The sequence below is a fragment of the Martes martes genome, assembly GCF_963455335.1.
Source record: "Martes martes genome assembly, chromosome: 13".
Classification (NCBI taxonomy): Eukaryota; Metazoa; Chordata; class Mammalia; order Carnivora; family Mustelidae; genus Martes; species Martes martes.
Window position 1 is genome coordinate 444,904 of NC_137901.1, and position 139,899 is coordinate 584,802.

Consider the following 139,899-nt stretch of genomic DNA (forward strand, 5'->3'; position numbering starts at 1 on the left):
CAGGCTCGCTAGGTTCTTAGCAAGGTGTTCCCTGTGAACCACTGGAGGCCTCATCTAGCCATCCAGCCATGCTCCCTCCCTCCCTCCTTTCCTTCCTCCATCAACCATCCATCCATCCATCCATCCTCCCATCCATCCATCCTCCCATCCATCCTTCCATCCATCCATCCACCATCCTCCCATCCATCCATCCATCCTCCCATCCATCCATCCTCCCATCCATCCATCCATCCACCCATCCATCCTCCCATCCATCCATCCATCCATCCTTCCATCCATCCATCCTCCCATCCATCATCCGTCCATCCTCCCATCCATCCATCCATCCTCCCATCCATCCATCCTCCCATCCATCCATCCATCCTCCCATCCATCCTCCCATCCGTCCGTCTGTCCTTCCTTCCTTCCACCTCCCCGCATCCATCCACCCACACACGCACCCTCCACTCCTCTCTCCCTCCATCACTTCAGCAACGACAGCAGAGGGAGTTCCGGAGCCTGTAAGAGGCGTAGAATCCCGGTGAGCATCTCCCCTCGTTGTGTCAGGACTCCAGGCGCGCAGAACCAGGTGAAGCTCGGAGGCTGGCTTCTGGTTCGCAGACGCATTCTCGTTGTCGTTCCCTGTGCGGCCTTATATCATGACCTTACTGAACCCCTAACCCAACATCTCTAGCACTGCTACTTTGTCCACTACCCGGACACGCACATTCAGGCACGAACGGTGCAAGCAATATTCTCCATGTCACGCAGCCACAGCGGGCAAGCTGGGAGCTGACCCTCTTCTCAGCCAGGCGGCTCTGACCGCTCACGCAGGCCATGTACTCTGGCCCCCAGATAGGTGACCAGAAGTAGGTCGCTCAGCCCAGGATGTGGGGTCTTGTCCCCCTCCCCCACCCCAAGGAAAGGTCTTCATGGGCATCAGGGGCAGACTAGCGGGATGGGGAGGAGACGTCCGGTCCGTTCCTGCTCCCTCTGGCGCAGAGATCTGAGGGAGGACAGTGACAAGGCCCCCCAGGCAGCCACGTGCTCAGGACAGAGCTCTGCCTCACCTCCAGGGAGACCTTGGGGCTTAACTTCCCAAAGATGAGCTGAAGACGAAACCGACTTCATCAGCGGGCTGGGCGCCCTAGAAATGGCTCTGGACAGCATCAAATTTCCGCTCCTGATTGTGGTTCTACAGGGAGGTGGTTTAATTAAACGACATCTCTTAAAAGCATCTGAAGGCAGCAGCAGTGTTGACTCAGACTGTCCGGGCCCCTGTGAGGAAGGGCAGCTCCTCCTGAGACCCAGGAAGGAGCCCGGAAAAGGCTGCCTCGAAACCTCCCTCCACAGGACCTCAGTGCTGGGGGGGAGAGTCCCCCGTGCTGGCGGGTGCTGACCTCGGGACGCCCGTGGGGCCTGCGTGGGAGTCCCCGGTGCTGGGGGTGCAGCTCCAGGCCACCCACAGGCACGGCACCTTGGCCAGAGAGGGGCTCTGCGGTGGGAGGTGCGCGGAGGAAACGAAGTCCGAGTTTTCCAGGCGGTAGAGCAGGAAAGAGACGGGGCGGGGGGGGGGCAGTGAGTCTGCCCTGTCTCAGGGACAGCAGCGACCGGAGGGGCCGGGTGATGGTCACGCTGGCGTCCCCCGGCTGACACGGACCGGGGGTCATCAGGCCGCGCGTGTGGAGTCCAGCCCCAGAGAGTGAGCCCTGTGGTTTGTGACCCCCTGTGGCCCCAGGAGGGCACCCAGGAGTCCAGACTCCAACGCGCGGAAACCCCACCAGGCAAGGACCGTGGCTCACGTCCTTCACTGATATCTTCAACCTCTGTTGAGCCCCTGCTGTATGCACCAACTGTTCTAGGTCCAGCAAATGCAGGATGCACCGGCCGGGCACTTCAGCCTAACCCGGCACACGCCCAAGGAGTGACAGGGAGTGGCCGTGTCGGGCGCGGGGCCCACGGGGGCTGGGAGCTCCTGCGCGATCAGAACGCGACTTCCCAGGGAGTACCTGGGGGGCGGGGAGGTTCCGAACGGCTTCTTCCTGTCTCTGGACTCCAGGACTTAACTTTTGTTCCCTTCTTCCCTCTTTCAAAGGTTCTGATTTTCCAGAGAATCAAGCTTTTTAAAGAAAGTGCCTGCTAATGCCTTTGCCGGACCCGTGCTCCGGGTGCCAGAACTTGACGCCCGCGTCCCCCGACTGGCCGGCAGCGCCCAGCCTTCCATCCTCCAGCGTTTCATGCAGAACTTTCGGGCAAGGTTCGTCCTCATGCCACCGATGTCACCAGGCGGCTTTTCACGGAGTGTGGATGTCCTGGCTTGCTTTCTTCACTGTCAAAAAATCCATTTCTAGAAACCAGTTACAACAGCAGTAACAGAACCACCACTGGGGCTCCTCTTGGCCAAGGCCCTCGGAAGCCGGGTGGGGGATGGCCGCCTGCATTCCGGATGCTGTGGGTGAAGACGGACCTGTCCACGGCTCCCTCGACGGCCTCGTTGCCCTTGTTGGCTTCCGCCCCAAGAGCCATCTGCACCCCTCCCGTGGGTACTTGGTGACGGGCATCTGGGGCCCAGGACCAGCACCACACCCTCGTCTAAGGTGGACATCAGGGACTGAATCGCCAGTGTGTCCCTCTGGGGATTGGTGGCACCTCCATGTGCTGGCACCCTGGTGACGTGATGACCATCCACATGGCCAGCAAGGGCTTGTCTTTGCAAACGGGCAGACGTATCCCCAGGCAAAGGAGCTTCTGAGGGAGCCTTTGGGGTCTGTTTTCTAAACCCCAGTGTTTCTGGTAGCCACACGCTCTCCAGTGCTGGTGACCCTGCCTGGGTTGTGTCCCCGGGGAGGCGGGCACAGCTGGCTCATGCAGAGTGGCCTGTGCCAGCCCAGCTCTCTGGTGACCAGGACGTGCCACCCACATGCACGGGAACAGTCCCATCCACAGAAAGGCGGGATGTGAAAGTCCATCCGGTGTGGGAACCGGTCCCCAGAGACCGTCAGAGAAGGCTGGTGGCCGAGCAGGGCTCGTGGGAGGTCCCGTCCCCGGACATGGCCCTGCCAACCTGGGAGGGCCTTGGGCCTCTGCCCCTGCGGGCGTGGACGTCGGGCAGGGCTGGGTGGAGTGAGCCGCCGTAACCAGGATGGTGACAGCTTTGTCTAGGAAACCTGGGAAAACACAGAATGTTCCCAGCGGCCCACTTGTTCGTGGAGAGCTAGAGGCGGCCACCAGCACAAGAACACAAGACACAATCTGGAACGTTCCTCTAGTGGGTGCCGGACAACAGAGGACAGTAACGAACTAGAGCTACACGTCCTGACATGGACAGATTCCCAAAACAACGCCAAGTGACGGAAAGGGGATTCCCCCTTAAAATCCCAAACCAGGCAAAATGAACCATGTTGCGGGGAAGACACACTTTGCTCAGAGGGCTGAGGGGAGGACGTCGGAGCCCCGGGCTCGCAGGTCAGGGACGGTTCCTGCTGCAAACACGGGGCGGTCACACCAACCCGAACCCTGTGCTGAGTCCAAACAGGCCGCTCTTCCTCTGAGAATGAAAGCACTTCCAGAAATCTGACTGCGGGGGAGGGCTTGGAACAACACGGAGTAGGAGAAACCCTCTTTTACAAAGTTATAAAACGCCAGAACCTGAAGGCAACTTCAGAAGGGCTGGTTTTATTTACTAGGACGCAACCGAACACGACACGGAGGTAGAAGGTTCTGGGGCCCGGGTGCAGGCACCAGGTGGACGCCGACAAGGAGACAGGTGCACTGAGGAGAGGCTGCTGGGCGGCCCCTGTGCGCCCTGACGGCCGCGGCAGGAGGGGTAAGAGGACCTGCCCCTCTCGAGAACCGGACTGGAGACCGCCGGACACGACACCAGACGCTCCCCCAGAATTCGGGACGGAGGACAAAGGGACAAGGGGTGAGAAGCGACAGGAAGAGAGAACAGGGAAACCCAGGACGACGAGGAAGAGCACAACAAAGCCACTTTAGACGAACGGACACTCTGGCGGGAGGACGGTTCCTCACCCAGAATCCCCAGGAGACAGGCCATCCGAAGGAACCCTGAGATAAAACAACACGATAAAGAAAAAAATCCTGAAAGCATCTGGGGGGAAAGGGCGGGACAGTGGGCGGGGCTCGGCGTGCCTCGGGGGACGGTGTCAGTGCCCCCCACCCGGTTGCGACGGGGCCAGCGGGCCAGCGGCGACTAAAGCCAGGAGGACCCGGTGTCGCGTGGCGAAGCCGGCTTTCTGGTCCGCGAGGGCTCCGACAGCCCAACTTACCTTCTCAGGCCGCGCAACACACCAGAACTCAAATCACAAGAATCATGAAACTGTGGTTAAAAAAGACAAGAGGGTCTCCGTTTGGAGCCATATAGGGGCAAATTTGGGGGCGCGGGGCAGCAGCTCTGCCCACGGAGAAGGGGTCCTCGCACAAGTTCGTGTGGAGACTTTTCTCTGCAAACGACCACCGAGAACGCGCCGTCATCTGCTCTTCGCTGCAAACGCTCCCAAACCTACTTGGGAAGACGGCGGGGCCGTGGCTGTGTGCCTGCCGCCTCGGGGGGGTGGGGGTGCGGGTGTCTCTCTGTGCGCGTCTGACGTCCCCACAGCTCGCCCTTCGTCAGGGGACACTGCGGACGCGTGCGGAAGGCTCAGCGTCAGCTCGGATGCACGGGGACAGCGCCGCATCCGGACCCCCGTCTCTCCCCACTGTGTGGGTCCGTCTGGTGCAAGTCCCGGGCGTCTCCTGCAGGACGTTCCTGACAACTACGGACTCTCAAGAAAGCGCGTCCTCTCATACAAGCGACGGTCGTATCGCCAACCCACGCCCGCCGTCAGGCCGCGCGCCTGCCCCTTGCGGTTGGCTCGAACCGCGACCCAAACAAGCCCCGTGCGGGAGCGGCCGGCGCGCTCCTCGGCTCGTTAACCATTAGGTTCTCTCCATTTCTTCCTTTTTCCCCCTTAGAAATTATGTTTTGAAGAAACCAGCTTGTCTGTCTCAAGAAATTTCCGAGTCTGGATTTGGGCGCTGGGTTTGGTGGAAACACGGAGGCACCGAGTGCGTGTCTCCCGGCAGGGGAGGCCGGTCTGCGGAGCTGCACACTCGCCGTCCTGGAAAAGGCACCGCCACGGGCACAGAGGGGCCTCGGAGGTCGCCGGGGGACGGCACAGGAGGGAGAGAGGGAGCGCGCAGAGCACCTGCAGGGCAGCAAAACCGCCGTTCGGTGCCACGATGGTGGGTTCACGACGTCATCCATTTGTCTGGACTCACAGAACGCCCACGTTACCCTAACGCAAACCACGACTTTGGTTGACAAGGCCGCGTCCGTGTGGGCTCATCGACCCGGACGCACGACCCTGCCGGGGGATACGGATAATGGGGAGGCCGTGCATGTTTCGGGGGGCCAGAAGACTATGGGAAATCTCCATACCTTCCCCTCAATTCTGCTCTAAAAAAGTAGTCTATTAAAATAATATGCATGAATGGACTGAAACAGTACATTGAAATGTTAACGCGGTTAAATTGGGCGCCAGGATTCTAGCAACTTTTCTTCCTCTTTGATGTGCATATGTTAAAAGGTCGCAATGAGATTAATTTTAAAAAGCAAGAGAAACGATTTCAGCCAAGTACAGAAAAGGCTGTTGTGTGACCGTGAGACCCGGGGGTGCGTCTTGTTTCCTCTTCTGTACTGGAGAGGGTTTCCACCTGCGAGGCACTTTCAAAACACAAAGCTTTGCTTAAAAACCAGGCCGCAGCCTTGCGCGGAAGCACACCCGTATGCAAACACAGGCCCCACGCAGCAGGCAGGCGCCGGGCTTCACGGACACGTCGCCACGCCGTGAAGCTTCCCGTGTACAGCGAGTCCCGGTGCGTCCGGAGTGGCGAACCCTCCAGGCCAGAGCCCCGGCGGGTGCCGAGCGGGGAGCAGGGAGCAGGGGCCCCTGCCGGACGTGGCCTGCAGACCGGGTAAGGGCAGGGTTGTTTGGAAACATGAAAAACTCAGGACAGGAGATCCACTCATAGTCACACAAAATTCCAACATTCTATTTCCCACGGAAGAAAAATTTCATTGAATTTCCAGGTTGATTTTTCAATGTTTGTAAATAAACGGCCTAAAACTTGTTACCTACTTGGAAAGGCGTCTTGCGGACCGAGAGAGCTCTCTTCAAATTCCCCATCCCACATCTCCTTACGGCCCTTTTCCGGACACGGAGCTTCTCAGCAGGGAAGTGGCTGGGTCTCCTGTTAGGGCTGTGGAAGGCGACGCACAGACGACTCTGTGTCCCCTGGGCAGACGGCAGTCGGCGGTCCCACCCACAGCCCCATCCCCCTCCCCCACCCACTGCCCCTCTGCTGGGGGGGGGGCCCTGAGCCCCACAGCTCCCCCACCCAGGCTCCCGGGGGCAAGAGGGCTGGAGTCTGTTTAAAAGGCAGTTTCGTTCATTCAGGGCACAGACACGTCATGAAACCGAAGGCTAGATGGTCGGGGCAGGCCATCGAGGGCACCCCGAGCCGCGTTCCTGCCCAGCTGTCCCACAGGGCACGTCCCCACATGGACGCTTGCTCCCGGCCAAGTCAATTCCCGGCGTCCAGAGGAAACCACCACCTGGCAGACAGTCGAGCACCTCGAAGCTGCAGCAGCCCCAGGGGCATCTCGGCCCCGGCACGCTGGGCCTGGCAGCTGAACTCATGACACGGGCGTCCTTTGTGGCGACGACGGGACGACCCGGGTGTTCTCCTGCTCGGTTGCGCTCACGGCTGGGCCTCGCCTTCCCTCCCCGACCAGCTTCTCGTGGTCCCAAGGCCATTGGTCTTTCCTTCCCGGTAACACCAGGTCCGGGTCTTTCCCTCAAATTTGGCCATGGTCATCTTCCCGTTGCTTACTGGGGTGCTTGGGATACCGGGGTATCTCAGCACCGAGGAGTGGTCTTGTCTCCCTCCAGGGTCTGCAGGAAGGGGCCCAACCAGCTGAGACGGACACCACTTCTGTCTCCACCCTCCTGGGTGTGCAGGGCCCCCACCTGCCACACGGGGGCCCACAAGGTTGCCCACCTGTGCCTGCCGGCAGCGGCCCAGACCCAGGCCCAGGGCCTCCGCGCACGCCCTTTTTACCCACAGCGACCGATCAGCACCCGAGGCCTTTCAGAAACCGTGGCCTGAGGCTGTCTGGCGTTGAGGGCGGAAATCTCGTTTCTTCCGCTTCACCACCGCTGCCCTGCCTCCGTGTCTGCGCTCACAGTGCGTGTTACAGAGGCTCCTCCCCTCCCAAGCCAGCCCCTGCACACTTCCCTTATTGCCGTTGTGGAGACAGGAAAGCAATAGCTACGCTCGCCTCCTGGGGAAGAACAAGGCCATGGCGGTGCCTTGATTGCTGGACGTGTGCGGCCTGCCCACCCGTCCTGTGCGCAGGGCAACACCCCCACGCTCCCCCTGCCTGTCTCCAGACATACAGACGGGATCTGAGCATCACGCCCCACTGTGCGAAGACCTACTGAGTGCAAGAGGCAGAGGAATAGCCCAAACTCCTGGAGGGGGATTCAGGTTAATGACGCCTGAGTGGCCAGCGAACGCCTAGAACCAGCTGTCCCTGAAGCTCCATCCATTGCTTCTCCGACAAGTGAGTATCATAGCAAGGTTACCCCAGCAGAGCGGTGATTCTGTTACCTGCACTCAAAGGCAGTGTGCACAGCACACAGCCTTAACCCAGCCTGTTACCTCGGACTCTGCAAGCGGTCCAGAAAATGGGGAGGAGAGGCTCGCGCAGCTGATCTACGCCGGAGAAGGTGCGCCCCACCAGCAGCGTCTTTGAGCAACACCTCAAACTGTTCTCGAGGTTCATGAACACATGCTGGGTCACCTGCAGCCCGGAGTCCGCTGCCACCGATAGGAGGTGCTGTAAGGGCCATCTCAGAGGAGGCGGTGAGACCACCCCCACGGGCAGCGTGACCACGGCTCACACCCAGAGATCTCTGGGCGCTGTACCAGCTCCTCCTGGAGCTGCATGAACGCAAGGGCCCGTGGGTCAGACCCGGACCCAGCGCCAGGGACCAGGGACCATCAGGCTGTCTGTGATGAACCGTTCTCCAGCTTCTCGGACAGGCTCGGAGCTGCCTGGTGTCCTGGGGTCTCTCTCATCCAGTGCTTGTCACCTGAGAGCAACCAACGACGGAGACCCTCCGCGTTCTCAACGCTTCGCTACAGGTACCGCGAAGTCGGTCCCACGGGACGGCCTGCAGGCGTGAGGCAGGTCTGTTCTCCCAGTGACGGCCCGCAGCGGCCGGACGCACAGTGCTCTCGGCCCCACAGGCCGCGGGGAAGGCGGGGCGCCAGCCGCTCCCGCCGCAGCGCACCAGAACGAGCTTACAAAAAGGAGGTTTATTCAATGAAAGAGAAATCTGCTTGGTGGGTCAACGCGAGATCGATATACAAAACTTTACATCTGAGTCCCGGGGGAGGACCCCGCGCCCCCCTGCGCCCGCCCGCTGCCCGGCCCCCACTGGGTGCTCTGGCTGCCGCCCGTGTCCCGCCTGCCCGATCCGCACCAGGCTGCGCAGGGGGCGGCGACATCTTTGGCACACCGCCTCCCAGGACACCGTCCCTTAGAAAAGTAGACTTTCCATAGTAAAACCTCTAAAAACACCTATTTCTGCAAAATTATGTGTTTCTGTATGTGGAGCTCTGCAAATATACACGTCTTTCTGGAGAAAAGAGAACATCCAAGGGCCCGCGCTGCCTGGAGCCCTCCGGGGACGGAGTGCCCGCCCTGCGCCCCACAGGTCACATGAGGTCGTTGAGCTCTGCCTCAAGCGCCGCAGCCATCTCGTCCGCCTCCGAGCTGCTGCCCTCCTCGTCCTCCCCACTGGACTCCCCGCTGGATGCGCTGCCGGCGTCCTCCTCGGGCAGCTTACGCTTGTGGCCCCTGCAAGACAGATGCAGACCATGAAAGGCTCGCAGCAGGGGTAGGCATGCATGGGCACCGCAGTGCGCACGCCCCCGGCACCAGTGTCCACGCCCCAGCACGCACACACGCATCCACCCTGCAGGAACGCCCTGGCACACACACCCCCAGCACCAACGTCCGCGCCCGGCACACAAACACGCGCGTGCACCCCTCAGGAACGCCCCGGCACGAACCCCCGGCACCACTGTCCATGCCCCGGCACACACAGATGCATGTACCCCACAAGAACACCCCGGCACGCACACCCCCACATGCTTGCACACACGCCGCACGGCGCCGTCCTCCGGGGAAGGTCACTGCAAAGTGCTGTCCTAGTTTCACGGCGAGAGCTGGCTGGAGCTGACGGCCAAAGCCAGCTGACCCCGGAGCGAGGCACTCGCTCTGCTCCCCGTGCCGCCGGGCCCCGCAGAGGCGGCCCCACAGCGAGAGTCCGGCGCACACGAGGGAGTCCCAAGCAGGTGACAGGACAAGGCCGGGACACCGTGAGTGCGGCAGGCGTGGCTGAGGCCCGATGCCCAGCCCTCCGCCTGTGGAGCCGTGACCTGTCTTCTCGGCAGCTCCAAGGACCACCAGACGTGAACCAGATCGCAAAGCACCAGTAGAGAGGCCTCCGGTCTGTCCGAGGAACCGGCCCGCCGCCCGCACACCTGGAAGCCCAGGCGCGCCCCACGTGACCACACAGGCCAGCGCACGCTCTACTGCCCCCAGACTCCCCGCCCCCGAGTCCGCATCCACACAAGCTACCCTGATCACAAACTGAAGGGCACGCACGGAAGGTCTGTTTGGCAAAGTCACAAACACGAGGTCAGGGAGACTCTCTACAGCACTAGGACACATGTGACCTGAGACCGAGAACACAGAAGAAACTTTTCCAAACCACCCGTGAGAAACACTCCCAAATCTGAAAACAGCAACTGTCAGAGCTCAAAAAGGACAGAAACCCTGAGAAGGACTCGGGAAGCAGAACTACAGCGTCCGTGCGAGGGCGCAGGCTGGCGACGGGGAGCGCGGGGGCTTAGCATCTGGGGCCGAGGCATGCGGTGGGAGCCCGGCGGCCGTCCGTAGGACTTGAAGCCCCCGTCGGGCCCAGACCAGGCCCAGGCGCAGCCTGACGGACACGCGGTCAGGTAACTCAGCAACGGCTTACTTCTGGGTTTGCAAGATATCCCGAGACAAGGTCTGTTACAAGGATTTTACTTTGGAGAGCGCACGTGCGTGTGCCAGCCAGGGGGAGGGAGAGGCACAGGCGACTCCTCGTGCGGCCTGAATCGGGGCTCGACCCCACGGCCTTAAGATCACAACCTGAGCTGGAATCAGGAGTCAGTCGCCCAAGCGCCCAAACAAGCTGTTTCTGTGCCCACCTGGAGGACTGTCCGCCTGCTGAGCGGAGGAGAGGCCGCATCCACACCACCAGCTGACCCGCTTCACGTGCCAGTGGCAAGGGGCCGTCGAGTTACTACAAGGGAGCGTTTTTATTGTTCACACGACTGACGACCCCAATGAAACCAGTGTCCCACGGGGCACTGCCCAGGAAAGCGTGCGTGGGCCCCAGGTGCCCAGACCTGTAGTGCAGGAACACGTCCTGGCTGCTGGCGTGCGGTGGAGGTTTACCAAAAATGCCAGTGATTTTGAGAAAACCTGGGAAAACACTGGCCGGACCCCATCCTCCGGACACCCCGTCCTCCCGGCCCCCAGCCCGGCCTCAGCCCGCAGCCGGAGAGCACGCTGGGGGAACGTGGAGGCTCGTTTCGCGTCGCCCCACGACCCACCGTCAGGTTGTGCTCCCGGTCCCGGGCTCCCACCCGCCCCCGGGAGTCGTGGCTGGACTGGGAGCACACCTCACGCCGCGTGGACACACACCGTCACACCGTCCGGGCGGTCCTCTGGTTTGCGCAGAGCCGGCCTCAGGAAGTGACAAACGTGACCCGCTTCCCTCGCTGCCTCCTACAGACGTCGTTCCTCGCGGAGGGCCCGTCCCCACCCATTACCTTTCATCCCTGTGAGAGCTTGAGGCAAAAAAGCAAAGACAGAGAGTTCCCGCTGCTGGGGACAAAGGCCCTGAGTCCGGAAAAAAGCTGGACCCGCTGCTGGGAGGAGGTGGAACCCACGGAAATAGCTCAGACGACCCCCCCAGGCAGAGGCGTGCCGGCGGGAGCGGGATAGCAGAGGTAGAGCTCGGGGAGGAGCAGGGACCCCTCCGGGCAGGACCAGGGCAGGGGAGAAGCTGCAGGCGCTTGGAAAGCTCTTTCAAAACAGCCGCCTTACAAGGACGGTAACTTAGAAAAAAATCTTTTGTGAAAACCTTTCTTTTTTTAAAGAAAGATTTTATTCATTTATTTGAGAGCAAGAGTACACAAGTAGGGGAAAGGGGAAAGGAAGAGGGGGATGCAGACTCTCCGCAGTGCAGGGAGCCCGAGGCAGGGCTGGAACCCAGGACCCTGGGACTGTGACCTGAGCCAAAAGCAGCCGCCTCACCGGCTGAGCCCCAGGCGCCCAAGTGAACCTTCCGCCAGCTCTAGAACGTCTGGGGCAGCGGCACCCGGTCGTGCTTGGCTAAGTAACATAGAGCAGGACTGAATTTTACTAATTAAGAACGATCTTGGGACACCTGAGTGGCTCCGTTGCGCATCTGACTCCTGATTTTGGTGCAGGTCGTGATCTCAGGGTCATGGAATCGAGCCCCAAGTGGGGCTCCGTGCTCAGCAGGGGGTCTGCTAGAGGCTCTCCCTCCCCCCAAAAACTCATCTCAAGAATTGGAAACATGCCTGCAGGTGACAGTCAATAAGGCCCCTCACAACGCACGGCGCTCATGACACGCTCACAGACTGACCCTGCAGAAAACGGAGAGCCTGGAAAACCCTGACTGTGTGGAATCCAGCGGGAGCACAACGGCAGCATCGGCACACGCACGTTTCCTCCTCAACGTTCCCGCCTCCGAACGCACTGCTGGTGGCCGCCCTCTGGGGCCTCGAGCTCGCTGTCCCTGGCGCATACAACGGGTCCCGGGACTGCGACACCCACGCACACGTGGGTGACGACCAGGACTCAGTGTCCACAAAGCATGTGTTTTCAACTTGCCGGTTCAAGAAGCTTGGTTTTTTAGCAGAAAGAAAGGAGCCACCATGCCGCCCTCAGCGAGGCCACTGCCCGGGCGAACACACCTGTTCCGTGTATGCGTGTGCGCGTGCGTGCAAGGGAGGACCAGGTTGGCCTCCCGCAGGAGCAGCACGTACGAAGCCGACCGGGACCGCTCCCTTTTCAGACGCGTGCGCGGCACAGAGCAAGCGTGGGTACGCTGGGCGTCTCCTCATCCGTGAGCGCGGGCTGCAGGGAGTGAGCGGGAACCCGGGCCATCTGGTCGCCTGACATGTGGGGTTAGAGGCACTCAGCCTACAGGACGGCCGTCAACCCCCCGCTGTGTGGTCGGCCCGTGTGGGGTGTCACGGCGGCTGTGGAGGGCAGCTGGGCCCAGAGCGTGCAGACAGCCAGGGCTCCAGGCTGGAGGCCGGGTCCCCCGTCCCTGTCCGCAGGACCCCTCAGCCGTGCGCGGAAGCTGGGCCACACTCATGCTCGAGCTGAAGAGCACACTCTGCTGCGAGGCCAAGCTTGTCCCGCACATGGTACAGGGGTCTCCGGGGAAGGGGACCCGTGGAGGAGTGGAGGGCATGTCCCCAGCCATGTCCATGGAGAACCCGTCACGGGGCCTGCATGTCCCCAGCCATGTCCATGGAGAACCTGTCACGGGGTACTCCAGTGCGAAGCTCAGTGCCAAGGTGACGCTGACCAAGGTGACAACCACCAGCCCGTGCGACCAGTTTACGAAAGGTCCGAGACGACACCCACAGCTCTCACGGAGCTGTGTCTCTCGGAGACACAGGCAGGCGCCAGAGCAGCACATGTGGGACCCGACCTGGCAGTTTCCTACACTCCTGCGCTGAGCGCACCAGCTGCCCCGACGTGAGCTCAGGGACGTGGCAGCCTGTGTGGCCGGGTGTGCCGGGCGCCTCCTTGGGTCACGATGTGGAGAGCGAGGACGCTCACGGCCCGACGGCCCGGCCCGATGGTCTCCGAGAGGCTCTGCCGCTTTCTCAAGACAGACGCCAGTTTGCGTCCCAGGAAGCCCGGAGGGGAGTTTTCACCAGTAGGAACCAGGGAACCGCCGCATCCCCAAGACGGCCTGTGGGAAAGTCCCAGCGGGCTGCAGGGTCGGCAGGGGCAGCGAGCGGCCCGGTCTGCGGTCGGCGTGCAGGCGTGCGGCGAGCGTGTTTGCAGAAGGAAAGTTCTCCGGACCACGTCTGTGGCGACTGTTTTTGGAAAGCCTGCCGACCGCCAAGACGCCACCTGAGCGCCCTCGCAGAAGGACCAGGAAGGACACCAGCGCCGCTCCCTCGTTCCACAGCCTGGTCTCCTGAGCATCCGGCCCGGCACGAGTGTGCGCTCACAGACGCTCACCCCCGGCCCGCGACCACTGCCCTCGTGCCGCAGCCTCACCATCTGGGACCGAGAGGGCGGGGTCCTCTCACGTGGCTCCTTCTCCCGACGGCGTGGGCTGCCGTGAGGGCGCTGGCGTGCCCCGCTGGTGTGTGCGCGCGCGCGGGGGTGACGGAGCGGCCGCCGGTCTGCCTCCCACCTCTCGGCCTTTGCCAGGATGGATGGCGGCGGCCAGCCTCTGAGCGCTGCCCGCTGCTCACCCCGAAGCAGCACACACGCGGGCCCGACAGTCGGTCTGCTCTCGGACCACCCGACCTGCTCACGCTGCAGGCTCGAGGGTGGTGCGGCTCTGACCCCGCTCGTCTCCCCTGCCCGCCGGGACGCCATGGGATGGGCACGGGCTCCTGGCCTTCCCTCCCAACAGGGGCTGCGGGCGCCTCGCACGGACGCCACTGCACATGGTCAGGATGGATGGTGGCCAGCCCGAGTCTCCCCCGGTCAGACACGGGGATGGACTCTTCCCTCTGCTCGGGGCCCGTCACTCGCGCGGTACCTACGTGTGCCACGCGTCCTCACAAGCCACACACCGCACGTGATTTCACATCTTACGTGTGAGCCGGCGGAAGGAAAGACACAGCGCGACACGTGGACCTTCTCGTTCACCATTTCTTCCGAGATACGTCGTTCCTCCTGCCTCCGCCAGCCCACGGCCGGCTCCCCGCACTGCTCGCCCTGCAGACAGCGCCGCACACATCGTCTGACACGCCTGCTTCTGCTGCCGGTTCAACGAAGAGAGAAGAGGCGCGAGAGCTCCCGGTGCCGACGACTCCACGGCGCCCTGTGGTTGCGCGTTCCCCGTCTCCGCGTGGCTCCCCGGCTCGCGGCCAAGCGCGTCCTTCAGGATGTCCTGTGAGGCAAGCTGGCTCCCGGCGAATGCTCTCTGCCGCGGGCCGGGGACGTCCTCCTCCCGCCTTCGTTTCTGATGGGGTCTGCCCGCTGCCGGTCTTCTCTCCCACACCCGTGAGGGCCCGGTCTCTGCAGCAGCTGCCACGCGTGCCCGGTCCCTGGCCGTCAGCCCGGCTACCACGGCGCGTGCAGGCGGGGGTGTCTGCGCCAACTCCCCCCCCCCCCCCCGGAGCTGGAGGAGCTTTCGGGGTGTGTGTGAGAACGCCATCCCTCCGCCCTGGGAGCTCTTCTGCCCCTGCCCCGCTGCGGCCCCCTGGCAACCGCAGCCCCATGCGTCTAAGCGCACAGGCCAGGCCGCTGCGCTCTTCTGAGAACGCTCCCTTCCCTGCTGCGCCACTGGCTCCGACTTGCTTTCACTCCACGCGGCTCCCGGGGCCGCACTCCGGGCAGCTTCTCTGGGAGTGGAAGCCGGCGGTGCGGTTCCCACGCTGTGGAGGCCGGGTCTGGCCTCTCGCTGGCCGTGGTGGCCGCTGCGCGCCAAGGGAGCGGCTGGGCTGTTTGGGCGTGAAGACCCTGTCGAGCAGCTCGGCCACGCGACTTGGCGAGAGGGGCTGCCAACCAGACACCCCAATGTCCCTCACTTCCGCATCCAGTCCCCGTGAGCGAGAATAAAATACAACCGGACACGCACATCGGCCAACTTCTCGTTACAGGAAGAAATGAGGTCCGCAAACCCAAGTCCCCCGCGATGGCGGACGGGGAGCTGCCGCCGTCTGACTCTGCTGCGGTCGGGGGCCGGAGCCGTGGGGCACCCCCAGAAACTCCGAGCTCCCACCACGGCCACACGCACAAAACTCAGGAGAAGCAGAGGGAGGCAGGCGGGAAGGAGCACCGTGAGCGTCTCCAGGCTTGGGGACGACGGACGCCGGCTCGGACGTCCCACCCAGCAAGCAGAGCCTGAGCACAGTCCGGGGGTGCCCTGCTCTCCTGGCCTCGGGACAGGTGTGGACGCCAGGCGCCTGCTGGGGGCTCAGCCCCATATCCGGTCCTACTTACGTCGGGCTGCCCCCCACCCCGTCACGTTGGAGGATGTCAAGCTTCTTATCGCCTTCCTGGCACCTTGGGTTTCGATGTTCTCCACAGCACAGAAGAAACTGCCTCTCCCTGAGCAGGCGGACTCTGGAGACGCAGGAGACGCAGCCCCGGGCCCGCATCCACACTGCTCCACCCGCCCGCAGGGCAGGAGGCCAGCCCCCGATCCACGTCAAAGCAAAGCTCTTTCTGACCAGCCTGGAGCCTGTCGTCAGTGGGCACGGCCCCACGAGAACACAGAAACGAAGAGCACGTGTGCTCTGGGGCTTGGTGGTGCACCCGGAGGCCCAAGAGAAGAGGACACCCCTGGCGGGTTCCACACAAGCCTTTCTGAATCTCAGTGAAAAATACCTCGATTTCTCCTCCACTCGACAGGGAAAGGCGGCGGCGGCGTCCTGTGTCAGGGGCACCAGCCAGCACCCGCACCCCTGGCTCCGCAGACCCCCGGGGGTGCCCCTGCACGTGGACGCACACACAGCCAGCACGACGACCGGGCAAGGCTCATCAGCACCTTACGTGGCATTTTAAACAACTAGTTCCTAAAACAACCCGACAGGGCTTCACGCCTGCTCCAGGAAGCTCCGCTGCGTGACGGGCAGGACAGCAAGTGTGCCGTGAGAGGCGGCTGACGTCCTCCTGCTCCGCAACCCGGCTCCACGTCCACGGCCCTTCTCGGAGGGACATTCCCAGACACGGGGCCATAAATCTCTGCGCCTTCTCCCCGTCTGCTGTTGGGACGTCTGGCCCAGTCCTGCTTTGGAACTGGACTGCTCATGTAAACAACTCTTTTGGGCTGTTTATTTACCCACAGAATGTCTTGGGGTCAGACCCGATGGGTGTGTGCGGACTCAGCGGGGAAAGAGAAGAGCCCCCCGCACAGAGGGAGATCCCAGTCATGGGGCGAGCACACACGTCTGTGTTCTGTGTCGGCCCCATGCACTGGCTGACGGACGGCGACCCGAGACGGCACCACCGACGCCCCCATTTCAGAAGAGGAAACTGAGGCACGGAAGCTCTGAAGGCAGGCCCGCCGTCGTGTGGCTGGGAGGAGGCTCTCGGGACGCACGTCTGCCGACTTCCCATCGTGGGGGTCGACCGCGGCTGGGACGGTCCCGCTGAACCCCCGCGGGGCACGAGCAGCCAGGGCTCTGACGGGGGGTGTGCAAACCACCCAGCGCATGGGGCAGGGGGCGCAGTCCTCCCCACGGCAGACGGCGGGTGCCACCGCCGACACTGTGCCGGACAGAGCTGGAGCAACGCCGCCTGCAGCCGAGGGACACGGTGTCCCCGCTCCACTGTCAAGCTGGCGGGGGCAAAGCCAAGAAGGCCTGTCCGGCTGTGCAGTGTGTCTGCCTCCACACGTACCGGCCCAGGAAGCTTCCGGAAGACGCAATGACTCCACCAACGCAAGAGAGCAAAGCACCAAAGTGTTGGTGCCGGGAAGTGGTGACTGTAGTCTGGAGGCGGCGAGGCCAGTCCCAGCATGCAGCGGGGCCCAGAGGCAGCTCGGGCACGCGGGGACAGCGGCTCTGGCTTTGGTGGGATTGAGCGGAGCCATGAGGGTGGGAAGACTTAGAAAGAGGCAAAAAGGAAGGAAACTGAGCAAAGAGCAAATGAGGTGATCAGATCCAAGTCAGACAAAAAGAGGCTTCGGAGAAGGAGAACCACCAGGCTGCCCTCGGTCCAGGAGAGGACGGGGTCAGTGTCAGTGCTGGCGGGGAGGTGGCTGTGGCCCGAGCACGCCGCCCACGGACGGGGCGCCAACGCACGCCAACAACAGGGCAGGGCACCCCAGAACGTGGGCGCTGTGCCCCAACGTGCCAGCCACGGCGCCACCTTGCCCTCTGCACCAGGCTGGCGACCGCTGGCCCTGCGGGGTGTCACCACTAATAGCACCCAGGATGTGCTCTCCCAAGGGGAAGAAACTGGGGTCCACGAGGAATAAACTAAAGTCACAAGACGTGGAGAGAAATTCCTGTCACCGAAAACGGCACCTTCTGGAAACGCCCAGGTCTGAGGACTCTGTTCTGACTCCGCTGCACCCGCAGACGTCTCCAGGCCGGGCCCCTCCCCCCGGCCCCTCACCTGGGCCCCCGGCTGCCTGCGGTGGTCCTCTCCCCGCACGGCGTGGCCTCCAGCGTGGCCTGGGGCTCCCGGGGTGGGGGCCGCTCCTGCCGCTCCTCCTCCGGCCTCCTCTTCTCACTGTCGCTGTCATCACTGCCCTCTCCTAGGATGTCATCCACCTGGCGGAGGGGGACAGTCAGTGCCGGAACACAGCCACCACCCATCCCGTGGCCCACGGCCCCCACCCTGTCCCAACCACACGCACACACTCCTGGTACGTGGGTGGCACGTCTGGTCCCCGGGTCTGCAGCCGCTGGGCCCTCAGCCGTGGGGCAATGGGGGGCGCACAGCAGGTTCAGGAGGCCGAGGGAGAGCCGCCGAGGCCAGGCTGCCCGTCCTGGGCTCCCGGCACCCCACATGTGACCCTGGTGCAGGTCATGCGGGCCCCAGGCGGTCACTTCTTGGCGGCATGATTCTGACAGGGGTTTTCTAGCTGGTGCGTGAATGAGCTTCACGGTGAAAGAGGAGGGTTCCGTTAAAATGCTTGTGACCGATGAGCCGCACAGAACGACTGCTTTCCAGGAGGTGCTCTGGAGTATGGGGGGGCTGCTGCCGGCGGGGTCCCAGCTGTGTCTGGGGGGCTCGCTCTCTCCCGTAAGCCGCAAAACTGAACCATTCGTGGACATGCCAAGCAAGGGTGATGGGGACTAGTAGTCATGGGCCCTGATACCGGCCCTCACTGCTCCGCTACAGCCGGGGGCGGGTCTGTTTCCAGAGGCCGAGCGCCAGGCCCCCAGCGACGCCGGGTCCCCAGGGAGAGCCACCAAGGGGGGGTTCCCCTGGCTCTCCCACCAGCACAGCTCGGCTGGGCTGCCTCCTAACGCCCATTCAGTCAGAAGGAGCTGTTACATCAGATTTGGGGTGAGCCTGTAGACAGAAGGTGGGGTGAGGGTTGGCCTTCCGCCCTGGTCTGACCTTGGTCTCTCGGCCTTTCTCTCAAATTCACTCTGGCCTTCTATTTTTTTTTTTTAAAGATTTTATTTATTTATTGGACAGAGATCACAAGTAGGCAGAGAGGCAGGCAGAGAGAGAGCGGGAAGCAGGCTCCCTGCTAAGCAGAGCGCCCGAGGCGGGGCTTGATCCCAAGACCCTGGGATCACGACCTGAGCCGAAGGCGCAGCTCACCCTGGTCTTCTAACAAAGACACCAGATAACGACAGAGATCAGGTGGAAATGAGAAAATAAGGAACGGGAGGTTACCCACGGCAACGGGACGGAAACGTCCTGCTAACTGCACTGCATTTCGGAGCACCTCTAAGGGCATTTCTGGGACACTGCTGCTTTCTCAAGGAGTGACGCTCTGCTGGCACAACAGAAACCGCGATCCTTCTTTGTTCTAACCTAGTGTGTGACGGAGAAGCCGTCCGACCCCACCGGGTGGGCTGGGGGCCCCACAGTCCCCGGCAGCAGGCCTGCCTTCCGCAGGGGCGTGTGTGCTCGGGACAGCCAAGGCCAAGGCGGATGCTCGCAGAGCGAAGCCCCAGGCTAGAAGCTCTTCTTCAACGGCTCTGGAACGCCCCCAACCGTACGCACGCCTGAGAAGTGCCGCAGCGTTTCAGGATGTTAACAGCAAACGTGTTACTACATCACTACAAACACCAACTTACTACAAAAGGCGCCAAGTGGAGCACAGAGATGACTGCACTAACCCGTGCGCCGTGAGTCCTGGGTACCACGCTTCAGGACGGAAGGCCTCTCTTTCTCCCCAGAAATACACACACAGAAAAAGCAAGCAAGAATGTCAAACACCCTGTAAGCCAACAGGATTACGTCTTTAAGACTGCAAAGCGGATCGTTACGTAACAAGGTCATCTGATGTATAAAACAGTGAGAGAGAGATTTGCTGGCCTCTGTCCCTCTGTCCTGACACAGCTCCTGGTGACACGGCAGACAGACTCTTGGTGGGCTCTGGACGGGGCAGGGAGCAGAAGGCTGGAGCCCTCCGCCCCAGTCCCTCCTCCAGGGAGGGGAGGGGCCCGGAGATGGAGACGGAGGCCGGGCCTGGGGCGCTTCGGCCCACCCCAACTCCACGGGGCAGCAGCTCCCCTGAGCGGGACCCCAGGTGGCTCTCCGTCTGGCCGTTCATCTGTCTGTCACGCTCTTTATCATGTAATAAGCCAGTAAAGGTAAGTATGTGTGGGGCAGCCGTAGTCAAGGGTGGGACCCCAGGAGCGGGTGGTGGGAACCCCGATTCACAGCTGGTCGGTCACCCGTAGGGAAGACAAGCCAGGACGCCCGTCCCGTGACTGGCATCAGACAAGGGGGAGTGTGTGGGGGCAGGTGGCGTCAGAGCCGCTTGCTGTGACCCCCGCACATGTGGGTGAGCACAGACCAGTCTGAACGGCCTCCTGTCAATCCACGTCTCAAGACGAGAGCCATGGGTGTGCGGGCCCCGGTTCCCCAGGCCACAGGCCGCGGGGAAGCCGGGCGGGCCGCAGCGGAGGCCAGAGCTGTCTGTGGGAGGCCTGAGCGAGCACGCACAGCGGCCTCCAGGCATTGTCAAGGGAAGAAAGGCCGTCAGATGTATTTAACTCACAAAAACCCACTGGGCGGTGCCCCCAAGGAGGCTCCCGGCAAGGCTGGCCAGCAGCAGCCCCTCCCTACAAAGGCCAAGGGCGTGCCCCTCACCCCCCTGCACATTCAGGGACCGGGCTGCCCGCTCACCTCCCCAGCCTCGGGCACCCCCAAAGCACCCCTGGGCTTCTCTGCATGGACTGCGAGGGCTCTGATGGGAAAGGTGAGGTGCCAGCGCAGAGCGGCTTCAACCCAAGACCAGTTCCGTCACCGCCATGCTGACCTCAGTGAGGGCGTGGAAACGGCACAGCGGCCGCTACGTCAACACAGCAACCACGGTCACGTCACCGCGCAGTCTTCAAACGACACGTGGGCTTTGCTCCTAAGCGAAGTGCGTTAAGTGCGTTAAGCACGGGGTTAATTCTAAGAGCTAGCGCACTCACACTCTGCCACTGTACCTACTCTAGGTTGACGAGCAAACCTCCGGTTAGGATATTCTATTAAATTTCCTCTGAAGATCCTGCAGGCCTTTAACTCTGCATCATACCTTTTCAAGAAGAAAAAAAGGGATCTAAAAAACCAGGTCTTCGAAAGACAATCACAGCCTCCCGGAGACCGCGAGGTGCCCTGAGAGCGTCAGCACCGTCCCCGAGCAGGAGCCCTTCGCTCCTCATGTCTGCGACGGCAAACCCGTGTGCGCGTCCGTCCTGCCGACTGTTTGCAAGATTCAGAAAAACGTTCTGCGCAAATGAGAATTGTGGGTACAGATGAGCTGCACCTAAATTATGGTTCAATCTGCTCGGACTCCTGCTTGACGCGGTAAAAGGGTCCGTTTCAGAGCAAAGACATCGTTCCAGGCCTCTCCTTTACACAAGGGTAACTGGGCTCTTTGACACACAGTGATGTGTAATGAACTATCCTATAAACACTACTTAAAAGATGCTAGCGTAAAAATTTTAGAATCTTTTTCTTTTTAAGATTTTATTTATTTGACAGAGATCACAAGTAGGCAGAGAGGCAGGCAGAGAGAAAGGGGGAAGCAGGCTCCCCAGTGAGCAGAGAGCCTGACGTGGGGCTCGATCCCAGGACCCTGAGATCATGACCTGAGCCGAAGGCAGAGGCCTCAACCCACTGAGCCACCCAGGCACCCCAAAATTTTAGAATCTTAAGGAAAAACCTAAAAGCCAAGCATGTGAAGAGAAAAAATTCGCTTTCTACTGAGTTAACGATGGAAGTCTGTCAGAGGGCCCACACGGATCACATTGAAGCCCTGGAAAGCGCTCCCATTGCCTCGTTTGGAAGACGCAGGACCGCGGGGATTCCAGACTCCTCACGGCCTCTGCCTGCGCAGACATAAGGCCGGCAAGCGGGGCGTGGGGGAAGAGAGGAACAGAAACGCGCCCCAGGCTGGAAATGCAAACTTCCCGGTCATTCCCTGTGCCAGGCGACCTTCTCTCTTGATAGAACTGAAATGTGCTCAGACATGTTAATGATTCCCTTCTCCAAGGAGGACACAGAAAAGGGGACAGAGGCGGTGCCGCCCCAGTCCACCTCGGCCCGCACACTCGAGGCAGACAAGGCCTAGGTGACGCCTGGCGTTCCCTCCAGCTTCAGGCCAGCAACGCTCGTCACAGCTCCTTTGGCCACGGCCTCCTGGACGGACTGGCCCGGGAGAGCCTGCAGGACAGGCCCTCCAGATCACGAGAAATAAATCAGGACCTGTGTCCCCGTTTCACTTTCCGACTATAAAAACGCTGTTTTCACGTATTACCTTCAATCTCTAGCATTTTCTCTAAAAGCTAGTGTCTGTTAACTATCTCAAGCTGTCCACAACGTTCATGATGCGGCTCGCAGAGCTTCCCAACGTGCGGCCCAGCACCGAGCTGAGACACAAGAGCCCTCACGGCAGCTGTCTGGTGAACTAACTTGGGGGAGCTTGCTGACCCACATAAACCCCTGAACGGCACAAGTGAATCTGCTGGTCCACGAGCTCCTGCTCCAAACAGAGGCGTGTGAACAGAAGGGTCACTTGGCAAAGTCACGGTGGTGTCCCTGCCCGACGTCCGTGCCGGACTCCAGTCTGAGGAAGAGAGCCCAGTGGGTGTGACCGCGGGGCCTCACACACGTCAATGAGACGGACGGGAAGTCCGACTGCCGCGAGGGCTGAGAACACAAAGGAGACGTTCCAGCTGTCAGACAAGCAAGCAATTAAACCTCTGCGGGCACGTGCTGGTCCTCAAGTGTGCCCACGACACCGAGAATGAGAGACTTGCATGACCTAGCCTCCAGTAACTCTCCGCACGGTCTCCAGCCGTCTCTTCTGTGCACGTGTCTGCCCGTGAACACCGAGTCCTGCCATGCGCCCGGTCCCTGCGCCCCTGCCCCGGAGACACACTCCCTGATCTTGCACGAAGACTCCCGGCGCTCCGCAGGGCCCTCGTCGAACGCAAGCCTTCTGCGCGCGGCCTGCTATGGTCCTGGGGAGAAGGGAGCCACGCGGAGACACAGAGCGTGGACGACACTCTGCTTTATGAAGTTCTACGACTGGCCAGACTGGTCTGTAGCATCAGACCAGTAAATTTATGGCTTTGAACAAGTTCCTAGGATCTTCAGCCATCACTCCTCCAAGTAGCTGCCTCATGCCCCCGTCCTCCCCGGCTGTGGAGTTCCAGCGGCGCACACAGAAGGCTCTGCTGCTGACCGGACGTACCTGTGGCTCTGACCACGGACCCCCATCTGTCTTCCGGCTCGTCTCCAGGGGGTCCCCGCGGCCCTGTTCGTGGGCTCTCCCTTCTTCGCTCCACTGGGTCGGGCGACCGTCAGGGACCCTGCGGAGCACGTGTCTTTCTCGGTTCTGAAATCCCCGCTGCTCGCTCGCCATCGCGTGTGCATTCCCCGGAGGCTCTGCGCCTCTGCCCGGGGAGCCCAGCCAGCGGGCGGCTCTGAACATGCTGGTCTCCTAACCAGATGTCTGGGCTGGCTGGGGGTGGGCGTCTGCTGCCACTTAGGCTGTGCCCAGACGGCTCCGACAGGACAGCTTCTCCGAGCCTCTGGGGAACACGGGTCTGTGTTTGCAGGTGACCAGCCTGGCGAGGGCCTTGCTTTCCGCGGACTGCGATGTGAATTTCATGCCTCCGTAACGCTGTCTGTGCCACGTCTGCTCTCGGAGGTAAGCCTGGGGTCCGCTCCTCCCCAGAACTGGGGAGCTCCTCTTCCGCTCCGTGGTGTGGCTGGGGCCCCCCGTGGGGCACAGAGGCAGAGGAAGGAGCCTCCATACTCTCTGGGCCACAGACTCCTGTCCCCAGACCCTCTGTGTTTTGGGTGCCTGTCCCAGAGCAGAGCTGGGGGAGGGGCCCCGCCTGCAAGTAAGGGCAAGAGCCGGGGAAGCAGGAAGAACACCCTGCTCGTCCCGCCGCACCCGCGCTTTCAGGAACCGCGCGCTCTTTCTTCTGAAGTTGCAACTTTTTTCTTCTTTAAAGAAAGCTCTTGGTCCAACACGGGGCTCAGACTCCTGACCCTGATCGAGAACTGCACGCCCGACGAACTGAGTGGGGCGCTCCCTTCTCTGTTCCGTGGACTTCAGCTGCAGGGACTGGGAGGCTTGGAGGCCGTGCTGGGGGGCTACCACCGCGGGGGTCAGTGACGGGCCGGTCTTCCTCCAACCGTGACCTTCCCTGTGCTTCGCATGTGGGCGGCATCGTGTGCCGGCCCTTCTGGTCTCTCGTGGCTAGCGCTTCCCCACCGATCTGACTCAAAGCAAATCTGTCCTAATAGGATTGCAAACTTTCCACTGTCAGGACAGACGGCTGTGTGTTTTAACTTGAAGGATGGACCTTTCTTTTATTTTGGAGACACGACCCACACATCCCAGCACAAAACCTGCTCATCAGCCTCTGGCCACACAGTGAGAGCTCCACGCGTCTCTTGTGTGTTTGCCTCAAGTGGGAACACACGTGCGCAAACCTGATCCATGAGAGCACCGCACTACAGCGGGACACGCAGCCTCCGGGAGGTGACACCTTGTGAAAGCTCACACACAGTTAGTGGGGTCCGATACCCCACTAACCCCAAGAATCATCACTTGGGCAAAACGTTACGAACATGTAACGAGCAGAACAATCCCGACCCCGGAACACTAAGACAATACCGCGGCCACACCTGCAGGCACCCCCCACCCGCCCAAAGCTGGGGTCTGTGGTAGCTTCTGGAATAAACGTGCTTCATCTCAACATTTTGAAGCCAACAGAGAATGAGCCTGTTTTATTCTGAATATAATTGCAAAACAGCATTTGCTCCAGGTGGGGCACACCTGCTGCACGGATGGGAAAGTGACTCTGAAGGTTTCCCCCACGCACGCGTCCCACACTGAGTGCGGCTTCAAAGCAAAAGGGAGAAGGCGGTGTGTGCAGCATGAGGCCGAAACCACTGGCGGGCAGCTCCCCAGCATTGTGCGAACCCTCCGAGAGCCAGCCCAGTGAGCAAAACCGTGTGCGGGGACAGACACCAGTGCACGTGCATTTTGTGGACACTCAGGTCAGCTCTCAGGGGACCACCTTTCAGTCCCCAGACGAGGCACACCCATGGTGGCGGCCCCACATCCTCTCAGGAACGCATCCCTGCGCACAAGCAGCAAATGAGGCGTGAGCTCACGCCGCTCACCGCCGCCGCTCACTCATCAGCAGCAAACCTACAAGCTCGATAAAACCAGAGCTCCCAGGCCACACAGGAAGGCTCACCGTCTCACGCATGATAGAACCCGCCGCCATGCTGGAAGGAAGCCACTGCCCACGGTGGGAACACTGGCGTCTGGGCCCCAGCACGTGGTGATCGCGGCCCCAGGGTCGTGGCAGAAGGCTCTTCTTTGTGTGAACCCCGACACACAAAAAGTGCAACCATCCGGCAACAGCTCAGCTATAAACAGAAATCCTCACACCAGACACACGCAGACCGCAGCCGGTCCCTCGCCCACGGGGCGGGCTGCAGAAGCCCAGCGGGTGCCTGAAGCCTGTATGAACACAGCGACGACGGAGCCGGACTGACACGGAGACCTCCCAGTACCTTGCGGTAAAACAGATCGTCACAGCGACACACTGCTGGGAAGACGTGTTTAAGTGTGGGCTCTCCGGGAGCATCGCGCCATCTCTCACTGCGCCCGCCCTTCCTCCTCCGATGGGACATGAGGGGGCGAAGGCCATGGGCACGTGATGTGCTGTCAGGGCACTACTGGCTGTCTGACCACATGTCCAGAGGATGGCCCCCAGCCTCCTGAGCGCAGCTGGCCACAGTACCTGGGACACGCCTCAAGTCCCTTCCAGGGACTTGAGCTGAGCTGCGTTTACAGCGAGCTCTGGCAGCAGGACAAAGGAAGGACAGAATCGAAGGGGACTGTGGCTGCTGGGGGCTGGGAGAGGTGTCCGGTCCCAGACACAGGGCCACTGACAGACACGCTGTGGAGCGCCCATCAGTGTGAGCCCATCCGAACAGCCCTTCCAAGGGGTTCGACAAGCACGGCAGGCACGGGTCACTGCACAGGTGAGCATGGGAGCATCAGGACAGGGCACAGGTGAGCAAAGGTGAGCACGGGGGCATCAGGATAGGGCACAAGTGAGCAAAGGGGGTATGAGGACAGCGCACAGGTGAGTAAAGGTGAGCACGGGGGCATCTGGACAGGGCACAGGTGGGTGTGGGGCGCTCCCAACGGGAGACAGGTGAGTAAGCTCACAGTTCTCAATCCTATTTCCGAGGGCCCTCCACTGACCGGGCAGAGTAAGACAACTACCTGGCATGTGTGAATTATGCCAGGGTCCTGCGGTAGATCTCACAGTTCCCAGAACCCAAGTGTACTGAAAACAGATGTTTTTGGCAAACAGACCACCGAAGGAACTCATACAAAGACAATTTGTTATTCAATCCAATGTTCTTGATAAATCCAAGAACTGCATGAAAACCAAACCACCTACATAAGCTCGCCAACGTGTACGAACTTATACACACACAGGGACAACTCTAAAAAAGCAACCCACCCTGAATTATCTCAAAAGAACAAGGGCCACTAGAAAACAAAACCAGTCCAGCACGTTGCTGGCAGAAACGACCCTTTTCTCTTCCAACCTACTCGTTTTCAGGAAGCTCCCTGGGATTCTCTCCAGAAGTTTCAGAGTTTCCTACACGCCTCACCCTCCCTTCCGTCCTTCCTTCTACTCTAATGGAAGACCTCGGGGTCACTGCCTTGCAGACTGGGGTGCACTCTGAAACCCACCCGGGAAGCAGGACTGGCAGACGTTTCCTCATCTTACCATGTCTGTTCTCTCCTCCCAACCCGGACTGCGAGTGGGACACCTCACGGGACTCGGCCACGCGGACGTAGGACTGTGAGCCCCACGTCTTCAAGCTCACAGAGCAGGGACCTGAGACAGCGTCCGCTGAGACAGTGCACCTGCTTTCCAGCAGCACTCCGCAAGGCCCACGGGCGTCTCCTGCTACCTGAATGCCACTTTAAGACCCTCTCTGGGCGTGTAGGCATTTCAGAAGGGACACAGGTGGTGATGGCACCTTCTGACACCTGGGTGTCCCTCCCATCAGCGGCACACTCTGTCCAGGATGTCCCCATGTGACCTAGCACAAAGCTGCTCGGAGGCCACCCGTGGCCACTGCGCCACCAGCTGACCGCATCCAGCAGCCAGAGGTACAGGGACTGCCTCTCCAGTCTCAGCTGCTTGCTGTGTCTCCCAGGGACCTTTTCTGCTCTGGACAGAACCGCAGACAAGAGGGACCCTGTTGGACCTGGGTCCGGCCGTGCACATTTGCTTCCCCGCTTCTCCACTACCAGATTCCCAACCCTGCAGCCTGTGGCCCGCCGTGCTTCCCAAGAACCGGGGTCCAGGCAGGGAACAGGAGTGGAGGGTCGGCTCTGGCCACCACCAGCCCAGGCACCCAGCGTCCGTGCCCAAACACAGCTGCGGTCTCCCCGGCAGGGCACACGGGACCTGGATCTCTGGTCTCATCAGGTTTACAGCGCAGCCTGGCGCCCGCCAGGTCCAAAGCCCGAGACGGCTTGCGCCTCCCACACGCCCAGTGGCTAAGGGGCCAGACTGGTCTTTTTCAGAATGACAGGTTGCCCTGAACACTTATTCCATGGCGAGATTCCAAACCTCCCCGATACGAAACCAGCGCCACCACTGCTGACCCCATTCAATGCCGGTGTGCGTCTGTGCGGTGGCTGGGGGGCCGGGGAGGCGGAGGCCAGCGGGCCCCCCAGCTCCCTGTGGGGTCAGCAACTCCCTTAGAGATACAGGAGCACGGAGGAAATTTGTTTGGAGAAAACATTTTTATGAAACAAAGAACAGCACGTCCACCAGCCAACGTTCCAAAAACAGGCGTGTGGAACTTAGCACGCCTGCACGTACGGTCCGGCCGTCGCCAGGTAAGCCACCCTCTGCACACGATGACCTGAGCTCCTGGGGAGACTCTGCGCTGACAGGAACCACGGACATTTTCCTGCTGCTGCTGAAAATAAACTAAAATATGTCCTGCTATGTTCGGGTCTTCCCGGAATGTGGCGTGGTGCTGGGGCAGAAAGGCCACCGAGGGCCAGCAGGCACACGGCTTCCGTCCCCAGCAGAGCCCAGCAGGGGTGCCAAAAAGAGGCCACGTTCCCTCGGATGCACGCTATGGTTTTCTGCACAGAGGCTGCACGACCACCTACAAACGGAGACCCCCACGGGCAGGTGGGACCCTCCTCTCGAGGGTGCTGGCCCAGGGCAGGGCGTGAGGGCCACAGGGCCTGGGGGCCGCTGGGACTCAGGGCCGGCTGACGTGTGAGTTTCGGGCCTCTCTGAAGATCACCCAGGAGACAGGCAGCAGACTGGCCTACAGAATTACCTGCGGCTTAGTGCTCTTTGGCTCTAAAAGAAAACCCCACGGTATTTAGTCTCCAACTCAGAACGTCGTCAAGGCCCCGTCATCCGTACTCCCACAATTAACCCTGTGACAAAACAGAAACCCCACCGCATGGCCTATCTTCAGGGTGTAAGGCTGAGATCCTACAAGGGACCGCTGGCTGCGCCCCGGGCAGGAGGTCATCGAGGGTGTCTCGCAGGGCGGTGCAGGCCGCCAGTGGTCCCGGCCCCACCAGCCCGAGGCCGGGCCCTCGCCGGCGTTGCCGACGCCCTGACGCGTCACTCAAGGCCGCTGCGTGTGTCTCGGTGAAAGCGTCCCTGGGAAACCGAGGGCGGTGGTGAGCACGGTGCGCCCTGCCCCCGGCGCGCTGGCGCCCGCGGGCCTCACCTCTTTGTCCATACTCTCTAAGTCCTCCTTACACAGCGTGTACAGCGGCATTGTCTCTGACATGCTGGGCTGTCGCCTCCGTCCACTGGGGCCGGGCTGCTCTCCGGGTCGGCTGTCCGGCAGCTCTTGAGCAAGCGTCTGCCGCGGCGGCTGAACCACTCTGAAATGAATGTCACAGGGCCCACGTGAGGAAGGTCACTCGGAAGGATTCCTGACTCCCGGAGCAGGTACACACACACGCGCACACACACACACGCAGCATTCTGGCTACGACAAACCACCGTGTCTCTCCACGGCACCTGCTCGGGCTTTCTCTGAGCGCCGCCTCCTGCTGGAAGTGAACACCCGCCTCCTTCCGCCAACATGACCCCGCTCGACCGGCCTCCCTCGTCTTAGCACAGAGGGCGGAACGGAAAAGCCGACGAACCACGGCCTGGAAAGCAGCAGGAAGCGCTCCTCAAGGACCGTCAAGCCAGCCGCAGGGCTTCTAGAATGACGACACACCGTCTCCCCGTGGTCTCCGGAACAGAAGGACGTGTGGCGCGCAGACGCAGGCGACGGGCTGAGGTCAGCCATCTGCCGGAGGGCCCGGGAGGCCACCCGGAGCCACGCGGGCACGGCGCTGAATGGTCAGATATGAACACGAAACCCAGCAGTGTTTGGGTGATGCTCTTCCCGGGGGCCCGTCCCAGGCTGGGCACGGGGCGCTTCCCCCGGCGCCTCCCGCAGGCGCGCACACCTCCATGTCAGACCCGAAGCACACGCTCCCGCGCGTCACTGCCTCGATGGGGAGTGGCTCGTGCGCGCCTGGCGGGTCCGGCACGAGTGGCTGTTTCGAGTGGCTGCTCGCGGGGCTCGGAGCCTGCACGAGGGTGCCTGGGGCCCCACGGCCACCGCCAGCCACACGCTCCCTCCCTGAGATCCTGATGAGGTGAAACCTCACGACTGCGAGCTCCGTCCACACCCGCAAGCGAAGAGAAGCAGCCGGGGAGGCAGCTGGCGCCCTCTAGAGGACGCGGGACTCCTCCCCGCGAACACGGAGCACCACCCTCCGTGCCCCCAGGCATGGGGACATGCGCCGCCTGGCCAGAGCTGCCCACGCAGCAGCGTCTACACAGCTCTCCACCTGCGCAGCTGGACACCGCCACGTGCACCGGCCGGGGGCCCCAACATGGGAAAACAGCAGACTGTCCAAAAAACAAGTATGTTGACGTCTCCCCTTCAGAACAACGTTTTCAGCTGAACCAAAACCTGAGGCGTGCCGACAGGTCAGGGCCCGTGGGCCGGCCAGGCTGCTCCTGCAGGCTCCGGCACTCCCGGGTGGGCCCACCTCCCGGGCGCTGGCCCCGAGTCTCCCTTTACCAACGACAGGCCACACCAGGGGCGGGGTCTCCACCGAAGGGCAGCTCCCAGCCGGTGGGCACACGCAGCCAGGAAGCGCTGTCCTCGGCCAGAAAGCCCCAACCACACAAACAAGCCACTCTTCTAACGCTTCTCGTCCGCTGGGGATAGCTGTTTCACTCCTAACGCGGTCCTGTGTTCACACGTGATGACTCACGGCTACTCTGAAACGTGCGAGTTGTCTCCCAGGCGGCTCAGTTCTTGTGTCTGACAAGGTCAGCTCTGGGGGACGGAAGCCCAGGACAAAGAGCTCCGTGTTCCCGACACAAGGCTGCTCGCACGGCTCCCCCCAGACGGCACCACAGATACAAGAGAAAATGAAACACAAAGGGATTCTGCGTCTATTCCAAATCGCAAGCTGACCTCCAGGCCAAGGCAGGCAGGTGGGCCTCTGTCACCCTCCTGGGAGCTCAACCTGAGACCCGAGCCTCCAGGGGACACAGAGGACAGACAGTGGAGGAGGGCTAGGAGCCGGCAACGTGAAATACCAACGGGCAGACACGAAGCCCCAAGAGCAGGCTGCTCCCCGCAGAAGCAGCTCAGAGAGAGGCCACCGCACAGGACAGGAATGCCTGGGACAGCCCTGCTCCACCGCGGGCCACCACTGGCAGTTGCGGCCCCTGCCAGGAGTCTCCGGGAATGCAGAGTGGGGAGCCAGGACCTTTCCTCCTGTCCAGCCTAGGATGAGCACCCCACAACCATGCAGCATCCGTGGAGACCATGGCAGGTGGGGCCTGGACAAGCACCCCTCCCTGCAGCTGACAAGGCCCCCAGTCCGGGCTGGGAGGTGTTGGACTCAGACGTTCAGCTCCACCCAGTGGTAACCGCGGGGACCGCGGGGGGGCAGCTGGAGGCCCCACGGCCTGGCGGCAGCAATCACCCCCATGCGGGTGCCAACGGCAGCCAGCGCAGACCGGGACTTCTCCCCGCTGGGCACAGGGGAGGCGGCCCGTCCACCTGTGCTGCGGGCGCAGTGCCAGGCAGAGGCAGCCAAGCTCTAGGTCTGAAAAAGGTCCCGACACTCATGACGTGACGTGAAGCCGTCCCGGCTGCCATTGAAAATCACTCACCCTACCAAGCACCAGGAAGGTCTCCAGCAGAACGAACGTCCACTCAGAGACAGCAGAGACACTAGAACTACCCGAAGCAGACGTCAGGGCATCGCGGTAAAAATGCTTCCACGAGAACGACGGGCACACGCAAGGAACATGAGAAAAAGCGGCAGAAGCTTGGGAGTGCAAGACACAGCAGCAGCTGCCATTTTTTAAAAATGCAGGGGACAGGATCAACTTTGTAAGGAAGGAGACAGAAACCACAAAATCAGGAAACCTGAGGAGTCATAGAACAGGACAAAGAGACCGATCAGAACAGGTGAGAAGACGACGAGACCAGAACTCGCATCCCTGAGGCTGGGAGGAGGAGAAACACGGCAGAGGTGGGAACGGCCTCAGAGAACAAGGGCCGGAAATGTCCTAAATTTGGCGAAAGACATTAAACTTTCCGATTCAAAAAGCTGAGCGAATCCAAAAGGATAAAGCCCCAAATCCACATTAGGACGAATCCTCATCAAACTTATTACTCAAAACAAAGAAAAAAATCTTGAAAACAGCAAGAGAAACAGAATTCAAATGACAGACCAAAGGAAAAGACCACGTGATCCTATCACTACAGATAAAGCACCTGAAAAACTGCACACCCGTTCAGAATAAAAACTCACGGAAATTTGGGAAGAGCGGCGGACTCCCCTACTTGGCAAACAGCAGCTGCAGAAAACCGAGAGCCAGAAATGGAACATTTTCACCTTAACGTTAAGAAAAGATAAGAATGTCTGCAGATTAAGGGAACAGGTGGGAATGCAGAAGTGACCCGCACAGATGCACCCCAACACCTGACACCAGCACCAAAGCCCAGGACAGAGGACACGCAAGAGCAAAACCGACCCGCCACCGAAAATCTCATTCCCCATGCAAAAACCCAGAATGGGTCACGGTCTTAAATAGAAAACGTGAGAGCTATGAAACTTCTAGAACAAGATGTAGGAGGAAACCTTTAGGATCTGGGACCCCAGAGAGAGTTCACAGACTTGAGAGCAAATGTGTCCTTCATGGAAAGAAAACTAATCCACGGAACCTGATTCACCAAAATGAAACACTTCTGCTTCGCCCAGCTCGGTGAAGGTGATGAAAAGCTGCAGAGAAGAAACCACCTTCCAGCCACACCGTCCACGGAGGAGTAGTACCTGGAGCACAGAAGCAGTCCTCACGCTCTGCCCCTCGAGCACAGAAGCAGTCCTCACGCTCTGCAGTCCCTTGACCACCCCGTGGGCAAACGGGCGAAGACACACAGACGCCTCATGGAGCAGGACGTGGGGGCCCGCGTGCCCGTCAGTGGGACCGACAAGAACACAGTCAACCCCAAACACGGGTGGGGTGTGGAGAGGGGACCGCGCTGCTTCTGGAGGGAGTGAGAGAAGGTGCTGTCCCTCGGGAGGGAAACCATGCACCCACTCGGCACGCGCTCACCGCACGCTTGGCACACAGTGCAGCAGGCACGGCCCCGGGCTTCGGTCCCGCAGAGACGGACGCAGACACAAAGGCTAGGAGCAGCCCTCCATGGGGGGCCCACCTCCTGGGGGGACCCCCTGGCTGTGGGAGGAGAGAATGTGTGAGCACACACGAGTAGTGCGGCAATGGTGGCTGGCCCGGGACCGAGGGGGGGCCACAGATGTGCGAGAGCCTGTGCGTGTGGCACTGCTAGACCGACCGAAGGACTGTGGGGAGGGTTAGCAGTCTTGGGGTTATGGAGGCGGCGGGAGGGGGGCAGGCATCAGGGGCCCTGGGCGTGGCGGTGGCGAGACTGGGCTGCAGGTGTGCGTGGGGTGAACCAGGGGAAGGGCCCCCGGGCTTGCTCTCTTCGTGCCCTGCCCGTGGGTCCACAGTGACCTCAAAACTAAACTTCTTTTTCTTTTAAAAGATTTTACTTACTTACTTGACAGATCACAAGTAGGCAGAGAGGCAGGCAGAGAGAAGGGAGGAAGCAGGCTCCCTGCTGAGCAGAGAGCCCGATGTGGGGCTCGATCCCAGGACCCTGGGATCATGACCTGAGCCGAAGGCAGAGGCTTTAACCCACTGAGCCACCCAGGCGCCCCTCAAAACAAAACTTTTAACAAAAGCAACAACAAAAAAACCCACAAACGTTCACAACTAAGAGCACATCATCATGATGGGTTAATGAAAAAGAGAAATTCAGAATTCTGGACACCGTCCTTGCAGGGGAGTAAGTCCAGACGGACCGCGTGGTGAGCCCCCGGCTGCTCTAACCCCGCCCCACCCCTGGACCAGGGTGCTCACCTTCCCCTGCAGGCACATCCTTGGGTCCCTGCCAGTGGAGGCCCCTCGACCCAGCCTCGGGAGGGGAGAACAGAACGTGGCATCATGCTAGCAACAGCAGGGGAGCCCCAAGGAGCTCTGACCTCGAGTCCCCAGGTGAGCCAGCAGCCTAGAGCCCAAACCATCAAGGCAAGGCGGACACTCACAGTTCCCCAGGCCTCGGTCAGACAAGCGCACAGAGCAGCATCTCTGCCCACGGTCCCAAGCGCCATGTCACAATGGGGTCTGCATGGGGTTCTAGGTTCAGAATGGGGCTGAGCTACCCCTCCTGGGGCTCTCCTTCCCACAGCCCTCGACACACAGGGACAGGGCAGCCTCGGGCAGAAAGGGGACCAGAGCCTCGATGGGGGGCTGGTGCAGGCTCGCATTCCAGGGATGTGGCTGTGTAAACTGGCACCTGTGAGGGCAGACAGAGCAAACAGAGGTGCCCTGGGTCACTGTGCATGGACAGGGAGACTAAGGACACAGGCGTGTGCGGGCACAGTGTGAAATCAAATAAACAGGGAGCTCTAGCTCCATGCGGAAGGGACGCCCTTTCTCTCTGCCGCAGCCATGAGCCGTGTGGGGACGCTCCCTGTACAGAGCGCCTGTGAGAGTGTGACCCGGGCCCTGCCTGGCCCTCCAGCCTCCGGGCCTGGACGGCTGCCGCCCCTCCCGCGACAGTGGGGCACTGCGTTCGCTAGTTCTACAACGCAGAGTGCTCTATATGCTAGGAAGGAGAGAGACGCAGGCCGCGCCCAGCACGCGCACCTGACTCATGTGCCCTCCCTGACGGGGCGGACGCGGGGCGGCGGTAACCCGGGACTCGTGTGGTGCAAAGCACCCTCCCGGGCTCCAGAGGGAGGAGAACCGCGTCAGAGCGGCCTGCAGCCAACTAACACACAGTGTGCGCTTTCCTCCGCGAAGACGAGGCCGCGGGTTTGTCTTCCTGCGCCGTCCCACTCGCGGGCCGCGGCTCCCACTCCCGCACAGTCCACACAGGGCGCTGGCGGCTGTGGGACCACTGCCGCCCTGCGGAAGGAGGCGGGAGCCGAGCTCAGCCTGCCATCCGCAAGTGTTTCCAGCCAACGCTTAGTTACTTCTCTTCCCACACCGGACGTCCTGGCCGACCGCCGCTTACTCTGAGCCAGCGTGGAACCCCAGCCGGCTCTGAACTCCAGCTCTAACCACTCCAGACGTAGTTCTTTATGCTGAAGGATTAGCTCAAAAGGTTCAGGATCTAATTCCCAGTAGCACAAAAAGCAGATTCTAAAAACCAGAAATCGCTCACGTAAACATCGGTACAGCCCTGACTTCGTGACGGCTCCGGGTGACACCAGGGGACTGAGGGCTCCTAGCTGCGTGTCTGGCGCCGGGCGTGTGGTCCGCGCTGCTGGCGCACACCCTGTCCTGTCCTGCACACCTTCCCGGATGCAGACCAGAATCCCCGCACGAGACCCGCAGACAAAATCCGAACATGGTGTCCCAATGGCAGCGCAGTGCCTCCTCGAGGAGGGTTCTGGATCCTTGTGACAGAAGCCCCCCCCCCCCCCCCCGACTGTTGTAAACTGCGATACGGCTTCGCTCTCAGCGCTGTCGTCTGGGTCAGTCTGGGCGAGGAGCATGGCAGGGTGTCAACTCCAGTCGAGGAGAGACACGAAGGGAAGGCTGTCGCGGCGGGAGACACTCTCACCTCTGCTGCTGGGCCATGGGTCCTGGTGCCAGCGGAGTCCCCTGCAGCCCCCTCCCCTGCCCCACAGCCTGGGCTCCTCCTCAGTCTGACCTGGGACCACCATCCATTTGCCCAGGGTACCCTCGCTCCTCTTCACAGCGCCGCTGCCCGCCTGAGCCCAGCGCTCGGAAGAGCCACACACAGGCCATAGCACTGCCCACGCGGAAGGGCAAGAAATGAGAGGACCCCCAGGGACGCTCCCCTCACCCCGACTGTATAACACCTGTGACATGAGGGCCGTGCAGTGAGGGAGAAAGGCACTGCAGCCTCCCACGTCCCCAGAGACTGCAGCACAGTGTCCAGATGGCCACCTGCCTGCCCACCACTGACCCTCTTCCCGGCACCCCCCAGTGTCCCGCACAAGCGAACCCGCGGCGTCAGCACCTGCTTCCTGCAAGCGTCCCGGCAGCGTGCCCGCACGCACGCGGGCTCTGCGAGCGGGCCCCTAGCATCAGGGTCGCAGAGCCTACGCCCAGGACACCACTAAGGGAGCCAAACGTGCCTGTGCTCACGAGACAACCAGCTCCACAAACCAGCTCCTTCAGAGGGAGACGCGCGAGCACCAGCTTCTGCCCGGCTCAGCACCAGGCCTCCGTCCCCCCGCCCTGTGCCGTCTGCAGCCGCGAGGGCTTTCTCAGGCTCTGGCGGCCGTGGCCAGGGCCACAGGGGAGCAGCTGTCCTCGCACACCTGCCAGCACCCGGCCCTCTGGGACCGTCTTCCCTCGTGTCTCCCTGCCCTTCCCTTCTCCCCCCAGCTCACACCGGGCCAGGAGAGCCGGACCCTGCCCACGCCCCCAGAGTGCGCACGCTATCCACCCAGCACACGCTGCTGCCTCACGGTGGCAACCGCCGTCCACGGCCCACGTGGCATCGGACGCCTAGACTATCTTACTCACACGATCCTGTCACCCTTGAAGCTCACTGACCCCGCTGTACTTGCGACAATTAACACAAGCTGCTCTCCTCCTCCTGCCGTGTGAGAACACTCGCATTTAAGGTGCACAACTGACCTGTTATGTAAACACGTGTGGCAGCTCATGCTACTTGACGTTTAGGAGGATTTTAACCGTATACCCTTAACATCGGTATCGGTACCAGTGGTTAACGGCACAGGATACGTATACTCACACTGCATGTACAAAAGCTGCACTTTCACAACCCTGCGAGCGAGAGCCCTGACCACAACAGGCCGATTTTGTTTCCTGTTATCCAGCTCGTGTCGCAAATTACGGGATCTGAGGATTTGTTTCTCCCTGGTCCGGGGCCATCTGCAGACGTTAAGTCCCTATGCTGACCCGCCCCAGCCCCTTCCCGTTCTCCTCTGCTGCATCCAGTGTGCACGGGTTCTGAGGACCGTCTCCGGTTAACTGTAGGCTGCGACTCCCCGGTTCTGGAACGGGCTTGTGTTTTCTGCATCAGCTACAAGCCTCTGCTGACCTCCTCCGCCTTCCGCCTGTTTTGCCTGTCCCACTTCCTCGAGCACAATACTCTGTCCCCTTCTCTGGGACTCTACCCCACGTCCCAGCGTGCCGACCGCTTCAACCCCGAGCTTGGTCCCAGAGCCCAGGTACCTGGCTTCGCTCCACACAAACTGAGCCGTGTGCCTCCCAACCACGGCTTTTCTGATGATTCTTATTTGGTAGGGCAATCACTCCGATAAAAGGCACGCCACGCGCCATAGCCACGTTCCAGCAGCATGTTCCCCAGAGGAGGGCTGGTCGAGGGGGCACGGAACCATCCACATCCTCAGGCCCCGGTGGTCGGCACCGAGCCCAGCACCCGACAGCGGCTCACCAGCCTACTGCGCGAAGTCGCACTGTCCCACCCAGCTCTCCCCTGCTGGGAGCATCTGTTCACACCTGCCTCCACCTGGACCACGTCTCGGGTTCTGCCTCGGCCACAGAAAGCCCCGAGAAGCCAGCTGTCTGCCCCAACAGCTCCGGAGCCACGTGGTCCTCCCGCTGCCAGGCTGGCCTCCCACTGGGGCCAGAGTCCCTCTGACGGCCTCCGACAGGCACTGCGTCAGCGGCGCCTCTTGAATCTGCATTAACCGTGGCCTTGCCTCCACCCCAGACCTGTGCCCACCCAGCCTGGTCCAACACCTCGCTCCTCAGAGCAGGGAGATCGGCGTGTCCCTCCGGGCCCCCGGGGCAGCGCCGTGCCACCCTGCACACCTGCACGTTCCCTTCAAATGCAGGAAGCTCAAAACCGGGGCGAGCTCACCATCTCAGAAAACGTCTCAGCAATAAAAATGACCATTCACAGCATATGGCACAAGGCAGCGCACGGAGCGTGTCCGGAGCATCTACACGTCGTCAGAGCTCGGAAGGGAGAAGACAGAACTAGCCAAGCGAGGGCTCTCTCCCTCTCGTCTCTGCTCACAAGCAGCTGCCACAACCGCCCCCTCAGTCTCATCTGGGCAAGAAAGTGCGACGGGACGCCAGGGGACCCCAGAGCTGGCTCCCCCTCCCGCCCTGCCCGCCACCTTCCACCTCCAGAAGGGACGGACCAGGGGGCACTGGCACGGAGGATCTCCTGCGGGGGGATGGGGGCCGACAACAGGGTGCAGGTCAGGTCTGCAGTTGGAAGAGCCGGTCAGACAAACCACTGAGCAAACGCGGGAGTGTGTCTGGCATGTGCGGGACACCTCATGGACTAGACCCCGGCTCGATCTGTTCCAGGGTCGGGGACCAGGACAGAACAGAACCTGCACAAGGCCCAGTGCCTCCGCAGGGAAGCCCGCCCAGCTCAGGGTACGGCAGAGCCCCAAGTCCACATCCCGCCAGCACTGGCGGGTCAGCGCTCAGTGAGTGTGGCAGGCCCAGGCACCCGGGCACCCTGGTGCGGTGCGGCCGCCGCAGGCTCCTGTACCTGAAGGAGGAGTGCTCCGCGCGCACCGCCAGGGAGCCAGGGGGCCCGGGGCCCGCAGCGCCTTTCCGGATGAGCTTGCCCGTGTTGGCATCGTAGATGCGAACTTCTGGCCCAGCCTGGGCCCGGGGATGGACAGGCGTCGGGTGGAACAAGGGAGCCGGCAGCGCGCCCTGCCTGTCGGGGAAGGCTGCCGGGCCATCCTCCCTGCGGGGACAGAACGAGGGCTGTGAACAAGCGCCGGCACGGACACCAGCCTGGCTGTAGCTGCAGCCCTGTCCGGACGAGGACGAGCGGAGCGTGCGCCCTGTGCCCTGCCCGGAGCCTCGCACGAACTCTGCAATCACCGCCCCTCTGATGCCTGGTTCAGGACTTCACCCCTGAACACAAAAGCCGAAGTCTGACAGAGAACAGGACGCGTGCTCTCAAGCTGTCTTCGATAAAACAGACCGTCACCCCACAAGCCCACAGAACCACTAGACCCATCAGGCTCCCACCCACCCCTCGCTCTGGTCACTGCCGCCCTGGCCACCGGCCCTCCACGAGGCCTCCGTCATTCACGACGCTGCCCCCGGGCCAGGAAGGAAGCACGGGCCGGCCGGTCCTCCCTGCCAGCTTCACCGCAGCAGGCGGGGGCAACGCCTTTGTGAGAGTCTGAGCTCTGCAGGGCCGGGAGGGCCGGGCCCTGGTGGTCCCGGAGACGAAGCACACGTCCTCTGGCAGCACGCTGCGCTCGGGGGAGAGTGGGCAGCAGGTGCGGGCTGGCGCTCACCTCTGCACTCGGCCGTAGTCATCCCTGAGCGGGAAGAGCTGCTCCTCCACCCTGTCCCAGCGCTCCAAGCAGCTCCACAGCCAGTCGGGGTTGACCACGTGCAGCTGCCCGCACTCCTGGGCCTGGCGCACCTTCTCTGTGCCTGCGGGGAAACCAGCTCGGTCAGTCCAGCCCGGGCTGCGGGTGCCGGGCGGCCTCCAATCACTCGGGCTCTGAACCCTGCCCGGCACCATCTCTGTGTCCAAAACCTAGGACTTCACTTCAACCGCCACTGCCCGCCCCTGCCCGCCCCCCAACCAGGGACCCACTGTGGGGTCTCACAGGACCCACAGGCAGGGGAGGGATCTGACGGACGGATGGGCCCCAGCAGAGCAGCCAGCAAGCACCTGTCCATTTCGGTGGGGAGTGTCCCACTGCTTCCGAGACCTGCAGCCAACTGTCGGAGATCTCTTCCCCAAGACCACAGGGTGGGCCTCCACAAAGGCTGCGCGCCCCTGCTGTGGGCTCGAAGCCCCACCCAGCCCCTCCGCCAAGGTCACCTTGTTACTGTGCCCAGTGCCGCCTCCTGAAGGACAGCGGCCGGTGGCTAGGGAGGACAGCGGTGCGGTGCGGGTACGTCCCTGCCACACACGCGTCTGTGTCCTTGGAAAGGCTCTTCAACAGCGGGCGCGGACAGCTGTCCCGCCCGCCGCAGGCGTGGACCCACTGGGCTGTGACCAGGGAGCAGAGGCCAAGCCGGCTACCAGCACTGTCAGCCATCAAGCGTCCCCGAGCGAATAAGCCGTGACATTGAGATCGGGGAGAGGGGAGGACGAGGGGGCTGAGCACCCAGGCAAGGGTGAGCCACAGGCAGAGAATGAGCTCGGCGCCTCCTTCCCCGTGCCCCTGGGCTCACTGCACGTGTGCGATGCCTGAGAGAGGCGACAAGCCCACCCCCACCTCCTGGTTAAGACCTTCCCACATCTCACACCAGGACGTGCCACCCAAGGGCCTGCGGCTCAGTCCTGGCGGGTGAGCGGGCTCCACGAGGAGGCTGTGACCTGGGAGGCCCGGCTGAGCAGATGCAGGCGTGGGAGGAGCAGTGCCAGAGCGGCCGGGGATGCTCTTGGTTCGGAAAACACTACACCATCACTGCTGAGGATCGGTTAAAAAAATTATTTTTTTTTTAAATTTTAGCAGCCCCGTGTGTTTCTTCTTGATTTGCCCATTGCCGAAGGGCTGTTTTCTGGACTGAAACCCCGGGAGTGTGAGAGGGATGTTCCTACAGCGACTTTCCCAACCTCATCCCTTAGGATGAAGGTGGTTCCAGCCGGAACCTCCGTGCTGGCTCTTCTCAGGGCTCCGTTGCCCACTCCCCACCGAACCGTGAATGCTGACGCCGACGTACTTGGGCTCCACCATGAACTCCCCATCCCCCCCTCCTCTGCCCGACCCACGTGCGCCCCCCACTGCAGGCGGAGGAGCCCGACGTGCGGCACGCAGTGGCAGGGGGCCGGGAAACACGAGGTGCCACACCCGCGCTACTGCACACGGACTGCACACACCCGCCCCCACACAGGCAGACACACAAACAGCCCACGACACCAACACACGGCCAGCAGCGGACACGTAAAAGGCAATGACTCAGGACCAGGCTTCTGACAGCTCTGCACAGACACAGAGCCGTGCCCTTCTGGAGCGGCCAGTGCGGACAGACCCCCGCCCCCCGCCGGAGCACCATGCGGGTCTTCCGTGCCCGCCCCGCCCCCCGCAGGATGGCGGGGGGGGGGGGCGGGCGGGCTGGTGCACCCACCTGCTCTCGCCGCAATCAAGTGGGTGGCCCTGTCTGGGCTGCCGGGGTCCAGCGCCAGCTGCGTGAGGACCTTGGCTCCGAGGGCTGTGGCGTGGTAGTGCTCCCGCGTCCTCTCGATCGGGAAGTTCGTCGGGTGCAACCCACTGAATATTATGGCGACGTCCGCCAGCACCCTGCTCTTGAGCTCCGGGACAATCTTCCGTATGTCGGGGGCCTCCGGGCTGTCCCCGAGGAGATGCCGGTCGTACCTGGCGTAGTAGTCGGAGTGCACTCGGGCGAGGATGTCCTCCAGGTGGACCAGGTGGTCGTCCCCGTCCCCGTCATCCTCGTCCTCGTCGTCCTCCTCCACGCTCTGGTCCAGGGACTCGCCTGCCGTGACACCTGATTGCTCGCTGTTCTGTGACTCGGTCTCAGCCTCCTTCCTGTCGGCAGAGCCGCCGCCCAGCCCACAGAGGCCGTCCCGCTCACCCTCCTCCTGCATGTCAGGGTGCAGGCCCGGGGCTGGCTCTCCGCATGGCCTCTCCCCTCCTGGGCCAGGGGGGCCGCCCCGCTGGACCACTTTCCCTGCACCTTGCGCTCCCTGAGGCCTTTCCAGGCTCCTCTTCTCCCCACTTTCACCGTCAGATGATGACTGGGCATCTGACTCGCTGTCGCTGGAAAGGTCAAAGTCCAGGTCACCGCCTGCTGTGCCCTGAGCGTCCCGCTTTTCAGGCAATGTCCGATCAGGCTGCTGAGCACACACCGCGGGCCCCTTGCCATCAGCCAAGGGGCCACGGGCGGTGGGTCGGCCGCCTCTCTCCTCCTCCTGCCCAGGCAGGGGCCAGTCCCCCCGAGCAGAAGCACTCCCGTTGAGTTCCCTTGTGGGCTTCCCAAGACCATTACTCTGCTCGACCCCAGAGCCCTGCCGGCCTTCCTCGGTCTCCCTGACAGACAGAGCTTGTTCTGGAACATCGGCCCCTCTTGGAGATGGATTTACTACAGGTGTGCACAAAAGAAAAGGAGACTGTTAGTTAGCATCCAACGTGAAAGCCCTCGTTAAAGTAACGGCACCCCCAGCCTGTCCCCATGTCGGCTCTGACCGTGCTCTAGACCTGGGCTCAGCAAACTCCGGCTGTGAGGTTTCTGGCCACAGAGGGTCACCGTGCCTTGGTTTTACAATGGTCAGAAATGGAGAGGACACACTAGGCTTCCGCGCTGTGGATGGACGGCCTGCGGGCGGCCTCCCAGCCCTGCTGTGGCTGCGCGCCGCAGCGCATCTCCTTCAGTCCCTACAGCACCTGGCCTGGGCCTCCAGCTCTTAAGTGACAGCAGCGGTCCCCGCAGGCCTCGAACAGCCTGAAGATCGTCAGACACACTTCCCACCACCACTTCCAGTTCCCTCAGACAGACTCTGGCTTCACGCTTGCCAGACAGGTTGAGCCAGGGGGCTCCCTGCGGGCTCCGGGCCCGGGCCCAGCGCCCACCACCAGCGAGCTGGAGCTGCTTCGCCCCACGGCTCGCTCTTTCCAAGGATCGCAATGGCCCAACTCCCGCTGTCCTGCTTGCCTTTTAAGAGAAACTGGGATGACAGGCAGGATTCAGACACAATGAATTACACAAACTCTTTAGTCTTCGTCCAACTGGGAAAACGTTTAGGTTAATACTATTCAAAACGAAACAAAACCAAAGTGGAAGCCAGACATTCTGGTTTTCATTCTTACAACTAAACGCCAGCCCTGTAAGGACAAATACAAAGAACCAGAACCAGAACCAGCGCAGCCACGACAGAGGCGGGAGCACGTGCCAACCGCTCCTCTGCTGCCCGGAAGGTCCTCACGCACCTTTCCTTCTCGCCTGGGACTCCCGAGACCCAGAGGGGGCGTTGATGTCCCCTGTGCCCTGGAAGTAGACGTATTTCTTCACGGTGATCAGATTGGGGGCAAACTTCCAGACATCTTCTCGGTCATCGATAATGCAGACCATGGAGTCTCCACAGGGAAAGAGGTTTCTAGAAGGAAAAACCAGAGCTAGCACACTTGACGACGATGACAACGAATCAATCCAAACTCGCGATGATCTTGGATAGGTCGCCAGCAGATCGCAGGTTCATCAGAAACAGACAGAAACTACGCTGAAGGCCTTTTGCTCAGCTCGTGTTTAAACTCTCCAAGTTTCCAGACAAAGAAACATTAACACAGTCATGCTTTCTCCACTGTGCTGCTCGACGGGGCTGCTGCCAGAGCCTAGTGTCTGGGGACCGTGTCCCCGTCCTGGGAAGCTGACACAAAGACAGCCGCAGCCAGCACGCTTACAGACACAGGAGACAAGCCCGCGGGCCGGCCCGCAGGCACCCGCTGTACAGCAAAGGGCTTTCCTGGTGAAGGCAGGAGGACAGGCCCACACCGCGCAGCCCTCTGTAAGAAACAGCAGGTTCCTGGAGCACAGTACCTGCGTGGTCTCTGCTCAAGTCCAGAAAAGCTACTAGAATGTACGGGGTCGGCAGGCATGCTAGCAAGGGTTAGCCGTCGGACAGATGTAGGCACACACTGCTACCCTCACGTGGTCTCATGAAATTCTCTCTGTGATTCCGGGATCCAGACAGGCTCGTAGCACTCAGAATTCAAAGCGGACTTCATCTCGGATCTGGGAGTAAACTCAAAGGCCCGCCTGCCACTGCTCCGTCCTGCAGTCGCCCATGGCGACAACTACCCAAAAAAACACGTTCATGTGTCCAGGAGTAACAGTATCTCCCGAGCCTGCTTCCCTCAAGTAAAACAGAATACAGCTAAAATAACTGACAGAGTCCACACTTTCTGGCACATTTAACTCCAGATGAAGGAGATAAAAACTGGGAAAAGAGCATTGCCTGTCCTACACGAGCCACAGGTCGGTCACCCACGCCCGCTGGGGAGCACGCCGCTCCCCTCTGGCGCTGTCCCTGTGGGGAGCTTCCCCTGACTCCGTGACCGACAACACCCCTCACATTCCTTTGTCTTCGTCAACGTGCTCTGATACTAACTAGCAAACGCCAGGTCGGTTTCTGAAGCAGAGACTTTCAGATTCTCCTCCTGGTTCCTGTGGCTTTGAACAGGTCCCTGCATGTGTGGACACCCTAAACCTGAAACACGCAACGTGCAGGAGGACGGACCACACCAGCGGAAGGCCAGAGGCCACAGTGTCAGTGCCCAAACGTCCCCGGGACCGATACGCACGAGAACCCGTTACAGCGGATCCCGTGCTGTATGGGAGGGGGAGAGAGAGAGTGTGTGGGTATTCGGGGTGGGGGGGGGGGTTACTACCTTTCTGGGTAGAAATGGGGAAATTCCTCGGACGGAGTCAACATGGGCAAGAGCCTCTGGAGGGGGTAGGCCCACTGTGAAAGCACAGAGGGCAGGACGCACAGGGCACTTGGTGACGAAGGGAAGGGAACCAGGAGCAGACGGGACTGTGACTTGGGATCTGGGGACAAACTGACAGGACTAACACCAGCTCCTCGGGAAACACAACTGTGAGACATCAACACCCCCTCCCTTCAAGCCGTCCTGCTCCTGCAGGAGCTCTCGGCCCCTCTGCTCGTCACCTCCCATTCCCCGCTGCTCCAGCCCTGCTCTCGCTCCCCCTCCCCAGACCCTCAACCTGTGGGGCCCTGGCTGCGTGCCCTGGGAGCCCGCCAGGGAGCCCAGCACAGCCTGGACGCTCGGGGAGCTGGGGCAGGAAGGAGCCCGGCTAGAAGACAGGTTTCTGAGTGCCGTGTGAAGCCGGGAACGGGGACGAGAAGCACAGAACTGCCGGCTGCACGTGCTTTCCGCTGGACACTGAGCAGGGAGCCTCCTCAGCGAACACGACGAGGTACGTACCTGAGGTTTCCCGTTTTAGAAAATGGGTCAATACATTCATCCCTTGATAATATTCGATGAGAAAAAAGCTTCTTCTCGGGGTCTAAAAAGCCTTTGGAAAGAAGACAAAACGAAGGTCAGACATGTGACTGGCTGATGTCTTCCACTGTGTGCGGTGAGGCCCCTTCTGCTCACGACATTGGGACATAAGTGTCCCATACGGGGAACCAAACGCTCTCGTCTCTCTTGGTAGGACCATGATTCCCTTACGGTTCCTCTTAACATCTTTAAGGGCTTCTGTTCACTAAGCACTTGCTGAATTTAACGTGACCTGGAATTTGGCTGAGCTCAGAACATAACGACTAAACAAAGCTTCGCGTCACCATCACACAGACGCCACATCACCAGCGTGGTGTCTGCGGGGACAATAAACGTGAGTGCATCATTTGTACCCACCACGTTGCACGTATACGAGGGGCTGGGCCCCAAAATTCTGGTTCTGCCACCGTGGGCAGTTTCCCTGTGCCTTGGGCTATTTGCAAAGCAAGGCAGGGACTAAGGCGCCCGGCAGCCTATCCTGCTCACTCCAACAAGCTGACCATATTCTCTGCACATCAGGAGACCCTGTCAGCGCCGTGACAGCAGACGCGGCAGCCCACCTCTGCAGCCCGCTGCTGACGGCCAGCATGTTGAGCAGGCTGCCCTCCCGTCCACCTCCCAGCAGGACCCTGAGACCGCACATCTGACTCACGCCTTGTCAGAGAGAAGGTGCCGTGCTCTGGTGTCTGCACACACAAGGCCGGCCACACAGCAGGGGAGGGCGGCCACCTCCGGTTGCTAACATCTCGGGCTCGCCAAGCCAGCAGCATTTACTAACAGAGACCGCTCACGCCCACAGGAAATGTTACAAACATGCATTCTTACTAACTGAAGAATATACAAATTCTGTATGGACACTGATGCCACTCGGTGGCGAGTCTCTACAATCAGATAAACAAAAAGCACCCCCACCTCTTAATCGCTGTAACAAAAATAGATCTATCCTAATTACACTAAAAATACATACCCTGTGAAAATGGTAACTTTCAAAATTGAAACCTGACAGGATGAGGAAGCTACAGAAACCGTGGGGGTTAAAAACCAGGGCAGGACCCCCCGCCATCCTCTGTCAACAGTCAAACCCACCCTCGATGCCAAACTCAACTCCCCCAGCCCCAAGGCCTTTCCACGCCAGTGACCTGCCCTCTGAAGGCCGAGCACCTCAGAGCCACACCGGGCGCATGTCCCACGGACCCTGGGCTTCCTCCCAAGTCCTCGGGTGGGCGCAACGCGGTCGCCAATGCTAAAAGGCAGCCACCTGGCAGCGATGGGTCCCCTGGCCTGTGGCACGGGTGCGTCCTGTGATGTGTCCGCAGGTGTTCGGACGTAGGAATTCTAAGCCTGACGCAGGAAGAAGCAGACTGCCCCCGGGCCGCTGGGAATGTCCTCTCAGCCTCTCGGTCCCCGCCACCCCAGACCCTTCTACCTAAATCAGTCTCCTCTTCACTACGTCTCTGTGGGCCCCACGGCCGGAGCTCTGGATAGAGACCGCGGCTCCAAGTCATCCTGCGGCCAGGAGGCAAAGCCCAAAGGGGGCACCTGAGGACCCAACCACCCCTTTGACGTGGGGCGCTGTTGGTCACTGGCATGAGGGTTCCATGGAGTGGGGACACCAGGCGGCCACTCAACAAAGGCAAACCTAAGACGACGGGATTTCAACATATGGCTGCTGTGCTCATGATGAAAATTACAAAGGTGCTACGTGTTCAAGGAGGATTCAACAGTCACTTCTCCATCAACAAAGACCAAGACCAACCAGTAAAAACACTTCCATGAAGAAGGACTTAACGTGGCCACTGTGGAATGACTACGGAGGTGCCGTGGCCAACATCCGCGGACAGTCAGAGTGGGCTGGAGCCCTGCCGTCCCCAGGCAGCACTGCCACCAGCGCGCACCACTCCCGGCCCAAGGAGGCCTCCGCACACACGCTGCCCAGAACGGCTCCGGCGCCAAACCAGCGCGTCCGTCACGCGCGCGAGACAGCCAGGAGGCCTGTGCTCCAACTGTCCAGTACGGACAGACACCAGCAACCTGATTCCAGGGGATTTCCAAACCAATGAACGAAACGACTCGACGTGTGCTCACGTAGGAAGTTTCTACTTTTCCACCTACTCGCAGTCCTGAGCAACTTTCGGACCGGCCCACAGTGTGCGTCCGACCAGAGCGCGAGCAGCCCACGCATCTGGGGCAGGAACGGCCAGCTCTGAGACCGAACTGAGCTCGGGAGAGCCGGGTTTCTTCTCTCCATCTTTAAGAAGCCCACCCAACCCACCGGGGACGACGTTCACGCGAAGCTCAAGGCCGCCCAGGGGACGAGGGCGGAGCCGCGCACCTGCGATGGTGTGGGCGTACAGCCGGCTCCCGAACGTGAAGACGTGCAGCTCGTAGAGCCGGGCGATCTTCTCCAGGAACTCCCTGCAGTGAGGGCGCACGCGGGTGTGCAGCATCGGCTCGCCCCGGCCCAGCTGGAAGTGGAAGATGCCCTGGAGGAACACACACGCCCGGTGAGAAGCCAGGAGCCGCCAGATGGCACCCCCAGGCCGCGCCCCGCACGGCGCCCACCCACGACGGACACCGACGGTCACCACGGAGGGGACTGAGCGGCCTCGGTTGCTGAAGGACCACTGAGGACAGCACCCCATTGCCACGGCCTCAGCGACGTTGCAAGACCCTTTGGCTATTTCGTCTGTGGTCTTCTCCTGGTAAGGGATAAAGCAAGCGTCCCGGAGTGAGGATGTGCATGTCCTGTTCAAGCAGGAGCCTCGGCATAGCTGAGCCACAGCAGGTCACCCAGAGTAGGTCTCTAGTGACCCGCCAACAGCGTCCTCCTGAGGCGGCGACGGGGGCAAACCACGAAACTCAGTCACGCTCCTGGGCTGTAACGTGCAGGTCATGAACCTACAAATGCAGTGCAAAAGCTGACACGGTATCCTAAGCCCCCTTTAGCAGACACACAGACTCAGTGACACCAACCTGCTTTCGTGTGATTAATACACCAGTAAGTTCACTTTCCTAAGGAAGCTAAACTTTGATCCTTTTCATCCTGCTTATCGTTAATTTTCTCAGTAAAAATATGCTGAACTGAAAACAAAAGCAAGCGACCCAGATCCTAAGCGGCTTTCCACTAGCTGTGAACTAGTCAACCCACCCAGGACGCAGCTGTTCTCTGAAAACGTGCACGTGTGGGATCAGAGCCATGGTCCCCTACGGCACAGGCGCAGCGGAAACGTCCTTGAAACACAAGCTGGGATCCCCAAAGCTCACAGCTGAAGGCGCCTTTCTAGCTGCCGCAGGCCGGGGTGGCACTGGAGGGCCGGGCAGGGGCAGAGGCGAGGACGGAACCCCCCCAGGACCAGCCGCAGCCTTGGCCTGTCTGCGCGGGCGGGAGGACGCCTTCAGCATGTAGATCACACGAGCTGAGCAACAGGCGTGCCACGGCGAGTTCCAACTTCTACGGAGTGAACGAGAAGTGCCAACTTCAAAGGTGCAGTAAACCCCCCGCCGGTGGGCCCGCAGACACACCGGCATGTCCGCGCAGCAACCCTCTCTCTCTGCACGAGGTTCTCCAGCTCGCTGTGACACTCGCGAAGCAGAGGAGTTATCATGAATGACAAACCCCAAAGGACTTCCGAACCCCTCTCGTCACACACTCGTATCAACAGACTCAGACCGTGCCGTACACAGACGCAGTGAAGGCAGCCGAACAGCACAGGCTGCCTGGGGAGAGGGGACCGGGCCTGAGCGGAGAGCATCCCTGCTCACCGCCACCGGCAGCAGCCTACCGTGTGGTGGCAGAAGGACCCCACTGCACTCGGGACCCGTGGGGACGGCCCACAGACGCCGGCGTCACCACGCGCGCTCACGAAGCCAAACTGCTTTCGGGCCAAGTTTGCAACGACTCCCAGATGACACGCAGCTGTCACCGAATGCTGTGACCAAACCTCTCCCATCACTCCACCCCCGTTGCTAGCCTGGCCTCGCCACTCCTATCAGAGGCCTTCCCGTGGGGCTCAGCCACAGGTGCTGATGACCTGATGTCTAATCCCGAGTCTGTGTATCGACTGCCCGACAGCAAAGGATTCCAAGAAATGACTGTTTCCGTGTGGGTGAGGCCTTCTTCGTTAAGGACGGCGTAAGCTGGTCCCAGGCCTCGGAGAGCCATCTTAACAGACGTTACAAAACGCCTTCCGAAGGGGCCAGAAGAAAGTCAACTTCTTAGCATCCACACCAGGGAAAAGAGGTGGAATGTGGGAAGAGTTTAACGTGGACCATCCTTGACCCTTTACTTCTCTCTGAGAAATCAGCTTCCTGGGGGCATCGCAGGCTTTATCTTCAGTCTCTCGAGTACAGACCCAGGACCCACCTGTGCCCCTATCCCCGATATTTCAACTATTCCTGGAGGCCCAACACCACCTCACTGTCCCCACCAAGACTGTCCCTCCTTTGCTGTCCACCTGCCCCGGGGCCTCGGGTCTTCCAGGTTCCAAACCCCTGACCCTCCCAATGCACCCCGCCACGCGTGGGTCTGGCAATAGCAGGGCCGAGTGACCTGGGAGGCGGGAGTGTGCGCTGGTGCCGCCCAGCGGGGACCAGCTCGGGGACGGGAGCCCAGGAGCACAGGCCTTGGCTCCAGCCCCAGGAGGCACTCACTTTGTTGGACATCTGCTGGCAGTGCTGTTCCGTCGTGTGGATCAGCGTCTGGTCCAGGTCCACCATGAGCACCAGCTTCCTGCTTCGGTGCAGCCGCTCCTGGTCCTCCTTTGCCAGCTTCGCAGCTTGCTGAAGTGGGAATGAAAAGGAAAATCATGAAGTGTGTACGTCCGGACCCAGAACCAAATCTGATTCTGTCAGGAAAAACAAGAGGAAGCAGAGCAGTGGCTTCGCCGCTCCCCGCCCGATCGCGCCAGCAGCCCCACTGCGCGCTAACACGGCCCCCGGGGCCACACGGCCTGCCCCCCGCTCCTGAGCCACCTCCACGACACGAGAATTTCCGACCGCAATCCCGTAACTTCATGTGTTAACCAACGAGAAAGCGGCAGACCGCGAGCAGCTGGTGGGTGAGGTCCAGCTGAGCGCGACGCACCGCGGGCTGGAGGGGGGAGGCCGGCAGCGAGGCGGGAGAGCGGCCAACTGTGGGGCACCGGGCGGGCGGGGGGCTGTGGCGGCGCCCTCTCGGCCTCCTGCTGCGCTGCGGACACCGCTTCGCCTCAGGAGAGACCTGGAGGTGGCGCGGCCTGCCGTGGCCTAAGGGGCCAGTGTGGGACTCTCGGCCAGGGAGGGGCCCCAGCCAGCAACCGGTGTTTCGGGGTGCACATCGCTTCTGCCTCCTCAGTTCGGTTCCCGATGCCACGGACAAGCTCCTGGTCTCGCTCCCATCAGCCGGGGGAAGGCCACGTCTGCCGCTGAGAGGGGCCGCGGACACGGGCCAGCCAGAGTTCCGTCCCGGCAGCAACAATGGGGGACCCTTTCTTCTCCTTTTATGCTCCAACTTCTCAGGTCTGTGTCTGGCTCTGGCTCTCTCACTCACTCATATGCTCTTCCGTATGTACATTCGTTTAAAGCTCAGTAATTGACAGAAGTCAAAATCCTGTCTTTCCCACAAAAAAATAAAGCTGGTACGTACCATTCCAAAGCACAGATCCGACAATTGCAACACTGAGAAACGCATCACCGGCTCTGAAACGGTCTCGCAGGAAGGGCCCGGCTTCCCCGGCACTTGTGGGAGGCTCCGTCCTGGCGCCCCCCACCCCCGCACCGCACCCCTGGCCCATGAGAGCGCGCAGTCAGGACGCCTCAACCCTCACTGCCTGTGAGGCCCTCGAAACGCGTGCGAAGCGAAGACAGTCGCGAGCACATCCACCTGCGGGCTCCCGGACGCTGCCCCGCATCCTTGCCCACGAGGACTGTGCAGCACGTGTCCCCCCCGCCCCCGCCCACTCCCCCAGCCCTGCCGGTGGCAGGTGCTGCTCGGACCCGACACTTCTCCCCTCACAGGCGGCCACCTGCTCCTGCCTGTGCCCGGCCCTGCTGCCCTGCACACGGCAGGGCACACACCTTCCCCTCAGCCCCTCTCTCAGCCTCCGGCTCTGGCCATGGGACCGCGGGAGCCACAGCACCCCAGGGAGCTCCGACTCGGGACGGCGGGGCTGGCCCCTCCCCAGGAGGCAGATCCCTTTGGGAAAGAAACGTGCGTGGCCTTCCGTACCACAGGCAGACGGCAGGCGCCCCCCAGTCGCCCATCTCCCCAGCAGCTGTCCCGGAAGCCATCCCGATGACAGGCCTGGTGCCTCCCTGTGCCGCTCTCTGCACGGGGCGAGAGGCCCCCCTGAGGCGCCCCGCTGTGCTCGGGAAACGTTCTCGGGCTTCGCCTCCGCCAGAGGCAGGCCTTACCTCGGAGCTCACCATGAGCTCGGGGACGCTGTGCACCATCGACACCGTGGCCGTGGACAGAGGCACCTGCTGCTCCCCGTTCTTGCTCTGCAGCCTGCAGACACGAGAAGACACACCGAGTGGAACCCCGGAACCCATCCACTCGCCGCAGAACGCACGTGGGGCGCCGGGACGAAGAGGCTCAACCCCACTCAGGGGCCAGGGCTGGCCAGGGGCAGGGTTTCCTCCTGCTGCCAGCTGCCCAAGTGTCGCCTGAGGGGCTGAGAGCAGACGGGAGAGTGCTCCCCGAGCGCCCACCAGGGTCCCCGGAAACGAACGGTGATGGCCACACGGAAACGTGACAACACGGGATGGGCCGTGGTGCTCTGCACAGTGAACACAGGTGAGGGAGCCCGGCAGCGAGGCGGGGGGGCCCGGGGGGGCCAGAGGCTGTAAGGAGCAGGCCGACGGCGGATGCGCAGCGGGCCTGGCTGCACGGGGAAGCACGCCACACCCGGGCTCCCGGCACTTACGGAACTAAAACCAGAAAGGACGCCTCCCGGGGAGACGGACCTGACTCGCCGATAAGGAGGTGCCTGCCATCTGCTGCCGGAGGGGGCCGCCCCTTCGAAGCTGTGGGTCACCGTGTCTCATGCCCAGAGGCCCCGCCCCCACCGCGAGCTGCCCGTACTTACTGGGTCAGGTCTTGGCCACACTCGGCACACAAGCCTTTCATGACAACCGGGTGGCTACATCCTTCCAGCAGCACCAGAACCGACCTGGAGACAGAGATGAGAACGGTCCCCGGTGAGGAAGGGGTGCCCGCGCGCCCGCAGAGCCCGAGGTCTGGCACCAGTTCTCCCAGTGACCTCCACCTAGCTCCTGGCAGGTCGCGCCCCCCACGCTGGGGCTCGCCTCCCCGGCTGTGACGCGGAGGGGGCTTCGCACGCAAACAACACAGCCGCGGAGGCCGAGCCGGAAGAGCCCGGGGGCGCTGTCAGGAGCGGGGACTCGGGAGAATGGACGACTCGGACGCGTGCAGGAGCCGTGTCTTGCGCTTCTGGTAACGATGCGCAGGCGCTAACGCTCCTACAACAAGCAGCGCGCCCAACGCTACCGACAAGAATGGACGTCACCTCCCATGCATCGTTCCCAGTCTACAGAGAAGCTACGAGTCACCGGGATTTTTCTGGAACGACTACCGTATTTCTGACTTTTACCAATACAGAAACGGCCATTTCCTTCATATGCAAGTGGCACAAACCACCAGGCTGTGTGGTCAGAGCACCAGCGCCGAGCCGGAGCTCTGGGGGCCAGTAACTCGGCGCCACGGGAGCCTGCTGATCCCACGGAGCCTCCTTGCCAGACCGGGGGCACCCAGGCACCTGGTAGGCCAGCGTCTACGAAGGGGGGCTTTCTGGGGGCTTCCTCGCCAAGGCCATAAACCAGACAGACATTGTGAGGTCTGAGCCCACCAGGGAGTGCCACGCACTTCTCCTGCCTCCCCCCGCACTGCCCCAGAGCTTCTGGACCACAAAGGACTCATGGGCTCACAGAGCTGCCAGGGCCGGCAACCCCCTCTTCTATGACCACGCGCCAAGTGCCCGGATGACTGGGCCCAGGGCTTGCCACCCCGTGTGTCCACAGCGCAGCAGCACGCTTGCCCCCAAACCATGGCGCCAGTCAGGTGGCAGGTGCTGGTGCCCTTCAGGGAGGTGCTCACCTAACGTTCATGCCACCACCTAGACTCTGCCTGTCCCCCCGGTGTTCAACCAAGCCGCCCCTACAGCAGACGGCACCACTCCCCAGAAACCTTCCCGTCTGCACGGCACCGCTCAAAGCTGTCTTCTTGCTCCAGGTTCCTGCCGGCTTGACGCTGGGGATCTACGTTCCAGGAGAAACCCCGACGTGGCCCCCGTGCCCGCCGATTGCTGTCCACCTCCACTGGGCAGCCTGCACTTCTCCCACCCTGTGCCACCAGCTTCTGTGCCGCTGGTGTCAGAGCTGGCAGTCGAGCCCGGCTTGGGACCACGGTCCAGCTGACTTTCTCCACCGCTACCGGGGGTCCAGGCCTCTTGTATCACGGCCCTTAATGGCGGCCACTGCCAAATCAGCCCTCCCAGAGAGCAGCCCACTTTGCAAATAACCTGCAACTGAGACTCCATCCTGCCTGCGCCCCTGCCCGTCCTGGTCGCCTGCATGCAGGTGGGGGAGCAACAGGCCCAGGAAGGCGACCGTCTGAGAGGACAGGAGCAGAGCCGGCAAGGGGACTGACTGCACTTTCCTAAAAGTCAAAGGTGTCTACCATCTGTTGGCTAGTGGGTTTCTGAAGGGTTTGTCAGGCCTTCTGGAACCTGGCAAAAATCTGCTGTTTGCCCCCTGGAATGCTGAGGGTAGGTTTGTTTGTTTTTAAGATTTTATTTGTTTGACAGACAGAGATCACAAGTAGGCAGAGAGGCAGAGCGTGGGGGGTGGGGAAGCAAGCTCCCCGCCGAGCAGAGAGCCCGACGCAGGACTCGATCCCAGGACCCTGAGATCATGACCTGAGCCGAAGGCAGAGGCTTAACCCACTGAGCCACCCAGGCGCCCCTGGGGGTAGGTTTTATGAGAAACACAGTAAACTGGGTCACTCACCAGTCTTCAGGGTTTACAAATGCTGATGTCACCTGCACTTCAACGACAGGTTCTGTGGACCCACTACTGTGTAAGAGCGTGTAAGGCCGCGCAGGCCACGTAGGCACCAGAGACGGAAGGTTCTGGCCTCTGGCACAGCACGGCCGGCAGCCAGGCCCGCAGACGCTGCCTCTTCTCCGTGCCCACAGCACACGGATGCAAAACGTACAAGACGGTCTGCGTTTACTCACTTCACTCATTTCTACTCTAAAACATGACCTGCGGAGTACTTCCTTCAGGAGTATCAAAAACTGGGCTAGAAGGATTTCGCCAATCTTTCCTAAAATGTTAACCTGAAGATGCGATAAACAGGTCCGAACACTCTGTGCGCTACGTTCCCACTCTGCAGTCAGCTTTCTCGTTTTCCCTAAAAGAGCTTCTCGAAGGTATAGTTTTGTATTTTGATCAAATTCAACTTATCAGATGTTCTGTGTCCTTCAGAAATCTTTCTTACCCAGGTCACCAAGATTCAAGGGGAACCCCACTAATTCTAGAGCATTACCTGTCCTTCAGCAGCACACTTCTAGGATGACTCCCCCCTCGCAAGATGACAGGATGCAGGCGGGGCGGGGGGGGGGGGAGGCAAGGCCAAGCCACACCGGTAAGGGGCACCAGGCTTCAGCTAAGAGTATGCTGAAAGTGGCAGCTTGGGGACCAACAGCTCTGGAACCCACAGGTGGTGCCGGGAAGGGAGCCCGGGGTGGGCGGAGCAGACAGGCTTGCAACGTACCCGCAGGACAGAGATGCCAGCAGAAGTGTGAACCAAGAGACACAGGAGTGTGTGGACCCTCCCGGACATCCCCGAACGCCCCTGCCAGGGACCAGGTGCAGAAGGGACCGGTAAGTCCGCATGGAGCACAGAGCAAGGCGAGCACAGGCCCCACCAGTCGCTGGCCAGCTGAACGCACGGCTGGCGTGGCCGGGGCCAGGGCTGGAGCATGGGTCTGATGAGCTGTGTATCCCGGCCCAAGGTGTCCCATCTCACAGCATACAGACAGCAGGCCTTTGGGAACCCCCAACAATTAAGGCACAGGCAGAAAAAAAGAATGTCAGTTTTGAAACACCAAACCAGAGCATTGCCCACAAAGGCTGAGGAGCACATGCCAGCGAGCAAACGTCTTGAGAAAGAAAGGAGTATCAGAGGTAAGCGCCCCCGGGAGAGACCAGACAGGGTGAAAATCCCACCCAGACCAAGATGTCTGCACTGTGACTGGGGGTGGCTGCCAAGGCACACGTTTGTCTAAACTCACCGAACTCTGCCATTACAGTGCACACCCTACACTGGTCGACCAACCACCGAGGGCCCAACGCGCCGGACTCAGTAAGGAAGGGGCGCCAGTGACCCTTCCGAAGGGCCGTGTGGTGGACCCTCATAGCGAGGCCCAGAGGAGCACGGGGACGGGGGCAACCCCGGGACCCCGGAGACACAGCTCAGTCCTGCTCGCCCAGCGCCATCCAGTCCCCAAGGGGCTTCTGGGGTCACCCGTGCAGGGCAACCCAGGCTGAGGCAGGCCATCCAGGATGACAGTGTCATGACAGCCTGCCTTGTCACCCTGCAGGCCCCTGGGACCTCACCGTGCCACTCCAAGGCCACTGGGACCCACATGGTTGGCCTGGAACATGCTCCCAATGCTGCTGGAGTCCCCCCAGCATAACAGGGGGTCCCTCTGCTCGGACCAGCCTGCTACTCACCATCCACCTCGACCTCATCCTTTTGTCTGAACCCAAGCTTAGAGCCGCACCTCCTCCCAGAAGCCCTCTCAGCTCCCACTGCTCTGGGTGACACGTAGCACCCCCTCCTACAGGCGGCAACGCCAAGGGCCTGCAGACACAGGATCCTCACCAGAGCAGGGAGGCGCCAGCAGGCAAGGAGGCGGCAGGTGGGGATGAAAGGGTACCAAGGTGGGGCACGCAGGCTAACCCTGCCACACGGCCTTGGCTATGTGGCCTGGACATGTACCTTTCTCTGGAAAGTGTTTCACCTACAGGTCACATTCAAGGTCACATAACCTTCAGTGCTGGGGTCAAAGCGTTTTGCCTGTCATATTCCAGAGCAGATCTGGAGGCACCTCTGGCTGTCACAATGCGGGGGCGGCTCCTGGCACCTCCAGGGTGGGACCGGGGTGCCCTGAAGGGGTGCCCGTTGCAAGCCCCAGTGCATATAACTGACAGACGGGCATCACCTTCTACGGCTGTCCTGGCAGACGACCCAGAGCTCTGTGCGCCGGCAGCCTCCGTCCCCGAGAGGAGGGCAGCCAATGACAGCTGGGGGCAGGCACAGGGAGGCCCCTGCTGCAAAAGGTACCTGGGACAAATCCAATCACCCCAAGGCCTGAAGGGAGGATTTAGTGTTGACAGTGACGACTGCAGGAGACGAGCGCCACACAAAGCTTCTACAAGGACTCCCTCTGTGGCGATACGACACGAGTCTCACTGTCACCGGACACGTGTAAGAGATACACAGATCACTCACAGATCAACACAATCCCTCCTCAACTGCCTTCGTTTCAGACCGTGATGTCTACTTTCCCTGACATACGAGTCACCCAAGGGCATTAAGAGTTCAGAAGTCCACACTGTTGAGTATTAACAGAGGATCGGCTAAATTTAAACACGTGGTCTCCACTTGAATTCACCCTGGCAGTGAGTGTCACATTTCAGCTAATGTGGCGGTGGGCTCAGCCCCGGAGAGTGAGTCCACGCAGGAAGGGGGTGGGAGAGGTGGTGGTACGCAGGTCAGCAAATGCAGAACAAAATGTCATGAGGTTTTCTCAGCCCACCTATCAGCAGACACCGTGTGCTACAATGTAGCAAAGTGGGCCCCAAACCAAGCAGCATCCCACAAGAAACCCACCACGTCCTCATCCCACCAGAAACTCACCACATCCTCATCCCACGAGAAACCCACCACGTCCTCATCCCACCAGAAACCCACCACGTCCTAAACCTAACCATGCAGGATGCTAAGGCCCCAATGGCCAGGCCGGGGGGAAAGTGTTTGAAAACACAACACCATCTCCACTCACAGGGGAGGAGCCCTAGGTCTGCAGAGATGTTTCTGACAAATGTTGGCCAAAGAGAAAGTGAAGATACTGCGAGCGGCTGCTGAACCACCCCAGCCTGTGCGGTTTCAGGAATTTCTGCAGCCCCGGGAGGAGAGCAGGAGGGGCTGGAGGCTCAGGACAGGCAGCGCACGACAGCCGAGGACTACCCCCAAAAGACTCCGAGTGAGCTGTTTGTCCCACCCTGCCGCAAGGAGACGCACACATGGCCCCAAGGACAGCATCTCAAAAACCGCCAGTCTCAATGAAAAGGAGGGTAAGGAGACTTCCTTCTTTGTCTGAATTAAAAGATCATTCAGATCGGTCTTGCAGGCTCCGAGCGTCCGACATTAGCCTGTGGAATACCGCTTCGGCATCTCTGCATGGGCCAAAGGAATTCTCAAAATCAACTGAAGGAATGATCAAGAGAGAGGTAAAGAGTCTTTGTAAAAAAGTAACAGTAACGTCCTTCTATGGTATGCGACGATTTTATCCTTGGAGATACCGATGCAAGAAAGGAACCAGAGGCAGGGAGCCATCCTAGTGCTTCCGCCCTCAAACCAACAAACAGCCCCCAGCGCCATACCCTAAGGGGAGTGGCACACTGTGACCTCTTGAAAAAACACTTCAGCCAAGGAGACCAGCACCAGAACGTCAAGTCAGTCACCAATAAATGTTAACTTTCCTAGTTTGTCCTTGGAAAAAAATCAATAGGAAAATCATGAAATGCAATTTCTGAAGAAGTTATTTTCCCCCAAATACAAACACCAAACTCCCTGGAATCTTTCGTACTCACCGGCTTTCCTGTCTGCTCTGATGGGCCGGCCAGGGTGCACGCGCTGTAGCAGAAGAGCAGAGGGGAGGACACACACCCTGAACTCGTGCTCGTAGAAGCCATCCCTGTAGAGGTTGGGTCTGACCCGTCCCTTCTCCCCGCAGGTTAGGAGAGCTCAAGGACCTCCTCCAAGCGCTACATGCACACCTTAGCATATGAGTGCATGCGGAAAACGCCCAGATCCTGCTTCCTAAATGTCACTCTCCATTAAAAGGAAGCAGGACTTCTCGGAGCAATGGGTGATTCCAGAGTTGGGGACCAGGGGCCTCAATACCACTTGTGTCGGAAAACGTGGCCAGGCTCTCAGACCGACAGGGCCTCATCACAGCGGTCAGCTTGAGGGGCTCCCGCTGCCAAACCTGCGACAAGGGGAGCATCAGGACAAGTAACAGTGGTGGACAGTAAGAACCCAAGAGTCCACACTGTAAACTAGTTGTTCCTACAGGAGACAGCCAATCCAGGAACGGAGAAGAAACAACAGATTTAAGAATGTCACGACTGGACAATCCTGAGTAAATAAATTAATAAATAAATAAAACTCCCCAAAACAGGAAATTCAGACAAGAGTCATCAAGATGCCAAAAACAATGGCTGACCATTTGATGAGAGAATTTAAGATATTTACTAGGAAGAAAATATCCCTCACAAGATACTTAGCAATTACTTAGTCCGTTTTCACTAGAGCCACCACCGTAACAAACCACAATGGGCCCCACGGAGGCCACCTGCTGCCTGATGGGCCCACCCAGGACACACACAGGCGCTCCAGCAAGTCCTGCCCAAATGCACACATGGGAACTGACAGCCAGTCTGCAAAACCACCAGCTGATAAGGAGATGAGAAAGGAACGGACTGAGGAACCACCAAGGTTAGAGACCCAGGAGCTCTGACAGCTGAGCCTAACGTGTGATCTGGGGTTTCTTTTGCTTCCAAGGACAATGCTGGCCCACCAGGGAGCTCTAGTGAGCAGAAAACAGCCCCGCATGGATGTTATTTCTGATTCTGATTGCTGTACCACGGGTAGGGAAGAGAATTTTTTTTTAGGAAATCGAACATTAGGGATAAAGTGCATCACATCTGCAACTCACTCCTAACCCTCAGGAAAGAAAATACCCCATGTGAGGGGGAAGAAGGGTAAAGCAGAGGGCAGCACGCTGACCTCCAGAAAACCCGTGTGACGCGTCCCTGAGGATTCCTGGTACTACTCCTGCAGCGCTTCCCTAGGTCTGGATTATGTCTGCAAAGAAGCAAAAAGGCAGACTTGCTTTGTGAATGCTGCAGGGACGGGCGAGGGCCCAGCGACAGGGCGCAGAGCGCAACAGGGCGCGGAGTGGCGGTGGCGGCTGAAGCAGCCCCCCACGGTCCGTCACTCAAGCTGGGCCCCCGCAGAAGTGAGAGCCAGGACAGGGCCACTTCAGAGCGCCCCGGCCACCTCCGGCCTGCTGACGGCTGGTGTGCTTGTAAGAGACAACACCCAAAGCATTTGGAGACACTAAAATCAAAACAGACGACCCAGTCCCAGTGCCACAGAAAATCTACAGACTTAGCCACTGCGATTGCACAAAACCAGTCTTTACAGAATTCTCTCCAATCTGTGTGCACTGCCAGTGCGGCCTCCTAGGACTTAACGGACAAAACTCCATCTCCCTAACATGTTTCCAAAGCGAGTGGCACCACCGCACGCAGACCCCCGTGCACACCTGGGTTACACGGGCAGGGAAGGACTCCCAGCCGTGGGGAGGACAACTGCCTCCCTCGCCTCTGAACTTCAACATCGTCTCCAGGATGCACCTGCAGTGCTGCCAAGTTCGAAACAGCACGCCGACAACTGTCACAGCTTCCAGTTCGGGGCGCCTGGGTGGCTCAGTCAGCTAAGCATCTGACTTCAGCTTGGGTCATGATCCCAGGGTCCTGGGACTGAGCCTCATGTCAGGCTCCCTGCTCAACGGGGAGTCTGCTGCTCCCCCCAACGTCGTGCTCTCCCTCTCATGCTCTCTGCCAAATTTAAAAAAGAAAAAGGCTTCCAGCTTTAATAAGCAACAGCCACCCATCCCCCAGATGAAAAGCACAACAGGGCACGTAGAGTATCAGCTAACAGGTAAGGCAGACTGAACTCCTGACCTCCATCATCCCACTGACTCACAGCCAGCACGAAAGGCCAAGTGGACGGGAGGAAAGTAGCGCCACACACAATCCAGAGCACAACCATAAAGCCATGAACGTCTCCCAAAGTTTCTTCAAAATATGACGACTAAACAGGTCAACATTTAGCTCAAGTTTTTGAAGTTCTAAGGAATTTTATCAACATCAAGTGCTAAATAAGAAATATTTAAGATCTAGTTACAGTCTTTAGAAATTATATTTACCTTTCAAGATATTACACAAATACTTTGAAATTGACTTGTTCTACTTTGTTTAGGTTCTCACTCCCCTAAATGAAAAAAAAGCACTTTTTCTGAGATAACTGATAAATTACTTCCTTTGTAGTAACTTTTGGGTTTACTATCAGTATTTATGTAATTCAAAAAAAATATGAAATTAAAGACTTGCTTATTTCTCTGTAGCTTTTTAATTTCATATAATATACTTTGAAATTAATACGAAAATGGAAATAAACACGGTAGTGCATGTTCCAATCTATTAAAACCTACCCATCAGTTTCTAGGCACACCAAGCTTCAAAACCCATTTGGTCCAAAGGTCTTTATTTAAAGGATCAGACAAGGTGCTTAAAAATAAAAAAAACTACAATAAAAATAAATCACGCACGCATATAAAATTAAGTAGATAAAAAGGCCAATGGTTTTCTGGCTAAGTGAAAACTGGAAAAAAAAACAAAAACTCATCTGAAGTGGGTTTAATTAAATGAAGTGACAATTTTCCCAATTTTAGACATAAATATCTTTTTAATGGAGTTATCTTTTATTTAACATACTTTTGAAAGATTTTATTTACTTATTTGTCAGAGAGAAAAAGCGCAAGCAGGGGAGCAGCAGACGGGGGGAAGCAGGCTCCCCACTGAGCACGGAGCCTGATGCAGGACTCAGTCCCACGATCCTGGGATCATGACCTGAGCCCAAGACAGATGCTTACCCGACTGAGCCACACAGTGTCCGTGGATTCGTCTTTTAAACAGTGCAGATGTCAACAGAGAAGAATAAGATCATCTGAGTTAGAGAATGTTCTGATTCATCAAGATGGTCCAGTGCCAGAACGGCAAAGTGGTTTCCTTACTTCCCCCGCGAGACCTCTGCAGATGAGTACCGTAGTACAGCGCTCGGAATTTGAAACCCCACGCAACCTAACTTCAGCAGCTCCGGCTGTACCCTAAGTTTCCTTTATGAGTTCCTCTGAGATCTTTCCTTCTAACACTTATGAAGCAAGCACGAGCCAGTAGTGCTCGGTCAGTCAGCAGCACTCACCCCAGACCCTGGCTGACGCAGACAGTCTTCGGTAGACAGACTACGGCACAGAAGGAACTGGCAGACATCGAGTAGAGACGACGACCCCCCCCACCACCACTTGGGTCCTTACCCACCACCAGACGGGTCCCCAGATTATTTCATATAATGCTTTTACGTCCGTTGTCATGCACTGGGAGGCGGCGAAGTCCAAAAGAAGGACTTTGCTGCCTCCCAGTGCATGACAACGGACATAAAAGCAGACAGGTGGGAAGGAAGACATCATTAAGTTTCTGACACATCACGCCCTGTCAGAATATTTTCAAGTCAAAATACTTTCAGTTACGTAGAAATTATGAAGACAGATAAGTACTCTCATTCTATCCATCTCCCCACACTGGGACTCTCTGGATGCAACACGGTCTATGGACAGAGCAGCCTGGAGTAGGACGCCGACTGGAAGCCTCAGCAAGGTGAGGTGCGCGGCACATCAAAACCCCTTGGGACCCCAGCGCTCTCCCTCCTTCCTATCAGAGAAGCAGGGACACAGTTCCTACCTCTACCTGAGAGCAGGTACAAAACATACAAGCCCAGTACAGGTCGGAACGATCATCTAGTGATCAGTTTAATTACACCCAGAAGCAGTTCCTACAACTACCTGTTCACTGTCTGAGAATAACCACTGATGCGGTGGGAGAAATCCCGCGGAGGCCAGCGGTGACGAAGACGGCAAGGACAGCTCCAGGACCTGGGCCAGCCGGGCCTGGCTGTGCTGGGCTTCAGCTGCACGCACTCAGCCCTGCACCCGGGAGGAGTGCTAGCATCAGACTCCGGAGAGCCTCGCCATGAACGACAGCAGCGAGCGACCCTGAATCTCAAACACCAAAAACACAAAAGAAAAGAACTTCTCAGCACTGAGAGCTCATCATCCGGTCAGCTGCCCGCGTGACCGGTGAGACTGCTGTATGGGGTTACTCTGCTTTGCTAGTGGGGCTGATGTGATCAAAGCGCCGCACGTGGAGTTTCTCACCAGCTGGCTGCAGCCAGGCCCTGAGCTGTACTGGCCTTTTCTGGGTAACTGGAAGAAAAAAAAAGGCCACCAAGAAGAACCCTTCCCCCTAGGAATCTTCTACACCGTGACACACCAGCCCTGGGTTTCATCTCCACAACTATGTGCTCACAGGTTTACAGACCCAGTGATGGTCAGGTCGACTCTGACCTCAAAGTAATGAGGGCAGCATGCCACAGCCTGCCGGCCGTACAGCCCAGCGAGCCTCTCCCTTCCAAAAGAGGCCAGCCAGACCGCCCCAGTGGAGGGCGCAGCCCCGAGGCAGCTCCCATCCCAGCCTGCCTGCATTCACTGGGCAGGCGTGGGCCCCTACTCCAAGGCCAAGGACCAGGGTGCGGTGTCCAAACAGTGAGCGGGGAGAAGTGGACACAGGAAAAGGCTCGTGGGGTTCGGATGGAGGCCAGCCCTCTCCGACCCGCTGGGGAAGGGGTGTGTGGTGGGGAGTGGCGGGAGCAGACGCTCAACAGTTGCCGCCAGAGACAAGAGAAAAGGGCACAAGTGGCCGGCCGGAGTGAGCAGTGACCCTGGCAGAGGGACGCCGGCACCAGCCACCACAGCAGGAAGCAGAGTGCCCGCCCGGGCTTCTGCTCCTGACGGCGTAAACAACCACATGAGTCACGTCCACGATACACCCTGTACCCACACCTCGACGCGATGTCCGGGGCCAAGACCTGCAGACGGAGCCACAAGGCGCGGATGGACCGCTGCGCCCGCCTAAGGAGGACAGCCCCTCGGGAGGTGGAAACGGAGGTCTGCGCCGCCAGCCGGTCCCAGGAGAAGGGGCCACTCCCGCGCGACCCGGAGCTCGCGCCGAGCTGCGACGCACCACCGCACCCGCCTTCACAGCGCGTTTCCCGAGCTTTACGAGCAGCCGGAGCGGTGCACCCCACCCCCAGCCGCTCAGGCCGCCACGACGAGGGGGAGCGCGCCCGGGCCGGCAGCCTGGGGGAGGAGGCACCGGCGAAGGAGGCCCAGCCCCTCTCCGAGGGCTGCCCCCCGGGCGCCCGACAGCGGCTGAAGTCAGTGCCGCGGTGCGCTTCCGTCCCCAGGGGTGGCCGAGCGCCGGCCCTCTGGCTGCAGCCCCGAGGACCCTGCCTGCCCCGTGCCCGGCGCAGGGCCCCTCCAGACCCCACTCCCCGGACCCCACTCACCCGGGGGCCACCACCTGGCCCGGCTGCGCGCACAGCTCCCGCACCACGCCGGCGCGCTCCGACCTCAGCCTGCGCTCGGCGCGCGCGCAGCCCCCGGACCCGGCGCGGGCGCGGGCGGGGGCGGGGGCGGGACCGGCGGGCTGCGCGGAGGCGGCGGCCTCACACACTGCCAGCACGGAGCCGATGCGCACGGCCGCGCCCGCCGCCACCCTCCACTCGAGTAGCCGCAGCGGCCCGGGGCCCGGGCAGCGCACCTCGGCCACGGCCGGCGGCGGGGCGCCCTCGGCGGGAACGCGGCCCGCGGGCGGCGCCTCCATCGCGGCCGGCCCGGGTCGCTGGGGGAAGGCGGGCGGGCGGGGCGCTCAGGGCCCGGCGCCCATCGCGGGTGGGGGCGGGACCGCGACCCCGGCCCAGGCGGCGACGGCGACGGCGCTGCACTTCGCGCTCCAGCACCGGCTTCCACCCGCCGCCCGGCCCGCGCCAACTTCCGGGACGGCGTCTGACGTCGCGTGACGCCGCGTGCGTCCGCCGCGGGGCCCGCGCGTCCACACACGCCCACGCGGGGCCGGGCCGGCGCTGAGTCGGCCGCGGGTGCCCGGGGCGTCGTGGAGGCGAGCGTGTGGGGCCGGCCCGGCGGGAGCGGCGTGGCCGCGCCCCATGCGCCCCGGGAGCGCCGACGGCGTGGGGCTGCGGGTCCCGGCGTGCAGCGCGCGCCGCGGCCCAGAGACCCCGGCATGCACTGCGACGTCCCGGCATGCCGCGCGCCCTCCGGTCCCACAGCTCCCAGGGCGCGCCAGGGCCCAGGGTCGTTAAACCATGGGTCCCGGCATGCAACGCGGACCGCCGTCTGCGGCCGCGTCACGTGCTGGGGCCCGTTGTGGAAAGACTGCGAGTCCCGGCATGCCGCGCGCACATCGGGGAGCGGCCGTCCCGGCATGCCGCGCGCAGTCCGGGGTCAGAGGGCGGCGGCGCCCCGCCCCGCTCGCCGGCCGGATCGTGGGGTTCCGCGCGCCGGTCCCGGTGGCGCCTGGCCGGCGGGTCGGTGATGACCTCCGGCCCCCGGAGCCCGCGGCGGGAGCGCACCGCGGGGGGGGAGGGGCGGCCGCCGGGCTCCCGAGTCCCGGAGCGGCGAGTCCGGCCGGGGCGGCTCTCCTCGTCCGCTGCTGCGGGCGCCCGGCGGCGCGGGGCTCCGCGGTGTGCGGGGGCGGCGGCCTCCCCGCGCGGGCGCGTCCCCGCCCCGCCGCCCCCGGGCCCCGCCGCCCGCCGAGTCGCGTCCGGGGTCCGCCGCGGAGCGGAGCCGGCCGTCTCGCAGCGCCCGCAGCCGACGGCGGGGACCCGGGACACGCGCCCGCGAGCGCGCGGCGGGCGGGGAGAGGAGCGCGTGTCGGACGAGCCTCGCCGCCGGGAGTGCGGCCGGGAGAGCCGGACCAGAGCCGGAGTCCGCGGGAGCCGGAGGGGCCTGCGGAGCCCGGAGTCGGTGTCCGGAACAGACCAGCGACGGCCGAACCCGAGCCGGCCCGGCCGGGAGCCGAGGCGGGAGAGCCCGGCGGCCTCGGCCGTGAGAAGCCGGGGAGGGCGCGACGGGCACCGCCGCGCCGGACCCGGGAGGCGGGTCCCTGGGAAGCGCGGAGACAGACACGAAGCGCTCGCGGACTCCAGCGCGCCCGGAGCTCGGCCCCACCTCGGACCTCCGCGTCGTCCCCCGCGGCTGCGCTCCAGCCCCCACGTGCTCCGCGCGGCCCGGCGGCCCGGAAGCGCCTGGGCAGCCGCCGAGGGAGCGGGGGTCCTGCGGGGCCCGTCGTCCGAGAAGCAGGCGTCTGCCCGGGGCGACGGCGACTTTCCTGGGGCGCACACAGTAGGGCCTTGCGCTGGAAGCGAGTTTTTTTTTTTTTTTAAAGATTTTATCCATTTGACAGAGATCACAAGTAGGCAGAGAGGCAGGCGGGGGGTGGGGTGGGGAAGCAGGCTCCCCGCTGAGCAGAGAGTCCCATGCCGGGCTCGATCCCAGGACCCTGAGACCGTGACCCGAGCGGAAGGCAGAGGCCCAACCCACTGAGCCACCCAGGCGCCCCTGGAAGCGAGTTTTACGCGAACACGACGTGGATCCCGATCCTTAGAGAACAGCGACCCGCGTTCCGTTTTGCCAGGAGGGCTGCTGGCTGTCCCCAGGCCTCGCCTATAGGGGAAGAGCCACACGTGGTGTCCGCTTCATGTTACCGACCTCTGACAATTCTCTAGTTTTCCTAGGTCTCTGATTCCCGAATCCTTTCCGATGAAAGCGGGCGACCCTTGACCCCCTTACCATCCTCAGGCCACCCCAGCTGTCACGGAAACAAGCCTTCTCAGGCTCTGGCTGTTGCAAGTTGTCCGGCCCCTGCCTTCCCCAACCTTCCCCAGGACAGTCCTAGAAGCCTTGGGAGGTCAGTCTGTGATGTTCCCAAGAGCCTTCTGGACTCCTGCCAAGTGGTGTCCCAAGGAGGCCCTCAGGGCTCACTTCTTGGTCCCCCTTGGTCCCTTCTGGGTAGGTCTGCCGGGCCTGGTGGCCTCCGTGGACGCACCGTGCAGCTGTCCCGGTTGTTCCTGGCCGCGCACCAGCGTGGGGGGGAGACGCGTAGAGCACCCACGCCTCCGCCTTCTGTGGGTGCACAGCGGGATGTGGGCTGACGGCCTCCATTCGACAGCTGCGTGGGGCAGGGCCGTGTTGGAGCATGGCTCGGTCCCGTCTAGTTTCACACTTCCTCCCTGGGTGCCCTGTAGGCCCCTCTTGCTGGTGGGAGTCTGTGTGGTCTGGGGAGGTCTCCTCCGTCCTGCAGGCCCGACCTACCTGAGATGCACGTGCTTCCCTAACACTGGGCAGATGTCCCGTGTGGCGAGCTGGCCCTTTCAGCCCTCTTAGTTTCCAGAGCTCTCTGGTGTCTGTTGAAACACGGTGTTTGCAGTTACCCATTTTCCCCAAGTTCTTGTGGCAGGAGCAGTGGACGGTTTCTATACTTCACCGTTCTTGGAAGGAGACCTTGAATGGGATTCTGACAAGAGGAAACAGGCCTCCTAGACACAAGGACCATCATGGTTGGGGTTCTGGGGGTCCCTTGTTGGAGTCCTTTATGGCAAAAATGGGAGCACGGCCAGATGTTTGAAAAGTAGTGGACACCACCAGTAACAGTTGACTTAACTGGCTTTGGAGGGAACCCGAGCATCAAGGTTTGTTCTCTGGATTATTATTCTAGTGTTTAACAAGGTCTGTAGGCAGTGGGTAGTTCCTACACGTTTTTGGGCAGACGTCTGAGCTGATCCGATCTGTGCTTAAGACTCCGCCGGCAGCCGAGGGCAGAGTGAACTGGAGCTAGAGACTGGGGTTCCGGGTGATCCCAACCGACGGGAATGGTTGCGGGGGTAGTTTCTGAGCCTGACCACCACCAGGTCTTGTCACTTGCTGGGCAGGTTAGTGAGAAGGAGGGGTCCAAACTGGCCCCTGGAAGAAGACACACGAACCAGGAAGGGGGACGGGGGTACATGGGGATGAGACACAGAGTTCCCCGGGGGTCTGTCAGGTCTGAGCTGCCTGGGCACATGGTAGAGCCGGCCAGTGGGTGGGAGAGCAGGGCTGGTGTGGCGGGTTCCTGAGGACACCAGGGCAGCGCAGAAGCCCCCAAGTGAGGGGAGCGTCTCTCCTGTGGGCAGGGTGGCCACGGTGTTGTAGGCAGAGAACCCAGGCGCCCAGCAGCCAGCGGCCGGTGGTGTCAGAGGCTGTGGCAAGGTCACGTGAGACCAGGGCTGGTGTTGCCTGGGGGGGCGGGGGGGTGGGGTTTGTGCTGGAAGGTCCAGGCTGGGACCAGGAGCACAGGCAGGAGCGAGGCTTGCCAAGGAGGGAAGCGGTGTTTCTGCGGCAGAGACGGGAGGGGCGCCCGCAGGTACTTGTTTACCCAGTGGTAACATTTAATAGCCTGCAGTTGACTCTCTCCCTCTGTTCTCTCCCCCTTCCCTGCCCCTGGTTAAAAACTATGTAAATTCAGCAGATACCCAAATCTGCATGTAGTCCTGAAATGAACCCAGCAGCGGACCGGCAGCCGACAGCGTCACCAGAATTGTTAGGACGACCTGTGCACCCCCCCCAACCCCACTGCCTCCGTTCACGCAATTCTGCGTTCGTCATGCTCCTTTTCTGTGGAGTTTTGCTTACGCACGTGTGCGAAGCCACAAGCGTGCCATGTAGTTACGCTTGCTTTGGAGGGTTGTAAAAATGCATCACGCACGCGGGGTTCTGGTCTGTGAGTGGTTCTCCCTCATCACTGTGTGTCCAGAGCTGACCCAGGGCGCTCTGTGTGGTTATTGCTCGGGACTTGTCTTCAGTAGCTCACGTGGGAGTGCAAGAGGGTGTCGTTACCATTCTCTTGTACGCGCACATTGGGGTGGTTTGGGTTCTTACAAAAAGGGCCGGTTCCCTGGGGCCCTGTGCTAGAGCCCGAGGGTGGCGCCGCTGTATCCCAGGACGTAGAGTTGTGGGGCAACCTCGTTCCCACGCGGCTGTCTGAGCTCGCGCCCCCGCCGCGCTCTGGCGGCCCCGAGCCTCGTGTCCTGGTCTCTGTGGGTCTGCGTGAAGGTGTGTGCAGCAGCCCCAGCTGTGGTCTCAACCTGCATCCCTCCCGTAGCCGTTCGGGCCACATCATTTCCCCTGTGTTCCTGCCCTTTGTGCTTTCTCGTCCGTCCGTCTCAGAAGCACCCCGCCGTGTTGATCGTCTTTCCCCACCGGGCGGTGTCCTTACTGATGGGTAGTACTGCCTTCTGGCTTCGGAGTTTGTTTGTGTGTTACCCACGTCATCTCTTAAGTTTTGCCTTGTTCTTTTCATCTTCTTTATGAGATCTTTGATGAAGAGTTCTTCGTTTTAGGAAAGCATTGCCTAACCCGGGATGATAAAGGTAGCTTCCTTTTTACTTCCCAAAGTCGGTAAAAGTTTGCCTTTCACGGCGAAGTGTTCAGTAGTAAGAAATGGAAGTTTCATATGGGGTGTGAGGCGGTGGTTGGATTTCCTTCCCGTGGCGATAGGCAGTTGTCCCGGCCCTAGTGTGGAAGAGCGTGTCCCGTTTCCACTGATCTGTGGCGCATCCCTGGGGAGCGGCAAGTCCCTGTAAAGGCACGAGCCTCTTCTGGACTTTCTGTCCTGCTTTGTTCTTGGACTGTCTGAACTGCTCTAGCTTCACAGTCATGACCTCTGGGAAGTTTCTTTACATGCGTTGTGGATATTCTTGGCCTTTGTTTTCTCATAAATTCTGTAATTAGTGTGTCAGTTTTATTGATAAAACTGGTTAGAGTTTTGGTCAGAACTGTACGGAGTCTATAAATCAGTTTGGGGAGTGACATCTCTGTGACTTGGATTGTCCCATCCGTAAACCGTGTATCGGTCTAGTTATGTAGGCTCTCTCTGAGGTCTTCTAATAGGATTTTTATGATTTTCTCCGTATAGGACTTGCACATTTTTTGTTAGATCTATTCCTAGTTCATTTTTTTGCTGGTACTTTTGTTGATACATGATACTTAAAAAAACAAAACAAAACCCGACTTCTTCTAGTTGATTGTTGCTGGCGTAGAAAAATACAGTAGATTTTTGTGACCTGACGTTATACCTGGTAATCTTTCCAAGTTCTTTTATATTTAATTCATTAATTTTGGTTTATTTTCTTTTAAAAGAAAACTTCAGTGACAGACAAGTCTTACTGAGCATCATTTTTGCCTCCTTTCAGACGTTTTGAGATGGAATCTTTGTATGGTCAATCACGCAATTGCTCTTGTATTCACTCTGATCTGACTTGGCAAATCAGTTAGAGAATATTTTAAAACGTCCACGCGCGTGGGAATTTTTCTCCATCGTTTTATGGTTGATTTCCGGATTAATTGCATTATAGTCAGATGACATAATCTGAAGGATACTACTTTCTTGACATTTAATGCAGTTGGAATCATTCCAGGACCAGGTTACTATGTGCTTCAGAAGAATGTGTATTTTCTCATTTGATTCAGGGTTCTACGTCTACCCAATATGCCAGCCCTCCTGAACGTGTCGCTCAGCTCGTCCAGGTTACATAGTTTTCTGTTTGAGCAAAAGCAGTGTTTGCGAGAGCTAAGTGGAAATCTCTTCTATGGTTGCGAATTTGCCAATCTCTCCCTGTTGTTTTATTGGCTGTTTTTGTGTGTATATGTGTGTGCTTGTGTAACGTGTGTGCATGTGTATGTGCGAGTGCGTCTGTTTGGGGGGAGAGGCTGCTATTAAAGGAATAACATTTAGTATTTTTATGTCCTTGGTTAATTGAACCTTCTTCGTTGTGTGGAGCCCTCTGTACCCTGAACAATGCTTGGCTCTTCTGATGTATTTCCTTTGAAGTAATGTGACTATCATAACTTCCTTTTTTCCTAAGATTTTGTTTCTTTCTTTGTCAGAGAGAGTGAGCACGCAAGCAGGGGGAGGGGCAGAGGGAGAAGCAGGCTCCCTGCTCAGCAGGGAGCCCGATGCGATGCGGGGTTCAATGTCAGGACCCCGGGATCATGACTTGAGCCGAAGGCAGACGCTCAACCGACTGAGCCACCCAGGTGCCCCGTCATAACTTTATGTTAAAGAATGTTTGTCTGGTGTACTCTTCATTTTTACTTTTAATGTTGGTTTACCTTAAGTTTAGACATTTATGCTATGAACACCACAAAGCTAGTCTGTCTCTCAGCTGGTGAGTCCAGTGTGTTCATGTTTAACCTCAGGTTCCGGGGCGCCTGGGGGCTCAGTCATCAAGCGTCTGCCTTCGGCTCAGGTCATGATCTCAGGGTCCTGGGATCGAGACCAGCATCGAGCTCCCTGCCTCCCCCACTCCCTCTCCCACTCCCCCTGCTTGTGTTCCCTCTCTCGCCGTCTCTCTCTGTCAAATAAATAATAGATAAATAAATAAATAAATAATCTCCTGTTTCTACGGGTTCTCCTTTCTCATCTCTTTCCCCCTTTGGTGATACGTGACATCTGCTTTTCTATTTATTTATTTACTTTTTATTCTATTTTTATCCTTTTGGTTATCACCACCGAAATTTTACTTTGTATTATATTCCTAACTTAATAAATGTAAAGTTAATATTCCAGTTCCTTTGCAAACAATGTATCGATCTTAAAATACTGTGTCCACCTCTGCTCTTCTCTGGGCCCACAGGCTGAAATTGTGCAGAATTTTAGTTCTGCATCTTAGGTCCCCAAATTAGGTACTCTTGTTACTTTATAGACAATGTTTGTTTTCATGTAATGTATCTTTACATGTATATTCCATGTAGTGTATATTTCATGTAATGTATACTTAATGTATATACATTACATAACACATATATGTATATTTCATTTAATGTATATTTACCAGTTTATCTGGTCAGCATTTTTCTTACATTTCATGTCTTCCTTTTTTTAAGTGATAAGTAACTTGTTAGGAAAAAGAAAAATTCAAACGGAAAAGAAACTTTCTGTTAAAGTAAGGGATGTCTCACATACGTCCGGAGGACTCCTGTAACGTGTCGCCCACACGTGACCCGTGCACCTCTCCAGGCCATGCCGTGTGCGCGCAACTCTCCGTCTGCTGACGGGATTGGTGCTCGCCTTCTCGGGTTCTGCTGGAGCGAAACCCTCAGTTTCTGTTCACCCGAGAGTGCTTTATTTGGCTCTTACCGTGGACCGCTGGCATCGGTGGATGTGCAGCCAGAGGAAGACGGGATCTTTCATTAGAAGACGCTTCCCCTTGGATTCTCGTTTCTCTGTTCTGTTGTGGAAAGGCTGTTGGTCTGACTGCGGGCCACCCGTCTTCTCTTTGTCTTTGGTGTTCTGCAGTTTCATTTCAGTGCAGACGACATCGCACTTTCTTCCGTGCGCGTGTGCGTGGAACTCTGAGGACGCAGGCACTTGCTAACCCTTCTGGTGCCGTAGTTCCCCTCGCGGTGTTCATTACATTTTCCCTCTCATCCTCTCCCAGCCCCCGGGGGCCCTCCGGTGTGTGGACCACTCTACAGCTGTGTGCGGTCTGCCGTCTAATGCATCTTTTGAGGCTTCAAAAATCATAGTTGTATTTGGATAGTGTTCAAATTTGCCTGTTGGTTTATAGTCCGTTTTTACTTGCTCATTTATTTTGGTAATTCTACCTTTTTTCCTTAAGAGTTCCCACCTGATTTTTAAGATTTGGCATCCGATCATTTAAACCCTCGGTGTCACTGTGGGCTCCCGTCTGTGTCGTCGTCGTTGCTCCTGACTCTTGCTCTCACGGGTGGGTTCCTGTCGAGCTTGGTGCTGTTTGTGGGCCCCAGCCGGGTGGTGGTAATTCAGGACTGCGTTGACCTTGCTCCGGCGAGAACCAGAGCTGGGTGAGGCTCTTCCAGCCCTTGCTGCCGCGCTGAGCTCCGTCCGCCGCCTTCCCCTGCCCCCCCTGGCCCCCTGCCCCCGGTCCGCTGCCCTCCCCTGCCCCCTCCAGCCCTCCTGCCCCCGGTCCGCTGCCTTCCCCTGCCCCCTCCAGCCCTCCTGCCCCCGGTCCGCCGCCTTCCCCTGCCCCCCCAGCCCCCCTGCCCCCGATCCCCGGTCGTCACCGGTCGTCCTGATCCCGGCAGGCTCTCCGAGGAAACCCCGCTCTGTATTTTCCCACTCACGTTCCCTCCCTGGACCTACCTCAGGAGGGGTTCCCTGTTTGGGGGTCTTCAGGGTGCCCCTTGCTTCTGACAAACCCAGTCCTGCATGAAAATCAAGGGTTCGAGTCTACATGCAGTGACGAGGGCCCTTCACAGCGTCTCGACCGCCCTCCGGCCCAAAGTAGAACTCTTCCCTTCCCTTTTTCTTCTTAAACGGCTCACATAGACAGAAGGGAGCCCCCACCCCTGGTTTTCGGCCTGTTTGGCCCAGATGCAGCCCTGACCGTGGAGGCGCGGTAGCCTCACGGTCCCTTCTCTTCGAGCGGGGACTGATGTGTCACGGGGCAGACAGGGCCCCACGAGTGAGGAGTCTGCCGTCAGACGGCGGTCCTGCAGGATGGCCTGACCTCAACGCGTGTTCCTTACCATGCGCTGCACACGCCCGTAGCACGTGCTCTCTCAGCCGTGCAAGCGCCAAGACCATCCCGTTCCCCGGGCAAGCGGGCGCCCGACTCCCCCACTCGCGCAGGCTTGGCTGCACAGCCCTGTGTGTCTCGAAACCGGCTCTTCGAGAAGAGAGGAATAATGAAAACAAATGCATTTTGGCTCAAAGGAACATGCCACCTTTTTTTTTTTTTAAGGGAGCCAGTAGTACACACTGTGTGAGCTGTGGACAGGGATGGACGGCTGGGGGAGGGCGTGGCTCCGGTGGTGTCCGGGAGGGGGACGGAGGGCCACGGGGAGGGCGGTGGCTCCGGTGGTGTCCGGGAGGGGGACGGATGGCCACGGGGAGGGCGTGGCTCCGGTGGTGTCCGGGAGGGGGACGGATGGCCACGGGGAGGGCGGTGGCTCCGGTGGTGTCCGGGAGGGGGACGGATGGCCACGGGGAGGGCGGTGGCTCCGGTGGTGTCCGGGAGGGGGACGGATGGCCACGGGGAGGGCGGTGGCTCCGGTGGTGTCCGGGAGGGGGACGGATGGCCACGGGGAGGGCGGTGGCTCCGGTGGTGTCCGGGAGGGGGACGGATGGCCACGGGGAGGGCGTGGCTCCGGTGGTGTCCGGGAGGGGGACGGATGGCCACCGGGAGGGCGGTGGCTCCGGTGGTGTCCGGGAGGGGGACGGATGGCCACGGGGAGGGCGGTGGCTCCGGTGGTGTCCGGGAGGGGGACGGATGGCCACGGGGAGGGCGGTGGCTCCGGTGGTGTCCGGGAGGGGGACGGATGGCCACGGGGAGGGCGTGGCTCCGGTGGTGTCCGGGAGGGGGATGGATGGCCACCGGGAGGGCGGTGGCTCCGGTGGTGTCCGGGAGGGGGACGGATGGCCATGGGGAGGGTGGTGGCTCTGGTGGTCTCCAGGAGGAGGCTGAGTTGGGGGCGAGGTGCCGTCTGTGGTGCGTTGCTGGTGAGAGCAGCGGGTCTGGGTAGAGGGTGGACGGTGGCTCCCGGACCGTCAGTCACGGACGGAGAGGTCTATGGCAGAACCCCCACGTGTGGCCTGGGGATACCTTCCAGGGTGCACTTGAGAGCAGCAGGGACTTTTCCAGACGCAGCTGCTGCGGCTGGAGGCAGCAGGTAACCCTTCGGTAGCAAACGGGCCGGGGTGTCTCCTGCGCTTTCTCTGCTGTCCCACTTCCCCGTGGAGGGGGTGCCCTCAGGTCTGGGGCTCCTTCTCCTGGGCCATCTAGGGGAGTGTGATTCTGGGGACAGCCCACAGGGTTCGAGGGTCTGCTTTGTCTCAGATTCCCACCACGTGTGTGCGTGATAACAGGGAGACGTGGCCCGGAGGTCTGGAACTACTGCGTCTTCCCCTGTGGCTCAGGTCTGTTTACCTTTTTCAGTTATTAAGTCAGGTGTGAATGAAACATTTTACAGTGAATCTGATTCTCCAAGCCCCAGATTTTCATTTGAAACCCCGCTTTCTCAGCGCAGAACTGGGTGGTAAGCCTTTCTCCTGGTCGAGGGCCTGCAGGCGGCTCTCCGCTTCTCCAGCACTCTGGTGCCCCCCACCCCCGCCCCATCCGGCATCCCCAGGCACGGGCAGGGAGGGACCCCCGCCCCCGCACCCTCCCTGCTCCCAGCACGTTCGCCCTGCGTAGCAGTGGCAGCAGGCTATTGGCCGTTGCATATGGGAACAGTGTATTTTGGGGGGGAAATAAGCATAGGCCTCATCCGACTTGATAACATGAGATGATGTAAAAAAGACTTTTTAAAGAGAACTCTAGGCCCTACAGACTGAATGGGTAGTCGTCGCAGCTGTTGCGCGGGTTTTCTTTCTGTTAAAAAAAATTCCTGTGGGAGCTTACTGCTGATTTATTTGACTCTTGGGTTAAAAAGAACCCTTATAATTTAGAGACGTATGCTGGCGCGCTTCGAGGTGCAGTGGTAGGGTCCCTGGGGTTGGTTTGTGCGGAATCTGGCACGAGGGAGGTTCTGGACGATTGTTGGAGTACGAGCAACGTCGGCATCTTTGCTTATGTTCTGAAAACTTTCGTAGTAAAAAATCTTAATGCCGTGTTAGAGGAAATAATCTTCTTGTATAAACTCCACGTGCAATTTATGTACAAATTATCTTCTAATGTGCTTCTCCCCTCATGACTGCCAAGTTTCCTTTGCGGCCGCCGGAGAGCGTTTGTGAGAGAGGCATGTCCCAGGATGAGCACCTTCGTGCGATTCCAGACAGAGAATGGGGTGGGTCCCGGCCCGTCCGCTGCTCCCTGTTCTGAATCCTGCACACGGCAGACAGGGTTGAGACAGTCCTTACTAGAAAGAAATCTCTCTCCCGTGACTCTCCAGAACGTTACTTGGTGTCGGATTTTACCACGTAGACCACGAGCGTCCTGCCGCTTCGAGTTCTACCCCCTGGTCTTCGTGTCCGTCCTTGTGCCGGCACCAGCGGATGTTCATTACGGCAGCTGTAGCGTCAGCTTGAAAGCCGAGAGTGCAAATTCTCTAACTTTGTACTTATTCAAAATTGTTTGGGCTCTTCTAGGTCCTTTTCATGACCATAAAAATAATAGGCTCGTGTTGTCAACGTCCACAGAAACATGCCAGCACTGGGGGACTGGTTGCACGGGGCTGAAACGTTAACCATCTTGAACTTTCCATCGACGAACACGAACATCTCTTGCTTCATTTAAATCTTCTGTAATTTCTTTCAGTGATGCTTTGTAGTTTTGTGTGAAAAACTTTGTGGTTTTATGTGAAATCTTGCTCTTTTGTCACACTGCTGAGTATTTTATTATTTTTGATGCTGTTGTGAGTTGAATTGTTTTCTTAATTTTCAGGTTATTGACACCATGTGAAAATAGGATTTTGTGTGTGTGTGTGTGTGTGTGTTATGATCTTGTATCCTCCAGTCCTGATAAGATAATCTTGCTTATTAGTTTGGGTCGTTCCTTTTTGTTTGGGTGTTTTTGTTTTGTAGAATTCTTAGAATTTTTCGTGTACAGGATCAGGGCGTCTGTAAATGTTTTAGTTCTTCGTTTCAGTCTTTATGACTTGAATGGCTTCTCCTTTCTCTCATTCCCTTTTTGCTTCGAGGGGAGATGGTTATTGCACCGAGTAGGAGCTCCCTCAGGATGCCGAGCAGAAGTGGTGAGAACAGATAGCCTTGCCCAGGTCACAGTTGTAGGAGGGAAGGAGTTGAGTGTTTCATCAAACACGGCTGTGATGAGGGGCGCCTGGTGGCTCAGTCTGTTAAGCGTCTGACTCTTGCTTTCAGCTCAGGCTGTGGAACGGAGCCGTGTGTGGGGCCCCACAGCGGACTCAGCTCAGTGCGGCCCTGCTTGGGGCTCGATCTCTCCCTCCCCCTCCAGCCCTCCTGCTCCCGGGCATGCGCTCGCCCTGTCCCACAAACAAACCCTGTAAAAACGGCTGTTAGGGTAATAGCTGTAGCTTTGTTTTTTTCACGTGTCCTTTGTCAGGCTGAGGACATTCTGTTCTTTTCCTTATTTGAGAGGTTTTTTTTAAAGAATTTTTGAATAGGAATTAGATTTTGTCAATAATACTTTCCCACAGCTGTTGATTGATCTGTCTCCAGGAGTTTGTCCAATTGACACTCCTGGGATAAATTCTGATTGGTCATGGCGTATCATCTTTTTGAAGACATTTTTAGGGATTTATTTGAAAGGGAGAGGGTGCACATACACAAAAGGGCAGAGGGAGAGGGAGAGAGGCAGACTCCCTGCTGAGCACAGAGCCCAACGCGGGGCTTGATCTCATGACCCTGAGATCGTGACCTGAGCCGAAACCAAGAGTCGACGCTCAGCCGACTGAGCCGGCGGGCGCCCCTGTAACCCTTTTAAATGCTTTCAGATTCAGTTTGCTCATATCTCGTTAAGGGTTTGGTGTCAGTGTTCGTGAGACACTGGTGCGAGGTTTTCCTGTGATGTTTTGTGGGCATTGGTGTCAGGGTGACTCCTGCGGGACCGTTGGGGGCCCCGTTCCTGCGGAGGGACTTGGAACCTCACGGAGACGCCGAGCAGGTGGGTGTTGTTTCGCCGTCTGTCTTTCTGGGACTTCGACATTTCCTTCTCGCTGGCACGACATTGTCCGTGACGTTCCCGTGTGGCCCGCCCTTTGCCGGGCTTGGGAGTGATGCCCGCGTCTCTGTCATCTGCTCGTTGGGCCTCCTCTTGTTTCTCTCGGTGGGTCCGGCCCGGGGGCGGGGGTGATGTGCGCCCCGATGCTGTCGGGGAGGGCTGACGACACGCAGGTGGGCTTGCCGGTGTGAGGTGTGCCTGGGAACAACTGCCATGAAAGGGCATCCCGGAGCTGGGGGGGCCGACGTGCAGCGCGAGCTTCACCGGCCTCGCCGCCTCGTGGTGCTCTGGAGGGTACGTGGCCGTCACCGCTGTCCCCCCCGGCGGCTCCGGTCTTTCTTTCCGCCCTGATCAGACCTTGGATATGGGTCTGGGTAGCTCAGGCGCACCTCTGGCTACTTCCTGGGGAGCAGATGGGGTGCCTGGTGCTTCTGTCTACCCCGGGCGGGCACCTCTCGAGCGTATGGACGACGAAGTGGACCAGGGCCGTGAAGACACAAGCCGTGGTGGGGGCGGGGGCAGGTCCTCTAGAGATCGCGGCCCCCATTTCCAGCGCGTTTCCCTGGGAGCACCCACCCTCCTTGCAGGACAAAGGGAGACCCCCCCCCTCGCGTTCTCCCTCCCGGAGGACGTGCTGGGCACGCGTGGCTTTGTTTTCCACTTTGTCCACACCTGTAGCTGGGCAAGGCTGAGGCTGCACCGCAGCTGGGGAATTAACACTTGAATCCTAAATAATAATAATTACTGTTTCTGGTTATTTTGAATCCACTGACAAAGACCTTTACAAAATAATTGCACTGATCAATCCCCTGCAAGTTACAGGGGAAGACTGCTGAGTTGGTGTGTGATGAGAACATTAGTGGGAATTCTGTAATGCTGTTCTGTGAGTACGTGTCATTGTGAGGAACATGTCATGTTCAAGCGCCTGACGTAGCGTCTTGGAATAACACATGGTTCCCATCAAGCAGCAGATGTTTCCTGGCCTCCCCTTAGAATAAAAATCATACTCTGGCCACACCCACAAGCTCCCCGCCGAGCAGGAGCGGAGACATAGCTGCGCACCCGAGATCCGTGGGCCGGTGGCTTGCAGGCACGTTTTGGGGAGAAACAGCCTTAAAAAGAAACAACTTTTCAGAATGTCAGATCAGAGAATCCTGGGGAAAGTGTTGAATAGGAACCATGGATGTGGTTTGCAAACACACAGACAGCTTCAGTGTCTGTTGTGCAGACCGCTGCGCCCCGCCTTCCTGCTGCTGGGGCTTCTTCCGGGTCACTCCTGCCCTCGGGGGGCACGGCGAAGTGGGGGTTTGTATTGTCACCACTGATGCCAGAACTTTCCGTCCCGAGAAAGGGGAGGTGTGGGGGGGGCATCACCTCACTGGCTTCCCAGTGTAATGAGAGGTGGCAGCCGCCGGGGATCGGTGTTCCCTCCAGCGGGCTCTCCTGAGTACGTCATAGTAATTTCAGTAAGTGCATTAGGTAACTAACCGCACCAGTGGCACCAGTGGCACGGGGAGCCCGCAGCCGTGGGGGGTGCTCAGACACCTGAGGTCGGGGAGCGGCGCTGGGTGGCAGGAGGGCTCCGTCCCAGTCCCAGTCCCTTGACCACCGCAAGGACGGGAACTTGCATTTTCTCTCCTGTGGTTTGGGAGTCTCCCACCTGCTCGTCCGAGGGGGTCATTCCAGCGCCCGAGCTCTTCTCCCAGGCCTCTGAAGGCCTTTGATGGATGTCCTTCGGTCGGACCCGTGCGGGGGAGAAGTTCTTCCCGCTGCTAATGCAATCAGGAAGCTGGCCCTTGATAGAATTAGAGGCCCAGGGTGCGTGCTCGGGGGAGGGGAGGGACTAGCCTCTCCCCCTGCTTGCACTGGGAACGAGGGGGCAGGTAGCAATTTGTGGGATTTAGCCAATCATTTTGAAACCTGGAAATCAGGTTTTGGAAAATAAGTTTGAATAGATGAGTTCTCCAGCGTTCTCTAAACTTTTTTCTGGTCCTGTCCTGTCTTCCCTGTGGCGAGCCCTTGCCTCCCACTGCCTGTCCTTAAGGGGTCCTTGGCGCGGTACCTGATGGCATTGTAGTGCTGGTCCTGTGGACTGAGGTCCCACCCCCATTTCTCGGTGAGGAAGCCGACGCTCAGAGCCGGTGCTGCTAAACTGCTTACTGGGCCGGGGTTATTGGGATTCTGGTCAGCCGACTCCGGAATTCTCTCGGTGCATTGTACTTTCCCAGAGCCGTCTGCACGCAGAAACACGGGGCACCTGCCTGAATGATACCCTGGACCTTCTGCCACATGGCTGCCGGCTCTTTCATGGGGAAAACAAGCGGAATAAAGAAACCCAAGACGCCACAGGTTCCTCCGCATCAAGAAGTTCACGCACCAAGTAACTGGCTGTGGGGGTTGGACAGGTGGTGTTGTGGATCCTGTTGCGTAAGCGGGGTCTTATTTCCTGCCGTCAAGCAACTGCTTCAAATGCTCGGCGGAGTATAAGATGCATTGGGAAATGTCTACTGAGGAAATGCACAAAGGGACAAAGCAGATAACAAACACAGTATCTGGCCTTAAAGAACGACCACGACCGTAAGATGAGCCATTACAAAAGCCGAGTTTCGTGCAGAAGCTGGTGTGGCCGCACCCGTCAGCCCTAATCACCTGCTGCAGCTGCGCCCAAGCACGCCCCGCCCCCGGGGGAGCCGGGCTGCCCGTCTGCAGTCTCTTCTGTCCCCACACGGGGCCGCAGTTGGACCTTGAACGTTCCGTGTGCGGCTGGAGGTGCCGTCTCCGGGAGTCCGGCATCCTCCAAATGAGAACGCGAGCTCCGTGCACTCAGCAGGGGGAGGGAGGGACGGGCTTCCACGAGAGAGGTGCTGCCACTGCGCCCAGAGGGGACGAGGGTTCGGAAGGGCTGCGGTACACCTGGGGGGTTGGGGGAACCCACAGCAGCCTGATCGCCTGTGCTCCCCACCCCAGGAGGGAGCAGCCTGATGGCCCCAGCGCTCGGGGGCAGGGGAGCCGCCGGGTCCACCCGCAGGGACCTTGTGTGGGCTGACTCCTGGCTGCCGTCTCGGTCCACGCCCGTTGCCCAGTGTGGTTATCACCGGGTCCCTAGCACATCCCCGTGTCCTAGTTGACAGAGGACTCATGAGCTTCCTGGTTCTAAGGGGTAGACCGGGGGGGGGCCTGTGGGCGAAAACCCTGGGGGTCTGGTCCCTGGCACAGGGACTAGGAGTGGACAAACCATCCAAACCAAAGGCGGAGACTGGGCTGCTGTGGCACTGGGGCCCGGGAGCTCCTTGCGCTAAGCCCGCGGGGCCTGCTGTTGTCAGTCTCCATGGGGACCTGCACCGAGCAGAACCCTGGAACTCAGAGCCCGCGGCAGCGGGGACACTCAGGACCCCGGCCAACTGTCCCCAGGCTGGGGGACACTGGGGACACTGAGACCAGGATGGTGGCCTGGGAATGGGGAGAGGGTAGAACTTCCAAATTTCCCTCCCCTCCCCTTCCTCCCTCTCCTCCCCTCCCCTCACTCCTTCTCCTCCCTCTCAATCCCCTTCCTCCCCACATAATGGAACGTTACTGAGCCTTAAACAGAGCCTTAAACAGGAAGGCTCTTCGGGCCCCCACTACTGCACTCCCCTCTCCCCTCCTCCCCCTCCCTCCCTCTCCTCCCCCTCCCTCCCCTCCCTCCCCTCCCTCTCCGCAGAACAGAATATTACTGAGCCTCAAACAGGAGGACTGTTATGGCCCCCGTTACCGCACAGATGATTCTGGAGGACTCGGGGCCGCGTGATGAGGTCCCTGCAGCCGTCAGATCCGGAGACAGGAAGCAGGGGTTGGGCGCGGGGACTGGGGGAGCAAGGGGTTTAGTGTTTAGCGGGTCGGGGTGAGGACCAAGGCTCGGTCTCCCAGGGGAGCCGAGTATGGGGACCGGAGTACAAGGGGGTGAACATGCTGACCTGTTCGTGTCGCGGAGCTCGGTGCTTAAAAATCATCGTGATGCTAGATTTTGTGTTAACGTGTGTTTTGCAATGAGTTACAAAATGTAGGAAGATCCTCACCTTCATTGATGCTCCTTTTGGGGGTTGTGGGTCCCGTGGGACTCTCCTGAGGCCCCAGTGTCTCCAGAAGGACCATGACGTCCAAGTCAAGACACAAAATTGGTGGGATTTTTTTATTCCTTTTAAATTTAGTTTAATTTTTATTTTTTAACAATAAAAATACTTCTTAATTTTTTAAAGGATTTGTTTATTTGTCAGAGAGAGAGAGAGAGCGAGCGTGAGCAGGGGGAGGGGCAGAGGGAGAAGCAGGCTCCCTGCAGAGCAAGGAGCCTGGATGAGGGACTCTATCCCAAGACCCCAGGATCATGACCCGAGCCGAAGGCAGACGCTTAAACGGACGGAGCCGGCCAGCCACCCCTTGACCACTTTTTTAAACAGAAAGGAGGAATTCCAGAATCACAGTGTGGAGGGCTGAGGGCAGCCTGAGCCCAGGCTCTGGGAACAGCGGAGATGAAGGCCCTCGTGGCGTAGCCGGGCGGGCCTGGGCGTGGGGACACCCACAGGGTCCCCTGAATGACATCTGCCCGTTCTGCACCTCGCCATGGACACGGCTTCGTGGGGGCTGCTCTCGCTGTGACCCTTTCCTGTCCTTTGCTCTGCGGCGGTAGGCCGGCACACGGCACTCACCGCAGGAAAGGAACCGACGGCATATCGTAGGTGGATCTCACTCTGGTATTCAAGGCCAATAAAACCTGTCCAAGCAGTTAAGGCCCTCTCCCTCCCACCCGGACTCCACGGGGACAAGTGTCGGGGCCACCAGGAGCTTTCGTGGGGGCACCTGTCCTCTGGGCTGACTCAGGCTCCTGCGGGGCAAGGGGCTCGGACGGCGGTCCACACAGCGCGCCTGCCCCAGCGGAGGTGGCCAGGGAGCCTCAGACCCCTTCTGCTTCGAGGGGTGATCCCTGGCAGCCACCTTGCAGGAGTGAGGCTGGGAACAACGGGGTGGGAGGGCCGGGAGGATGGGGAGAGTGGCCCAGCCTCTGTTGAAGACAGACGCTCTCCTCGTGCGCCAGATTTCTCAAGAAACGTTACTACCCAAGTATTTCCACCGAAACGTTTGTGCTTCTGCACAATTTTAGGTCGGAGTTCCTTGCTGACGGAGTTCCGATGTGGGCGAAGTTTGCCTCGGCCCCGACGGCGGGCGGCCAAGGAGAGCAGAGCCCCACCAAGCGTTCTTGGTTTGAGCAGAGACAAACACTTCCGGAAGTCTGGTGACAACCCCAGAGGGGACACATGTCCAGTCCACGCCCCCTCTGCACGCTCACTTCTGATTCCTGCCGAGAAGAGGCAGCTGCCCGCCAGCGCCAAGAGGCCCCATGGCAACCTCCCGAGGAAAGCCTGGAAGCCACCGCCTGTCAGAGCCTGGAGAGGCTGGTGGGCTGTTCACCCCGATGGCTCTCAGACCCTGGGCCGTGACGCCCGTGCCGTTCTGAGGGGGCAGGGCCGCCTGGGGTCCGCTGCTGCCTTGGGGGACACCCTGCCCTGAGCCCCTCGTTGGCATCTGGCGACGTCCCAGTGCCTCGGGCCGACGTTGCTCCCACCAGAGGGTGTGTGCAGCCCAAGCCCGCTCACCACAGGGCCCTGGACCTCACGGGCTTGGTGTGGGCACAGAAGGTTCCAGAAGCCGTGGGCCTGTGTCTGGCCCTCAGCCCATCATGTAGCCTGAGCGGCAGGCCGTCCCATCCGTGGTCTTCAGGACCCCTTCCCTGGCTTTTCCAGAAGATAATTCTTGCACGTAGACACTCCAGGTCGGTTCCCCTCCTTGGCCCGCAGGGTGGCCGTCCACAGTGCTGTTCTGACCGGGGTCCTGGGCCCAAGCAAGTGACTGCGGCCGTTTCACAGAAAATCCCACGTGCCGTGCTTTCCCTGGTTTGAAGACACCTGTCTGAGGCCGTCCCTTCACAGCTGGTCCGGAGGCATCCTGGGCAGCAGCCACAGAGTGAGCCGGGGGGACCCCAGGCCCGGTGTGACACCCACTCCCCTGTGCCCGGGCCGAGCTCTCTCCGGTTTCCAGCCCTTCTGCTCTGGCTTCCTCGGGAGTGATGTCTGTGTTGATGCCTCCGTCTGTCTCCCGCGTCCACCTACCGGACTCCCCACAGGTGAGTGAGGGCTGACCCCTGTCTCCTGTCCTCAGAGGCTGAATTAGGTGATGCCTGGCGCGCGGCGGATGCTCAGAACGGCACTCGAGAGAGGCAGCGGTGACAGGTGCGGCGTGAAGCCTGTGTCTGACAGGGCTCTGGCAGGGGGACAGACACGCAGATGGTGACAGGTCCAGCAGTGTCCCCGCGATGGTTGGCACTTCACAGACGCTGACGTGGGGCACCCACGTTGCTCGCCCTCACGTGGAAGTCTGTGCGGGAGCCGCGGCCCCCGTGGGCCTGGTTCCATGTCTGAAACACGGCTGACCCCATCCCAGGCCGCAGTGGGGAGCAGGCCCGCCACCCGGGGCAGGACGCTGTCACCCCCTCCCCAAACCCCACGTTTACGTCCATCCCACGTCTGCACTGGAGTCACAGTGTGCGATCGTTTCGTGGCAGAACTCTCCTTTATTTCATTTGAACTTCTGCTTTTTTGTTTCAGGTAGTTATTTTTTGATATTTCCCAGAATTTTTTAATAATTCTTTTGACTTCATGCTGTTTTTAAAAAAAATTAAAAATGAAAGTATAAAGTAACATGGAGTATCACTTATTTTCAAAGTTAAACACCGCTGTCAACGTCCCCCACCGCTGCAACGCACTCTCAGACTTTAGAAACAGGAAAACCCACTGCACGCACGTGGAATGAGCACACACGTCTCTCCGGCCCAGGGCCGCTGCGGCCACCTGCCTCCCCGAGACTCCCCCGCATGGCGGCCTTGGCAGTCAGCTGGCTCTGGGGCGGACCCGCCAGGGTCGTGGGTCATCCGTCCGCACGGCCACCACTTTTTACTTTGCTTTGAAGGTTTACAACGCTCCTGAACCCAAATGGGACGAAAGCTCGCGACGCCCAGATGCACGTGAGGAGGGCCAGACCAGGTGGGGACTCACCTTGCTGCCGACAGGAATTGGTGGGAGCAGCAGGACTGGGGGGCGTGGGGACCTCAACGCCGCGCTCCCTGGCCCCGCGGGGACAGGAAGACCGACTTCATCACGCGGCCACTCAGGCTGAGAAGCAGAAACATCCTGACTGTGTTTGGAGAGGGTTTATCTCGAGGACGCAAGGGCACAGCGCACACCGCACACCGCGGAGACGGTCCCGCAGCCCAGCCCCCGTCTGTCTGGATCCCGGTGGGAGTGAGCCGCGCCCTGCGCTCCCTGGAACGCAGCTATGGGGGGTGGGACGAGGTAGGCACCTGCGGCCGGAACCTGTGCCTCGACCGGACCCGGGGACCGGGGAATGGTGTCTGCCACCCGCTCGCCGGAGGGAGCGGCTAGGGGGTGCTCCCGCGGACCCCGAGTGTGTGCATGGGGGCGTGGGAGCAGCTGCTGACTTTGTCAGGAAACACCCCCGAGGGGACCCGCGGAGGCGTTGCCTGTGAGCGGCAGGCGGCCAGAGCCCTGGAGCCTTTCTAGCTGGACCCCGCAGGCCCTTCTCTGTGTCTCTCTGCTGGAGGCCGGCGGTGCACCGGGCACTGTGGGGCTTGCTGTCACTCCGGGGACAGACGCAAAGGGGACCTTGCCTCTGGAGACAGGAGTGGGGTGGGGCGCAGAGTTCAGTGGGAGGGACAGGGTAAAGGTCTTCTAGAGAGGGACTGGAGGGGAAGCACGTGGTCCTCCTGAGTGAGAGGGACCGGCCAGCCCAGCTGGTGCGTTTTGGAGCAGCCTGGCCCGATGCTCCGGGGCCAGTGGGGCTGGGGGAGAGGTGAAGAGCAGGGAGTGCAGGGGCTGGAGAGGCGGGGGCGCAGGGGTCGAAGAGGCGGGGTGCAGGGGCCGGGGAGGCGGGCGCAGCGTGTGGGATGCAGACGGCGTTAAGCTCCCCCGGCAGAGGACGGGCACGAGCTTGTACACGGATGAGCGACATGTGTAGGGCGCGGTCTCAGTTGCCCCGCGACCCTGTGGGGTCGGCATCGCCACCGTCCCTCTGCACACACAGGGTCTGGGGGACCGGACGTGGCCCCTGCCAGCTCCCAGTCCGGTGGAGGGTGACAGCCCGCAAGCCCCACGGCGTCCACGCCGCCCACGGCGCTCGAATGTCACTTGAGCCGCGTGTCTGAGCGTCGCCGCACGCTGGCACGGGCACGCACGCACGCGCAGCTCTACGTGACCGACGACCCTTATTCTTGGTCACCGTCACGGACACTAACCTCCCCGAGAAACGTCGCACACGGAGTCCGAATGCGCCGTGCGGCCGCTTGGAAGCGGGTTGGGGGACCGGACGGTGGGACGCGCGGGAGCCTCGCCACGAGCCGCGGTGACAAACCACGCTGACTCGGTTCCTGAGCCCCTCGAGCGCGCAGTGCTCCGCCCGCGGGTCCAAGGTCAGGGCGGCACTCGGACCCCCGGCGAGCTGCTCCGCGTCCTTGGACGGCCCCCCGCCGCGACGGTCCGGGGAACCCCCGCGGCGAGTCCGAGCCGGGACCCCCGGCCCCACGAGGACTTGGCGCACCCGGCGTGCCATTGTCCCAGGAGACTCGTGGAGGACAGGTCGTCCGTGACCGACGAGCCCGTTCCGTCGTCACAGCGACCGTCCCCACCGCGCGTCCGGCTGCGCCCGGTGCCCGCGGGATGCGCTGCAGGAGGCCGCCCCCGCTGTCTGCTCACCCGGTGCCCGACACGCGTTTCCTCGGCTTCTGTCCCAGCCACCGTCCACTCCGGGACGCTCTGGGGGACCGCGGGGCCGACGCCGAGAGCCGCGGAAGTCACGGCGCGAGGCCTTCCCGCCCAGAGACTCACCTTCGGCTCTGGGGTCTCCCCGGGGTTGCTGCTGGAGACCCCGCCTGCTCCCCGCGCCGCACTCCTGCTGCCCAAGCGGCCGCCCTCCCACGCTTCCTCTCCCCGGTCTCGTCTCCGTGTGAGGAGCCGAGTTTTGTCCCAGAGCGTTTCCGCGGCCACGGCCCCGTCCTCGGTCCCAGGACCTCTTGGGTGGGTTTTGAGCTCTGGGTTAGGGTCAGTGCAAGTCACAGCCGCGGCGCCTTGCGGAGGGTGGAAAACGGGGTCTCCTGTCCAGGATGCGCGGACACTGGGGATCCCGGCTGCTCTGAGACTGGGCTTCAGTGTCTCCAGGGAAGCACGCGGCTCTTGACCTGACCTGGGAAGGGGAGGCGCCAGGCGTGGAGATGGAGAGAAGCTTCTAGAACCAGGCTGGTGGCCATGGGGCCAGAGCTGTGGGTCAGGCCCACTCTCGGCCTTCCTCTCGGCCGTGTTGCTGGCCACCAACCCACCCGTTTGGGGTCTGTCTCCTCTTGGCTCTGCTGACTGCTGTTTGGGTTCACAGAAGGTTTGCAGGGAATTCCCGGGAAAGCAGGAGCAGGTGTGTTTGCACGGCATCTTCTCCCGGCTGGGCAGTTGTAGCATCATTTACAACCCTTTACGACACCCCACACCCGGCACCTGACGGGAACAAAACGGCGGCATGCCACAGTCTCTATGGCTTGGGGAAGTTTCCCTCCGCCCCGCGGGCCCCATCACTGTCCGCAGGCTCTCAGGCATGGACGCCCTCCCCGGCGGGGGCCTGGGGCCCCCCGAGCCATGTCTGCCCCACAGGGACGTGGCTCCCCTCCTCAGCACCTGCCACCCCGGGGCCAGGAAAGCAGCCTCCTCTCGGGGCCTCAGGGGGATGTCCGGGAAACATGTGCACCCAGCTCCCGGGGGAGAAGGCACCACATGCGGCACCGCTGGCCCCCATCGGGGGACGGCCCCTCTGGCTGCATGCACCTGTCCTTCCCACCCTGACCTCTGTCTCCGACGCTGCTGGTCCCCGACCGCAAGCTGTGGCGGGAAGAACGCGGCGCCGGTCCGCTCCCATCCCCTGCTCTGCAGAAGCGGGCAGCCAGTCCTGCTGAAATGCGGGCACAGCGCGTGGGAGACGGAGGTCCAGAGAGATTTCACTCCCAGACGTCGCACCAAGCTGACTGCCTGCAGCCAAACAGGCGTGGGAGTGGCCGTGGCCTTGCAGCCTGGCCTGGTGGTCTTCCCGGGGTGTCGAGGCTCCAGGTCCCGAGACACCGGGGCCCAGGCGTGGCCTGAGATGGCCGACACCTCTGGGGAGGGTTTCTGCTGGTGGCACTGCAAGTGCTTCCCTCGGGGACCCGCAGGCCTTGTAGCCACGTTTGTCCCTGCCCCCGCCGGCTCTGCCGGTCCCTCCAGATCTGTGGGTCTCCCCTCCGGCTCTGCGGGTCCCCTCCCCCGCCCTCACGCTCCTCTCTGGCCAGCGGGGCCCTCGTGCCCCAGGGTTCCAGCCAGCATGGCCTCACCTGAACCCAGCACAGCCTCTGCCCCGGACGGCACATTTCAAGCAGAAGAGAGAGGGAGACATCTTCGTTTAGAAGTCCGGCGGCAAGCTGACACCCGCTAATCTGGGCGTTGGAGATGAGTGTCTCCACTGGACGGTCACTGCACTTGTGCCTTGGAAATCGATGGTCTCCTGGTTCCCGGAGTCGCCTCTGCGGGTCCAGATGGCTGGCGCTCGCCCCGCTGAGCCCATCAGGCTGGCTTCCCGTCAGGCGGGCTCCGGGCCGAGTGGACAGCCAGCTGCCATCTGCCTGTTAGGAGCCTTTAAACACAGGCTTCTCCCAAACGCAGATTCCAAAAGTGGGTGGAAAGCGCCAGTGACTTCCTGATGGTGGTGACCGTGGACGTGATGTGGGTATACTTAGCGCCAGGGTGACAGCTCCCGCGCCGGGAAGACAGCCGTGGGCGCTGCTAGGTCCCACAGCTGCTGCTCCGAACCTCTGTGCTGCCGGTGCGTGCCGGAGCCCGTCCCCCTGGGAGTAGTGGAAGAGGCACAAACACCCTTCGCTTCTGGGGAGCTCGGCAAACCCTCCGTGGCCTCTGCATGAGGCTTCGTCCCGCTGAGCGTGACTTTGGCGGGGGGGGGGGGGCGGCGAGAGCAGACTTGAAAGAGGTGACTTCGTCTGCTGCTCGAAGCGTCCGAGACGGGGCCCGTGAAGTGAACAAAGGGTAAACAAACGTCCTACAGAGAAATGGGGGGCACCACGGAGGTCGGAGGGGACGCAGGGAGCCCGGATTCATGGCCCCCGGGGTGCACGTGTGGGCTGAGATTCCAGGTCTGAAGACCCACAGGACACAGCCCATCACTGCCCGGGGGGGGGGAGCCCGACCTCGGCCCCCGGCTTCCCTCCAGCCCAGCACCGGGCTGGGGGCATCAGAGGCCCCTGGAGAGGGCTCTCGCGGGGAGAAAGACCTGGTGCGCATCTGCCCCCTGGGACCGTGTGGACAGTGGACCCCTGACGCTCCTTCCCAGGAGGCCGCAGGGCCTCCCCAGGAATCTGTGCACATTTTCTCTGCGGTTGGGGGTGGGAGGCCGTGCAGAGCGTCCCCGGATGCGGCCAGAACGGGTCTGGCTCATGTTGGCGCCAGAGAAGACCGTGCCACGGAGCCTGCTGGCTGAGTCAGGACCAGGCGCCCTGCAGGGCCGGGAGGCCCAGGGCTCGAACGTGGGTCTGTTCGGCACCAATTCCCACACATGCCGTGTTCTACATTAACCTTTCGAGGTGGTCTCCACACCCTCTATGGAGGGGCCTCTGTCTGCCGAGGATCTGAGCTGACCACCTGTGCGGGGTCTGCTGGTCTTCAGGCCCCACGCGGGGCTGACGCGGCCCTTCCACCCGCCTGGCCTGAGCGTGTCCCGCACTGTCGCAATGTCATAGACCTTGAACTGAACGGGTAGCTCGCATCCCGCCCGCAGATGGAAGGTTTTCGGTGTGTTTTATTTTGCCGTTCTTGTATTTTCCAAGAAGGGTCCCAATGTCCAGGCGCGCACCCGCTCCCATCCCAGTCACTGCCCTCCGGCCGCGTGGCCTGGAAACTGCACGTCGGCAGGCCCAACCCCCCAGGCCATGGGCAGGAGGGTCTCGCGAGGGGCCTGGGCTGCCCAGACGCCCGGCCACGTGTCCCTGCACCTGCGAGGTTTCCGTAGGAATAGGGAAGGGGAAACTTCCAGTTTTCCTCTGAAAGGGGAAGCTTGGACCCATCATGAGTGTTTTCAGTCAGATTACTGTTCCTGCTTTCTCCAGAAATAGTTCCCGGCCGGTGAGCCAGGCTGACGTCACAGACAGGACACTCACACAGGGAAGCCCCTCTCTGCCCTGAGGACCCCACATGGTGACTCAAAGCCTCCTTCACGAGTCAATGAATTAAACGTTTACGGAACTGCTTGTTGGTCTCCTGAATCAGAGCTGGGACACGGGTTTGCTCTCAAAAGCAGAATGTTGCTGTGATTTTAAATATTCTCTTTGATAGAGGAGCTCAGGGTGTAGACAGGGTCTGTAACATGGCTTTGCCTCGGTGGGGGGACGGTCCTGAAAGCACAGCAAGCGGTGGCACCAGCTGCAAGTCGTCCACGTAAGACTGTGAACGGGCAAGTCTTTACAAGGCGCCACGGCGGAAATCCCTCATGTAGTGCCGTTTTGTAGGATTTTCAAGGCCATATGAAATTAATGCTGACTTTTGACTTAAATCCAGCTGTATCCTTAGGTTGCTGTCAATTCATACTTACTTATATAATAATATAATCAGGAGATTTGTTGGCTCCTGTAGTTGAAGGTCCAGAGGATCAGGCTTCAGGGATGGTCTGATCCAGCAGCTCAACGATAACATCAAATCATTTTAAGTCTTTCTGTTCTATCTCATCCTGTTGCATCTCATCACAAGGGGGTTTCTAACAGCGACTTGCCCATGAGAGTGAGATTCTCTCTGTCCCCGTATCAGATAGAGGTCAGATCTGGAGGGACGCTCCAGCAGACTGACTTTGGGCCACATCTCCAGCTGGAACTAGTGAAAATGGCAGGGGAGAGTTCTGTGCTGGACAGCACCCATGAGGACAGGCAGGTGTGGCTTTCCCAAATGCCAGGGGTCAGCCAGGTGATCAGCCTCTTCTGTGAACACAGGATCTGGGGAGATTCCCTCGCTTTTTAGTGTATGACATGATGGTGCTTTCTTTACACCTGATTCTGATACTGTCGGGCTTGGGCAGGGGGCTCACCCTCAGAGCCAATAAAATCTGACAAACACACAGGGTAAGGGCGTAAGAAACCTTTTCTCTTCTGAATATAGGTAACTGTAGAACATTCTAGAGAATTGCAGAAACCAAAGCCTTCTCTTTCCCAGTGCCTGGTTAATTAGCACTTGGATTTAGATGGATTTTGCCTCCTGCTTTGGCAATATGGATCTCCCCCCAGAGCCCCAGTAGGGCATCACTCAGTGGTCCCAAGAGGTGCACCCATGTGAATGGTGGGTTATATTTGGACTTCTTTAATAATAAAAGGAGGATTTCCTACAGTTCCCTTACCCGAAGGATTTGACGGGACAGCAGCACCACCTTCCACTCCTGGCCCTGACGCCCCCCCACCTCGGACTACTGCCCAGGTGGACAGGGGTGGGGGCAGGAGGTGGATGTGGTGGGGGTGGTGAAAGCAGTGTTAGCTTACGTGGGGGCCCCACCCAACTGTGGGGTACAGGGCGGAGGGAGGGGCCAGGGGAGGGGGGCATCTGTGGGGGACCGACATGTCTGCTGGAGGCAGGAGGCCCCCAGGCCCCACGTCCAGGCTGGGACCCGCCAGGACCCCCTCCAACCCCACCCGCTACATGCAGGCTCCGAAGGGAGAGGGACATCCGCGCTCTTCCGCTCGCGGTCTTGGAGGTCCCCCAGCCCCCCAGCCCATCCCACAACCTCGGCACCCCCCTTGCGGCTGGGGCTGTGAGCGTTCTGACTCTGGGGCACATGTTTGCTTGGACACATCCTCTCTGTGGTTACCCGTGCTTCTCCAGGGAGCGCGTGACCATGACGGGGCGTGGGGGAGCCTGGCCGTCGGCTCAGGGAGGGGGGCCACCTGGTCCCCCCAGGCTCCTGCCCTGCTACTCACGCACGCCCCAGCCACAGGCCAGGATCCACACAGCTGGTGCCCCCGGCTTCTGTTTCTGCAGCTAAGGAATCCCGGGCTGTGTCTCTGCTGCCCCCAGACGGTGACGCTGGCTTTTGTCAGGGTCTCCCTGATCTTCAGCGCCCGGAGACCCTGACTCGGGCGCCCTGTCCCCCCGCGCCCCTCCCCCTGCAGGGCGGGCACACCCGTCAGCGTCGCACAGTTCCTGCCCACAGACTCCACGGAGCCGTGGTGGACGGAGGCGGTCGTCACTGCGCCTTGAAAATCCCATCCTTTAATGAAACTTAGAAACACTTCCAGTATTAAGGCAAGAACGTTGGCAAGGTCACCCTGCGGTCCTCCGCCGAGACGGGTCCTCTGTGTGCTCCCGCGCTCTGGCCACACAGAGATGTAAAGGCACCGCGGGACGCAGCCCACTCGGGAGCCCACGTTCAGGTCCCACAAGGGGCCCTGAGCGCTGTGCTTTGCCCGACCTCTCCGGACCCCGCGGCGCCTCCTCTCAAACAAGGAGGAGCGGGACGCGGGCTGTGACCCTAGCTTTGCCGCAAGGGGCAGCCCCACGGCCCTCTCCCTTGGGCACACCGTGTGGCGGGTGGCAGAGACGTGGGCGTCCCCTACAGCGGAACCGAATGTGGGTCCAATAAGGAGAACAGCTTCGGGCAGGAGGACTGAAATTCTTACCAGGGTGTCGTCCTGGGGGGCCATCTTCAGAACCAAATAACCACACGTGGTGAGAAACGACCCAGCGTTAACGGTGTAGAAGGTGACGATGGGTCTATGTATTGGAAAGTTACCATAGGTTTGGCCTGTACGTAGTTTTTATTGTAAAAACGTCTGTGACGAGATACAGACTATTTGAGCGCTTTGAAGGACATCGCCGTTACGTGACGCAAGGACTTGGGTGCATGTCAGGTTAGGGATTTCGTCCAGGGAGTTTGAAACACGGTTTTCCACCCGCGTCTGCCTGGCCCGGTTCAGCGGGGATGTGTCCCTGTGCGGCACCTTATCTACAAGGCTTGGCTGAGGGACGATTCCACGCCTCTGCTCTTGGGGCAGCCAGCAACGCCCCGGATCGTCAGGGCGCCAGACTTAAGGAGAGCCCCCGCCGTGCACACGCACGCACACACGCACGCGCACGCACGGAGGGGCCTCTGCTGCGGTCGGGAGCGGCGGAAGCTCGGCAGGCCGCCCCCCCCCGCCCACCCCCCCCCCCCCCCCCCCGCCTTCATGGACCAGCAGGCACGCCGGGTCCCAGAGGCCGGTCAGGTGGGGCCTCGCTGCGTGGTGTCTGGGAGGGGGGCCCAGCCGGAGCCCGGGGCACAGTCCCTGCTGTGGACCGAGGGCAGGAGGGGACGGGGTCCCTGCCGGTCGGGTCTCGTCAGGCCCCTCCAGACCCAGAGCCGCGAGCTGAAGCTCTCTCCGGTCGTGGGAACATTCGTGTCATTTTGGGGGACCTCACCCCACAGGACGCTGCAACAGCCCGTGGAGAAAAGCAGCGGGTGGAGGGGGCGGGTTCAGGGTCAGACCGAACCTCTGGCCGCACCGGTCCCCCAACCCAGGCCTGCACACGGAGCAGAACCTTCGTCTTTAAGGGCTCCCAGGAGCGTGGAGATGCCGGGCCCACGCAGCCCAAAGGGTCATCTTCCCAGCTCCTTCCTGCCTCCCACGCTGACCGGTTCCAGATGCTGTAGGGGTGGGACTTGTGCCTTCAAGGTGGGGGGCCTTCCCTGACCCCAGCTCCTCTGGCCGGCCGAGGGATAGAACGCAAAGTGGGAGCACCGGTGGTGTTTTCCTTAGCGTGTGTGGACATGGCTGGTTCTCCCAGGGAGGGCCAAGCGCAGGAGGCGGCCGCCGATGAGGCCCTGGGGGATGAGGCGGCTGACCCAGCGGGGGCTGTGGGCAAGCCCTCGCCCTCTGAACCCTGAACCCCCGGCTTCTTCATCTGCAAAATAAAGGGTCAGGACAGGGGTCTGGTATCCAGTGGTGTTTCCACACTTTGTTCACAAAAGCTACTCTTTCATTCATGTGTTGTTTGTTTTGTCTGAGCTTGAAGAACATCAGAGCTTTTCAGTACGTTCAAGGGGCTGTGCAGAGATCACCGGGTCCCAGTAGGGCCTTCCCGCCAGCTGCCCCTCCGCTCCGCTCACCAGGCCCCACGAGCACCAAGCTCCTTCCCGGGCACGATCCACCCGGTCTGGACTTCTGTGTGAATGGGACCCACGGCACAGGGCCCCTGGGGACCAGCTTTTCCCGCTCAGCAGCCCGGCCCCTGGTTTCCAGCTGAGAAGCCCTTCCTCTGGCTGACGGCGTCATTGGCTATTTCCCAGAGGGTGTCTTAGAAAACCTTCCTGAAATGCTCTCGAATTCCTGAAGTCATCCTGGTTCGAAGGTCATCACCACGGAGCCAAATACGTAAGTCGGGACACTTTCCTGCTCTGAACACGCCGGCGGCCGCTGAGAGCCCAGTGCGTCTCAGTGAAGCAGGACAGGGCAGCGGACATACCATGTCCAGGGACACAAGCCCCCGTCAGGCTGGCTGACAAGGGGAATCAGAGGTAGAGAGTCACCCCTGGCCGGTCTGGTGGGAGCAAACACTGGGTGCAAGGTTCCAGGCTGCTCCCCGATGGGCCGTGGGTGAGAGGGGGAGGGGCAGGATGGCGCAGGGGACCCTGGGTGAGAGGGGGAGGAGCGGGATGGCGCAGGGGACCCTGGGTGAGAGGGGGAGGGGCAGGATGGCGCAGGGGACTGTGGGTGAGAGGGGGAGGGGCGGGATGGTGCAGGGGACTGTGGGTGAGGGGGGAGGGGCGGGATGGCGCAGGGGACCCTGGGTGAGAGGGGGAGGGGCGGGATGGCGCAGGGGACTGTTGGTGAGGGGGGAGGGGCGGGATGGCGCAGGGGACCCTGGGTGAGAGGGGGAGGAGCGGGATGGCGCAGGGGACCCTGGCCACACACGCCCGTCCCCTTAGCCTGCCTCTCCCTGAAGGGCATGTGGCCAGCAGACAGGCCAGCAGGCCGGCACCCCCTCCCCCGCGGGCCGGCAGCGGCTGCACCTGTACGTCCTACTCCCCCCTCCCCGGAGGCCACCCTTCCACCTCCCCTGGCTGCTCCCAGCCTACCTCTGCCCCCAGCTGCCCCTGGGCTTCTACACCCCACCCCCCGCCGTGCCCCTATGTGCACACGCCAGGGAGGTCACCTTCAGGGAGCTGTGGAGTGGCCTCGGGTCTGCAGCACTGCCGTCAGACTGCTGGCCCCCCGTGGAAGACCGTCTGCCGCCGGCCGCCGGGGCTATCTGGCCCCTGTGGTCTCCCTCCCTGCCCGTCCTCCCGCCGGGCATCGCCAGTGGAGACGACGGTGGTGGGGATGGCCATGACACCCATGTCGCGGTGGAGATGACTTCACGGCGCCGGCAGTGATGTCACGTGAATGATGGTGACGGTGCCGTGATGCCGTTACGACAGCGATGGTGGTGATGTCACAATGACGGCACGCTGCTGCCGGGGATGATGGCGAGGGTCAGCACGTGCTGTGCACATTTGGCGTGTAGTAACTCAGGGAGCCCTCTTCACCCCCTTTTACGGATGAGGAAGCTGAGTCCCGGGGAGTTCCTCCACTGTGCACGGCTCTGGGCTCCCACCCTTTCCTCGGCCGGGGGCACCCGCCAGCTCTGAACCTGTCATTCAAGCCCCAGCTGGAGGGGCAGGTGCTCCCTGCGGCTCTCCCAGCCTTCCCCCGCGATCCCACCGCCACCCCTTCTTGGGGCACCAGGCGGGCTCTCCGGAGTCCTAAAGAGCAGACCCGTGCCATGTCCTGTGGGACAGCCGGGCCCAGAGCCCTGAGCTGTGACCATGTGCAGTGTGCCAGGAGGACCCCTGGGGCCGGAAACCACCTCACTTCCTCTCCCTTTGCTGACAAGGCGCGTGGGGGCTCCGTGTCCACTGGCCGTTGGGGCTGCAGGCGGTTCCCGCACTCCTCTGTGTAGCGGTGGCCTGTGGCCGCCCCGCCGAGGACCCCAACCCTCCGAGGAGCCCCTCCTGCGCTCCCGCTGGGCCCTCCCTCCTGCTCACGCCCCTCCTCGCCCAGACCCGGGTCAGCCCGGCTGTCCCCTTTGCTGGCCGCCAGATGCGAGGGCTGGCGCAAGCAATTTCCCGTAAATTACTGTGAAAGGGCGTTGCCGTAAGGCCAAACGGCGCTTGAACGGAAGGGGGAGCAAAGGCCGCTCTCGGCCGCCGGAGCTCGGAGGCGGCCGCTGCGAGCGCGCCCCGCGCAGTCGCCCGCCGAGGAAGCCTCCTGCCCCATGTAGGCCGCTGGGGCCCCAGGAAGACTGTTTGGGTCGTCTTCTCTCTGGTGCTTTCAGATCGCAGCGTGTTGTCTCTTGGCCTGTAAACACCAGGACAGGAATCCATGAAATCAAACATATTTCAATGAAAATTGTGGTTACCAACTTTCGCTTAAAATAAATGACAGGGTTCCTTAATGGAGATGGTAGAGGTAGGTGTCTTCGAAAAGCAGATTAGAAAGAGAATTTTGTAGATTAAGTCTTGTTCCTACAGAATCTTGTTCCTAGAGAATCTCTCGGAAGGAGGGGTGCGTGTTTGAGTAAAAAAAAAATCCTCTCGTAATGAAATTCTCTCCCTCTTGTACTATTCACTTAGCTCTCGGGGTGAGACTGCCTCCAGTTGAGTCTCACCAAGCGATGAGAACCAAGTTCAAGTAACAGCGTCACTACCTGGGCCTTTATCTCCTGAAAGCTGTGGTCAGGTCAGGACCCACCACGGGCGACTGTCAGACCGATAGTGGGCCACCTCATGGCCTTTGTGACTCTCGCCTGGTCTTTCAGTACAAACGGCGCGTTGGTTTGGGACTCCTCATTGGCACTATATTCTACCGCTAGATGAAATTGCATCTACAAAATTCAACTTAAATTATTTTCCAGGGTTGTGGAAAAATGTCCTGCATATCACCAGATGACTCGTCCTCCAGACCAGTCTTGTCAGCTGCAATGTCATCAGGAAATCTTGCTGGCGGCTGCAGCAGAGAGCACCGGTCTCTGTCCTGCTGACTGTATCGGTCCAAATAAGATTTTCCACATTACACAGACCCAGTACCGACCATCTTCGATGCCACCGTCATGTCTCCATTACGCAGGCCACAGGGGCACAGAGCGGATTGCGGATTTTGCCCTCTATGCCCCCCAACCTCGGTGACATGGCGCCCTTCTAACCACTCTCCCAAGCCAGGCCACTCTTTTAAAGAGCACACCTGACCCCTGTGTGTGGCAGCAGGATGGGGGACAGGACCGGGGCCCTGAACTCCACCAAGGGCTCCGGAGGTCAGCTGGCGACCTTTGCTCCCAGACAGAATCTACACCTACAGTACGGAGGTCCCCTTGGTCCCTGAGGTCCCCGTTGTAATGTCCCCGCCGAGACTTTGTCCCAAAAGAAGGGAGAAGAAGAATATGGTGAGTAAGACTTGCTTTTGTCGGCGGGAGTCAACAGTAGAGGGCTTGTTCTGATCCGTCTGGGAAGGTGTCCTCCCTCTGTAAGACCTACCGAACTCCCGCGCCCACTGCTCCACCACCCACATTTGATGCAAATGAGCTGTGTACTTTTCGAACTCATCTCTAAAACTACCATTTTAGCCTTGGCCTTATTACTTTGCAAATGATCCCCACTTCGTCCAAGCATTCATTCCTTCTCGCATGTGGGCTTTTAACAAATATCACCCAGTGCCGTGACCGCAGCATGCGTGGGGTGCCTTTCTTGGACCGCCGAGGAAACACGCTAATCCAGCCGTAGGACTCAGCAAAGGTAATGAGTGTTGGGAGAGGTGGCCCTGGGTGCTTGAAAGAGTCCCTCTCGATGGAGAGCTGGCATGTTTTCTCAGGAGACTGACATGGTCAGATCTGTAGGTTTTGTTATTTATTTACTTAACTATTTTTACTTTTTTTTTTTAAATAAGCTTTACACCCAACATGGGGCTTGAAGTCATAGCCCTGAGATCGAGAGTTTCATGCTCTGCCGACTGAGCCAGCAAGGCACCTCTGTAGGATTTGTTTTTTAACAATTATTTTACATTTTAATCAAAATAATTCAAGAAGTGAAATAGAACCCATAGTGTTTATTAAGAAAGTCAGGAGTCCCCAGCCCACCTCCCACAACCCCCCTAGAGGAACAGCTTTTCAATTTTAGTGATTTCATCCAGTGTTTCGATCTGTATTTCTAGGCAGTACGAGCACCTGCTCTGCCGTCCCTGCTGGAATTTTCCCACTGCACTGTCGTCGCCCTGCTGGGTTAGACGAGGGCTTTGTTGTCCAATCTGCCTGTTCCTCGTACCGCCCACATAGCCACTGCACTCTTGTTGTTCGTGTCAGCATTTGATATTTGCAATATTGTGTAAGTTTTGCTCATTATTCAGTCAGTGATCTATAGGATGGCCATAAAACCCGGAATCAGAGATTTTTTTTGACACGAACTGTATTACAACATCAATAAACCATCTCATTAATTAATTTCTGCATTCATCTGCATTTTCAGATGGTGGCCGTGCTGCACTCTAACAACACGCTCTCTTGTGCAACTTTCTGATTTCCTGGAGTTAGTTGCTTCTTTTGTTTTCTTGATGTTTCTACGTTCCCGTCACTAAGTCTTCTCCAACTCCCCGGCAGCTCTGCAAAATCTCACTGAAGAAGCTTTCTACAGGGTCGCAGGGACGAGGTAATCCACCTGCTCTAGGTTGGGTGGTGGCTGCCCTAGCCATAGGGGTCATCACGGGACCCCTGCAACCTGCCCGGAGAACTCATCCCCTCCTCTACTGATTCACGTGTCTACCTTTTCTTTGGCGCACAGTCACAGAGCCCTCAGGGAGCCACTCTCCGTGGAACTTTGCAGGCAGCCTGTGCCACCCCAACTCCAGTGCCACTGACGCTTCTCACCAAAGGGTTTCAGGGTCTTTGTATCCCTGGTGACCTAGAACTTCATAGTAACTTGCTTTGACCATGGAGGCCAACTCTGCCTTGTCCACCAAGAGGGGTGCCAGGGAAGGTGATGGCCTCTCCCGGACCAGTGTGGCCCACCCAGTGGTTTCATGCTGCCCCAGGCCTTAGCAGCCAGTACGTGACTCAGAGGGGGAGGCCGCTGTTTGAAGAGGGAGCGTGAGGACAGAGGGCTGAAGAAGACCCCATCTCCGGGGAAATCCAGCCCCGTTGGGGGATCCCTGACTCAGACATTGTTCTAGCTCTGGGGCTCTCCTTGAAGCCGTCCACTGCTGGGGCTGCAGGGGACAGGGCAGACTGTGGGACTGTGCTTACTCTGGCCCCCTGCCCTGCCCTGGGCCCAGAGTCCAGTGGCTTTCATTACCAGGGAGCCAGGCGAGCACAGAACCCAGATCGTCACCCGTCGGGTGTCCCCTAAAGCCACCTCCAAGGCTGCCTCCAACATGAGTCCACTGCACAGTGCTCCAGAGAGCTGAGCGCACTGGGGACACGAGGGCCCGGGTGGAAGGGAAGTGGTGTGGGATTTCCCACACCGCTGGGTCACTCCGGCTCCAGTGTTCTGGAACTCACTCGGTAGCCACATAGCCACGAAGTTGGGGCCAGTCAGGTGTGCTGCTCGCGGGGCACTGGTCACCGGGTCCCTGTCTGGCTCGGCCCCACCGTCCCTCAGGTCTCCATGCAGCCGGGCTCCTCACCCTCAGTGTGCTGGTCACCGGTCCTCCTACTGCCCTCGAGGTGGCCCACAGCCTGGAGGGCACAGAGGAAGCCTGGAGTGCAGACAACCCCACAGCCACCCAGACTGAGAGGTTCCGGTTCCCCATGGCCAGCCCCTCACCTCATTGCCTTGGTCTGTGTCTTCTCTAGCTGGCGGCCTCTGGGTGCCATGGGGAGTGCACTGTGGAGGCTGTGTGAGCCCCCAGGACGCTGCCAAGGGCCCGCTCAGAGACTGACAGGCACCTCCCTGCTTCTCTCCCCTTGTCCCCCTTGTGCTGAGCAATAAATAATTTGGGACAAATTTTATACTAAAATATGAGTTGTTGTTCTGAACTTCAAACCTAGCTCGGCATCTGGTACATTATCTGGCAGACTGGCCGGGGCAGGGTGGGAAATCCCGACGGGGTCGGCGGGGCCCGTGAGTCCCGGCGGCTCCGAGCTCACCGCCCCTCCTGCCGGAGCGTCTTTCACCCCAAGACCTAGGACGGAAGGCGGGACGCTCTTGGCAGCGGCCAGTCGCTTGCCCCGAACGTCCACCAGGGGCTCTGCTCGCCCCTTCTCCAGAGTCACTGGTGTCAGCTGGGCAGACTTCAGAGGAGGGCGCGGGCCGCTGAACAAGCCGCAGTCCACACGCCGTGTTTGTGTCCCTGTGGTGGCGGCCTCTGACCGCCCCCCCGTCCCTTCCCCACGGGGACACTTTCTTATCACCAAGGAAGGCGTGGAGGGTAGGACCAAGACTCTTGGGAGGGACATGGGGGCTTCATGCCTGGAGACCCACAGTGGCCGGTGTCACTGCCAGCCAGGGAGCCTCCCTGGCCCCTCGGCAAGGTCCCTTCGGGCCACTTGCTGGTCTGAGGCTGCTGCCGTCGGGCTGTCTGCTTTCAGGTCCTGGGGTCCAGGTTGCCGGGGTCGTGGTGGCAGGACCCCTTGGAGACCAGGGGCTGGCGGAGGAGGAGTGAGCACCCTGGTCCCCAGGGCACAGACCCAACAAGCCCCGACCCTCGGTCTCACCTCGCTCAGCTGTCTGCGTGGGTCCCCTCGGAAGAAACAGGTGAGGCTGGAACGACACACCTGCTGCTCGAAGGCAGAAGCCAGAAAAGCTAGTAGCGGGAGTCCCCCTTCTCCACGCCTGGAGCCCCACTGCAGAGGGGCGCCACGGTGGGCCTCCCCCCAGGGGACTCCCCTGGACACCATGCCCAGCACAGGGGACCGTAGCTGGGTTTCAGGGACTGTCGCTGTCCTCGCCTCTCTGCCCCGGGGCCTCACCTGACAAGGTGAAGGGGCTGGTACCAGGTGCGCCCCGGGGGGCGTCAGGCCGTGTGCACTCCGATGCCGGGGAGGCATGAGGGGCCGCCTGTTCCTCCCACCCCCGCCCTCACCTTTGACTGGGGCCTCGCCCCGCGGGGGGCCCAGGAGAACGCTTTCCTGTTGCTTGCTCAGCGGAGTGTGCAGCCACGTCTGCGCCAGCCCTGCGGTCCTGACCCCGGGTTACGGCCTCTCGTCTTTCCTTGAGACGTGCTCTTGGGGGCGCCCGGGCGGCTGAGTGGGGTAAGTCGGTCGTCTGCCCCGGCTCAGGCCTCGGGCCTGCGCGGGCTCGCTCACTCTCTCGCTCTTGATTTAATACATAAAAGAAGACTCTTAACAAAAATAAACTTACCAAAACTCTGGTAAATAATCAAACAAACAAACAGATGCTCGTTGACCCAAATGTCCACAGCAATGCGTTTCAACGCAGAACATTTTGGAAATACAGAGGAAGTACCCTAACTCTGAATGCTAAAGGAGTAAATGCCGAGTGACGATTCCGTGAGTTATCAGCCTTCAACACAGGCAGACGGAGCACCTGACGTCATCAGGATCCCAGGAAAAGTCACCCAAGCAAATCCGGCGCCATCCCGAGGACGGACCCCGCCCCTGCGCACCCGGGACGGGGACGCGGCACCCACGCGCCCTCGGGGTCATTTAGTTGCCCCGTTCTTCGCGCGTGTGTGTCTGTTGGTGATGCCACCGTGTGAAACGGCCCCAAGCAGGGGAGCCGCGGGGCCGTGAGCGCAGGAGGGGGTGACGCGCCTCACGGAGAAGACACGCGCGTCCGCCGCGCTTCCCTCAGGCCGGGCTGCCGGCTCGGCCCGAGCCCAGCGTTGCGAGCTGACCCCAGCGCCCCGCGGAAAGCCAGCGCGGCAGGCGGTGTGCCCCGGCGGTCGGAGCGGCGGCCACAGGAACCCAGCGCTGCGTCTCCCCGGGGCGGTCGCCGGCCACAGCGTGGACGCGGGGGATGTGAGTGAGAAGTCGCATCTTCCCTGCCCGAGGCTGGACCGGGACCCTTGGCCAGGGCAGGGGAGACGGTCTGGCTCGTTTGGAGCCGGGAGCCCTGGGACGCACAGAGCCTTGTATGCCACGGTCTGGCTCCGGGTACTCAGAGCTCAGTCTCCGGCAGGACCACGCACCTGGCTCATCTGCACAATGACCCTGGCCCCTGCACAAGACGGCGTACAGAGAGGGAAGTGACCCACACTGTCTCCACGGAGACGTCCGAGCACAGGGGGACAGCAGAGAGCTGAGCGGCAGAGAGCACCCAAGACATCCCCTCTGCGGTGTGGTGAGCACACGGGGTCCCTGCTGCTGGGGGCACGGAGCCCAACAGCCCCTGAGACGCAGGCCGGAGCCCCTAGGGATGCAGGCGGGAGCCCCCGGGGCCGGCCTAGTGGCCAGTGGCCGCATGTATCAGTGGAGACTTGGCCTGAGAGAGCAAAGGCCTGGGGGGGTCTGTTGGTGCTCCTGGGGGCCAGATCAGCCTGCTCCGCCCAGAGCGCATGAGCCTCGAGCAGCATGGACTTCGGATTCGTGACCTTGTTAATGTGGGTCAGGCTGCAGAGGACACACAGACCAGCCTCAGTGCAAGCTGGAGGCCAGGAAGGAGTCGGTGACCTCCTCCATCGGGAGGGAAGCCCCAGGCTAGTCGGAGGGACGGGTTGGACCGTCAGGCAATTCTAGCCCCGGGGGTCACACGAGTGCAGATGATGCCCCCGATTCCGAGGAAAGATTGCCATGGGGCCACCAGATTCAAAGTCATGTAAGGATCGGCCTGTGCAGGAACGTTCTTGGTGTCAGGTGTGGCTTGCGGGTGACCGCGGAGATCCTGGAGACTCGGACAGGAGAGTCTGGGTTTCGGAGAGCAGGTGCTGGGGACCGGTGAGGGTTAGGTGAAGTCGTACAAGTGATGCTCAGGGACGGACCAGAGAAAGGAGGCCACGCGTCAGGATGAGCCACTGGCTCTTGTGGAAAATGCAGGGTCACGTGGGAAGGTCAGTGCCGGGTCCAGTAGGGCCCCGGTTTTCATCTCCTTCCCGGGCTTCTGACTCTACAAACCTGGGTGCACAGGAATCTCACCCCTGCACTGAGGGGGTCGGCGTCCATCGTTCCCGGGGACTCTCTCCTCCTCCGGCAGCCTCCCTGAATCTAGGAGGCCTTGGCGGTGCCCAGAGACTCCCACTTGCACACTGTGGGCATCCTCCTTGCCCCTTGCCTGTCCCCCCGAAGGGCAGGGGGCTCTGCTGTCCCCTTGCCCGGTCGGGGCCCTGGGTCTTGGCTCTTTCTGGAGACGCAGTTCTTGTAGCTCAGTCTCCCTGGGACCACACACGACCTCACTTCCTGAAGTGCGTCTCGCCTGACCCAGGAGTGGGACCCAGCCCCCTCCTCCCCACCGCAGGGGGCTCTCCTCTGCCCCGGAGCCCCGAGCGTCATGTCCACGGGGGCCAGTCATGACCACGCCAGAAACCGAGGGCATCTTCAGGCAGCTCTGCCCTTCTCAAGCCTGCGCGTGTGATTGGACTGAGGTCCCAGGTCAGGGTCACTGCCCACTCCAGGCCAGGCCCTTGTTGAAAGGTCCCAGAAGACACACACCCTGTCCCCAAGGACTGGGACCATGGGCCGTGAAGCTCTACTCAGCCTGTCACGCCCACTCCGCTCTGCTCACCCCCTTGGGGTCTGTGCACTGCCTTAACTCCCAGGCCTGTCCCACCACCGCCTGGCCCTCTCTGAGTCCAGCTGTCTGGCGGACGGGGTGACAGCTGCCAGCCTGTGCGGCCAGAGGGTTGCTGGGGAGCCCATGCCGCACCCGGGAATCTCTCGCCTCCTCCAACGGGGGCTCGGCTGTGCCGGGAAAGAGGGCGCCGGGCCTTCCCGCCACTCCGCGGGGGAGCGGAAGGCCGTCCTGCTTTCCAGCCCTTGCTGATGCCTCTGAGCCTGGGTGTGTCACCCACCCTGGGCCACCCTTCGCTCCTCCCAACACTGCTGTCCTGTCCTTGGAAACGGTCCCCGAGGGGCACTGCTGCAACGAAGCCTCTTCAGACTCAGCCAATAGGTCATCAAACCGCAGCGTCACGTTGTTTGTGTCCGTGTCTCTCGTGGGGCGTCCCGTGGATTCCCACAGGCGCCGAGGCCACGCTGGGACTGCTTGAGTGGGGTCTGAGTGTGCACCTCAAGGACGCACGTGTGATGGCACGGCGGGTCGGCGGGGGGCCCGTGCCGGCCGCAAGGGCGTTCCTGGTCCGGGAGTCCCAGGCGTGTGCTCCCCCGGCACCCGCTGGGCTGTGCTGGGTGCGGGCACCGGGTCCCGCCGGCTACTGTCTTGAATCAGAATTGATCTCCTATGTGAAGGGATTCTGTTCCATCCCACGATGGCTCAGAGCCTGGCGTCCCGGCTGCAGGTGACGCGTCAGTGCTTTCGACCCACTGGCACCTTCGTTCCTCTCCCCGAAGCTCGGCCAGCCCGGAAACCCGGCTGCGTGCTCGCCGTGCCCGCGCGGAAGGCACAGCCTCTCAGGGGCTCCCGACGGCCCAGACCCGCGACCATCCGTCACGCCGCTCCAGACCCGCTCTTTGATCAGGGAGACGGGTTATGGCGCATTTGCAGCCCCCTGGGACGGCCCTGCAGAACAGAGGCCCAGCAGCGAGTTGCTGAATCAGATTACCTTCCGTTAAATGAAACCGGCCTGGATGCAGGGAGACCACGGCCTGGGTGGGGGAGCCCAACGACCTTAGGAGACAGGGAATAGCCCCAGAGCCAGCGGTGGGAGCAACCTGAAGCCGAAGGAGGCCCGACTCCAGTGGGGAGAGGGGCGTGGCATTCAGTGCAGAGTGGTGCCTCCTCCAGGCAGGCCTCAGGGGATGCACTTCCATCCCACAGAGAGAGCCCCCATTGCACTTTCTGGAAGGCACTTACGTGGGGGAAGTGGACTGAACAGTAGCTCTGCTAATGAAAGGGCCTTGTGGAACGTCACCGACTGGTGCTACAATATCTGGCAGTAATTGTTTTTTTTGGTCTCAGAACATCTTTTTTTTTTTTTTTTAAGATTTTATTTATTTATTCGACAGACAGAGATCACAAGTAGGCAGAGAGGCAGGCAGAGAGAGGGAGAAACAGGCTCCCCACCAAGCAGAGAGCCCGATGCGGGGCTCGATCCCAGGACCCTGAGACCATGACCTGAGCCGAAGGCAGAGGCTCAACCCACGGAGCCACCCAGGCGCCCCTGGTCTCAGAACATCTTTAAAAATGACTGAAGGCCCCAAGACCCCAAGTTCATGCGTGTGCACCTGCTGACACGTATCACATTGGCCATTAAAGTTGAGAAATTAAAGCAAAAAATATGGATTGATCGATCCACTTAAAAGTAGCTTTAAACCCCTTAAGTATTAGCAGAAGTAACGACTTCAGGAAACATCACAGAACGTTTTAGTGAGAAGAACAGCTTCGTTGTTCGTTTCTGCCGCTCTCTTTCATGTCTCGCTCCGTGGTTCGACTCTCATCTCTGGCCGATATTTAGCTGGTAAAGAGGGGCATTTTGTTAGTCTCTTCAGATAATTGTGTGCCTCCTTTGATACCACGTGAAGCATGATAAATGCTGGTTTCTTATAGGCCAGCGGCCATGGGGGCCTGTCGGCACGTGGGCCAGCAAACCGTGCTGCGCCTTGAAGGACGCCCTGCGGGCACGGCTTCGGAACACAGCGTGCTGGTCGTTTGGGGGCAGGTTAGCTGCTGGGCTGGTGTCACCCCCGACCTCAGGAAACTGGAAAATGGAGAAGAGCCTGGGGACTGGTACAAGTTTTCCAAAATTCTATTTTTTGATTGAAAGTTGAAATACTGTCTGTAGTTTGCCTTAAAGCAAAGTGCTCACCTGGTTCATTTTTGAGAAAATGTCAGCCTGACACCCACGTCCGAGTGGCCGTCACTGGCTGTGGGCGTGTCTCGAGCGCCCTCCCGCCTCCGGGCAGGGGCGGCACACTCGGCTCGCGTGCTCCCTGCAGCTACACAGCGTTAATGAGACCAGTATGTGAGGGTTGAGCTACAAGAAAGTCAGTGTTTTTTTGCTTTATTAAGGGTCCTATTCCGTGACCTGGCATTATGTGGTTTAAAGGAAAGTGGTGACCGTGGACCAGCATGCTTCTGGTGGCCGAGGGCAGCTTGGCATTGCCATGACTGGTTCTGGTCTGTGGCTTGGTGGTCCGTGGACAGGCTGGCCCATGGACTGGTTCTGGCTTGGTGGACTGGCTGGTCCGTGGACTTGTTGGCCCATGGACTGGTTGCCTGTGGACTGGCTGGCCCGTGGACTGGCTGGAATGAGCGGGTGATACAGGGGGAGGTCTGTGCATGGTGCTGGAACTCTAGGGTCTGGACTGGGTCTGACAGCCGCCACCATGGCGATGTGGGGTGTCACTGAGCTCCACTGGGCCCTTCCCTGGTTATGAACCCGTGGGCGGCACACCCGACCTCCAGTGCCACCCTGGGTGCTGTAGACGAACTTTCCTGCCCTCCCTCAGGCGTGCCTGCTTCCCCCGGAGCAGGAGACCCGCAAGCCTGGGGGACTTGGGGCTCCACCTGCTTCCGCGTCTGGAATCTCCATCAACACACTTCTTGCTCTCTGTGCGTGTGCATCTTGGAGACAGGATCTGGCTGCTGGGTCTGGAGGGAGCCACGAGTCCACCTGCCCAGGACGTGCGTGGACGTGCAGAGTGTCTCTTCTCCGTGGCTGCGGAGCTCCGCAGCGTAGGGGACGCTCACTCGGAAACTGACAGACGCTCCGCGTGGGCAGCTGCGCGTCCTTGTCAAGGGGCCCCTCCAGCCACCTGCTGAGCGGGATTAGCAGCGACCTCTGCGCCTGGAGCAGCAGCGAGGGCTGCCTCCTCGGAAACTGTCCTTGGTCCAGGCAGAGCAGGTGGACAGAGGCTTGAGAGGCCCAGGAAGGGCCGTCCTCACTCACCCTCCGTCCTGTGTTGTCCCAGCCCCGCGTTCCCCGTCTCCGAAGACACTGAATGAACGCAGAGACAGACAGGTGATTGCTCACTCCCCTCCCCTGCCCTCCTGGCTTTGCCCCCGACGCGAGGCAGCGGACGCCTTGCTGCCCCGGTTCCTGCTTTCACACTTTGGGAGCAGGTTAGAGACCCACACGGACGTGCGCGGTGGAGGGACGCTGGGGAAGAGCCCCCACGATCCGTAAAACACCCCGCAGCCAGCAGGGGTGAGGGCGTCACCCCCGCAACTGTCCTAGCCCGCAGGCAGCCGCAGGGCACATCTGAATCAGGCTCGGCGGCGAGGTCTGGGGAAGTCCTGTTAGAAGCAGTGGCGGTGGTGACGGCAGACGCGGGCCTGTGTGCCTGGGGCGCGCCTCGCCGGCACCGTCCTGCTTCACATGCGTCCACGGGCCAGGGGCTCCGGCCGCAGAGTCGCAGGGGCTCGGGGTTCACGCTGGAAGTCTGGCACGGCTCCGTGCTGGAGAAGCCCGGCGTCTGGTCTGCCATGAGGCCGGCTCCCCGCCGGGGGCACCAGCTTTCTCGGTTTGCTCCGGTGGACGACAGGAAGAACCGCGAGCGCCCGCTTGGCGCGGCCGTTGCTGTGTGGGGAGAAGAGACCCAGTGTCCTCTGGCCTGTGACGGCCTTGCCTCCTCCAGCGGCCCAGCCTGGGTCCCCGCACGAGGGCCCTCAACCGCCCCACGCGCCCCGGCGCCGGACGCCAGCCCAGCAGGTGCGGAGACCTCAGCCCACGGCCGGGCCCGGTCTGAGGCGCGGAGCAGTTCCCGCGTCCTCCTGTTGTGCACGTCCGTCCGCTTTGAAGGTCTCCTGCGTCTCGTGGAAGCCACTGGGGAGCCTCAGGGCTGGTTTCCTGTTTGCGTGACGGCTGGAGGGCTGCCTCCCCAGCAGACGACCCGACGAGAAAGTCACCTGAGGCTTTGGTTAGGCCGCAGGTCCAACAGTGGGTAGGAGGAGCCGTTTGGCCCAAGGACTGCTCCGCGGAGAGCCCACGGCCACGGAGAGCTCGCGGGTGGGCTGCTGCATGACCGTCTGTGCGGCCGTGAGGATCCCGGGACCCACCGGCCATTCCTGCCGTCAGGCACGTGTGACCTTGTCTCAGGGCTCTGGGCCTTCGCGAAGCCCATGGCCGGGGATCCCCTCCCCGGGGTCAGGCGCGTCTTCCTCTGCTCGTGGGGAGCGGGGGCACGTGTTATGGACGTGCCATCGGTGGCCAGGGTCCCGCGCGTGCTGCGCCCTCCCGAGCTTGCATGGTCGCGCTCTGGCAAGAGTGCCCGGGAGCCCCGTCCCTCCGCGGCGCTCGGCCCCTCGCGTGACAAACGGAAGGCCCGCGTCAGGGTCTCGCGGGCTGAGTCCATGCAGTCATCTGCGCACCACACACGTGTGAGTGACAGACACCTCGCCGCAGGAAAGAAACACCCCCACGCGACAGACTGGGCGCTGGCGGTGACGCATCCCGCGGCGTCTTCCTTCCCGGCGTGTTGGACCGCTCTCCCCGATCCCGGCTTCCCCGGATCCTCCTTCCCGCCGGGGGCTTGCTGGGCCCTCCCGCCCGCGCCATCAGCTCGCCTGCCGGTGGGGAGTCGGGGGACACCGCGCGGCGCAGGCGGGGACGGGGGCCCAGATGAGGGGCTGACAATCCCGACAGTTTGGGAAACAGACGACAGATCGCTGCCCGTGGACCCCAGGATCCAAACGGAGGGTCGGGAGCACGCCGCTCTCTGGATTCTGTTTCCTCGACGGTTTTCTAGCTGCTCTCCGGGAGCAGATGCTCCCTTTCTGCACAGCGGGTGAGGCGCTGTCGCTTGTGGCAGAAGGAGCGAGGACGACAGAACTGCATCAGGGCCAAGGCCGCAGGCCGGAGAACACGGGAACCCCAGAAGCCACCGTTCAGCGGATGAGGAGAGAATCCCAGGTCTGGACAACCCGGCATCCTGCTGCCCCCGAGGCCCCCGCCAGCCCGAGACCCCGGCCCAGGGCAGGGAGGGGCTGCAGGCCTGTGACCCCCACACAGACTCAGGGAGCAGCAGGGTCGGCCCAGACGTGCAGAGCTGGACACCCGGGGGTGAAGTGTCCCGCCCCTGGGCCCTGGACCCTGCCGGCTCCTGGGAAGTGGAGACAGCTCTGGGGGGTGAACCTCAACCCAGTGAGGCTGCAGAGTGTGGAGGTGGGAGAGACCGACCGCCAGCCGGGCCCGGGCCCTGACAGGCCCCAGAAGGAGCGGGGCTGTCTCTGCCAGCGCACAGGGACCGGGGCCCATGTCTGCCCCCGGGTGCAGAGCCCTCATCCCGTAGGTGAGGAGACCAAGGAGACCACCTTGTTGGAGGAGTAGAAGCCACTCCAGGATCTTGCTCAGCATGGGGTCCCCCCTGTCCCAGGTCAGTGTGAGGTCCCCGCTGTCCCAGGTCAGGCACTCTTGTGCTGTGCTCAGCTCCTTCTTCCTCTGGGCACCAGGTGGTGAAAAACAGGGGAATTCCCACAACGGTGTTCACAGCCCCACACGGGTCACGTAATCGCAGGAGGTTCAAGTTTCAGGAACGGGGTGATTCCCCACAGTGTTGGGTGTGAATCCTCGAACATGGGACTGAATGCCTTCCTTGGCCGAGAGTCTGGGTTGCACTGCCCGCCTGCCCCGTCCTCCTGTGCCGACAGCTGGGCTCGTCTCCCCGAGCCCCATTTCCTGGCTCGTCTCCCGGGTCACCTGCCCTGTGTCAGCACCCTTGGGGGCTCGCAAGCCTCGGGGCAGGGGAGGTGCTCCTGCCTGCACTGGGCGGAGCGCCTGGGGTTGGGGGGCCCTGGATCCGGAGCCCGCCCACCGTCCAAGAGGGCCGTGGATTGCTTGACCCTCCTAGGTCCTCATTCCTGGTCCACTGCCCTTGATGGTCTCCCCTGTCTCCAGCCCAGCCTTCCCGACCCCTCGGGCAGGCCCACGGGCTTAGGAACACGCTGTCCTCACGCCGCGATGATGGGCTGTCAGCCGGGTCAGGGTTTGCTCTCCGTGCCTGCTAGCAGGAGGTGGAGCCCCCCAGCTTCGACCCTACAGGTGGCTCGTGTTCCCCACTCTGCAGACAGCCACGGAGGCTCCTCACCGGTTGGCAGCCAGGCCCGGGGAGGGGCGAGGCGGGACGCCGCGGACGGGGCTCCCACCCCCAACTCTTCTGGGCAGATCTTGTCCCCGGCGGCCCGGGATGCCCCGCCACCTGCCTCAGAGGACCTGTGCGGGCGGGACGAGCACCCCAGCCCTTGGGCCTGAGTCTCACGGGCATCGCGCTTCCAGGGCAATCCCCGTTCTGAGAATCCCGCCCTTCAGGGAGGTTTTTTCTGGGACATTTCCAGGCACGGCACGGACCTCAGACAGATTCTGCACCTGCTCTCTGTCACGGACGTGGGGGCAGACACGGGGGACCAAAAACAGGCGGTTCTAGATCCCAGAGCTGCGGCTGCCCCTGGGCTGCGGGCCGCGTGCCCCGCTCCCACCTGCGTGCCCAGCTCCCCCACGGACCGGGCTCTGTGCAAAGTAGCGGGGGCGTCCAGACGTGCTTGGGGGGCCCGGAGCATCCTGTCCGCTTAATAGATGTTGATTCCCTTAGCAGCAAATAAAACAGCCCGCAAATGCGTTCTTAGAGCTCACTGTAAGTTAATTAATTCGACTCTCGTGGCCTTATTATTCTTAGATCCAAAGCTAATTCGGAAAGACACATGTTTCTTTTAAAGTTGCGTGGCTGAAAGGACTCAGGGCCTGAGTTGATTAAGAGAAAGCGGCCCTTAGCGTGCAGCCCTCGCGGGCAGAGGGAATATTAGATTAGGGCTCTCGCTCCCTCCCACACCGCCGCTCCTGGACACCAAGCCCACGTGAACTTCTCACGCTCCCCCGGGCCTGAGGTCCTGAAGCGTAAGTCCGCAGGCACCCCTAGGTGGGCGTCCCCCTCCAGGATGAGCCCTGCAGGGACACACACCCCGTGTGGAGACCCCAGAGAAGGGACCTCGGTCACGAGACCCCGGGGGCCTGAGGTTCCTCTCAGCACCACCGTGGGAGCTGCAGCTAGAGCCCAAACTTCCAGGCGGCCCAGGCGCCCGAGGCTCTGCCTCTCTGCAGTGGGGCGGACCCCGCAGGCCGTTCCCGAGAGGAGAGCCTTTGCTGCGCCTGGGATGCTCCTGTGGGACAGAGGATGCTGGAGGCCTGGGGCTGGCCCTGGGCACGTGGGCATCTCTGCGACCAGCCCCAGGCAGAGGCCGGTCCTCATGGGGCTGCTGGGGAGAGCTGGGGTCCAGGAGGGGACGGAGCAGAGGGCCCCCACCTCCTGGCGGCGTGCACATGGCCTCGCCATCTCCTCTTCCTGCCCGCCTGTCCCGTGGGGCCTCCGATCGGCTGGGATCTGACTTGCATCTGCTGGAGACCCGGGTCCTCCTTGGGGTCTGTCTCGCCACCTCGGGGGGCCCCACTGCCAGCCCGTCCATGGCCCTACTCCCTGGGATCTGAGAAAGGCACAGCCCCCAGCACAGACGGCGGCTCAGGGACACTCTGCACACACGTGCTGAGTGACGTCGGTCTCACGCAGAGCTTGGGGCAGCTGAGAGCTCAGGAAACCCATTTCTCAGGTGGGGACACCGAGGGCAGCGCAGCGACTGCTGTGGCCAAGGGCAGGCTGCGTACCCCACGCTGAGCCCCGTGTAAGGGTGTTTGGGTGCCACTGGCCCGGGAACGATGTCCTTCGTCCGTGATCTGGAGGCTCTGCCTTGGGATGCCGCCCACCACACCGCGAGGACCACCTTGGCTAGTCAGTGGGTGCCCTTGGCCCCTCACGGGTCTTGACACAGTGTGGGGAGCTGGAGGTGGCCGGCGTGGTCCGACCTGGTGGGTGCAAGCTTCCCCCGACCGTCATCGAGCACCCGCTGTGGGCTCTATATTCTCACGTGCCTGCACGGACTGGAGTTAGGGGGACGCTGGGTGGGGAGCAACGGGCGCCCAGGAGGGTGGGCTCAGGGGGTACAGCGCCCCAGGGCGTATGGGAGCAGATGGGGGAGAAAGTGCGGCTGGGGAGGGAAGGGGCTCCAGTCAGCACAAAGCCAGTGGGGGGGGGCTGCCTATGTTTCCTGGGGGGAAGACGCCAGACGGTCTCTAACAAAGTCCAAAAATGACTTTCTGCGTGGCTCAGCGTTTGCGTGAGAAGTGAGTCGGGAGAGAACTGTCTGTAGAAGACCTGGAAATCATTCAGGGGGTTCTCCGCCCCCCAGAAGGGAGCACGCACCCCCGATCCCGGGGCGGCTCCGTGCAGAGACCCCTCAGGACCCCCCCACAGCCCACGCCCGCAGCCCCGTGAGGTGCCACCCTGCCCGGACGGGGCCCTGGACAGAAGGAGGACATCAGGCCTGCGGAGGAAACGTGAGTCACGGGTCGGGGGTCGTTGGTGGCGGTGTGCGGGTCCCGTTTCGTCCTGCGTCCTGCTGCTTGGCGTCTATGGGGTGTTCCCATCGCGGCGCGAGGCGCCAGCAGCGGCCGTCCCGGGTGGGGGACTGTGGGAACTCTCTGTACTATTCCTGTGAGCTTTATGTAAAATAAAAAGTGCCTCTAACAGTTTTAGAACTGAATTTAAATCACAGAGGTAAACCAGAGAGAATAAAATCTCTTCCTTTGGTTAGAGCAGGAAAGAGAATTATTCCCACCCTCGTGTCCTGTGACTTTTGGGGCTCTCCGGCAGCGGCCTCCGGGAGCCGCCCTCATCGCCGACCCTAACGGTGCAGGCGAGGCGGGGTCGTGGGGAGGGTCTGCCTTCCAAGGAGGGGCGCTTGGTCCAAGTACCAGCTTTCCTACCTCAGGCGCTGACCTGGGGTGACGGGGGCGATTCCTGCGGGGCCGGAGTGGATAAAGCGTGTGGTGCCGGGAGGTCCCCTGCGGATCTGCGGCAAACGGGATGGACTGACCAGCAGCCCCCGGGGGGGATGCGCCTGCTCTCGCCTTGGATCTCTGCTGGGTGACAGCCGTCCCTGGGCACCCAGGGGTGGGGACCGAGAGGGACGTCAGCAGAGCCCCAGGGGTCAGCTCCGTCCTGCCCGCAGACAGCCTGCAGCCCTCCTGGCACCCCCAAGGCTGGTGCTCCGGGAGGGAGAGGGCCTGGAGCAGGGCTGTGGGGGGTGGGCTGGCCCTGAGCTGGGGGAAGGGGCTCCGTGGCCCTCTCTGAGCGCCCTGGATAGCTGGGATCTTGCAGGACGTGGTGTCCAAGCCCTCGGGGTCCAGCCGTGCAGAGGTAAGGTGGGTTTTGGAGACTGAGGGCCGAAAGACCCTGCCCTAGACCTCGGGAGGGGCTTAGCGGACGTCGACCAGTAGGTTAGGGCTGCAACTGGCTGGGAGCACGGCCTCACCGCCGTCTCATTGTCACCTCGTCTTGCTGTCCCCACCGGAGCCCAAGAGCCCACCTGCTGCCCGCCACGGGTCTCTCATCAGCTCGAGCCTGCGGAGGAGAAGCCAGCGCCATCAGAAACAGCGGTGGTGGCGGGGCGGGGGCCAAACAGGGCTCTTTAGGTCACTACCTCAGAGGCGGTGACATTCCTCACCGAAGGGCACTCACGGCTGGATCACAGAGCACCGGCCGCTGCGTCCTCCACACCGTCTGCCAGACGGCCTGCGTGCAGCTTTCTGATCTCTGGGGCGGCGGGTCGGGTCAGGGCTCCCTGGACACAGAGGATACAAGCTCCGGAATGCCGCTCGGCACCGGCTACCTTCTGTCCCGGGTGAGATCTGTGCGAGAGGCCGTGGGGTCCCTCAGTGTGCCGAGCAGGGAGCAGACCCTGCGTGGTACCCAGGGCACTGGGGGCTGCTCTAGCGGCAGCCCTGCCCTGCAGCCTGCGGCCAGCCCACGTTCCCGGAGGCCATGGATGGGACGTCTCGGGACATTTGCTGCTCAGGGTTTGGGGTTCAGAGCGGCCTTTCTGCAGGCAGTGCCTGGACAAACCCCACAGTTGATCAAGTGGTCCTCAGACCCCAGAGAGAGACTGGCCTGCGTGGCGGGGGCACACGCTGCAGACACACGGTGCGCTGTGCTGGGCAGTGGCCCCGACTCACGTCCACCGGGAACCTCAGTCTCTGCAGGTGTAATGAGCTCAGAGGACAGGACTGGAACCCTCCTGGGAGGATGGATGCCACAGACCCCACACGGAGAGGCCACAGGATGATGGAGACAGAAAAGGGGACCCGTGGTCAAAGCCGGGGCTGCCGGCACCACCAGAGTCTGGAAGAGACTGGAAGGGTCCTCTGGGCAGCCCAGCACGGAAACACCTTGACCTCTGAGGGCTGGAATCCAGAGAGAAGGAATTTCCACTGTGGGGCTTGCTTAGGACAGTCAGGGACGCTCCCACACCAGGCTGCAGGGAAGAGGACGTCTGGACCTCGCCAGGCGTCCCTGTCCCAGAGGGGACGTTCCCCTTCTTGCCCTCGGCTCTCTGGGGCGCCAGGAGGCCAGGACAGCACCTCCCAGGCTGGGGCACTCAGGGGTCTGACGAGCAGGTGGCCAGCTGTCTGGGGTGTCCACCACCAGGGCTGCCTGGGACATGGGGCTCTGAATCCTGGGGACCCTGGCTGGTCGGTCACCATCCTGGGTGTTCCAGGGAATGAGGACCCGCCCACCTTCTGCTGCCATCTTTGGCTGAGACTCTGTTTAAAGAACGGTGTCAGGGTGGGGTCCCCCAGCCCACACGCCCAGCCCTGGGAGCCCCAGGAAGGCCCGTCCCCCTGGCAGGGTCTGCTGGTGGGGACCGGGCTCCTGCAGGCTTCCTCTGGGGTGCTGGCCGGGCATGACTGTGGTCAGGATGCTGGGGCTGGGCGGGAGGCAGTGTCGCTCCCCGAGCACCCCGTGCCGCCTGGAACAGGACCCGGTGGGAGGCCTGGCAGGGTGAGCCCCAAGCAGCGGGTTCAGAGACGAGGGAAGCCGGGCTGTCTGACCGGGGGTCCAGCCTCGGCACGCTGCATCCTGGAGCACCGTGGCCGGCGTCACGGCCTCAGTGCGGAGGAACCCGTTCGACTCTGGTCTGAGGATTCAGTGCGTCCACGTGTACGGACACCGACCGTCCTGTCTGCACGTCTGTGAAGAGATGTCTGCACGAGCATCTCGGGGGTCCCCCCGCCACAGGCCCCGGTGTTCTCCTTGATGCACTGAGAACCCAGCTCTGAGAAGGCCCCACGGGCACCGGGGCCCAGCAGCTCTGCAGGGGCAGGGCGAGGACGTGTGCGGGGCAGGGAGCCGCAGCGCCAGCCAGGCCGGCTCTGCCTCCAGGCGTCCAGTTGCTGTCCGTCTGTTTCCGACAGGAGTGCCAGGTTGTTGATGGTAAAGAAAATACTGGCAAAGAGTGAGTGTCTGGTAACTCTGGGGGGCGTGGGGGCGGCCACAGCATCTGGGTCCCTGTGCTTCCCAGCAGAGAGGACTCGTCTGAGCCTCACCCGTGGAAGGAGCAGGGGGCAGTCGGCTTCGGGCAGGTGCGTCCTCAGGAGGCCCCGTCTTCCCTCGGACCCAGGGCCCTCCTCCACCTCGGGGCGCGCCCGTCCACCCGGCTGGATGCCCCGTCCCAGCAGCTGCCCAGCTCCTGAAAGGGGCCTCCCCCCAGGAAGGAGTCTCCAGGGGGTCTTTGGGGAAACCGCTCCCCCGGGACAGCACCTCTGGCCCCTCAGCGGCGGCGCGCACAGAAGTCGCTCTGACCGTTCTGCCTTGGGCTGGAGAGGACAACGACCAGATCACATCAGAGGTCAGGAGCTACACTGAGTTTGGATTATTGTTTTATCTGCATTTAAAAAACATCAACTCACTTAATGCTCTTGTTTTAAGCAAAGGCATGGGGAGTTATTCCTGGATGTGCCCCAGGGGACCCCCTTCGCATTCTCTGAGGTGGCCCTGGGCTGGCCCAGTGGGCTTCCCGCAGGGTCAGGGCAAGCCCAGGACTAAGGCTCCCCAAGGAAGAGGGTCCTGGACACACAGATCATGCCCGGACACGCAGACCATCCCCGGACACGCAGACCATCCCTGGACACGAGGACTGTCCTGGGCAGGCATGTCCTTGAGGGGAGCCGTCCGACGTTGTGACGCTGCTCCTGGGGGTAATTACATGTTGAATCACACAGAGACACTCAGCTCACCCCACGAATCCTACACGGACGCGCTACCTTCCGGCATCTGACTTTCCTAAAGCCATTGCACAGACCTGACTTTGACGTGAGGAATGCCTACGTGTTGCTGGGTGTTCAGGGCAAGATTAAGAGATTATCGTGACTCCGATAATGAAAACATTATGCACGCTGCTGATCTCTGGGGGAGACGGCTCGGGGGACGGAATGAAGTGTCACCCATGACCTCAGCCGCATTTACTGAACTATAATTGCATTAAGGAAACGTTATGGAATAAAGCCCATTTCAAACAGAACGTTGCCTTCATGAGGGGCGACTTTCCTGGCCAGTTACAGAAATGACTGCGACTCTCCAGCCTGATGCCCGACGGGCTTCTCCGGGCCGGTGTGTCGGCGGGAACCTCCAGGAGGGCCCGGCTCCCCGCGGCTGTCTGGGCCTCCCCTCCCAGACTCCGCAGTGGTCGGAAACGCACGGACCCAAAGCCTCCCAGGCCTCTGGCCTCCCTGGAGGCGGGAGGGGGCGTCAGGGCTGCTGCAGAGGGTCCCCCGCAGGGTGAGGCTGCCTCCGTCTCCCAGCCACGCTCCCGCCCCGCCCCACCCCTGCCGTCGGCACTGGAGTTCGCTTTGTGCCCGGAGCCCGGAGCACCGCTGCCTCCTCTCGCCACTGGAGGCTTTTCAACAAATGAATGAGAAACGGATGGACGGCAGGAAGCTGTTAAACCAGGAAAAGGCCCTCTTTTCCTCTCAGCCTCGAGCCAGACACTCAGCTGCCGTAGGACTCAGTTTCCCTGTCTGTCGAGGGGCAGACGGTGTCTGCGGTGCACCCCGCTCCCAGGCCATCGCCGTGTTGCCCAAACCACAGACCCGTGCCCCGTCTGTGGATCGTGGGCCGTCCCTGCTCTCCCCCGGGCACAGGCCAGAGTGGGCTCTCGGGAGAGGAAGTCGACAAAGGAAGCCACTCACTTTCCTTTGCTCCCCCCACACCCACACGCGAGAAGCTAGACTGTGACGTTCACGGCAGCTCTTCGGAGCCCCCTCTGAGGCCAGTGGCCCGACCGCGGCAAGGGTCAGCACCAGGCCCTGTTTTCGGAGGGGAGGCTGGCTGCCCGGCCCGTGGTCCTGAGGGCCAGGGCCCCCTCTGGGGGAGAGGCTGGCGCTGGGGCCCGGGGATGCAGTCTGGTGAGCGTCCTGAGCAGGGCTGGGGCGAGGACGTGCGCCTGAAGCCCCTCCTCCTGCGGTCACCAGCCCAGGCCACTCAGGCCCCCTGGGCTCCCGGCCTCCCTGGGACCAGCATGCTAGGAGGCCTCCGGGAAGTCACCGCGGTGGGGGGCGTGGCCGCTGGGATGTTCGTCCGGCCTGCGGCCCTCAGGCTTCACAGGGGACCTTCCCGCAGCCCCGGGCCTGCGCCAGCCCCTGCGCAGCTCCAACCCTGCCCAGACCCTCAGGGGACTGTGGCCTCAGGGTGAGAGCAGGTGAGCTCCGCTCCCTGGCAGCTGCCTCCTGCGGAGAAGAGGAGGGGAGAGGAGGGGCGGGCAGGGCAGGCTTGGCCGGAGCCCGCAGGTTGTTCCTCCCCTCCCCCGTCCAGACAGCAGCGATGGGAGCCGTGGCCCGTGTTGAGGCCCTGACACAGGGAGACTCTGAGCCACCTGCCCTGAGGGGAGATGTGGACGCGGGGGTCCTGCCCAGGGGAGGGGGGCATCCCCGTCCCGTCCCGTCCGTTTTGGCTTTGGAGCACCCGTGACCAGGCCCCAGTGCTGTTGGACACGGAGCTTCTGTGTGGTCTCGGGAAGGCGCTCCAGCTTCCTGACGGTTTTCCTTCGGTTTACCTGCGGACGGCGGACGGCGGGGCAGCTGGTGTCAGCCGCGGGCCGCCACCCCCAGAGCCTCTGTGCCCTCCGTGCACACCTCTGCGGCGCACCCTCACCCATTCCCTGGCCGGCCCCCACGGACCAGGGCAGAGCGTGGGCTGGAGGCCACAGGATGCCTCCCACCATCCCCGCTGTCCCACAGGCAGCCCGGCGCCACAGTGTCCCCATCTGTGACAAGGGACGCTGGCAGTTCTGGGAACACCTGGACAGTCACCTGGGTGGCTCCAGGCTGCTGGTCTCCCAGGGTCTCACCGGGAGGCAGGGACAGGAGGGGCCGCTGGTGAGCGGCGGTACTGGGGCAGGGCCCGGCCGGCCATCACTCCAGCCGGTGACGTGGTGCGCGCCAGGTTGTGACACTGCTTGGTGGTGGCGTCGTGCCGTCTAGCAAAGCCGTGTTCCGCAGGGTCCGGCTGGCGAGCTGTCCCGTGTCTGCGGAGCTCCCTCGGTCTCCGCAGGCGGGGGTCACGGACCCTCCCCGCGCCCTGGGCACAGTCAGGCGAAGCCCACGCCCGTCGAGCTGGCGGAGGCACGAGTGGGCCCTGGGCGGCCGGATACACAGCTCATGAATTTCCTTCACTTCGGGAACGCGCTTCTGGAGAAATTTCTGTGTCTGGACGGGAGGGGGGGTGCGTTCAGGAGCAGACGCTCTGCTCCCGTGAGGGTAAGTGGCAGGGGTGTGGGTCGAGGGTCTGGAGGTGACCCCCCACGTGGGAGGGACCCACAGGGAGTCCCGGGGCCCGTCCCAAGCCTGAGGTGCAGGGCAAAGAGTGGGCAGGAGCGCCGTGTCCTGGAGGCCACAGCTGGGGGCTGGCAGTTGTGGGCCCGACCCTCTGCCTGCAGAGGTGTGTGGGGTCTGCGGGGGGGCGGCCTGCTGGGACCGGGGGGGGTGCGTCTAGACCAGGCTCCCACCCTGACGAGGAGAGGCCAGTGTTTCGGCGAGTTCGGGGTCCAGCCCGGGCTGTGGTCCTAAGGCCCCCCTGGAGGCTGCGCGTGTCCGGCAAGCACGTCGCGGTCCCTCTTGGGCCCTCAGCCCACCCCACGCTGCGGCCTCTCCCCAGGCAAGACATCGCTTCACCCGCCTCCCCCCTTCAGGGAAGGAAACGGAGGCCTGAGGTCGCCGCTTATTCGTTCCGTGACGACACGGTCCCCCACGCGGGTGGGGGGCGTGCACAGGCCTCCTCTCCCGACAGACCCGCCGCGTCTTGGTCGCTTGCGCCCGTCACCTACAGACCCCAGACGGGGTGCGTTCCCGGCGCCGTGCGGGCCTGTAGGAAGCAAGAGGGCCTGTGTTCACGGGGCTGGCCTCCCCCGGCGGCCCCGGCTGCGGACCCTCTGCCCTTCGGACGGGAGCGGAGGGGCAGCACCGGGGGCACCAGCAGAGGAGCCCCTGGGGGACAGTTGAGGGCCTTGGGGCTCCCCCGGGAGGGTGTGTGTCATCGCAAGAGGCCCGCTGGGAACCCCTCACGGGTCCCACCGCCTTGACGGAGCCGCCCCGGAGCCTTGCTGCTCCTCTGAACGTCTGCCCGTCCTCGCCCCTCCTGCCAGGTGCTGGGCCCGCTGGGGCCTCCACGGTGCTGGGCCAGCCCCTCCCAGAGGCCCGCTTTGTTCCAGGCCCTTCCGAGGGCTCTTGCCAGGGAGGGGCAGCCGCTGGGACCTGGCCGCCAGCCAAGTGGGGCCCTTCCAGAGCCAGCCGGGCCCACACAGCCACCCGCAGGCAGACGCGGGCTCCCGGGCTGCTGGCGGCTCGCCCAGGGCAGGAAGTCGCTGCCTGGGAGGGTGAGGTACGGGGGGGGGGGGGGACGAGCGGGCAGGTGAGCACTCATGAAGGGGGGCAGACACCCCTTCCATGGGCCACTCCAGCTCCTGGGCGGGAGCCCTGATGAAATGAAACGTTTGGGACGAAGACCTGCCCGGCTCAGGTGGAGACCCGGTGATGCTGGGGGACGGGAAACACGGCACGGGCGCATCTGCGGAGCTCCGCACGCCCTGAGCCCTCACCCCTCGGACGCCCTCATGCACAGCAGGAGGGCCCAGGGCAAGGGCGCGGGGCAAGGACCCCGTCCGCAGGTGGGGCCGGAAGCTTGTGGGAACAAGCCCGTGTTCTCCCCTTCCTGAAGAGGTTTTGGCGTCCGGCGCTTTGGGAAGCCAGCGAGGGGACGGGATCAACCGGCAGGGGCTCAGGGACGGGGCCGGCGTCGCGCATCGCCGTGGTGCCGGTGGCCACGGGTGCCGCTGAGGCGGGATGGGCACGCCAGAAGCCCGCAGACACAGGACCGTTCCTGAGCGGCGGGGTCCTCGGCCCTCGCCCCCAGCCTCCTGCAGCCCGGGCCCTTCCTCCGCTGTCTCGCCGCAGGCCCGGGAATGCTTCCTGCCGGTGTGGACCCACTGCCCCCACAAGCCCTTCGAACAGTGCAGGCTGCGGCCGGATGTGCAGGCGGCAGGGCCCCAGGGGCGCGAGAGGGGCCGGCATGGGCTCCAGGGACAAGGGAACAGGGACACCGGCGGGCCGCCCACCGCAGGCCGAACGGCACCACCGGGGACAGGGACGGTGGACACCCCGCGGCCCCTGCCCCAGCTCTGCCGTGGGGACTGTGCTTGCGTTGCGTCCCAGGGCTCCGCCCCGGCTCCAGCCCACTTCCCACACCGGTACCCCGCTTGGTGAACTGCCTTTCCTTCCCCCGGCCCACATCCTCACTCCCTTACCCATGCCCCCAGACTGTGGATGTTCAAACCCCGGCGTTCCCTAGCGGGGCCCGGACTCATGTGTTCCTTCCGCTGGCGCCGAGCCTGCCCGTGTGCTCAGGCCTAGCAGCCCTGGGAAGTCAGAACGGCACACTGACCTGGGGGGATCTCACCTTCAGCAGGTGCTCAGAAACCACGTGAGCTCGAGTTCCAGGCTCCCGGGGCCCCGACGTTGGAGTCAGAGGGGTGAGGGAGCACGTGCCAGCTCAGCTCCTCGGGCTGCCGGCCCGGGTCCATCGTGAGGCCAGCGGTCGCCGTGCCGTGAGGCCGAGTGTCCCCTTGGTGTCCAAAGGCCTCTCATGTGCTTACATCCCAGGGGGGTCTTAAGAGCGACCTTGAAGAAGGCGGCTACCCTGTCTCTCGGGGCCACAGAGCGATGGGGCCAGGGTGCCTCCAGAGGACGGACCTCCTGCTAGCCACTGTAGCCTTCACAGATCGGCTCCCCGAGGCGGAGAAAGGACCCTGCGCTCTCTGCCTGGAAGGGCCTGGAGAGGGTCAACCTCAGCCCCGTCCATGTTTTCTAGTGCTTCCAGGTGATATCCGTGCAGCCTGCCTCCCTGAGCGGCCACAGCGCGTGTGCCAGGAGGGCCTGCTTAGGTCCCGCTTCTAGTCGGGGGCAGCGGGGGCCTGCTCCGCGAGCTCCAGGCGGGAGGTGCTGCCGGGCCTCCGTGCCGCTGCATTTGGCAGGGAGTAGGAGCCGCCGGCTGCCAACAGTGTCCAGGCGGCTTCAAGGGAGGGGAGGGCAGCCCTGAAAGCCGCCACGAACACGTCAGAAACGAGATCAGTTCCAGGATCGTGGTGTGGGCATGTGGTTTTTCTCCTTTATCACCCGGTCTGGTTCTTGAGCTCGGCCTCCCACCGTGGCACTACTGGCCTGTGGCCCGGGTGACTGCTGTGGGGGTACCCGGGGGCTGGGGGGCACCCCGGCCTCCGCCCATCAGTGTCGGTAGCCCCCCAGTCTGGGCACCCAGAAGCGTCTGCAGAGGGTGTGGTGTTCCCTGGGGCTCCGTGCTGCTGGTCCAGGCCTCGGCCGGGCGGAGAGGCTGCCGAGGCCCCACGCTCTCTGCTCTCGTCGCCGATTCCCTCCGCCCCGTGTCTCCTTCAGTTCCAGACGGGACAGGCGCTGGGGATGTCCCCTCCTCGGCTGCTGCAAGCCCACGAGAGCTGCTGGGACAGGGGCAGCGGGCAGCCGGCCTGCCTGTGTGGCCCCGTCTTGGCGTGTTTGCCTCGGAGCCTGGACAGCCGCTCCCAGGCCTGGCCTCCTCCCAGCATGCATCCTTCCCAGGAGCCGGGCGCGGCCGGAAGAGGCCCGCAGAGGCCAGGGGCCTCCCGAGGGGTCTCCCTGCGGCCTGAACACAGCCCGTGGGCGTGTCGGAGTCGGTGCCCGCCCGAGTGGAGAAGGGACCGATGCTTCCTATAGTACTGCTGCGGCATCAGCGTTTGCAAGGCTGCCGCAGAGACACTCCAAGGGTAGAATCCAAAATAGAACGTCTAGACAGACTCCCACCGTCTGACCTTTTCTGCATTTCGTGGTCCACCCGATCTGGCCAAGCAGACGGGTGAGTAAGCGGCGGCTCACTCGGCACCCTGTCACCGGGCCTGACGAGGCCCAGGTCACTGCTGTAAATTTCAGTCTGGCCGCCCCGGCGACGCGCGGCTGCCTTCCCCACGGGGCTCCTGTGTGGTTTCCGAGCCGCGATGTGTGTCTGCATCGTCAGGCCTGACTTCAAGTGTGCTAAGTCCAAAAGCCCCCGGGCTGCTGAGACACAGAACTCACTTTCAGCCGCAGGACCCCGGAGTTTCCATAAAACATGGAGAGGAAGGCGGGACAGGACTGGGTCTCCCCGGCTGGGAGGAGCCTTGGCGGCTGGCACCTCGGGAGGGCCGCAGGGGCCCAGGCACAGCCAGCCTCACGCACACAGTCACGCTGGGCTCGGGGTCCCTGCCGAGCCGAGTCTGGGCCCCGGGGGAGCAGTCTGGTGTGGACGGGTCTCCGTTGTTCTGAGCGAACTCGAAGTGCAAACATTCGGCTTTCTAGAACCAGGGGCTGATTGTTTCCCCCAAACTTAAGACTTTGAATGTCCGACTTCCGGGCAGGGCTGGGGCCCCGTGGCTGTGCTGGGGGAGCGGTGGACCCCATCCCTCGTAAGCTGCCAGGGCCAGCCGCTGAAACTCCTGTGGGAGCTAAGGGAAGGCCCAGGCCATCGTGTAAGGGGCGGCCGCCGACTCAGCCCCCTGCCCTGGCTGCCTCCATGAGGGCCCTCGGGCTGTGGGCTCGGGGGCTGCAGCCTGTTCTGGGCACCTGGGCACCATCCAGAAACGCTTGTGGGTGTCACAACGGGGGCCGGCCGGGGCCGGCACCCAGCAGGGGTGGGGCCGGGCGCGCTGAGCACCTGCAGAGCACAGCTGCCCACCCCCCGGGAGATCTACACCCCCGTGTCCTGAGTGCTGATGCTGCCGGGGTGGCCGCCGCTCTTCCCGACCTCACTCGGTGAGGCGCCCTGGCCCCTGGCTCCCGTGGCTCCCCTCTGAGCTGAGCTGAGGGGATTAGACCTGACAAGGGATTAACATTCAGAACATGAAGAGAACCCCTGAAAGTCACCACCACCACAAAAAACGTTCAAAAATGGGAAAAAGACTTGGAACAGACATTTCTCCAAAGAAATACAAATGGCCAAAAAAGACATGAAAAGATACTCAGTATCACTCATCGTCGGGGAGCTGCACGTGAGAACCACGAGGCCCCGCCGCACACTCAGGAAGACGGCAACGGTCGGGAACACAGGGCACGGAGCACGCGGGGAAATGGGGCCCCTGCGCGTTGTTGGTGGGAACGTAAAATGGTGCAGCCGCTGTGGAAAACGGTAGGGCGGGTCCTCACGACACTGAAAACGGAGTCACAATTTGATCCGTAAATTCTACTTCTGGGTACAGACCCCCCAAACGGAAAGGGGTCTCGAACAGATAGCTGCACAGCTGTGTTCGCAGCAGAATGATTCCCGACAGCTACCGCATGGAGGTGACCCGGGGTCCACGGACGGATGACTGGAGGGCAGCGGTGGCCTCGGCATCTCATGGAGTCTTAGTGACCCACGACGGGTGCGGCAGCACAGCGGCCCCCGAGGACACGGTGCCGAGGAAAACGAGCCGGTCAACGTGAATGCATGTAGGGCCCCGATCTCTTCTCAGTGCTTGGGGTGGTGGAGTTTGTAGTCTGTGTATTCTGACAGTTTTTTAAATGGCAGAAAAAGGACACGTGCAAAGAAGCGGCTGGTCACCTGCGCTCCGTGTCGCCACACCTGCTGCCCTGGGAAGACACAGGTGTGCTCACTGCAACTTCAACGTCTTGTGATCCCGGGTGCCTTCTCCTAATATAACTGTTACATGTGCTGTTGATGATATCAGTCATGTGGAAGAAACTGACATTATCCAAAATGTAGAAGTTCGTCTGCAAAAATTTGAGAAAGGATCTCGGACTGCAAAGGCTCATCCTTTGTGAGGTCTTTGGTCCCTGCTCTGACACTCTGGCCTCCTGGACAGGGAGGCCCGGGTGAGCATCGGGGGAGGTTCCGGGGGGCGGGGCTGGGGCTGCCGGGTAGAAGTGGATCCCCCCAGGGGGACACCCATGGAACCTGCTTGGGAGTAGAGTAGCTGGCTCCAAGTGAGGGACCCCCAGCTCTGAATGAGGGACCCCAGCTCTGAGAGAGGGACCCCCGGTCCAAGTGAGGGACCCCCAGCTCTGAATGAGGGACCCCAGCTCTGAGAGAGGGACCCCCGGTCCAAGTGAGGGACCTCTGGCTCCAACTGAGGGACCCCTGGCTCTTAGTAAGGGACCCCAGGAGGCTCCGAGTGAGGGATCCCTGGCTCTGAGTGAGGGGCCCCTGGTTCCAAATGAGGGACCCCCAGCTCCAAGTGAGTGTTCCCCAGCTCTGAGCGAGGAACCCCTGGCTCTGGTGAGGGACCCCATCTCCGAGTGAGGGACCCCCGGCTCTGAGGCACAGCATGCCCTGGGATGTGACAGGCCCTCCCACTATGGAGGTGCACTGGGTTTGAACCCAGTCACTCGGTCCCACGTCTGATGGTTCGAAGCAGACAACGTCACAGCTCGGGACGCTGCTTAGAAACGGGGCTCTGGTCAAATGTGGTGTACAAGGGGATGCCCTCCGTCAGAGGCCCCGACTCCCGGAGGCCCGGGCAACGCCCCACCCCAGCAGACCCTCCAGGACAGGGACAGGGACAGACAGCAGGTGGGAGATGGAATGACCAGCCCAGGGGGTTCCCGGGGGCCACAGGCCACGTGCACCCGCTGGAACTTCCCACCCGCCCGATGGGACACCTCCAATCACCTGTCTAGGGGGACGGCCCAGACTGGCTTCCAGACACCACAGCTGGGAGGTGTATGGACTTGTCCTTCGGACGGCAGGACCCAGGTCCCCTAAATGCCTCCCAGGCCCTCCCCTTCCTCGTGCCTCCGACTGTAGCCCTGACGCCTTTGCCCCCGCAGAGCACACGGCAGCCCCGAGGCCTACTGGAGCTCCAGGCGTGACGTGCCACGGCCCCCGGCAGGCCCACTGGCAACGGCGCCAGCGTGACCTCCCCTTCAGGCTGGTGATCTCGGGCGAGCACGCCCTCACACCTTCACCTTCTGGCCCCACGCGGTGCCTGGTGACCCTGTGCACTGACGTGCTCGCTGGGAGATGAGAGAGAGGAGCTTCCAGCCAGAAGCCTCAGGTCCCGCCTGGTTCTCAGTGACCTCTGACTCCGGACCTCTGGTTTCTGAGGTCCTCTCAGTCCTAACGGTCAATGTTTGCGTGCCGTCCCCCCACAGTGGGAGCAGCCCGCCACCCCCCACCCCTATGGGAGCTGTATTCTCCCTCCTTCTGCGGCTGGCCCTCATGGCCTTGCCCGACCGCGTCCTGTCCACCCCGCCCAGTTCCTGTGTCCCTGGGCTCTGCAGGCCCCGCTCACCCCTGCTTCAGCTCTGCTTCCTCGGGACTCGAACACCTGCTGTGCCCCTGGGCCCACAACAAGCCCGCCACGCCCCCGCTGGGTCCGAGCTCCCACGGAGGCACCAGAGCTCCCAAACCGGAGGCTGCATTCTGTTGACCCCACACCGACACTGCCCGGTCTCGAGCCTCCTTGCCCACCCCCATGCCCTAGGACGAAGGGCGACTGGCCATCCGTCCCTCCCAGGCCGCCCCGTCCCTGCACAGGGTCCAATTTTCCAGAGCCTTCCACGTCCATCCCCCACTGCGCAGGCCTCTCCCCGTGAGCTGAACCATGCCACTCCTACAGCTCCAGCTAAAATACCCCTTCTTGAGGACGTGTGTCCTGACCCTCCTGTAGGCTCCTCACCAACCTAGAAGGTCTCCGTGGCGAGGTTAGTCCGTGGATCAGGTCTCACCCATTCCTGGGGACATGTCCTGGGGGCTGTGAGCCCTGGGGACTCACAGGCCTGACGGACAGGTCAGGGTGCAATTGCCCGGCAGGCCCCTGGGGGGCAGCTTTCCTGCCCCTCGGAGGACAGTGCAGGGGTGACCGCCTTCTACAGGAGCGAGCCACCCACAGAGGGGACCCCCCAGGGATGCTATCACTTCCCCCCTTTCCACCTGAAATCACCTCCCAACAAAGCCGTTGTGTCCAAGCTCCATGGGGCCACACTCAGCACACAGGTGGCCTGTCTCACGCCTTGTGACGGCAGCGCTGTGAGGCCACACGCCCGGTCCTGTGCCAGCTGAAGTGCCCACGCCAGACTGAGCTCAAGAGAACAAACAGCAAATCCACAGAAAGGTCTGGAAGGTTTACTGTTGGGCTCACTGGAGACGTCTCTCAGTTCTGAAGGACGGGGGACAGCCCAGCCCCCTGCTGGGCATAATGCTCCCCATGTCCGTTCTGTTATGGCTGGAGCCCCCCGGGAGCGGCTGCCTTCTCATGCTCCGGGGGGGGCCTGGCGCTCCTGCCGGGCTGCTCTGAGGCCCCTGGACCCCACGCCGCCGTCCCGACTGCTCACGGGGTTTGTGCACGGGGGCCTTCTGTACCAGCCGCGTCTTAGCTGACGGGAACTGGACGGGTCCCCTGCAGGTTCCCAGGACAGCCAGGCACCCTCTGCAGAGAACTGGGGGGCAGAATTTAACTGTCCGAAGGGTCAGGAGGTGGACTCACTCCCATGGCCAGACAAGGCAGGTGCCTGGGAGGGAGGCTTTGCTGGGAGGGGACCAGGTCTGCAGGGAGCCGCGGTCCGGGCTAGGTCCTCCGGGTCTTCACACGTCCCCCCGCTCCCAAGGAAGACCCGGGGTGCGTGTAGAGTGATGGCCTGGGCAGGCCTCGTCCAAGCCCCCATCCGGCGTGGCCCTCCACACCTGCTTCCTTGTCTGCGGGCGTGGGGCCTCCGTGGCACCTGCGGGGGTGGGGACACGGGTCTCAGTAGGAGCAGCCCTGCCGCTGAGCCCTCGGGTCCGGGAGAGCCCGGGCTGGCTGACCTTCTGTTGGGTTGAGCCACCCAGTTTGCGAAAATGTGTCATTGCTGCCCGGGACACAAACACAACAGTTCAACAGGAAAATGTGCCTCCTGCGGCTCCAGGACACTTCTGAGCCCTATATGACAGCAGCCCCGTGGCCCCGTGGCCATCGTCCCCAGAAGGAAAGGCTCAAGGACGGGCACAGCCTCGGTGCTGCTTCTCAAGGGGAAGGTTTCATTTGCTTCTGCTCCAGGCTCCTGGAGAGACGACGCAGGTCCGCCGGGAGCAGCGGCAGACGGGACTCGCCGCTGACGTTCTGCGAGCATCAGTGTCTCAGGACCACGTGGGGCGGGAAGCGGAGGCGTCAGGTTAATGACAATCCGTCCGTTGCCGACCACGGCTCCCCTTGGTCTTCACTAGAGACCGTTCACTGCAGAGGAGGACGGAGGCCGGAGTCCGGACCATGGAGGGGTCGAACCGACACACGTCCGCATCCCAGCCCCCCGGGGAACGAGGGGGTCCCCAAGGGCACGCTGGGTTCCAAGGGCACAGGGGAGAGGGGCAGAGCCTGCCGCGAGCAGCGGGTGTGTCCATGCGTGTGACTGCACGTGTGTCTTCCGTGTGCCGGTGTCAGCCCATGCCTGTGTCTGCCGCACGGTTCCCTTCAGAGAGGGTCCCAGGAATCACCCTTAGACCCTTCTGGGAGACCGCTTCCTCTCGCCCTTCCTCTCTCCCTTCCTCTCGCCCTCCCTCCCTTTCTTTGTTTTTTAAGATTTACTTATTTAGAGCGAGAGAGTGTGAGTGGGGGAGCGGCAGCGGGAGAGCCAGAGACTCCCAAGCAGGCTCCCCACTGAGCACAGAGCCTGACGCGGAGTTCGATCCCACGACCCCGAGAGCATGACCTGGGCCGAAACCAAGGGTCAGATGCTTCACTGACGGTGCCCCCCCGGCGTCCCGCGAGACCGCTTTCTGATTCTGGAACAGCCCACGCGCTGTGGGTGCTGTTTTCGTGGGCGTGCTTGGATTTTGAAAAACGTGTTTCCAAAATGAACAGGAAGTTGTCCAACTACAAGTGATTTGGTTCCAAAACTCCTCCTGCTCAGGGCTCCGCCTGCAACGTGCGGGGGGAGGGGGTGCTTTGTCTTGCCCACGGCGGGGGTGTCTCTCGAGGCTGGAGGCAGGAAGAGGGGAAAGGGGTCTCTTTGGTGTCCAAGAGCTCAGACCCACGCGTTGGCCACCTTCCTGAAGTTTGGGGCAGAACAAGGCTCGGACTCGTTCACACTAACGTGTGAATGACTGATGGCCTTTTAATGGTGCACATACATTTGCATTTTTAGGATAAGATCCTATTAACCCAAATAGACCTCTAATTGGTTGCATTCCCTGGGGGCTTGAGTGGACGCCTCAGGGAGCAGACACTGGAGGGGAGGGGGCAGAGTCAGCCTCCATCAGTCCCCAGGATCCCCAGCTGCTCCCCACATCTGAAGGCACGGCACCCTGTGCTGCGGAAGGTGGCGGCACGCGCAGTCGGGATTCCGCAGGCTGGCAGACATGGAATGCAGAGCCCAGCGTGGCCGGAAGGCTCAGGGGCTGGTCCTCCCTAGCCTCCTTCCAAACACCCCTCCTGGGACTCCCGGCAGGAGTTCCTCTGCTGGAAGGGGGGTGTGTCCTACAGGTGTGGGCGTTTTGTCCCGTCCTCCCATCTCCTCACGTCCTGTAACACTGGGGACCCCAGCCTGGGCTGCCTGGTTCCTCTGGCAACACGGGCAGAGTTGGGGGCTCCGAGAGATGGGCTCTGTCCCCCTTCCCGTCGGCTGCCTCGAACTGCTGGGTGGCATGGGGGCCAGGCTGCCCCTGAGGCTGGCCAGGTGTTTGTAGTCTGTGTCCCCTGGGTTTGGAGCTGGAGGAGGGGATGGGGCTGTTTCTCTGAGGGTCCCCGAAGGAAGGGCCGCTCGCCAGGGGCCTGGCGGGTTGCCTGATGTGTCGCCAGGGGCGGGCTGCCTGAAAGGCACCGCACCGCACCGCACCCCTCGGGCGGAAACGGCGCAGCTGGGGTGGGCCAGCGTCTGGATTCCCGAGACGCCGCCCCCTCCGGTGTGCTCACTAGTGAGCTGTTACTGCCGGAACCCGGCAGCCGGGGGGAGAGCGAGCTGGGCGTCCGGTGTGAGGGTGAGAACGGGGTCCCGAGATCCAGGCACCCCGGGTCCTGGGGTCTGCTCGGGGACTGAAGGACAGAGGAGGGTAGGGAGCTGCAGGGAGGGGTCTCCTCCTGCTCCCCACCGTCCCCCAGCTGGTCTGACAGCGTGGCACCAGCTGGGGGCCACCGCCCTGCGACCCTCATGCCTCTGGGGCCGCCAAGCCCTCACTGTGGAGATGTGGTGCAGGTGGGCCTGCCCGCGCGGTCACGGTGAGACCGACATACTGCTGCCGTCCCACGACCCAGAAGGGCCAAGGGGCCACCAGGCTTCTTACAGGACTGCCCTTCCCCGCCTTCTCTGCCCACCAACCTCCCGCCCCAGGTACCATGGCCCTGGCTCATGGGAAACCCTCCCCGAGGCAGAGCCCAGCGTGAACCTGAGGGCACACGGGGCCTCTTCCCCCTCTGCCGCCGAGGAAGCAGCGCGGGGCTGTGGGTTCGCCCGAGACGCTGTTTGGGGAGCGCCAGGGGCCGGTTGCTGGTTGGTGACCGGGACGGAGCAAAGTGTCGCTGAGCCGTGCCTGCCAGATTGCTGGCTTGGCCATGCGGGCCTCTGGCCCCCAGGGTGAGGGGGCGCAGGGAGCAGAGGCCTCCGTTCTGGTGCGACCGGCTCCCACGGATCCTCTCCGCACCATGGCGGCCGCGGCCCGTCTCAGAGCCCACCCTGGACCCCGCGGCGCAGGAGGCCGGTGAGCGAGTAGCCTCTGGCAGGGCTGTCGGCAGACGGCTGCAGCGGGAGCAGAGGCTGAGACCAGTTTCCACCCTGACCGCCTGGGGCCCTTCTTCTCTCGTCCTGACCCTGCAGGCTTCCGGCGCCCCTTGCCGATCGACGTGACTGCCTCCTCCGCGCACACCCCTGACGCAGGGCAGCATGCGGGCTCCTGGGGTGCACGGATGTGGCCGGTGGGCCATTGCCACATGGTGGCCGCCAACGCGGGCCGACCGGCCACTGCTCCCGGACCGTCGGCAGCAGCCGCACATGCGCGCACGTGTGTGTGTGCCGTGCGTCCGTGCCACTGACTCGGAAGACTGCTGGGCATTCAGTTCCGAATCTGGGCAGAAAAATCATTTCCTGAGGCCGTGCTGCTTCCAAATCTTTACTGTCACGGGGCAGACGTTTGGCCGGGGGCATGTGGTCCGATGTGTGGACCAGCTCGCTGAGCAAGAGCCCTCCCCGGTGGTCCCGCGGGCACGCTGGTCCCATCGGACGTGGGGATGTGGAAGCTAGGGGCAGACAGAGGCTCATCCCAAAGGCCCGGTGGGCAGGGGATGCCCCGTGTTCCGCTGGGAACCATGTCCTCCTCAGCGGCCCACTCTGGGGAGCTCCTGGCGGTCGCTTCCCCTAGACACTCTGGGCCTGGCCAGAGCCTGGGTCTCTCGGTCGGCTGCTCTTGGGCTACGTCTTGGGTCTCAGCAGGCCTTGCCCTGGGAGTCATTCTGGGCGGGTGGGATGCGTGGGAGTGCCTGCAGGGTGGGGGGCCCATCCCGCCTGGTGCCGGCGGCTGGGCTCCCCCATGACCAGCCCCTTCCCCGGCTACGCCGGCCTGGCCTCCGCGGGCAGCAGGACGCTAGAGGGCCTGACCCGGGCCTCACCCGCCAGGACGCCTTCTGGGGGTGCAGCTGCCAGGAGCGCCTGCCGGCTGGAGGTGTCGCCGGGGCCCGCACCCTCCCCGGCCGGCCTCCCGCTCACCAAAATACCTGGAACCTGTAGTCACCTCCTCCCTCGCCCCTGTCGGCGGGCCAAGGCCCAGGGAGGTGGCTCTAGTTCGGACGGCCGCCTCGCTGGGCCGGGAGCGCAGCTCTGGAGCGAGGCAGAATCGCAGCTTCGGCGTCTCACCGTCTTCTCATTTCAGTTTATGTGACTGAACAGTTTACAGCTGTTTCCAAGGGCTATACCCGCCCCTTTCTTGGCCACCTCGCGGCGGGGACGGGGGCGCTGGCCGGCGCAGCTGGAACGAATTAAAACCCACCTATCGCGGCCTGGCCTGCTCCCCCGACGCCGACTCACACGGCTCGGCAAAAACAGTCTTTTCATGGCGAGGCAGGAAGGAAACCACAGCCGAGCATAAAAAGCCTCCCGTGTGGGGCCCGGGGTCCGTGCGAATCTAACCCACAAACAACGAGCTTTGTGTTCTACCAGTGTCCCTCGCTGGGGACAAGGAGACCCCTGAGCGGCCGCAGCCCTCGTCCTCTCCTCCTGCAGCCGGGCCAGCGGCAGGCTCCCGGGCCTGGGCGTCTCACTCGTACGCCCTGGGACTCCCCAAGTCCCAGGCTCCCCAAGTCCCTCTGCGAGGGGCCGCAGTGGAGGGATCCCTGCGCACTTGCCCCGGGGCAGGAGGCCCTGATTCCACTGACTGAAGTCAGACTTAAAATTTCACTTAAGTGTGACAGAGGCCTTGAGACAAGTTGTCCTCCACTAGGATTTGTTCTCCGGGGCCTGAAAAGGACTTTCCTCTCTTTTTTGGGGAGCTTTCTGCATCGTCATCACGTCTCCGTCAGCCCCGGGGGACGCCCAAACATGTACTGTCCAAACTGAAACTCTGAGGTCGAAACCACCGTCAAAACAGAGCCCAGATTGGGGACCGCGTTCCACATTCCCCCCGAATTTCTCTGAACTGGGGGCACGGGGAAAGCTGTCCTCTGCACGGTGAGGGGAGTCCTGGTGCCGAGCCCCCTCCTCCCTGGGCCCCAGTGGCGCCCCGAGGCCGCTGGCCCTTGCCGTGGTTGGGTGCCAGGAGGGGTTTGGGCCCTAGAGCCCCTCGCTCGCGTGCGGACAGCAGTTCTGACAACTCTGAGTGCAGACAGGTTTGGGAGCGAACCCCGAAATGCGAAGTGTGTGCACGGAGGGGAGGGGTTGCCGCCTCCTTCCAGGCCAGCCCCGGGCCCCTGCGGAGGCCTCCTGGCCCTTCGCGCTCTTCCCACCGGCTGCTCCCTCTCCGCCTCTGGGCCCGTCTCCGCCCCCAGCTCCAGGACGCTGCTCCGCTGGGTCCCCCACCCTGTGCCTGCTGCCCCCGCGCGGCCTGTGGCGCACTCCTGGCCCGGCACAGGCCTGTGCAGACGTGTCGGGCCTGGCAGCGGCTGCCTAGGCTCCGAGCAGGGCAGCCTCGCGCCGGCACCTGGAACGGGGCCCGCGAGTCGGAGGCCCCTCTGAGTCACGGTTTCCAGAGCTTCGCACCCTGGCCTCCGGCCGTGGCTGCGTCAGACCTGGGAGTCCGGCAGGGGCCCGGCCTCCACGGCCCACGCGGCATCCGGCCACAGCAGGAGAAAGGCTCTGGCCCCACCAGTGGGGCGCTGCTTTCGGGGACGCAGGCAGAAATAGGGGTGATCAGTTCTCCAACGTGGCCATGTGCTCCTCACAAACGACTTCTTGAACGGAACAGACACCACGGACTTCGTTTCACAAGGTTTCTGCGCAGCGGTCTGGAGGCAAGAGTCCTCCGTGGTGACGAGTCGGACTGGGGCTCTGCTGCCAGAGGCCGGGCTCCTCCAAGGGAAACAAAGTATCACGTTCACTCCCAGGCGATTTTCAATGGCAGCAATCAAGTCGGCGGTTCAGATCCCACTTTTCAGACCGTGACGGTTTCGGGGTCAAAACGTCCAGTCTCCTTTCCACCCACGCACGTCGCAGGGCTCGGGGCGGGTCTGGAGCTGACAGGTGCAGGCCAGGCTGGTGGACGGCCTGGAGAGCGGGCGGGCCCCCGAGGACAGCCCGTTTACTGGGGTCAGCCCCACTCCGAGGAGCTCCAGCACCAAGGTCGGCAGGAAGGGGGGCGCCTGGTGGGCGGCCGCCCACCCCGTCCCTCTGCGCCCCTCCCGCGGGACGCTGGGGCCCGTGCTTGGGGGCTCAGCCCCGTCCTGTGCTACTCTCTTCCTCCTGCACACAGTCAGGCTCCCTGGAGCGAGACGCCTTCTGTCCGTCCCGTTGCTGTCTCCTTCGGTTTTCACGGCAGTAGCCCCCGTTTTAGGGACGCGGGAGTACGTCAGCGGTTACAATCCCCCGCCCCGGCAGCCGGCATCCTCGGCCGCTCCCGTCCACACCGCCCCTCACTGAAGGACCCGCTGCAGTTCTTTCGACTTCCTCCAGGTTCCACCCCGAAGACGGTGTTGCTCTGCCGTCGGAAGCATTTTAAGGTTTAGGCCTCATCCGAGGGCTCCCTACAACGGACAGAGAGGTTTCGTCACCCTCCCGTGTGCTGCCTCCCAGACCCCGCCCTCTGGCCTCCTTCCTGCCCGGCGTGTCCACATGGGTGCCACGGGGTCCCTGGGCTGGCCGTCCCACACATCCACGTCCCCTTCTGCACAGAAGAGGAGACCCAGTCTTTGTTGCTGCTTCTCGACTCCACGAGTGACTGAGATCCACCGGGTCCCTCATCCCCAGAGGCGGGCTCTGCCCACACGGCCACGTCGGCTCACCACCCCCGCCGTGCAGCAGGGCGGCCTCAAGCCCCCACCCCCAGCTTCTGCAGCGGGGGTCCGGTCGGGGGCTCCCCGGAATGAGGCCCTGACTGTGTGACGTGTGCGACTTCCCGGCACGATGCCGGAGGGCTGGCTTGGCCCGGGAGTGAGGGTGGGTGCAGCCCCCGGCCACAGGCAGAGCCCTGGACACAGGGGACCTTGGCTCGTGTGCGGCAGGAGGGACTCAGACGCGTCCTCACGAACGCATCGTTGAGGGCTTATCCTTTCACGTGAATTGTATTTTCTTTCTCAGATTAATAACTGCCCTGATTCTCCCCGTGCTTCTGCCGTGGATCCTCTGTCCCTCTGACGCTGTCTGGGCGCTCTGTGGGTCTCGGGGTCTCCATCGGGGCGTCTGTGCGCACACCCCATCTGGCTGCGGACGGTCCCCTGGCCACGCTCTCCGGCTGGGGCCACACGTCTTGCAGGAGCCTCCACTCGGGTCCGGAGGTGCCTTTTCCTTTCCTGCTCGACTGAGAAGTGTTTGGTCTGGAGCTGGAGGTGGGAACTACTGTCCTAAAGCCAGGAAGGCCTCCCTCCCGGTGCCCTGGGCTCCTCGGGATGCCAGTGCCTTCTGGTGCCCAAACTCGGGGCCCAGAGGCTCCACTCAGGGCTTCTTGCGGCCAGAGAACCAGGCGTGGGCGCCGTGGGAGCGGGCACGATGTTTTCGATGTTTTTGTGGACCGGACGCTGGCGCTGTTTTCTGCCTCTGGAAACCCCAGAGCTCGGCAGGGCCTCCTGCTGGCGTCTCCGCCAGCTCCTGGGGTCTCCTCCGGCCTCTGCGACGCTCATGGGCGTCCCAGGACACCTGAACATCGCCTTCAGCTTTTCCTTTGGGGTTTTATTTGTGCCGTCAGTTTTAAATTTCCAGCTTAGTTTAATTTTAATTTTTTGAAGTTTTAATTTCTGAGAGCTCTGTCCTCTGAACAATCCCTTTCACCTAGCCTGTCTTTTCTTCTCTGATTGTAATGCCTTTTCCCATCTTTCCAAAATACACAAGGGTCCCCCCGGCCCCGGGTTTTCTCTTGTGAACTTTCCTCTCTCACGTGCCAGGCCGCGCGGCGCTGGGAACGTCTAGCAGCTCGCTCTCTGGGGGGAAAGCCCGACTGGCAGAGTCGTCTGATTTCCACTGTAAACTCTCTCATCATGGGCCATTTCAACTCACCAGCAACTCGCTCCCGAAATTCCTGAGCCCTGAACAGATGCGCCCCAGGAGCCAACGAAAGCCAGCTCCGGCCCTGCGCCGGCAGCCAGCCCCCCGCAGGTGTCGGCCCGGTCCCCTGGCGGCGAGCCGGGAGCATGTCCAGGAGGAGGAGTCTCGGCGTCTCACTGTGTCTTTCTGGCTGCAACGTCGCGCCTGTGCTCCCGAGGGCCCCCCACCTCGAGACAGTTGTCCTCTCACCGGCCCTGTGGCCAGGGGCCGTACACACTTGGGTCTGCTTCCTCTCCCGCTGAGTCAGCTCCCCCTCACCCCCTGGCTCCCAAAGTGTTGTGGCCATTCCTGTGAACCGCGGCTTCCTCGGTCTCCTTCGTGCTTGAGGGTCCCGTCGTGTCCCCCTTGCTGCCATCTCAGGGGAGTTTGGGATGAAGGAAAGAGGGATATGCGTGCCCTCTGATGACCCCTTAAAGGACAGGCCCCTTAGAGCTCTCCTGTCCCCACGGTGGTGGCAGGACCCAGCTAACCACAACCATCTCTCCTGGGCTTCGTCCTCCAGATCCTGAAGCCTTTTCCAGAGACGTCCACCTCTGACCCTCTGAGCTCAGGGACGATGGCCTCACTGGTGGGGCTCCCTTTCTCCTCCTGCCGAGGAGCCCTTTTCAGTTCAGATACATGGAGAGTGGACTCTCGCTCTAGAAACAACCACTCCTTTTGTGGGAGGATCAGGACGCCTTGGCCCCTGGCCCCGGGGTGGGGAGGGCCACAGACACCCCGCTCATCCCTGAGCCCATGCGAGGAGACGCCCCCGGCTGGGCTGCGTGCCATCAGGACTGTATGGCCAGCGGGACCGGCCCTCCTCTTCCTCAGGTGCGTGCACAGGTCATACTGCATGGCTGGGAGGGTAGAGTGGACGGCAGTGGATCTAGACAGAGAAAAAAGTGCAGAGAGACCCGCTCTGTGATCGGGTCCCTGGCGGGGAGGGGCTGATTCACCAACGAGAATCTGGAGAATGTTCTAGTTGAGTCATGGGGGGGGGGGCGGCCTGAAAATTGCGTGTTCATTTGCATTCAAACCATTCCTAATTGTAATTTGGGGAGCGACCAGAGCCTCCGAGAGCTGGGCTGAGGGCCAGACGGTGTTTCTGAAATGCAGACCACATCTCCCCAGTATCAAGCTTCGCCGCCAGATGAGTCATGCAGGGGTGAGTAACTCCTGCCTCGTCTCCAGGGCTCCTTCCCAGAGCCAAGAACACATTCCAGGGGATGCTCTTTCGTGCGGCTCCACCCCGCGTGCCGGAGGATGGACGCCCGCGGGTCCTCGTGGGGCACCACGTGCCACTCTCCCTGGACCAGGGGCGGTGGGGGTCAGGATCTCCAGCCCGATGTCTGCCCCGGCCCCTGGGAAGTTGGCGTCCACAGAGGGGAGCGAGCGTCCCGTCTCGTCCCGCCCTGCCGAGCGGGAAGGAGGCCAACGTTAAGGTTGACAGAAAATGACAAATGACTTGTTATTTTGTTACAAGTGACTAACCCTAGCCCTCCTTGTCTGGCTCTCATTAGTCTTAATTATGTGACCACGACTGCTTTAATTGCTACTCACCATAATAAGTAATAAAAATGTAAAACGTTTAAATGAACTGTGGCTCCTAAAAGCTATTAGGAAAGCTTGATGATGAGCAGGCATTCGACCTCGCCCTCGCTAAGAACCAAGCGTAAGGTGCCCTCAGAGCGGCGTGTGGCGTCCCCGACACGGCCCAGGGCTCCCTCCAGCGTCCCCGGTGTCTGGCTTTCGGGGCTGGTCGAGTCCAGTGCACATTGTCTGGGGGCCGCTCGTCCCAGCCCCACCCCAGCCTCCACGAACGCCTCCCGGGAGCCAGGAGATCAAAGCCTTTTGTCGTGAGGCTGCCGCTGGGACCACCTCCTTCCCTCCAGACCACCTCTCCCCGGCTCACTTTGTCGGTGGTACAAGGATGGTGTCGATATCCTTTCCCAAGCGAGTGTGTGCTTACACAGAACACGGTAGTATTATTCCCCCTCAATGGGATTTAGAAATCTGTCTTGTTCCCCCGCGGTCAGAGCTAGCAGCCGCTGGGGCAGGAATACAGAAAGCTTCTCGTGCTGTTGCCTGCTGTCCTCGGTCACAGCTTAACTGAGGACACGGCACAAGGTTTATGGCAAATCCCGCCGAGAGGCCGGCATGACTGCCTGAACAGGCGGCCCCCACTGTGCTCTGAGCGGAACGCGGAGTGGGGCCAGCCGCCAGCCCGGGGCCCCTCCGCACGTTTGTACCGCTCCGTGTGGCTCAATGCACTTCCACGTGGGTTTGGATCTTGCAGGAATCAAGGATTGTTAATTAGCACAGACACATTCACTGTGCACACACGTGTGTGTGTGTACGCACATGTGTATGTGCACGTGTACATGTGTGCGTGCATGTGTGTATATGTGTGTGCACGCATGTATGTGTGCACACGCAGGTGTACATGTGAGCATTGCATGTGTACACGTGCACGCACATGTGTATGTGTGTGCGTGTGCATGTGCACGTGCATGTGCACATGTGTGAATTGCGTGTGTACACGTGTGTATGTGTGTACGTGTGTGCACGCACACGTGTGTGTACATGTGAGTGTGTGCGTGCACATGTGTACTTGTGTGTGCGCGTGTGTACATGTGTGCGCACACGTGTGTTTTGGCTGGTTGCAATCTGATTGTCCAGATTTAGGACTCGTCTCAGTTCCATGCTGGGAAAAGGTGATTGGCATAACAAGCAGCTTTAAGTTCCAAATCTCACCGAGTCTGGGCGTCGTGAACACTTTCCAACACTTTCCAGGAACCTGTTAGCTAGTGGAGGCACAGAGGTGGCGGGTGCCAGACTCCTGAGCAATGCTCACGCAGCGCAGGTGACAGTAGCTCACACCTGCACAGAAAGGAAGGTGTCAGGTGGGGCTGCCTCCCGAGACCAGGGTGCTGAGTGGCGTGTGAGGCCATGTGACGGCAGAACGGAGAAACAGGGTAGGGACGGCACCAGGAGCCGCAATACCCGTCTGGTCACCAGAGAGGCTGAGCGACCCAATGATGGGCGCAGTGAGTGCTCAGCGCTGGGCGGCCCCGCACCCGGGTCGGCATCGACTCAGGGAGGCTCCTCGGCGGCTCCTGATGTGGGGGCCGTCACCACGCGCGCATAGACGAGGGTGCGCAGGACCGCGGGGTCCAGTGGTGTGGGCAACACCGTGTAGCAGCAGAGCACGTGGCAGACCCAGCTCAGGTCCATGGGGCCCGGCCCACAGTTCCTGGAATTTGGTACAACTAAGGCAGAGCCGTGAGCACCGACAGCGCGACCACTGCTCGGAGAGCACGTCCGCCGCGTCTGCCATGACGCCCCCAAGAAGGAGACGCGGGACGTCTGGGCCCCCCACCCCACGCCAGCCTCACGGCCTTCCCAAAGACCTCTGGTGTCTACACTTGGGCCTGGTACCCACATTCCACACTCGCCGTCACGAGCTGGCCCGGCCGTGCACGCGTGTGTGTCTGCACATACAGGTTCGATGTTTATCTCTTCTGCCGTCGACGGACATTCCCGAGGTGTCCAGGGTTTGGCTGCGACGCACACGACCGTGATGAGTATGAGTCCATGTCGCGGACACCGGAATGGCTCATCCCATGGCCGGGGGCTCGGTGGCCTTGTGGCACTGTGTCGGACAGCTGCCCCGGCTCGTGCGTGCGGTCCCTCCGCTCCTGCCTGGGTGCCGTCTGTCCTCCCAGCGGGGCCGGCCTGCACCAGGTGAGCCGACATCTCGCGTCTCCCGGATGGACAGTCACAGAGAGCGTTGTGTCAGACGTGGATCAGACGTGGGACGTCCGTGTTTGCAGCGCACCTACTCAAGCCCTCAACCACTTCCAGCCCGGGGTCGGCTGCACGTCAGAGCCCCAGGCCTCCCGCAGGTCTCCCGGACCTCTGCGTCTGCGGCCGGCCCCCTCACTGCCCCAATGGGGCCTCCTGATGGACAGAAGCTATTCTCTGAAGCCAAACCAAGTCACCCTTGTGTCCGTTGTTGGAGTCTTCCGTGTCCGGCTCAGCCGTCCCCCGTGCTGCTGAACGGGCTCTCCCCCTGCTCGCCTCAGGGCCACGCAGTGTCCCACCATTCGCGTGGACATGCGAGGCCGAGCTCTGTCCCTCTCCCTCTGGGCACGTGGCTTGGACGGAGGCAGTTGGGGGCACCCGAGGTTCTGCCGCTTCCCCTATGTCCTTCCTGCCTCTCTGTCAGGGACTCTCTCCCGTGCTCACGTCCGCGGCTGCCACAGAAGACACTGCGTACCCCGCCGCCCGCCATCAGCGCAGCCGTGGTGCGTGCACACAGGCACCTGCGTGCCGAGCCGCAGGGAGGCCGCCGACCGGCCGGTGCGGGCCGTGGAAGCCAGACCAGCACAGACCACAGGGCAGAGGCCACGAGGCCCCCCTCCTCCTCCGCCCGGACCGCTCTCCCACAGGGACCCCGCCAGCTGCTCGCGCGTAGGAACCGTGTGTGGCCGGGCGTCAGCGAGGCTTGCCAGGTGCCGGGGTCAAACCCGGCTTCTCGCACCCACGTCCCGCCTCGGAGGGTAGGCGGCCCTGGGACGGCGGGTGCACCGCGGCCCAGCGGGGGCACCGCGGCCCAGCAAGGGCTGCCCTAGTCCCGGGCTCCCCGCTACCGCCCAACAAGGGCTTCATTTTTCTTTTGTTTTCATCCCTATGTTCATGTTCTTTCTGGTTCTAAGAGTCACGTGATCCGTAGACACAATTGGGAAAACGTGGTAAAAACACGTAATATTTTCACAGCGGCCTGGAGCTCTGGGCCAAGAGGGCGAAGATGCGGCCGCCAGGGCTCCGGGGGCCGTGAGAGCGGAGGCGCGAGAGCACGCGTGTCCCACGGGCGGTCACGCGCCGCGGAAGGCGGCCGGGGCAGAACGAGAAGGACCCGCGTGAGGTCCGCCAAGACCAGGCGGCTGTTTGCGAGCTGCAGGTCACAACCCATCAGCGTGTTGTGAAATCAATTTAATGAGTCCCAACTAGCGTCAAAAAAAAAAAAAGAAAGAAAGAAAGAACAGAAGTATCCGTTTCTCTAATGATTTCTATCAGGGCATCGCTCATCACGCCGAGGGCTGTTTCGGGAGCGTCTGCCTCCCGCCTGCGTGTACTCGCTGGTTGTGGAGGTCGCCCTCAGCCTTGTGGTGCGGATCTGAGGCGGCAGTTGGCCGGGAAGCTTCCAAGCGTGAGAACGGGGTCCAGTCTCGGCTGTGGGCGCCTACCGTGCGGGAGGGAAGGCTGGTGGCGCTCCTGTGGGAGATGTTTAAGACCCTAGAAGGCCCTGCTCTGCCTCCTGGCGCGTCCTCCGCGTCCCCTCGTCCCCAGCGCCAGCCCCCTCCTTCCTGGGGCGGAGCAGCCACGACGCCCGCCGACTGGGGCGGCCCGGCTGTGCCTGAGCGCCTGGACGCCCAGACACACCAGCCAACATGTATCTCCGAGGGGGGCTCTTTAGACGGGACAAAAATGACCAGCCCCCATGTCTTTGTAACTGGGAGTCGCCCTGGTTCAGACCCGTCCGCGTGCCTGGACAGCAGGAGCAAACACAGTCCCCCAGGCAGTGTGGACGCGGGGAGGTCTCGGCAGACACCGTGCTCTCCCGACAGAAGGCACGGATGTCCCGATGGAAAGGTTCACGTGGGACGGGTCCAGCCCAAAACATGGCCACTTTCCTCAGCTCCCAGAGACAGACAAGGCCAGCCTTGCCTTTTTCTTTGCTTTTTGGTAAAAACCAAATTCGAACGTTGAGATGTCACCAGATGCCTCCCTCTCTATCCTGTGCATGTCCACTCCGCTGCCCCAGATGTCCTGGGCAGCCCCCCGAGGAAGCCAGTCTGAGCGAGGTGTGCAGAGACCTGTACGATGTCCGTGTTGATGTCTGTGCTGATGCTCAATGCCCTTGTCCAGGAAAACGTGTGGCAGCCCCCGTTCTCAGCCACGCCACATCTGGGGACCCTGGGCAGGCCCCCTCGGCGGCTCTGTGGTGGGCATCGGGCCCCGCTGTGTGAGCTACAGGCCTCAGTCCAGGCCCTGGCCCGGGCGCCGGGGCCTCTGCATCCCGCCACGTTCCTGGCTCTGCCGGGAGCTGCGGTGACCAGGCTGCCTGCACGGCCCAGGCAGCAGGCAGGGGTCTGCATGACCGGGCAGGCTCTCCCACCACCCAGGGACGGAGGACAAGGAGAACATCCCAGCCCGCTTGGCAGAACCGCCTCATGGAGCACTATCTGAAAATAGATCCTCAATTTCACAGGTAATTAGGATCTTCTCCCAAACACCATTAACGCGGGCGCCACATGCCCAGAAGCCCTGGGCTGTCGTCTCTAATCATCTCACGGCCTGCATCTGGGACGACCGGGACGGCTGGGACGCCTCCTGTGGCAGAGCGAGCCCGGACAGCCTGTTGGGCCTGCAGGCGCCGTGGCTTGGATCAGGCAGGAGCTGCCACCTTGACTCCTCTGGCCGCCCGCAGCCCCGGTTCCCGGCCCTCAAGCCCCGTCAGCCCCGATCGCTTCAGGCGGGGAGGCAGCCCCACGTCCTGGGTGTCTGGACGCGCTCTCGCCCTCGGCTGCTTGGTCTGGAATCTGCCGGCAGGTTCGGAGCAGGGTCAGCTGGCGAGCAGCTTGGAGTTTGGCTGGAATGAGCCGAGAGCGGGCAGCAGGGTGGTGAGGGGCCCGGAGTCCACGGCACAGCGGTGAGCAGGGGAGCGGGCGGCTGGGCACCCGGGAAGACCAGCTGTGCTTGCCGGGCTGAGGCAGACACGTCTTCCTGTGTTGACCTGTGCAAATGAGAGGCCGGGACCCTCGCCACCAGGACAGAGAAGGCGGACGGAGGTAACAGTAATCACCACGGGGCGTGCACTGTCCCCCGGGCCTTCTCTGTGTGGGGGGAGC

The 139,899-nt window shown here is 61.4% G+C and overlaps 1 protein-coding gene across 6 annotated transcripts; it reads right to left on the reverse strand.

Moving 5' to 3' along the window:
• Positions 1 to 8,351: 8,351 nt before the first annotated feature.
• Positions 8,352 to 63,148, reverse strand: CTDP1 (CTD phosphatase subunit 1). 6 transcript variants are annotated; one of them, XM_080820913.1, is made up of 13 exons: positions 62,689 to 63,148; positions 51,215 to 51,298; positions 50,541 to 50,634; positions 48,801 to 48,929; positions 46,483 to 46,633; positions 44,073 to 44,163; positions 42,057 to 42,223; positions 40,237 to 41,211; positions 38,445 to 38,586; positions 37,676 to 37,879; positions 28,304 to 28,463; positions 17,465 to 17,622; positions 8,352 to 8,908 (listed from the first exon to the last, which is right to left on the reverse strand). In XM_080820913.1, exons 1-13 carry the CDS (start codon positions 63,003 to 63,005, stop codon positions 8,767 to 8,769), a joined length of 2,814 nt encoding a protein of 937 aa, XP_080677039.1. In that variant the 5' UTR covers positions 63,006 to 63,148; the 3' UTR covers positions 8,352 to 8,766. The 6 variants fall into 6 exon arrangements, 5 of the variants coding, with proteins under 5 accessions (XP_080677039.1, XP_080677043.1, XP_080677042.1 ...); XM_080820917.1 differs by having other exon boundaries at positions 62,943 to 63,040; XM_080820916.1 differs by lacking the exon at positions 62,689 to 63,148 and adding an exon at positions 61,127 to 61,295.
• Positions 63,149 to 139,899: the final 76,751 nt, after the last annotated feature.

Excerpts from the sequence above, each read along its gene's own strand:
- CTDP1 (XM_080820913.1), bottom strand. The coding sequence starts at position 63,005 with ATGGAGGCGCCGCCCGCGGGCCGCGTTCCCGCCGAGGGCGCCCCGCCG. Across the intron at positions 41,212-42,056 it reads GTCCCAGGCGAGAAGGAAAG|TAAATCCATCTCCAAGAGGG; the intron begins GTGCGTGAGGAC and ends GCACACCTGTAG. Across the intron at positions 28,464-37,675 it reads GCGGAGCACTCCTCCTTCAG|AGTGGTTCAGCCGCCGCGGC; the intron begins GTACAGGAGCCT and ends CATTCATTTCAG.